This window comes from Ornithorhynchus anatinus, chromosome 2 (genome assembly GCF_004115215.2).
Source record: "Ornithorhynchus anatinus isolate Pmale09 chromosome 2, mOrnAna1.pri.v4, whole genome shotgun sequence".
In the NCBI taxonomy this organism is placed as follows: Eukaryota; Metazoa; Chordata; class Mammalia; order Monotremata; family Ornithorhynchidae; genus Ornithorhynchus; species Ornithorhynchus anatinus.
Window position 1 is genome coordinate 144,343,256 of NC_041729.1, and position 118,641 is coordinate 144,461,896.

Here is a 118,641-nt window from a genome sequence, read left to right on the forward strand (position 1 = left end):
TTTCTTGGCACCTGAGACTTCGTGGTTACCACCAGCCCGGAAGAGTCCTTTGGTCTTTGCTTGGGGGAAATAAGGCAGGGCCAAGAAACGCAAACTTCCCCTGAGTTTAACAAACCAAACCGAGTTGAAATTCGACTGAAGCAGAGCACGTTGGGCAGATCACTTTACTTCTCTGAGCCTCGATTCCCTCATCCACCAGATGGGGATGAAGACCGTGAACCTCACGTGGGACAGCGACTGAGTTTGACCTGATCAGTTTGTATTTACCTCGGCGGCCAGAACAGTGCTTCGCGCGTAAGCGCTAAACAAATACCACGATTGTTATCGTCACTACAGGTGCTCTGCTCCCGTAGAAATCTGCTCTTGGATGGTGCTGATAAAACCTATTTTACTCGGCCCTTACGGATCCCTGTTTTGCCATCTCCCCCTTTTAGACCGCGAGGCCGTCGTCGGGCAGGGATCGTCTCTATCTGTTGCCGAATTGTCCATTCCAAGCGCTTAAGTACAGCGCTCTGCACACAGTAAGCGCTCAATAAATACGACAATCAATGAATGTATCCTGAATTGTACCTGTTTGGAAGGCGGAGGTTTAGTAATAGTAATTACAGTATTTGCTTTATGCTCGCTATGTGCCTGTGAGCCCGTTGGTGGGTAGGGATTGGCTCTATCTGTTGCTGAATTGCACTTTCCAAGCATTTAGTCCAGTGCTCTGCACACAGTAAGCGCCCAATAAATACAACTGATTGAGTGAATGCCATGTTTCTCATTTGCCAGTACGGTGTTCGGTGGCTTCGAGGTGCTCAAATTAACACTGTACAGCTGCACGCGGCGTGGTCTAGTGGACAGAGCACTGACCTGGGAGTCAAAAGGACCTGGGTTCTAATTCCCTCTCCGCCACTTGTCCGCTGGGTGACCTTGGGCAAATCACTTCACCTCTCTGAGCCTCGAGTCCCTCGTCCGTCAAATGGGGATGAAGACTGTGAACCTCATGCGGAACAGCGAATGAGTCGACCTGATTAGCTTGTATTTTCCTCAGCGTTTAGGACGGCGCTTAGCACATAAGCGCTAAACAAATACCACGATTATTAATGAATCCCAGTTCTGACTCAACATACCCCAATCCATTCCCCTCTAGGATTTATCCTATAACCCCCTCATCCATTTAGTGCCCCAAATCTAATGGTACATTTGAGGAAAACAAAACATTTAAAAGTTCTAAGACACTGAGCCGCACAGGGGACAGAGACTGTGCTGATGACCTTGTATCTACCCCGGTGCTTAGAACAGTGCTTGGCACATGGTAACCACTTAAAAACCGTAATTATTATTATTATTGAGAAGCAGTGTGGCTTAGTGGAAAGAGCCCGGGCTTGGGAGTCAGAGGACCTGGGTTCTAATCCCAGCTCTGCCACTTGTCTGCTGTGTGACTCTGGGCAGCCGCTTCACTTCTCTGGGCCTCGGTGACTTCATCTGTGAAACGGGGGTTAAGACTGTGAGCCCCACGTGGGACAACCCGATTACCCTGTATCCACCCCAACGCTTAGAACAGTGCTTGGCACATAGTAAGCGCTTAACAAATGCCATAATTATAATTACTATTACTTATAAGAGGAGGGGGCCTGGTCTAGGCCCGATCAGCATCTAAAAAACTGCGTCTTCTGTTTCCCGTTCCTGGTCGAGGCCAAGATAGAAGCGCCTAGTACAGTGCCTGGGACATAGTAAGCACTTAACAAATGCCGTAATTATAATTACTATTACTTATAGGAGGAGGGGCCTGGTCTAGGCCTGATCAGCATCTAAGAAATTGCATCTTCCGTTTCCCGTTCCTGGTCGAGGCCAAGATAGAAGCGGTCAATACAGTGCCTGGCACGTAGTAAGCACTTAAATACCGTAATTATCATTATTATTATTATTATAGAACGGCAGGGCACCTTCCAAAACCCACTTCTCTCAAAGCAACACATCCCACAACCCCTTGACCGTTTCCTCCAAGTCTCGGAGAGCCCCAAACAGCATATATTATTCCTCTAGACCGTGAGCTCGCTGTGGGCAGGGGACGTCACCGTTGATTGTTGTGTTGCACCTTCCCAAGCGCTCACTACAGCGCTCTGCGCACAGTGAGCGCTCAGTAAATACGACTAAATGAACGAAGCGACACTAAAGTGCATATCCTTTTTATTGAGGCACTACAAGGCATTGTGAATAGCCCGTCCTAGAGGCGAGTGTATCTAGAGTAGTCAGCCAGACACTTTTACAGTTTTGAGGATTAAGTTAAGGGCTAAAGTGCAAACAAAATACATTCACGGCTTCACTAGCAAAGCTCCGGCACAATTCTTCGGGTGCCAAACCAGTTACCCAAACAGTAACCCAGCTTCGAGGATTTCATCTTGGAAAAGAAAAAGGGGGGGGGGGGGAATAAGAAAAAAAAAAGCATCCAAAACTTTCTAATCCTTCAGAAACAAAGCCATTTACTCTCTAAATCGATCAGTGCAATTGGAGAAGCCTTTTTTAGGGGGGAAGGGGAGAGAAGGGGGAACGAGACACACCCCACCCCCCCCGGCTTTCAATCCTGATAGAGGAGGTAGCCTGAAAAAGTGGAATATTTCCAACTGCTTCCGTACACCGCGCCTCGATGCAGACGGAGCCAGACCTGGTCTCCCTGGTAGAGCTGGAGGATGGCGTGGTTGCTGGCGGTCTCGTGATCCGGGGCGCCGTCGTTGGCGTAGGCCGACACCAGCACCTCCTCGTTCTTCATGAGGTTGACGTAGAGGGGCACGTTGACGGCCAGCTTCAGCATGTGGAAGATGAACACGTAGGTGCCGTTGACGGGACAGTTGAAGCGGCCCAGCTGGAGGTCGAAGGTCTCGCCCAGGTTATTCAGGAGCAGGTCGAAGACGATGGGTTGGTCCAGGGTGCCGGGAGCCAGGTTGGAGGTGCGGGCCGCCGAGAAGGCCACCCGCATCTGCTGGGGGAGCGGGTAGACGTGCACGGGCAAGATGGCGGCGGCGGCGGCGTCCCCCCCGCGCGAATCCCCCTGCCCGGACTCTCCGTTGGCGTAGGGCTCGCCGTCGCGGTCCGGGCTGCTCAGCTGGGAACAGTCGCTCCACCCTGCCGGCGGAGGAGCGCGGGTGAGCGCCTCGCCGCAACCGCCACGGCGCTCCGCCGGCGCTCGCTACGCGCCGGGGTGGATCCGAGCAAATCGACAAGGGCCCGCGTGGGGCTCGATCCCCGCCGTACGGATGAGGGAACCGAGGCCCGGAGAGGTGACTTGCCCAAGATAATAACGGTGGCATTTGTTAAGCGCTTACTGTGTGCAGTGTTCTAAGCGCTGGGGCAGATACAGGGTCATCAGGTCGTCCCACGTGAGGCTCACAGTCTTAATCCCCATTTGACAGATGAGGGAACGGAGGCCCAGGGAAGCGAGGTGACTTACCCACGGTCACCCGGCTGACAAGTGGCGGTGGCCGGGATTCGAACCCATGACCTCTGACTCCCAAGCCCGGGCTCTTGCCACTGAGCTATGATCACCCGGCAGGCAAGTGGCGGGGCTGGGATCAGAACCCAGATCCTTCTGACCCCCAGCCCCGGGGCTCCAGCCACTAGACCGCGCGGCTCCAACACCCGTTCTCCCTCCGCCTTCGACTGTGAGCCCCAAGTGGGACGGGGACTGGGTCCTACTTGATGAACATCTATCTTCCTCCATTCGATCGTATTTATTGAGCGCTTACTATAATAATAATGTTGGTATTTGTTAAGCGCTTACTATGTGCCGAGCACCGTTCTAAGCGCCGGGGGAGATACAGGATCATCGGGTCGTCCCACGCGAGGCTCACGGTTAGTCCCCATTTTACAGATGAGGGAACTGAGGCCCAGAGAAGTGAAGTGACTCGCCCACAGTCCCGCAGCTGACAAGGGGCAGAGCCGGGAGTCGAACCCATGACCTCTGACTCCCAAGCCCGGGCTCTCGCCACTGAGCCACGCTGCTTAAGGGCTGGGAATGTACAATTCGGCCACAGATAGAGACAATCCCTGCCCAGTGACGGGCTCACAGTCTAAATGGCCTAAAGTGCTCCAGCACCCGGAACATAGTAAGTATTTAAATCTTTCAATTATCGTTAGTAAAATTGAGAGCGCTAGTCCACACCTTCCCCATACCACGAACTCAGAGTTCACCAGGCTTCACCGAGGCTGTGGTGGAGGGGAAGAGCTGTTTAGATGACAGCCTTACAATCACCGAATCCAAGCTCCAAGTCAATTTATTGAGCGCTTACTAATAATAATAATGTTGGCATTTGTGAAGCGCTTACTATGTGCAGAGCACCGTCCTAAGCGCTGGGGTGGACACGGGGGAATCAGGTCGTCCCACGTGGGGCTCACGGTCTTCATCCCCATTTTCCAGATGAGGTAAATGACGCACAGTGAAGTGACTTGCCCACAGTCACCCAGCTGACGAGCGGCCGAGCCGGGATTCGAACCCATGACCTCTGACTCCCAAGCCCGGGGTCTTTCCACTGAGCCACGCTGCTCCTCCTGCTAGGTGCTTACTAGGTGCACAAGCCCTCTACTAAGCACCGGGGAAGAGTACGACAGAGTCAGCCAAACGTTCTCTGCCCACCGTGACGTCTCGAGGCCGGCGTCATTCCACGCCCTCTGCGTGTCACGTCTGTGAATTGTTGGAGAAGCAGCACGGCCTACTGGAGAGAGAGCACGGGCGTGGGAGTCAGGAGGACCTGGGTTCTAATCCCGGCTCCGCCACTTGTCTGTGGTGTAGCCTGGAGCGAGTCACTTGACGTCTCTGGGCCTCAGTTATCCCTTCTGTAAAATGGGGATTAACACCGTGAGCCCCATGTGGGGCACGGATCGTGTCCAACCCGAATACTCTGTACCTAGCCCAGCGCTTAATGCAATGTCGGGCACAGAGATGGTACTTAACTACTATAAAAACAAAAATGGAGTCAGTTCTGTGTCCATAATACACAAGGGGTCTCTCCTTGACCTCCTCCAATCTGGCTTCCGTCCCCTTCACCCCAGAGAAATCCACCCTCTCCGAGGTCACCGACGACCTCTTCCTTGCTAAATCCGGCGGCCTCTATTCCATCCTCATCCTCCTCCACCTCTCAGCTGCCTTCGAGACTGTGGACCACCCCCTTCTCCTGGAAACGTTATCCGACCCAGGCTTCGCCGACTCCGTCCTCTCCCGGTTCTCCTCTCGTCTCTCCGGCCGTTCATTCTCGGTCTCCTTCGCGGGCTCCTCCTCCGCCTCCCATCCCCTAACCGTGGGGGTCCCTCAAGGTTCAATTCGGGATCCCCTTCTGTTCTCCATCTCCACCCACGCACTTGGAGAACTCGTCCGCTCCCACGGCTTCAACCACTATCTCTGCAGATGATTCCCAAATCTACCTCTCCATCCCTGCTCTCTCTCCCTCTCTGCAGTTTCGCATTTCTTCTTGCCTTCAAGACATCTCTACTTGGATGTCCTCCCCTCACCTCACGTCCGAAACAGAGCTCCTTATCTTCTCACCCAAACCCTCTCCTCCCCGTGACTTTCCGATCACTGCCGACGGCACCACCGTCCTTCCCGTCTCAAGCCAGAAAGGCTAACCTTGGATTCACTCTTGCCTCCTCTCCTTCCTTCAACTACATACTCGATCCATCACCAAAAACCGTCGGTCCCACCTTTCATTCAATAGTATTTATTGAGCGCTTACTATGTGCAGATAACTGTACTAAGCGCTTGGAACGAACAAGTCGGCAACAGATAGAGACGGTCCCTGCCGTTTGACGGGCTTACGGTCTGATCGGGGGAGACGGGCGGACGAGAACGATGGCGATAAATAGAGTCGAGGGGAAGAACGTCTCGTAAAAACAACGGCAACTAAATAGAATCGAGGCGATGTCCATTTCATTAACAAAATAAATAGGGTAATGAAAATATATACAGTCGAGTGGACGAGTACAGTGCCGAGGGGATGGGAAGGGAGAGGGGGAGGAGCAGAGGGAAATGGGGGGACAAGAGGGTTAAGCTGCGGAGAGGTGAAGGGGGGGTGGTAGAGGGAGTAGAGGGAGAAGAGGAGCTCGGTCTGGGAAGGCCTCTCTGAGGAGGTGAGTTTGAAGTAGGGTTTTGAAGAGGGGAAGAGAATGAGTCTGGCGGAGGTGAGGAGGGAGGGCGTTCCGGGACCGCGGGAGGACGCGGCCCGGGGGTCGACGGCCGGACGGGCGAGACCGGGGGACGGCGAGGAGGCGGGCGGCGGAGGAGCGGAGCGTGCGGGGTGGGCGGCGGAAAGGGAGAAGGGAGGAGAGGTAGGAAGGGGCGAGGTGACGGAGAGCCTCGAAGCCTAGAGTGAGGAGTTTTTGTTCGGAGCGGAGGTCGATGGGCAACCACTGGAGGTGTTTAAGAAGGGGAGTGACGGGCCCAGAGCGTTTCTGCGGGAAGATGAGCCGGGCGGCGGAGTGAAGAATAGACCGGAGCGGGGCGAGAGAGGAGGAAGGGAGATCGGAGAGAAGGCCGACACGGTAGTCCAGCCGGGATATAACGAGAGCCCGTCACGGTAAGGTAGCCGTCTGGGTGGAGAGGAAGGGCGGATCTTGGTGATATTGTGAAGGTGAAACCAGCAGGTCTCGGTGACGGATAGGACGTGTGGGGTGAACGAGAGAGACGAGTCGAGGATGACACCGAGATCGCGGGACCGAGAGACGGGAAGGACGGTCGTGCCATCCACGGTGATAGGGAAGTCGGGGAGAGGACCGGGCTAGGGAGGGAAGACGAGGAGCTCGGTCTCGCTCACGTTGAGTTTTAGGTGGCGGGCCGACATCCAGGCGGAGACGTCCCGGAGGCGGGAGGAGACGCGAGCCCGAAGGGAGGGGGAGAGGACGGGGGCGGAGATGTAGATCCGCGTGTCATCTGCGTAGAGATGGTAGTCGAAGCCACGAGAGCGGACGAGTTCACCGAGGGAGTGAGTAGATGGAGAACGGAAGAGGGCCGAGAACCGACCCTCTCGAGGAACTCCGACGGTTAGAGGATGGGAGGGGGAGGAGGCGCCCACGAAGGAGACCGAGAAGGACCGGCCAGAGAGGTGAGAGGAGAACCGGGAGAGGACGGAGTCCGTGAAGCCGAGGTGAGATGAGGTGTGGAGGAGGAGGGGACGGTCGACGGCGTCAGAGGCAGCCGAGAGGTCGAGGAGGATCAGGATGGAGTAGGAGCCGTTGGATTTGGCAAGAAGGAGGTCACGGGTGACCTTAGAGAGAGCGGTCTCGGTAGAGCGGAGGGGACGGAAGCCAGACCGGAGGGGGTCCGGGAGGGAATGGGAGTTAAGGAATTCTAAGTACCTTCACAACATCGCTAAAATCCGCCCTCTCCTCTCCGCCCAAACGGCGATCACCTTAAACCAATCACTCGTCCTCTCCTGCCTGGATTACTTTATCAGCCTCCTTGCTGACCTCCCCGTCTCCTGTCTCTCCCCACTCTGCCGCCCGCATCATTTTTCTACAGAAACATTCGGGCCCCGTCACCCAGCTCCTCCAAAAACTCCAGTGGTTGTCCATCCACCTCGGCATCAAACAAAAACTCTTCACTCTTGGCTTCAAAGCTCTCCGACACCTCGCCTCCTCCTACCTCACCTCCCTTCTCTCCTTCTCCAACCCACCCCGCACGCTCCGCTCCTCTGGTGCCGCTCACCTTTTCTCACTGTGCCCCACTCTCGCCCGTCTCGACGCCCACCCGTGGCCCACGTCCTGCTTCCGTCTTGGAACGCCCTCCCTCCTCGAATCTGACAACTACCTTAATTAATGTTGGTATTTGTTAAGCGCTCACTATGTGACGAGCACCGTTCCAAGCGCCGGGGTAGACACAGGGGAATCAGGTCGTCCCACGTAGGGCTCACAGTCTTCATCCCCATTTTACAGAGGAGGGAACTGAGGCACCGAGAAGTTAAGTGACTTGCCCAAAGTCACACGGCTGACGAGTGGCCGGGCCGGGATTCGAACCCATGACCTCTGACTCCAAAGCCCGTGCTCTTTCCACTGAGCCACGCTGTGCTTCCTTCACAGCCTTTCTGAAGCCAGATCTCCTCCGAGAGGCCTTCCCAGACCAGGCCACCCCTTTCCTCTTCCCTCACTCCCTTCTGCGTCAACCGTGACTTGCTCCCTTCGTTCTTCCCCCATCCCAGTCCCACACCACTTATATACACATCTGCTAATTTATTGGTATTGCTGTCTGTCTCCCCCCTTCTAGACTGTAAACTCATTGCGGGCAGGGAATTTGGAAATGTACTGTTGTACTGTACTCTCCCAAGAGTTTAGCAGCCTCAGTGGCAAGAGCCCGGGCTTGGGAGTCAGAGGTCATGGGTTCCAATCCCGGCTCTGCCACTTGTCTGCTGTGTGACTGTGGGCCAGTCACTTGACCTCTCTGGGCCTCAGTTCCCTCATCTGCCAATGGGGACGAAGACTGTGAGCGTCACGTGGGACAACCTGACGACCCTGTATCCACCCCAGCGCTTAAAACAGTGCTCTGCACATAGTAAGTGCTTAAATACCATCATTATTATTTAGTTCAGTGCTCTGCACACAGTAAGAGACCAATACTATTGAAAGTATCGTGTTCCTGTGGTACAATGCATTCTCTTCGTAATACTCCTAGTTTGTCCGACAATGTACACGCGACAGAGCCATTCTGCACTGCATCAGATGCACATCGTTGAAAGAAGGCCCCATAATTCCACATCATCATTCTATCCAACGTGTTAGAGAACGGACTGGATTTATTCATATAAGAACATGGGCTTGGGAGCCAGAGGTCAGGGGTTCGAATCCCGGCTCTGCCACTTGCCCGCTGTGTGACTGTGGGCAAGTCACTTCACTTCTCTGGGCCTCAGTTCCCTCATCTGTAAAATGGGGATTAGGACTGTGAGCCTCACGTGGGACAACCTGATCACCCTATATCTCCCCCCAGTGCTTAAAACAGTGCTCTGCACATAGTAAGCGCTTAACAAATACCAGCATTATTATATTCAAGCACACGTTTGTTTTCTTTCCCCCCCGACACTGTACTAAGCACTGGAGTCGACACAAGCTCATCAGCTGGACGCAGTCCATGTCCCACACGGGGCTCACCGCGGCAAGAGCCCGCGCTTGGAAGTCAGAGGTCATGGGTTCTAATTCTGACTCCCCCCCTTATCAGGTGTGACTTTCAGCAAGTCACAACTTCTCTGCGCCTCAGTTACCTCATCTGTAAAATGGGGATGGAGACCGAGTCCCACACGGGACAATATGATCACCTCGTATCTCCCCCAGCGGTTAGAACGGTGCTCGGCACATTGTAAGCGCTCAATAAATACTATAGGGAAGCAGTGTGGCTCGGTGGAAAGAGCCCGGGCTTGGGAGTCAGAGGTCGTAGATTCGAATCCCAGCTCTGCCACTTGTCAGCTGTGTGACTGTGGGCGAGTCACTTCACTTCTCAGTGCCTCAGTTCCCTCATCTGTAAAATGGGGATTAAGACTGTGAGCCTCACGTGGGACAACCTGATTACCCCGTATCTCCCCCAGCGCTTAAAACAGTGCTCTGCACATAGTAAGCGCTTAACAGATACCAACATTATTATTATTATTATTATTGAATAAATGAATCTACTGCCCACCACTCATTATCAGAAGCAGTTTCGGCTCAGTGGCAAGAGCCCGGGCGTGGGAGTCAGAGGTCATGGGTCCTAATCTCGGCTCCGCCGCTTGTCAGCTGGGTGACTGTGGGCAAGTCACCTCGTTTCTCTGGGCCTCGGTGACCTCATCTGTCAAATGGGGATGAAGACGGTGAGCCCCACGTGGGACCACCTGATGACCTTGTATCTATCCCCGTGCTTAAAAGAGTACGTGGCACATTGTAAGCGCTTAACAAATACCAATATTATCATTAGACCTGAATACCTGCTGTTACTCAACTCTACATAACAGAAGTGGTCTTCAACTGTCAGTCCTAGCCAGTGGCCTTAGGGTGGCCTTTATTCAGTGACATCTAGATTTGAGCTTCCCAAACAGGGTCACTTGTCTCATCTCAGACACCTAATAATAAATGATGGCATTTGTTAAGCGCTTACTATGTGCAAAGCACTGTTCTAAGTGCCGGGGGATAAAAGGTAATCGGGTTGTCCCATGTGGGGCTCACAATTTTCATCCCCATTTTACAGATGAGGTAACTGAGGCACAGAGAAGTTAAGTAAATTGCCCAAAGTCACAGAGCTGAAAAGCGGTGGAGCCGGGATCAGAACCCATGACCTCTGACTCCCCAGCCCGTGCTCTTTCCACTGAGCCACGCTGCTTCTCTTACAGTGCCTACGACGTATTGCTGAGAGAGAGGACTTGAGAAGCAGTGTGGCCTCGTGGACAGAGCAGGGGCCCGGGAGTCGGAAGGACCCCGGATCCGCCCACGTTTCTGGGCGACCTCGGACAAGTCGCTCGACTTCTCTGGGCCTCGGTTCCCTCATCCGAAAAACGGGAATGCAAACAGGGAGCCCCAGGTGGGACGGGGCCTGTGTCCAAACTGATTTGCTTCTATCCACTCCAGCGCTTAGTACGGTGCCTGGCGCACAATAAGCGCTAAACAAAATAGCACAATTATTATCATCAGCTCTGGTTTACTACGGCGGGAGATACAGGGAGCCTTCTCAAGGTGGAAGTAGCAAGGCGCGGTGGAGACAATGACTTCTCCCTCACTTCAAAGCCTTATTGAAGGCCCATCTCTTCCGAGAGGGCTTCCCTGACTACGTCCCGCTTTTCCTCATCTCCCGCTCCCTTCTGCGTCACCCTCACTCGCTCCCTTTATTCATCTCCCGCTCCCAGCCCCCCGGCACTTCCGTCCGTATCTGTCTTTTTGTTTCTTTCTACTGATGTCCGTCTCCCCCCCTCTAGACTGCAAGCTCGTTGTGGGCAGGGAATGTGTCTGCTTATGGTCGTATTGTCCTCTCCGAGCACTCAGTACAGTGCTCTAACACAGAATAAGCACTCAATCAATACTAGACTGTATTAGACTAGACCGTGAGCCTGTCAATGGGCAGGGACTGTCTCTATCTGTGGCCGATTTGTACATTCCAAGCGCTTAGTACAGTGCTCTGCGCATAGTAAGCGCTCGATAAACACTATTGAATGAATACTACTGAATGAGTGACGGAGCACGGGCCGGAGAGTCAGAAGGTCATGACTCCTAATCCCGACTCTGCCGTTTGATCACCTCTGTGGCCCTGGGCAAGTCGCTTCGCTTCCCTGGGCCTCAGTGACCTCATCTGTAAAATGGGGATGAAGACCGGGAGCCCCGTGGGGAACGGCGTCTGAATCCACCCCCATTGCTTAGCAGAATGCCTAGCACTTAGTAAGTGCCTAACAAATACCACCATTTTTAAGGTGAGTTTTGTGGCTACGCTGCCCCGGGGCTACTCAGTTTTATGCGTTCGAGCAGGTACGAGCAGCAGCATGGCCTAGTGGATGGAGCACGTACATGGGAGTCAGAGGTCGTGGGTTCTAATCCCGGCCCCACCACGGGTCTGCTGTGTGGCCTTGGGCAAGTCACTTCGCTTCTCTGGCCTTGGCTGCTTCTTTGGGAAGCAGCGTGGCTCAGTGGAAAGAGCCCGGGCTTCGGAGTCAGAGGTCATGGTTCGAATGCCGGCTCTGCCACTTGTCAGCTGGGTGACTGTGGGCAAGTCACTTCTCTGGGCCTCAGTTACCTCACCTGGAAAATGGGGACTAACTGTGAGCCTCACGTGGGACGACCTGATGACCCTGTATCTACCCCAGCGCTTAGAACAGTGCTCGGCACGTAGTAAGCGCTTAACAAATACCAACATTATTATCTGGAAAACGGGGATTGAGACTGGGAGCCCCATGTGGGACGGGGACTTTGTCCAACTTGATCACCTCATCTACCCCAGCACTTAGAACAGTGCTTGGCACGTAATAAGCACTTAATGAACACCCTAATTATTAGTACAGCTGCATACCTGCCCTAAGGGATGGCCCTCCTTAGACTTCGGCACCCAGCAGTGCGACCTAGTGGAAAGAGCACGGGCCTGGGAGCCGGAGGACCTGGGTTCTAATCCTAACTCTGCCGACTGCTTGGCTGAGCGACCTCAGGCAAGTCCCTTCACTTCTCTCTACCTCAGTTACCTCATCAGGAAGACGGGGATTAAGTCTTCCTCCCTCCAATTTAGACTGTAAGCTCGTGTTGGAGAGGGACTGTGTCCAACCTGATAAACTTGTGTCTACTCCGGCACTTACAACGGTGCTTGTCACTCAACACAGAAAGCGCTTAATGAGTATTTAAAAAAAAAAAAATTAAATGGGACGATTAAGATTTTACCTAGAGTTCCAAGCGGGCTCAGACCATCTATGACATGCGTAGACACAATGTTTTACCCCCCAGATCTCCCCCTCTAGACTGTGAGCTCACTGTGTGCAGGGAACTTGGTATAATTCTATTTATTTATATTGAAGCTATCGATGCCCATTTGTTTTGCTGTCTCCCCCAGACTGCGAGCGCGTAGTGGGCAGGGATTGTCTCCATCTGTTGCCAAACTGTCCATTCCAAACGCTTAGGACAGTGCCCTTCACCCAGTAAGCGCCCAATAAATACGATTAAATGAATGCAGTGCTCTGCACACAGCACACGCTCAATAAATACGACTGAACGAATGACTCTGCTGTATTAGACTCTCTCGAGCGCTCAGTACAGTGCTCGGCACACACTAAGTGCTCAATAAATATCACTGATGATGACGGAAAGGATTTCCAGGATAATATTTCTAAAAAACCTTAAAGTGTCGTTACGAGGTTTTGCTACACTTTAACACTAGTGGTTATTCTAGTTCACAACGGTGTCGGCAGTACGAAAAGAGGATTTAGAAAAATGATAAGAACGAGGAGTTGAAGATAGTCAATTTCACTCCTACCGCGGGCAGGGAACGTGTCAACCCAACTCCGTTGTACTGTACTCTCCCAAGTGCTTAATGCAGCGCTCCGCACATAGTAAGCGCCCAATAAATACCACTGACTGATTGCAATTGTCCCTTGACGGCACAGCAGCTGAAGTAACCTTGAGTTCATCTTACACTGGCTTCAAACCACCTGAAGTCTATAAGAATTTTTAGAAGGTGAAACGCCGGCTGAATTGGGACAATCAATAAAACTACGTGTTTTCCAGGGAACAGACGGTATTAAAGCCAAACTTTCTCGGGTTTTCCCATTTCCTAAATTTAGAAAGGGTTTCAATCTCATTACTGGGGAAGCAGCAACCATCATCTGATTCGTTTCCAGGGAAGCTGAGGCCCAGAGAGGTTCACTTCGGAAAAGCGGCCACGGCCTAGTGGAAAGAGGAGGGGGTCAGAGTCGGAGGACACGGGTTCTAATCCCCGCTCTGCCGCTTGCCTGCTGAGGGATCTCGGACGCGTCGCTTCACTTCTCTGGGCCTCAGTTCCCTCATCTGTGAAAAGGGGATTAAGACTGAGTCCAACGTGGGACACGGAGAGTGCTTATTTTCTATCTCCCCCCAGTGCTCAACAAAGCGCCTGGCACGTAGAAAGCGTTTTTAACAGATGCCCTTAAAAAAATTCCAACTCCGCCGACTCCTTTTTTCCGACCCAAAGTTCCTCTTACCTCTGGAGTTGGCCCTGGGACCGGACGTTCCTCGTTTATAACCTTGTTGAAAGTGAAGGTCCTAAAAAGGAAGATATCGCCGGCTTAGTCCACGCTCGATCGGCTCGTCCGCCCGGGCTTTAACCGAGCGCTCGCCCTCGGCCCTGTGAGCTCATCCTCTGCCCTGGAAGCTTGTCCTCTAACACTCATGGTATCTGTTAAGCGCTTACTACGTGCCGGGCACTGTTCTAAGCGCCTCTTGGGGGCTGGGAATGTGTCTGTTTATTGTTCTACTGTTCTATTAGGCCACCGTTGTAGCACCTGAGGCCGGAGGCCGTTGCCACTGTGGTTTGGAGGAAAGGCTTCATCGCCCTCCCAGCCCCGCAGCACTTAGGTCCCATAGAGCCCGGGCTTGGGAGGCAAAGGTCTTGAGTTCTAATTCCCACTCTGCCACTTGTCAGCTGTGTGACTTTGGGCAGGTCATTTCACTTCTCTGGGCCTGTTACCTCATCTGTCCCCCCCACCCTCTGCTCTTCCCCTCCCCTCAGCACTGTGCTCATTTCTATATATTACCCTATTTATTTTAATAAGGTGTATATCTCCTTGATTCTATTTATCTTGATGAGGTCGTCTTCTTTTTGTTTTGCTCTGCTGTCACCCCCATTTAGACTGTGAGTTCATCAATGGGCAGGGATTGTCTCTATCTGTTGCTGAATTGTCCATTCCAAGCGCTTAGTACGGTGCTCTGCACATAGTAAGCACTCAATAAATACCATTGAATGAATGAATGTGGGACAAACTGATAACCTTGTATCTATGCCGGTGCTTAGAACAGTGCTTTGCACATAGTAAGCACTTAAATACCATCATCATCATCATTTATTTCTATTAATATCTGTCTCCCCCTCTAGACCATGAGCTCGTTATGGGGAGGGAATGTGTCCGTTTGTCCTCTCCCAAGCGCTTAGTACAGTGCTCTGCACGCAGTAAGCGCTCATGAAGTACGCCTGACTGCGGTCGGGAGGTGGTGGACACGCCACACCAACAGAGGCCAAAGTTTACCCTAGCTCGCTTTGCTTCCCGGAGCTCTAAGCTGGTCTTTCTTTTTCGGGTCCCTGCAAAGACGAAGCGACATCGCAGGTTTCCAGGACGCTTCGGGGCGGTGTTAAGTTGCCCTTGAGCCCGGGCGGGGGTCCGGGTTGCGGCCCCGAGGCCGTGCCTTTACAAACCACCGATTGGCACGGCGCTCTCGGCGGGCTCCCTTACCCTCTGGGGATACGGCGTTCCCGGGAACTCTCGTCCTGGAAACTGCAGCTGGCCGTAGCCACCGTTCGCGATTGCCGGTGATCCTCTGTAAGCATCGAAACCTGACGGGAGTTCAAGGCAACGGTTTTTTATTAGACTGCTTAAATGCAGAAAACTATGCATGAGAGAAGAGAAAGAAGCAACAGCATGACCTAGTGGGTAGAGCCCGGGCCTGGGAGTGAGAAGGACCTGGGTCCAATCCCGGCTCCGCCACGTGTCCGCCCGGTGACCTCGGGCAAGTCACTTCTCTGGGCCTCGGTTCCCTCATCTGGAAAATGGGAATAAGAGTGGGAGCCCCACGTGGGACAGGGACTGTGATCGACCTATCAGCTTGTATCTACCCTGCGTAGAACAGTCCTTGGCACATAGTAAGCACTTGAAAGACTAAGCCTCCCTTTTCCTGATTGTCCCGACCCACTTTCTTTGCTTTACCTGCCCCACCCAGCCCCACAGCACTTGCCTATGTATATATTTATTATAATCCTACTTATCTTTATTAAAGATGCAAATATATCTATAATTCGATGTATTTATGATGCTGCTACTGATGCCTGTTTACTTTTTTTTTTTTTAATGTCTGTCTCCCCCCCCTTCTAGACTGTGACACTGCTGTGGGCAGGGAATGTCTCAGTTTGTTGCTCTCCCAAGTACTCAGTACAGTGCTCTGCACACAGTAAGCGCTCAATTAATACAACTGAATGAACAAGTACCCTAATTATTATTAGGAAGAGTTTTCTATTGAACTGCTTAACATGTATAGTAATATTAATATGCATAAGTGAAGACAGAGAACTTCAGGCATCGGAGACCCTAAATCCAAATTAGCATAATTTCTGTGAAATTTGTGCTACTTTGACTGCGAACCCTATGTGGGACAGGGGAAGTGTCCAACATAATTAACCTCTATCCACCCCAGTGCTTCGAACAGTGTTTGACACAGATTAAGCCCTTAGCAAATACCATAAAATGAAATAAATACCATAAACTAAAATAAAATAAATAGGAGAACGAGTGCTGCTAACATCAGCAGTCAATACAACTAAATCTACCCAGTGTCCCTAAACCATCAACCCTCTATAATTTTGGTATTTGTTGTTAAGCGCTTACTATGTGCAGAGCACTGTTCTAAGCGCTGGGGTAGACACAGGGGAATCAGGTCGTCCCACGTGGGGCTCACAGTCTTCATCCCCATTTTACAGATGAGGGAACTGGGGCAGGGAGAAGTTGAGTGACTGGCCCACAGTCACACAGCTGACAAGTGGCGGAGCCGGCATTCGAACTCATGATCTCGGACTCCAAAGCCCGTGCTCTTTCCACTGAGCCACGCTGCTTCTCTAGACTGTAAGCTCGTTGTGGGCAGGGAAGGTCACTGTTTATTGTTGCACTGTACTTTCCCTAGCACTTTGTACAGTGCTCTGCACACAGTAAGCGCTCAATCAATCCGACAATGAACGGACCATATTTTTCGGCTACAACGGTTTGTCCCTCTAGATTACCTTATTAGCTTATTGTGGCCAGGGAACGTCTACCAACTCTGTTATACTGTATTCTCCCAAGCTCTTAGCCCAGTGCTCTGCGTTCAGTAGATAGGACCGAGTGAGCCATGAAGGTAATAATTCTGGTGCTTGTTAAGCGCTTACTACATGTCAAGAACTTTTCTAAGCAACGGGATAGATACAACTTAAGTCGGACACGATCCCTGTCCCCCCCCCCGCAATCTCAATCTCCATTTGACAGATGAGGAAACCGGGGCCCAGAGAAGCGAAATGACTTGCCCAAGGTCACACAAGCAGGCAGGCGGCGGAGCCGGGATTAGAACCCGTGACCTTCCGACTCCCGGACCCGTGCTCTAACCGCTACATCCAGATCATTTTTTCCTTTAAGACGGCATTATGATATCGCCAATAATCGTCCCTCTAGGACCAAGAGAATTAAAGACAGTGAAGAAGTCCACAAACCTACCTTTATAGCCACCGGGAGACCGGTAGGAATTGGTCAGCGACCGCCCACCTCGAGCACATCCTCTAATAGCTCCTCGGCCACTGAGAAAAGACTGGTTGGATCTGGGGAACACGGTCTGGGCCGGATAAAAGGCAAGGCTGCCATTGCTTGCTTGAATAGCGCCATCGGGATGATAATTCACTGTTTAACGAAACAATTTTGAAATGAAAGTTTAAAAGAGAGAGGAGAGAGAATAATTATATTTGTCAAGCACTTACTTTGTGCCCGGCACTGTACTAAGCGCTAGCTATGCAATAAGTTCGCGAGCACGGTTTAGCAGTTGAGCAGGAAAGTTACAGTATAGTTGTCCACGCATTTTCCGGGAGCGAGAACTTGGGAAGTTGGGCAAAACGTGGCATGTCATTTCACAGTGTTTGAGAGCTAGCGAGTTTTAGAGAGCTTTTTTCGTCTTACGCCGTCGAGTCGTCTCCGACCCGTAGCGACGCCACGGACGCGTCTCTTCCAGAAGGCCCCGCCTCCACCCGCCATCGTTCCGGGAGTGGATCCGCAGAGTTTTCTTGGACAAAATCTGCAAGCGGTTGACCGTTACCTCCTTCCGTGCAGCTCGAGTCTCCGCTCTCGACTCTCTCCCGCGCCGCCGCCCGGCACGGGGGAGTTTCGACTCGTAGCAGAGGGCCCGCCGCTCGCTAGCCACCGGCCAAGCTAGGAATGGAACGGTCAGGCCTCCGCTCGACTCTCCCTCCCGTAGCCGAGACTGGTAGAGGACCGGAAACTCTCCGGGTGCCACCCTGAGAGAGGGTTAGAGAGCTAACAATCTAGACGACTCACTCTGAACTGATGCTAGCGTGAGTAGAACGAAGCCAGGTCCGGATACTGAGGGCATTAAGGAAGGCAGAGGGCTCACAGCTCCACTCTCGGGGCAGGGAATGTGTCTGCTTTGCTTTTTTCCTACTGTACTCTCCAAAATGCTTGGTACAGAGCTTTGCACATGGTTAAGCACTTAATAAATGACTGAATAAAGCTGAGTTTCTGTAAGAGCTGCAATCAAGAAGCAGTAGACCCAGAATCACTAAATGGAAGAATTGAAAAGTGGCCTTTTAATTAATGTTGCTATTTGTTAAGCGCTTACTATGTGCAGAGCACTGTTCTAAGCGCTGGGGTAGACACAAGGGAATCAGGTTGTCCCACGTGGGGCTCACAGTCTTAATCCCCATTTTACAGATGAGGGAACTGAGGCGCAGAGAAGTGAAGTGACTCGCCCACAGTCACACAGCTCACAAGTGGCAGAGCCGGGATTCAAACCCAAAGCCCTGGAAGGCCAAGAGTGGGATACCGAAGTGACATTCTGGATCCTAGCAAAATTACGCTGCCCTGTGACGCGTTGAAATATAAGAGGCTTGATCCTTCAGTGTACTCTCCATGTAGACTGGGAACGTACCTAATGCTGCTGTATCATTCATGCATTCAATAGTATTTACTAAGCGCTCACTATGTGCAGAGCACTGGACTAAGTGCTTGGAATGGACAAATCGGTTACAGATAGAGACAGTCCCTGCCCTTTGACGGGCTTACGGTCTAATCGGGGATACAGACAAAACAAGAGCAATAAATAGAATCGAGGGGATGAACATCTCATTAAAACAACAGCAAATAAATCGTATCGTACGGAGTATCGTAGTCCGTACTTCGTAGTCCGTATCGTAAGGAGCAGCGGCGTATCGTACTCCGCTAAGCACCTAGCACAGTGCTCCGCACACAGCGAGAAGCAATGTGGACTAGTGGAAAGAGCCCGGGCCTGGAAGTCAGAGGCCTTGGGTGCTAATCCTGGCTCATCCACGGGCCTGCTGCGTGACCTCGGGGAAGTCACTTCACCTCTCTGTGCCCCAGTTCCCTCATCTGCATCCCTCACCTTCCTACTCACACCGTGAGCCCTATGTGGGATCTGATTGTCTTGGCTCTCCCCAGCAGTCAGTACAGTGCTTGCCATATAGTAAGCATTTAAATATTACATTATTAAATTACCACCCAAGTGGTCCCTCTCAGGGTCACACCTGGAGAGTTTCCGGTACTCTACCAGTCTCGACTGTGGGAGGGAGAGTCAAGCGAGGTAGACTAAGGAAAGCGGCATGGCCTAGTGGCAAGAGCACAGGCTGGGAGTCGGAGGTCGTGAGTTCTAATCCCTGAGTGCTGCTGGTTGACCTTGGGCAAGTCGTTTCACTTCTCTGTGCCTCAGTTCCCTCATCACTAAAAATGGGGATTAAGACTGTGAGCTCCATATAGGACAGGGACTGTGTCCAACCTGACTGCCCTCTATCTACCCCAGCGCTTAGAACAGTGCTTGGCACATAGTAAGCGCTTAAATTATTATTAGACTCATTCCATTCCTAGCTTGGCCAGTGGCAGGCAACTTGCAACAAGTAAAAACTCTCCTGTGCTGGGCAGGAACGGCACGGGAGAAAGTCGAGGGCGGACGCTCAAGTTGACCGCGCGGAAGGAGGCGACTGTCAACCACTTCCGGATTTTGACCAAGAAAAGTCCGCGGATCCACTACCAGAACGACTGCGGTTGGAGGTGGGACGTTCTGGGAGAGATGTGACCACGGCGTCGCTATGGGTCGGAGATAACTCGACGGCAGAAGGCAAGACGAGATCACGGAAAGGACACCAGAGAGGGAAATAGGCTAGAAATGAGGAATTAGGTGAAAAAAAGGGGGTCCAATGGTTTCATGAAGAGATGCTCCCTTCGAGGTAAACGTATACGCCTTTTTTTTAATTGACCCAAGCCAGAATATTTAAGTTCTACTAGTGCCTTAGAGAAGCAGCGTGGCTTAGTGGGAAAAGCACGGGTTTGGAAGTCAGAGGTCATCCCAGCTCTGCCACTTGTCAGCTGTTTCATTTCGGGCAAGTCACTTCACTTCTCTACGCTTCAGTGACCTCATCTGTAAAATGGGAATTAAGAGACTGTGAGCCCCACTTGGGGACAACCTGATAATCTCGTATCTATCCCAGCGCTCAGAACGGTGCTCGGCACACGGTAAGCACTTAAATACCATCATTATTATCATCACCTGCTTGCAGAGACTCTTGAGAAGGTGTAGCTTGCTCAACATGCGTAGGCGGTAGTGGGCACTGAGACGGAGTTTGCGTACTTGCTGTAGAGTAACTCTGGTTATTTCCGCTTGAGTACGGGGGACTCTCTTTTGTCTCCGGCTCTTTCCGGGGAGGGAGGGGTGCGTTCACATTAAATACCTAAAAAGAGCAAGAGCGAGCCTTGGGTAGGTAGTCAGAGTTCCACGATTTGCAAAAAAAAACGACCCAGGCTTTCCAAATTTAAATGCTAAGGCCAACTTCCAGTCTAGACTGTAAACCCTTCGGGGGCAGGGGATGTGTCTACCGACCCTGTCGTATTGTCCTCTCCCAAGGGCTTAGAACAGTGCTCTGCGCACAGTAAGTATTCAATAAATACCACCGATTGATGGACTAATCCTGCGGAAGATATCTTAGCACCCTGGTTCTCGAGCTCGCCTCAGGGGATTATTTGAGGACTCATGGGCACAGCTTTGCTCTAGACACTCGAAGAACACAGCAGAAGGGAAGTCAAGCCCTTCCTCAGAGACGAGATAAAGATACACTCATGGCGAAAAGCAGCAAAAAAAAAAAAATCCAGTGTGGTCTAGTGGCTCAAGCGCAGGCCTTGGAGTCAGAAGCACCTGGGTTCTCATCCCAGCTCTGCCACTCTCCTGCCAGGTGACCTTGGGCAAGTCGCCTTGCTTCTCTGTGCCTCAGTTACCTTATCCGGAAAATGGGAATTAAGACTGATTCTCATGTGGGACAGGGACTGAATCCAACCTGATTAGCTTGCAACTACCCCAGTGCTTACTCTGGGGCCTAGCACAGAATAAGTGCTTAACAAATATCTTTCAAAAGAAGAGGAAATACTTCCTGGAGGAATGATTGGGAAAAGTGAAGGAAAAGGATATTACAAATTATCTATTATAAATTATTTATTCATATTAATGTCAGTCTCCCCCTCTAGATATAAGTTCACTGTGCGCAGGGAACCTGTCTGCTATTTCTGTTGTACGGTGCTCTCCCAAGTGCTCTGCACAGAGTAGGCGCTCAATAATTCTTCATTCTGCTGCCTGGATCATCTTCCTGCAGAAAGGCTTTGGACTTGTCACTCCCCTCCTCAAAAACCCCCAGTGGTTGCCTATCAGCCTCCGCACGAAACAAAAACTTCTCACTCTAGGCTTCGAGGCTGTCCATCCCCTTGCCCCCTCCTACCTCTCCTCCCTTCTCTCTTTCCACCGCCCACCCCGCACGCTCCGCTCTTCCGCCGCCCACCTCCTCGCCGTCGACCCCCGGGCCACGGCCTCCCGCGGTCCCGGAACGCCCTCGCTCCTCGCCTCCGCCAAACTCACTCTCTTCCCCTCTTCAAAGCCCTTTTGAGAGCTCACCTCCTCCAAGAGGCCTTCCCACACTGAGCTTCCCCTCCGCCCTCTGCTCCCTCCTCCTTTCACCTCCCCTCCGCTAAGTCCCCTTTTCCTCTACTCCTCCCCCTTCCCCTCCCCTTAGCACCGTGCTCATTTGTATGTATTTTTATTACCCTATTTATTTTATTAATGAGGTGTCCATCCCCTTGATTCTATTTATCATGATTAGGTTGTCTTGTTTTTGTCCGTCTGCCTCCCCGATTAGACCGTGAGCCCATCGGTGGGCAGGGATGGTCTCTATCTGTTGCCAAATTGAACATTCCAAGAGCTTAGTACAGTGCTCTGCACATAGTAAGCGCTCAAGAAATACTACTGAATGAATGAATACTATGATTGATTGAGGAGTGAGGAAGAGAGAAAGCATGAATCACAGATGAGACAGGAGACTAGGAAGAAACAGCATGACTAGCTTTCATTTAGGTAATAAAAAAAAACGGAAAAAAAAAATAATCAAGGGTCCAAGATTTTGCCAAGAAGAATTTAAGTTACTCTGTTTAAACAGCAGTGGCTGCCCATTTCTTTCTGTAGCAAACAAAAAGCCCTGGCTGTTGGCTTCAAAGCCATCATCTTTTATCATGATTATGTTGTGTTTTTGTCCGTCTGTCTCCCCCGATTAGACTGTGAGCCCATCACAGGGCAGGGATTGGCTCTGTTACTGATTTGTACATTCCAAGTGCTTAGTACAGTGCTCTGCACATAGTAAGCGCTCAATAAATACTATTGAATGAATGAATGAATGAATGAGCTCTTCCCGGTGTAGCGGATAGAGTCCGGGCCTGGGAATCAGGAGGTCATGGGTCCTAATCCCAGCTCCACCACTTGTCTGTTGTGTGACCTTGGGCAAGTCACTTCACTCCTCTGGGCCTCAGTGACCTCATCTGTAAAATGGGGTTTGAGACTGCGAGGCCCACATGGGACAAGGACCGTGTCCAACTCGATTCGCTTGTTTCCACCCCAGCTCTTAGTACAGTGTCTGGTTCAACAAATACCATTAATATCATTATTATTAATTACTCCCCCATTTACCCTCAGTTCAGTCTCTCAAGCTAACCTACTCCGGCAGGAGAACCAAGAACGAGGCACGGTTTTTAAACGGTCTTTGATCAGCGCTTACTATGTGCCGGACACCGTTCTAAGCACTGGGGTAGATACAGAGTTATTATCCCGGCTCTGCCACTTGGGAGCTGTGTGACTGTGGGCAAGTCACTTAACTTCTTCGTGCCTCGGTTACCTCATCTGTAAAATGGGGATTAAGACTGTGAGCCTCACGGGGGACAACCTGATTACCCTGCAAATCTACCCTAGTGCTTAGAACGGTGCTCTGCACACAGTAAGCACTTAAATACCAACGTTATCATTATCGATCAGGTTGGACACGGTCCCTTTCCCACCCGGGGCTCCCGGTCTTAATCCCCATTTTGCAGAGGAGGGAATGGAGGCACAGAGAAGTGACTTGTCCAAGATCACACAGCAGACAAGTGGCGGTGTCAGGATTAGAACCCAGGTCCTTCCGACTCCCAGCTCTTTCCGCTAGACCACGCTGCTGCTTCCCTCTGTGGATCCGGCTGTCCGAAGTCCCAGCTCCGGGAGCCCTTCCCCGTGTGATTCCTCTCTCGCCAGGCTATCCCTTCCTGGACACTTCAGCCCAGCCCTAAACAACTGTGTACACTCCCACCTCTCGGGGCACTCTGTACACACCCCCTCGCTCACCGACCCAGCCTCTTTTCTGGAAAGTGCTTTTACTGTCTCTTTCGCTAGACTGCAGCTCATTGAGAGCAGGCATACCTACTAGTCTGTGCTCCCAAACGCTTAGTACAGTGCTCTGTACCCTCACAGGTAAGCGTGGCTCAGTGGAAAGAGTAAGCCCCGATTAGACCGTAAGCCCGTCAAAGGGCAGGGACTGTCTCTATCTGTTACCCATTTGTACATTCCAAGTGCTCAGTACAGTGCTCTGCACTTAGTAAGTGCTCAATAAATACTGTTGAATGAATGAGTCAGAGGTCATGGGTTCGAATCCCAGCTCTGCCATTTATCAGCTGTGTGACGTGGGGCAAGCCACTTCACTTCTCTGTGCCTCAGTGACCTCATCCGTAAAATGGGGATTAAGACTGTGAGCCTCACGTGGGGCAACCTGATGACCCTGTATCTACCCCGGCGCTTAGAACAGTCCTCTGCTCATAGTAAGCGCTTAGCAAATACCAACGTTATTAATAATAATGATGGCATTTGTTAAGTGCCTACTATGTGTCAAGCATTGTTCCATGCGCTGGGGGCGTACAAGGTAATCAGGTTGTCCCTCATGGGGCGCACAGTCTTCCTCCCCATTTCACAGATGAGAGAACTGAGGCCCAGAGAAGTGAAGTGACCTGCCCACAGTCACACAGCTGACAAGTGGCGGAGCGGGAATTAGATAATAACGATGGTATCTGTTAAGCGTTTACCGTGTGCCAAGCACCGCTCTAAGCGCTGGGGTAGATATAAGGTAATCGGGTTCTCCCACGTGGGGCTCACGGTCTTCATCCCCATTTCACAGATGAGGTCACCGAGGCCCAGGGAAGTGAAGCGGCTTGCCCCAGGTCACACAGCAAACAAGTGGGGGAGCCGGGATTCGGACCCACGTCCCCTGACCCCCAAGTCCGGGCTCCTTCCACTACAGTGCTCAAATACTGCTGTTTGGCTTTATTTGAAGAGCCACAAGAAAACTCCCATAATGTTAGAAGTTACTGGGGACAAAAAAACGTGCCGGATAGCAAAGCCAGGCGGCTAATACGCTCACTTTTGTCGGAACGCTTGCTTTCCCTCCGCACATTTTGGGTAGAACAGCAAGAATAGTGAACGTCGGCCTAGCGGATAGCGGATTCTGCCTCCGCTCTGCTGCCTAGCAGAGAAGCAGTATGGCTCAGTGGAAAGAGCATGGGCTTTGGAGTCAGAGGTCCTGGGTTCTAATCCCTGCTCCGCCACCTGTCAGCTGTGTGACTTCGGGCCGGTCACTTCACTCCTCGGTGCCTCAGTTCCCTCACCTGTAACATGGGGATTAAAACTGTATCACGTGGGACAACCTGATTACCTTGTATCTCCCCCAGCGCTTAGAACAGTGCTCTGGACATAGTAAGCGCTTAACAAAAAGCAGCATTATGAACCTTGGGGGAGTCACTTCACTTCTCCGTACGCCAGTTCCCTCATCTGTAAAATGGGCATTAAGCCTGTGAGCCCCATATGGGACAGAGTGCCGACTTGTTCATTCCAAGCGCTTAGTACAGTGCTCTGCACATAGTAAGCGCTCAATAAGTACTACTGACGGGGACCGGATGATTCTGTACCTACCCCAGCGCTTCACAGAGTGCCTGGACTATAGTAAGCCCTTAACAAAATACCATCATTATTCTTTTAGTACCACATTTAGTACTTACTGTCTGCATGGCTTGAAAGGGTGCTGCGCTTACGGTTACGGAATGACCGCTCGCCGGCGGAGTCGGGAACACCTGTTGCCCCTGAGAGCCCGGGGACACGGAGGCATTTGGAGCAGGCAGTGAGGACGGCTCCTTGTTCAACAGAGGAACCGCTGCCTGAGGGCGGACAGAGAGAGAGGTGAGGTCACCCGCCAACGGCGTGATTAACGCTAAAACGCCCCGCCGGTCGGATGTCAGCGGTTTCCACGGGATGACAACATTCGGGGCGAGCCAGGGCGGAGGATAGCTTTTGCTTAGAAAGGCAAATCTCCACTGCTGAGGCGGCAGAGGCCCCACAGAACTTTCCACGCACCACCCGTCCGCTGACAGAGGGGGAAAAACGCCTACCGCCGCAAGCGGCCGGCGGTTTCCGTGGCGGAAGAGAGCCGGGGTCGCGCCGACTGCCAGACTGACCGTCCGTCGGGGTACCGTACTCTCCCAAGCGCTCGGTACAGTGGCCGGTACAGAGCGCTCAATAAATGAGTAACCATTTGTGCTCACTGTGGATACGGCTCTACGTTTTGGGGGCTCAGACGGAGACAGGGAGACCTCATCGTAGAAGCGGCACGATCAAGCGGAGAGACCGCGGACCTGGGTTCTAATCCCACTTCATTCATTCGATAGTATTTATTGAGCGCTTACTATGCGCAGAGCACTGTACTAAGCGCTTGGAATGGACAAATCGGTAACAGATAGAGACAGTCCCTGCCCTCTGACGGGCTTACGGTCTAATCGGGGGAGACGGACAGACGAGAACAATAGCAGTATTTTCCCTCTCCTTGCCCACTTTCCTCCATTATAAAATGAGGATTCAGTTCCAGCTGTCCCACCTTTTAAGAAGGTGAGCCCCATGTGGGACAGGGACTGTGTCCAACCTGATTATCATCCATCCATTCCACTGCTTACAACCTTGCTTGACATATAGTAACCGCTTTAACAAAACAATCAAAAAGTATCTTTGAGCATATTTTCTACACAGATTACTGCCCTAAGCATTCGGGAGAGTACAGCAGAGGACGTAGACTTGGATCCTCTAGACTGTAAACTCGTGGGTAGGGAATGTGTCTACTAACTCTGTTGTATAGAGCACGGACCCGACAGAAGGACCTGGGTTCGAATGCCAGCTTTGCCACTTGTCTGCTGTGTGACCTCGGGCAGGGCACTTCACTTCTCTGGGCCCGTTACCTCATCTGTACAATGGGGATTAAGACTGTGAGCCCCATGTGGGACAGGGGTTGCATCTAGACTGCTTAGTTTGTATCCACCCCAGCACTTAGTACAGTGTTCTGCACACGGTAAGCACTCAAATACTATTGAAGATGACGACCTTTTTCTTCTAAATTTTCTTTGGCCCTTCCTCAGAGTCTGTTGTTAACGCTCCCGACCCCCTTCTTAAAGCGCGAGCCCCTTGCCGGTCAGAGACTCCGTCCGCCTCTTTCGCCTGTACATTTCCTTCCCAGCACTTGTTACGATGCTTTGCACACAGTCGACACTCACTGACAAGAGGCACCGTGGCCTAGCGGGTAGACCGAGGACCTGGGAGTCAGAGGGGTCGGGGTTCTAATCCTGCTCCGCCACCTGCCTGCTGGGTGGCCTTGGGCCTTGAGAAGTCGTTTCGTTTCTCTGGGCCTCAGTTCCCCCATCTGTAAAATGAGGATTAAGGTAGTGTGCTCCTCGTGACATGTGGACTGTGTCTGACCCCATTAGCTTGTATCTACGCTAGTGTTTAGTATAGGATAATAATACTAGCCTATTTATTAAGCACTTTCTCTGTGCCAGGCACTGTACTAAGTGCTGGGGTAGATACAAGGCAGTTGAGTTGGCCACAGGCCCTGTCCCACGTAGGACTCACAGTCTTAACCCCTCTCATTTTACAGATAAAGTAAGGGACATAATTAAGCACTTTAAGTACTGTAAAAAAATAGCGTTCTAATTACTAACGCTTGGGATATTCTTCGAAGAAACTAGCTTCGGTTACGAGATACCATCTATTTAAATGTTCGCCATTAGATGGCTACTCTAGCAGGCGTCAGAACAGTAACGATGGTATTTGTGAAGCGCTTACCATGTGCCGAGCATTGTTCTAATGATAATAACAATTTTGGTGTTTGTTAAGCGCTTACTATGTGCCAAGCACTGTTTTAAGCACTGCAGTAGATACAAGGTGATCAGGTTGTCCCACGTGGGGCTCGCAGTCTTAATCCCCATTTTCCAGATGAGGGAACTGAGGCACAGAGAAGTGAAGTGACTCGCCCACAGTCACACAGCTGACAAATGGCGGAGCCGGGATTAGAACCCACGGCCTCCCACTCCCACGCCCGGGCTCTTTCCGCTAAACCACGCTGCTTCTATCTTCACTAGGTGGTTAGTTCGCATCAAGAACTGGAGCCACGGATTACCCAGACCATTAGACAATGCAGATAATAATAATAATAATAATGTGGGTATTTGTTAAGCGCTTACTGTGTGCAGAGCACTGTTCTAAGCGCTGGGGGAGACACAGGGGAATCGGGTTATCCCACATGGGGCTCACAGTCTTCATCCCCATTTTACAGATGAGGGAACTGAGGCCCAGAGAAGTGAAGTGACTTGCCCACAGTCACAAGTGGCAGAGCCGGGATTTGAACTCGTGACCTCCGGCTCCCAAGCCCGGGTTCTTTCCACTGAGCCATGCTGCCTCAACGGGACCCCTCATTACTGCTTAGAGGGAGAATGCCATCTTGAGAAGGAAGCGGGGATTTTTATGTACCAGAGGAATTTCTGGACTGCCAAGCTCCGTTTCCGATCCAGACGAAGTCTGATCAGCGTTAGATAAGGAAGCATTTGAGCCCTGAATTACAGGGGCGGCTGCAGCCTGGAGACAACGTAGGGGAGGGAGGGAAGGAGAAGAGGGAGGAGAGAGAGAGAGGAAAAAATAAAAAGCGCCGTAAGTCACTCTCAGAGCCACTTCCAGACAGGAGAGCCTTTATAAGTTGCTCAAATCAATCACCTGCTACAACTATTTGGCAACACACTTAATTCTACAATTCCTCCTTACACCACCCCCCTCTCAGTCGATCATATTTAGTGACCGCTTATCGCTATTGTTCTTTTATTGCTATTGCTCTTGTCTGTCCGCCTCCCCCCGATCAGACTGTCAAAGGGCAGGGACTGTCTCTATCTGTCACCGATTTGTCCATTCCAAGCGCTTAGTACAGTGCTCTGCACACAGTAAGCGCTCAATAAATACTATTGAATGAATGAATGCATGCATGCAGACCGTTGTACTAAGCGCTTGGGAGAGTAGAAGAATAAACAGACATTCCCCGCCCACATGGTTATAGGCCAGAGAAGGAGACAGGTGACAGAAATAGACAAATTACAGATATGTACGGCTGGGAGACGGATAAAGGGAACGAAGCAGGGAGACTCAGAAGGGAGTTGAAGAAAAGAGGGTTTAGTCAGGGAAGGCCTCTTGGAGGAGATGGCCCTTCAATAAGGCTTTGAAGGTCGGGGAGAGAGTCCCCGTCGGCCGGGTATCAGGAGGGAGGGCGTTCCAGGCCAGAGGCAGGACGTGGGCAAGAGGTCGGCAGTGAGGTAGACGAGATAATAATAATGTTGCTATTTATTAAGCGCTTACTATGTGCAGAGCACTGTTCTAAACGCTGGGGTAGATACAGGGTCATCAGGGTGTCCCACGTGAGGCTCACAGTCTTCATCCCCATTTTACAGATGAGGGAACTGAGGCCCAGAGAGGTGAGGTGACTTGCCCACAGTCACACAGCTGACAAGTGGTAGAGCCGGGATTCGAACCCATGACCTCCGACTCCCAAGCGCGGGCTCTTTCCACTGAGCCACGCTGCTTCCAAATCGAGGTTCAGCGAGAAGGTTTAGCGTTAGAGGAACGAAAACGCGGGCTGGGCTGCGGAAGGAGAACAGCGAGGTGAAGTAGACTAGATCCCAGTCCTAGAGCTCAGGCTGGGCAGGATTTGGAAGCGGAAAGAGAGGAAGGGAGGAAGTGACGTTCACTCGCATCCGATAATATGCACACATTGGTGTCCCACATCGGGGGAGAAGCAGCGTGGCCTAGTGGAGAGAACACAGAGCCTGGGACTCAAAGGACGTGGGCTTTCATCAAGAGAAGCAGCGTGGCTCAGTGGAAAGAGCCCGGGCTTTAGAGTCAGAGGTCATGGGTTCGAATCCCGGCTCAGCCACTCATCAGCTGTGTGACTTTGGGCAAGTCGCTTCACTTCTCGGTGCCTCAGCTACCTCATCTGTAAAATGGGGATGAAGACTGTGAGCCCCACGTGGGACGACCTGATTCCCCTGTGTCTACCCCAGCGCTTGGAACAGTGCTCGGCACATAGTAAGCGCTTAACAGAATACCAACATTATTATTATTATTTGACTCTGCCACTTGTCTGCTGCGTAGAATGGTCACCTCACCTTCTCTGGGCCTCACGCTCCTCATCTGTAAAATGGGGACTGAAGCCATGGGGGACAGGGACTGTTGTCCAGCCTGATTATCTTGTACCTACCCCAGCGCCTCGGAAGTGCTTAACAAGTACCATCAGCGAACGAATGTGCACCCAGGTTTTCACCCTTGAGAAACAGCTTCTTAGGTGCAGGGCTTGGCTGGGCCCAGTTTCCTTTCATTCATTCAACAGTATTTATTGAGCGCTTACTATGTGCAGAGCACTGTACTGAGCGCTTGGGATGAACAAGTCGGCAACAGATAGAGACGGTCCCTGCCGTTTGACGGGCTTACGGTCTAATCGAATCTAGTCTAGTCTTTCATCCAAAGGAGCTGGTCCAAACAAGGTTTACAAGGGCCACTTTACATTTTTCCCCGGGCCAACTCACCTCACCCATTCACTCATTCAATCGCATTTATTGGAGCGCTTACTGCGTGCAGAGCACTATACTAAACGTTTGGGAAGTATAGTTTGGCAACAGATAGAGGCCATCCCTACCCAACAACGGGGTCACAGTCTAGGAGGAGGAGACAGACGACAAAACGAGACGAGTAGACAGGCATCAACAGCAGCCCTGCCTCCAATTCCGAGGGTCGGGAAATGGGGAGAATGGGGTCTTCTTCCTCCACATACAAATATCTAAACTGAGGAAGCAGGGCTTGCGAGTCACAGGACCTGGATTCTAATCCCAAATCTTCCACCTGCCCGCAGTGAAACTTTGGGCCAGCCACGGAGAAGCAGTGTGCCTTAATGGATAGAGACCATGGGCCTGGGAGTCAGAAGGTCCTGGGTTCTAATTCCAACTCTGCTATGTCTGCTGTGTGACCTGGGGCAAGTCACTTCACTTCATTACCCTATTTATTTTGTTAATGAAATGTACATCGCCTCGATTCTATTTAGTTGCCATTGTTTTTACGAGATGTTCTTCCCCTTGACTCTATTTATCGCCATCGTTCTCGTCAGTCCGTCTCCCCCGATTAGACCGTAAGCCCATCAAACGGCAGGGACTGTCTCTATCTGTTGCCGACTTGTTCATTCCAAGCGCGTAGTACAGTGCTCTGCACATAGTAAGCGCTCAATAAATACTATTGAATGAATGAATCTGAGCCTCAGTTACTTCCTCTAGAAAATGGGGGTTAAGCACGTGAACCCTATGTGGGACAGGGACCGTGTCCAACCTAACTTGTATCTACTCTAGTGCTTAGAAAAGTGATTGGCACATAATAAGTGCTTAATAAGTACCACTGTCTGGGCCTCAGCTTTCTCATCTGAGAAACGGGGATTAAAAAATTTGTTTTCCCTTCCAGTTAACCTGTGTCCAACCTGATTATCTGTATTTACTACGGGTCAGCACTTGGCAAATAGTAAGTGCCTACCAAAGATGATGATGATTATTATTATTATTGGCTTGGGAGTCAGAGGCCGTTCGTTCAAATCCAAGCTCTTGTCAGCTGGGTGACTTTGGGCAAGTCACTTGACTTCTCTGTGCCTCAGTTCCCTCAGTTTGAAAATGGGAATTAAGACCGTGAGCCCCACGTGGGACAACCTGATGACCTTCGATCTACCCCAGTGCTTAGAACAGTGCTTGACACCCAGTAAGCATTTTAATTAATTAATGATGGTATCTGTAAAGTGAGGTTGATTTTTCAAGTGAGAAATTTCTTCCCAAAAAACCTAGGCATGAATTGGGCTCTCTCCCACTTCCTTCTGTGTCACCCATGCACTTAGATTTGCACTTCCTTCACCCCCCTCTCAGCCCCACAGCATTTAAACAGTTATCCATAATTTATATTAATGTCCGTCGTCTCCTGTGGACTGTAAGCTCCTTGTAGGCGGGGAACGTGTCTACCAACTCTGCTCTACTGTATTCTCCCAAGCACTTGGTACAGGGCTCTGCACACAGTGAGCACTCAAAGATCCACCAATGATTGAACTAAGAAATAAGCATACCTGGGATGGCTGTTTTACGAAGTCACTGGAACTTGGCAGTTTCTCTTCCCTGGAAGCTGTAAGAACGGAGGATTAGTCCAGCAATAGCAAACAGCCTTCTTTAAACAAGAGCAAGTTTTAGCCAAGAGGTGAATGAATGGAAACAGCACGGCCTAGTGAAGAGAGAGCAGGCCTGGGAGGCAGAAAGACCTGGATTCTAATCCTGGCTGCGCCACTTGTCGGCTGTGTGACCTCGGGTAAGTTATTTCTCCATCCCTCGTCCATAAAAGGGGAATTAGCGAGCCCCATATTGGACAGGGACAGTACCCAACTGATTATTTTGTATCTACCCCAATGCTTGGTACAAAGTATGTGCTTAATGCCACTATTATTATTATTATTATTAGAATGAGCAGCAATATGGAGCCCAGGCTGTTACTTGGGGAAAGTCCCTGGACTGACCAGCTTTTGCTTCGAGAGACCGATGGAGCCGCTTAGGATTATAAGGCCACAACGGATGCTGAATGATCATCTTTCTTTAGAGACAACTGAGGGGCAGGGGAGAGGGAAAGAGGCCGGACTGACGTTCGCTCACTCCGCAAACGACCCCAGTACATCTTGGCTGAACCAGACCTCCGCATGGGAGTGACCCAAGTCTACATTTTGTCAATACGACAGACTGGAAAGAGTGCCTGATCAATGGTACTTATTGAGCGCTTGCTGCGTGCAGAGAACTGTACCATGTGCTTTGGGAGAGTAAAGTGCAATCGAATCGGAAGACACCAGGGGTTTCAAGTTGCGGATGGAAAGCTTGATTGCCAGAAACTACTCCCCAAGTGCTAGGCTACAAAAATAGCTGAAGGATTTTGCTTGTGGAGGGGGAAAAGGGAGAAGGATTTTAGATTTGATCGATCCTGAATCAGCTCACCTCTGCTGTTTTTACCCCAAGAGGCGGCTTGGCCTAGCGGAAAGAACTCGGGCCTGGGAGTCTCCTAATCCCAGCTCTGCCAATTACTTGCTGTGTGACCTGGGGCAAGTCAATTGACTTCATTGTGCCTTGTTTTCCCCAACTGTAAAAAGGGGATTAAATAACTGTTCTCCCTCCTTAGACGTCAACCCCTGCAGGATGAGGACTATGGACAATCTAACTTGCGTCTACCCCAGTGCTTAGTAAGTGCTTAACAAATAACGCTTAAAAAAAAAAAGGCATATCTTAAGGAGAGATAAAGTTACACCACAAGGAAAGTTTTCTCTGCAAGCTTCCTCAGCCTAGACCAAGTTAGGAAGTAGAGAGACACACCATCATAATCAGGACAGAAAAGCACTTTTTACGTGACAAACACTCTTCTTAGCGCTGGGGTAGATACAAGTGAGGGTGGACACAGTCCCTGTCCCACACAGGACTCACACTCTTAAACCCCATTTTCCAGATGAGGTAACTGACGTCGCGGGAAATGAAGTCACTTGCCCAAGGTCACACAGCAGACACGGTAGAGCTAGGATTAGAACCCATGACCTTCTGACTCCTATGCCCATGAGCTATCCACTAAGCGACACTGCAGCTCTGAGGAAAACTCAGCTCTACCCAGGGAACTAGAGGGTCGCTATTCAAGGAAAGACAACCTTTTTCTCCCCTTTTAATGGTATTTGCGTCTACCCCAGCGCTTAGTACGGTGCCTGGCACACACTAAGCACTTAACAAAAACATAGAAACAAAAAAAAAAAAGCAATGAATACCAAGATAAAAGAAATCCCCCGAGAACCACAAAGAAGGAGTGTGGCTTAGTGGCAAGAGCAGGGGTTTGGGAGTCAGAGGTCGTGGGTTCTAATCCCGGCTCCACCACTTGTCAGCTGGATGACTTTAGGCAAGTCGCTTCACTTCTCCGTGCCTCAGTTACCTCATCTGGAAAATGGGGATTAAGACTGTGAGCCCCACCTGGGACAACCTGATAACCTTGTATCTCCCCCAGCGCTTAGAAAGTGCTTGGCCCACATGAAGTGCTTAAATCCCACCATCATCATCATTATTATTATAAAGACAACCATATTGCCTGTAGGTCATCTGTCAGGATTGGAGAATATAATTAGTCATCTGGATGCAAGCTCTACTTTTTCCCTTCACCTCTGGAGCCGTTCCGTTTTAAGAGCTTTCACAGAGCAAAAATTGTAATAGTGGAGTTTTCCGTTACCTACCTATAGTACTACTAGGATTGGTTGAAGGTGGCTGAGGTGGAGCAGTGGCACTTGGAGGAGGTTTGTCAAAATCCAGAACTGATTCCTTAAGTTTATCCATTTAAAAAAAATAAAAAAATAAAACATCATGAAGGGGGAAACAGATTGGGCATTCACAGGAAGATTAGTTTATCTTCAGTACATTACAAGCTCATGCTTGACTTTTAGTTAGGATCTTAAAAGTCTGCTGGCCGGCAATATAGATCTGACCATTTATTTCTCCCTTCCAAGTCTTCCCAAACTCCCAGACTCTGGACCACCCACAAAATCCTTCACGGTCTTCCGACGTGAGAATTATTCCTAGTGCAGACTGAGCCTTGTCCAGCTCCCCAGCTCCATCTGCAATCATTCTGGTGGTGGATCCACAGAGATTTCTTGGTAATCTGGAAGTTGGTTGACCATCGCCTCGTTCCACGCGGTAAATTTGAGTCTCCACCCTCGACTCTCTCCCGTGCCACCGCCGCCCAGCATGGTGAGTTTTGACTTGTAGTGGATGGCTTTCCACTCGGTAGCCACCGGTCAAGCTAGGAATGGAACGGACAGGCCTCCGCTTGACTCTCCCTCCCGTAGCCGAGGCCGGTAGAGTCCTGGAAACTCTCCAGGTGCGATCTTGAGAGGGGGAGACTACCTTACTGAAAACTTCCACATACTAGACCACCTAAGCTTGTATTCTGAGTGTACACCAAATGGCTACTCTGTCACGGTGGGGTCGGTCTTCAGTCATTTTAGACTCAAACGAGACAGCCTGTGACTTATTTGAAAACACAAATAATAGGGCCACTCAAAGTAACCTAGAAGCTCATACTTGCATAAAGTTACAAGTTCCTTGAATGTGAGTCATGAGATCCTGCAGCTTCTCTCTTCTGAGCACGGGATCCTTGGGAAGGGTTGGGGAAGAAGAGAATTCGGAGGAGGCAGGCTGATACACCTAGTGAGAAACAAGCCTATGAGGTACAGTGAAGAGTGAAATTCAAAAAGAGTCAGTGGTTCGGGTTAATCAACCTTTGTCATCACCATAACTGAACAGACTTAAGTCACATTTCATGTTAGTTCCTGTCACCCCCTCCAAAAAGAAAAACACAAAAACCTACTTCCTACTACCAAGAAAATGTCAATAAGGGTGTGGTTGCTAAGTTTACAAGGAATGACAGGTGAAAATGCAACAGAAAAGGCACAAGGATGATTAACAATCGTCTCTTGAATAGGCAAGTTATAGAACAAAACAGGATTCGAGTCTAAAAAAAATACCCAAAACTTCCTTTAAGCTTCACCGCGATGAGAGTCTGGCAAAAAGTCAATAAATATCAAAAGCCTAGCCAAGGAAGGAAGCCTAGCCAAGGAAGGTGAGAAGATTAGTGCTAATCAAGAAAAAGACTAGCTTTCATTCCTGCTTCAATTGCCAGGTTATTTTCCCAAGTGGACACTATGTTTGTTTTGTTTCTAGGCATGCAGTGGATGGGTTCAACTAAAATGTAATGCTTTCCACTCTTACGGGTCACAGTGTTCAGATAATTCTTGGCTAAATTTTATGATCGAGGTAGGTCAAAGTTACACTAATTACATAAGCCATTCCAGTAAAGAATTTGAATATTTCTTATAGGCCATAGAGCCTGGGAATATATTTTGATACAATTTTTTTTTTATTAAAGGGAAAGTTTTCAAGTGTATGTCTGGCACCCCCTAGACTGTAAGCTTGATGTGGGCAGGGAATGTGTCTATCAATTCTGTCTTATCATCATATCGTACTCTCCCACGCATTTAGAACTCTGCCCAGAGTACGTGCTCAATAAACCTGAAATATTGATAAGTGAACACAGTCTGGACCGAGGGCAACCCAAATGCGAATGGAAAAAATGCTCTTTTAGGGTTGAGAAACGGCAAATAAGGACGGTATCTGCTAAGAGTTTACTATGTGTCAAACACTGTTTTTAAATGAATCTGATTTAGTAGACCAGCTAGGGCGACGGGTCAGAATGACTCAGGCCCTCTGATGGCTTAAGCTCAGGGAATGTGCCTGCTTGCTGTTGTACTGTCCTCTCCCAACCGCTTAGTACAGCGCTCTGCACATAGTAAGTGCTCAATAAATACGACTGCATGAAAGAACATGAACGTTTTCCTTACGGTTCTTCCTGAAGAATCATCCCTTTGATAGGGATATGGGACAAGACCCTAAACTCACAGTGACTGTGGTCCAGAATCTGACAGCTGATAGAACAACAACTGGAAAGCTGATTTTTTAAGTCTAACGGCCAAACTCTGATCCTCGCAAAAAACGCTAAAAGTAAACAGTGATGTTATCGATAACTGTCCTCCTTTCTACTTAGAATGTGAGCCCCATGTGGGACAGAGACCGTGTCCAAACTGGTTATCTTATATCTATCCCAGTGCTTAGCACAGTGCTTGGCACATAGTAAGCACTTAAATACCATCATCAAATATCGGGAGAATCGTCTTCCATCTATCCCCTTTACACAGAACCTGGATTTTAGGAGTGCAATTATGTTGCTCTCGCCGTTTCTGGATTGATGCACACGAAGAATACCGAGCTTTAGTGTTCTCACCAGCGACTGACAAAGAAGCAAGGTGGCCCGGTGGCTAGAGCATGGGCCTGGGAGTCAGGACTCGGGTTCTAATCCTGACTCCGTTACTTGTCTCCTGTGTGACCTTGGGCAAGTCACAAAACGTCTCTGTGCCTCAGTTACGTGGTTGGCAGAATGGGGATTAAGACTGTGAGCCACACGTGGGACTGTGTCCCACCTGACTGGGACCTATCCTAGCGCTTAGAACAGTGCCTGGCACATAGGCACTTAAATACCACAGCAGAACCAAAAATAACAACAACATAAATGGGTTCATCAACTCAGACCCCGGAGGGAGGAGGTTCAGCCATGCTATTTTCTGCTCCATTCTCTCCCCAAAGCATGGCATAGTGCCCAGAGCACAGGGCTGGAGGTCAGAAGGTCCAGGGTTCTAATCCTACTCCACCGCTTGTCTGCTGGGTGACCTTGGGCAAGTCACTTCTCTGTGACTCAGTTATCTCATCTGAAAAATGGAGACTGAGCCTGTGCGCCCCAAGTGGGACAGGGACCGTGTCCAATCCAATTTGCTTGTATCCATCCCAGAGCTTAGTACAGTGCTTGCCACATAGCAAGCATTTAAATTCCATAATTATTATCCCTCCTCCTCCAAGAAGCTTTTTCTGCTCCATCCCCACCAACTGATTTCCCAGAACCCTGAGCTATATCATCCCTTTCAGTCAACTTAGAGACTCAGTGACTTATGTGAGCTCAATTTATTTAGAACACACGGCTATAAGACGCAGCGTGGCCTAACGGCAAGAACCCGGACTTGGGAGTCTGAAGATGCGGGTTCTAATCCTGGCTCTGCCACTTGTCTGCTGCGTGACCCTGGACAAGTCGCTTCATTTCTCTGTGCCTCAGTTACCTCGTCTGTAAAATGGAGATTAAGACTGAGCCCCAGGTGGGACAGGGACTCTGTCCAACCTGATGACCTTGTATCTACCCCAGAGCTTAGAACTGTGCTTGGCACAAAGTAAGCGCTTAACAAATGCCATAATCATTATTTTGACGCTCATCTCCCTACTTTAGGATATAAACTCCACGGGGGCAGGGAACGCGTGACTCAGTTATTAGCCACTTCCCAAACTCCTAGTAAGTTCCCTGCTACTACCGAGGCAATTCGGTTCTTGTGTGTTCGAATATTTCACCTCGAGACCCCAGAGGAGTAATTTGTTTCGTTCGATGCACATCACGGTCCTGTCTTACACCAAACGCTAAGGGCAACAGATTTCTGGAAAAGAACGAGTTGTGGTGCACGACAGGACAGGCCACATCCAAAATTTCCGAGCCGTCACCCTCGTGCCTAGAAGTGATTTGCAACGGAACCTGTTTGCTTAGCCCACGGCATGCTGTTACATTACCCACTTGATTCACTTCATGGTCTTGTTTCGGTCTGCGCTCTCGTTTCTAGTTAATAAAAGATTCACACTTTCAGGAGCATAAATACCGACTGAAGATCTCAAACAAGTTTATTAAGTAGAACAAGCTTGAGTTTTCCAGATTAAGTGACTCCACCTGCTGGGTTTATCAGAGAGGACTTTCCTTCAAAGGCTTTTCCCTCTCAACCTTCACGACAAAAATGTCAAATTCGAGGAGGGGGGTGCGGCAAGGTGATGTTTTTGGGTCTGGCTACTGTAAGCCTGTGGTCAAATTCAGACCGAACAAGGCTAGAAGAGGAACTCGGCCCGATGGATATTCATAGAAGGAGCTTGGACACCCTATTTAATTCGATGGGAATGTTTTCAATGGGAATGTCTTGCCCAGAGCCTACATTACAGGCCACTGAGGAACAAAGTGGACTCCCCTTTAGAAGGTGAATGAGGGTCTGTGGTTCCCACTCTGAGCTTGGCTTAGTGGAAACAGCACAGGCCTGGGAGTCAGAAGGAACTGGATTCTAACCCGGCTCCGCCACATGTCTGCCGGGTGACCTAAGCCGAGTCGTTTCACTTTTCTGGGCCTCAGTTACCTCATCTGTAAAATGGGATTGAGACTGTGAGCCCCAATTGCGACAGAGACTGTGTCCAATCCCATTTGCCTGTACCCACCCCAGCGCTTAGTACAGTGTCTGGCACCTAGTAAGCGCTTAACAAATACCCTTAATTATTCTTCTCAGGGCCTCAGTCACCTCATCTGTAAAATGGGGATCAAGAGGGTGAGCCCCATGTGGGACAGGGACTATATCCAACCCCATTTGCTTAGTACAGTGCCCGGCACACGGTAAGCGCTTAGCACCACAATGACTATTATTATTAACAACAACAGCATCATAACCAAATAGTTACCCATCAACTCACATCTTTGGGTTCAGTGCTGCCCTTCCTGGGCACCAGCAGCTCTTTCGCCACAGAAGCGGGGGTGGCACCGCCGGACTTGGGAGGAGTCTGTAACTGCGGGGGCGGCGGCGGCGGCGGCTGCTGCTTCAGCCCATCGAGGTTGGTCTCCCAGAGCTTCGGGGTCTCCGGCTTTCGGGCCCGGTCTTCGGCGACCGGCGGCGTCCACTGCTTGGGGTTTTCCTGCTTCTGGCCGGGCGCCCAAGGTTTGGGAGGCTGCTGCTTCGGGTCGTTCTGCAAGTCAGCGGTCCAGGATTTCGGTAGCTCCGGCTTCCGGGGCTCCTGGGGGATCTGAGGCGTCTTGGGCTTGAGGGTCTCCTGTCCGGGCCCCTCCTGAGGGTGATCAGTCCCGGGTTTCACAGCGTCCGGCTTTTTCTGCTCCTGAGCCGCTCCAGGCTGGGAGGTGCCGGGTGGCGTGCCCTCCCAGGCCTTGGACGATTCCCGATTCTTCTCTGGATCCTTCAGGTCTATCAGGCCTTCCCAAGATTTGGGAAGATTGGGCTTCCTGGCATAGTTTGAATCCCAAGACTGCGGTTCCTCGGGTTTCTTGCTGGAATACTCCACTTCCGGCAGGTAGCGTCTGTTGAGAAACTGAATGAGAGGGATGTTCTGTTTCAGTGACGCGACGTGGCACGGTGGATAGAGCCCAGGTCCGGGAGTCAGAAGGACCCGGGTTCTAATCCCGGCTCCATCACACATCTGCTGTGTGACCTTAGGCAGGTCACTTCACTTCTCTGAGTCAATTCCCTCATCTGCGAAATGGGGATTAAGACTGTGAGCCCCATGTGGGATAAGGACAGTGTCTGACCGGATGCACCCCAGTGCTTGGAACAATGCTTGGCACATAGTAAGCACTTAACAGGTATCGAAATAATTATTAAGACCCTGAGACATTGTTCAAATAATAATAAATAATAATAAGGTATTTGTTAAGCGCTTACTATGTGCCAAGCAGTGTTCTAAGCACTGGGGTGCAGGGATTGTCTCTATCTGTTGCCAAACTGTACATTCCAAGCACTTAGTACAGTGCTCTGCAAATAGTAAGCGCTCAATAAATACTATTGAATGAATGAATGGGGTAGACACAAGATAATCAGTTGTCCCACATGGGGCTCACAGTCTTAATCCCCATTTTCCAGATGAGGTAACTGAGGCACAGAGAAGTGAAGTGACTTGCCCAAAGTCACACAGCTGACAAGGGGGAGGAGCTGGGATTAGAACCCACAACCTCTAAGATGTGAAGTTTGCTAGGGCGCTCTGGACTGATTACTGTCACCACCCTCTCTAGACTTTGAGGTTGCTGTGGGCAGGGAATGTGACTCTTGTTGTATTATACTTTCCCAAGTGCTTAATACAGTGTAGTGCACACTAAGTGCTCAATAAATATGACAATGAAGTGTGGGACTGTAGTGTAAGCTTCTTGTGGGCAGGGATTTACATCTACCAATGCTATTAATTTTCCCTGAGTGCTCAGCCCAGTATTCTACACACACTGGAAGGAGTCAATAGATACCACTGATTGCCAAAGAATCATAAGGCCAGATGTGAAGCTACTTGTTTTCAAGGCTTACTTTTTAATCTAAGACATATTATTAAGGAGTAGAAAATAGTTTAGAATTTTAAGGAGAGGGCTAGAAAACAATGGGTTAGCAGCTTTCTGGTGTCTCCCATGACTTCAACTACAATCTCGACAAGGATGATTCCCAAATCTACTTCTCTCCTGCTCTGAAGGCTGGGAATTTCCTCCTGCCTGCAGGACATCTCCACTTGAATGTCCCTCTGACAACTCAAACTTAACATGTCCAAACCTGAATTCCTCATCTTCCCACCCAAATCCTGTCCTCTCCCTGACTTTCCCCGTCACTATAAAGCAACACCGCTATCATCCCTCTCAAAAGCCCATAACCTCGGCTTTATTCATTCATTCAATCATATTTATTGAGCACTTACAGTGCAGACCACTGTACTAAACGCTTGGGAGAGTACGATATAACAATAAGCAGGCATTCCCTGCCCACAACGAGCTCACAGACTAAAAGGGGGAGACAGGCATTAATATACATAAATAAATATATTACAGATATACACACATATACATGGCACTTTATCCACAACTCAACTCATTCAACCCACACAGTCAATCTGTCACCAAATCCTGTTGATTCAACCTTCACAGCGACTCTAAAATCCACCCTTTTCTTTCCATCCAAACTGCTACTATGCTGATCCAAGCATTCATTTCTCACTGACTACTGCAGCGGGCTTCTCATTAACCTCCCTGCATCCTCTCTTTCCCGACTCCAGTCCATAAATCAATCTGCTGCTTGGATCATTTTTCTAAAAAAAATAAAAGAAAAAAAATCAAACGCATCCAGTTCATCTCTCCCCACTCCTCAAAAAAAAAGAAATCTTCCAATGATTGTCCATCCACCTCCAGACCAAAACAGAAACCCCTTCCTTACCATTGGCTTTAAGGCACTCAAATCCCTCTCTCTAAACTAACTTTGCTGACTTCCTACTATCACTGGGACATTTGTTTTACTATGTGCCAGGCACTGAACTAAATGCTGGGATGGAATCAAGACAACTGTGTTTGTCACAGAACGGGTCATTCATTCAATCGTATTTACTGAGCACTTACTGTGTGCAGAGCACTGTACTAGGTGCTTGGAAAGTTCAACAATTCAGCAAGAGAGAGAGATAATCCCTGCCCACACCGGGTTTACAACTAGAGGTGGGGGAGACGGACATCAATGTAAATACATAAAATGACAGATATGGATGTAAGTGCTGTGGGGCTGGGGTGGGGGAGAGCAAAGGGAGCAAGTTAGGGCGACGCAGAAAGGAGTGGGAGAAGAGGAAAGGGAGGGCTTAGTTTGGGAAGGCCTCTTATTGAAGGAGATGTGTCTTCAATAAGGTTTTGAAATGGGGGAAGAGAAATTGTTGGATTTGAGGAGGCAGGACATAGGCTAAGGGTTGGTGGCGAGATAAACGCGATCAAGGTCCAGTGAGAAGGTTACCACTAGAGGAGTGAAATGTGCAGGCTGGGGTGTAGTAGGAGAATAGTGAGGTGAGGAGGAGGGAGCAAGCTGATTAAGTGCTTTAAATCCAATGGTGAGGAGCTTTTGTTTGATGTGGAGGTGGATGGCCAGCTCTGCTCAACTGTATATATTTTCATTACCCTATTTATTTTGTTAATGAAATGGACATCGCCTTGATTCTATTTAGTTGCCATTATTTTTACGAGATGTTCTTCCCCTCGACTCTATTTATTGCCATTGTTCTCGTCTGTCCGTCTCCCCCGATTAGACTGTAAGCCCGTCAAAGGGCAGGGACCGTCTCTATCTGTTGTCGACTTGTTCATTCCAAGCGCTTAGTACAGTGCTCTGCACAGAGTAAGCGCTCAATAAATACTACTGAATGAATGAGTACCTATTGCAGTTTTTTGAGGAGCGGTGTGACGTCCTGAATGTTTTGCAGAAAAATGACCCGGGCAACAGAGTGAAGTACGGACTGGAGTGGGGAGAGACAGGAGGCTGAGAGGTCAGCAAGGAGGCTGATGCAGTCATCCAGGAGGGATAGGACAAGTGACTGGATTACAACAACAACAATTACGGTATTTGTTAAGCGCTTAGTATGTGCCAAGCACTGTTCTAAGCCCTGGGGTAGATACGAGGTAATCAGGTTGTCCCACGTGGGGCTCATGGTTTTAATCTTAGAGAAGATTAAGATTCTCTAAAATTAAAAATCTTAGAGAATCTTAGAGAAGCAGCGTGGCTCAGTGGAAAGAGCACGGGCTTTGGAGTCAGAGGTCATGAGTTCGAATCCCAGCTCTGCCACTTGTCAGCTGTGTGACTGTGGGCAAGTCACTTCACTTCTCTGTGCCTCAGTTACCTCATATGTAAAATGGGGATTAAGACTGTGAGCCCCACGTGGGACAACCATCCCCTCCTCCTCCATACCTTATCTCACCTTGGCTTCACGGACTCCATCCTCTCCCGGTTCTCCTCTTACCTCTCTGGCTGGTCATTCTCGGTCTCCTTCGCCGGCGCCTCCTCCCCCTCCCATCCTTTAACTGTCGGAGTTCCTCGAGGGTCGGTTCTCGGCCCTCTTCCGTTCTCCATTTACACTCACTCCCTCGGTGAACTCATTCGCTCTCACGGCTTCGACTACCATCTCTACGCAGATGACACGCAGATCTACATCTCCGCCCGTCCTCTCCCTCTCCCTTCGGGCTCACGTCTCCTCCCGCCTCCGGGATGTCTCCACCTGGATGTCGGCCCGCCACCTAAAACTCAACGTAAGCAAGACCGAGCTCCTCATCTTCCCTCCCGAGCCCGGTCCTCTCCCAGACTTCTCTATCACCGTGGATGGCGCAACCGTCCTTCCCATCTCTCGGGCCCGCGATCTCGGTGTCATCCTTGACTCGTCTCTCTCGTTCGCCCCACGCATCCTATCCGTTACCGAGACCTGCCGGTCTCACCTTTACAATATCGCCAGGATCCGCCCTTTCTTCTCCACCCAGACGGCTAACTTACCGCTACGGGCTCTCGTTATATCCCGGCTAGACTACCGTGTCGGCCTTCTCTCCGACCTCCCTTCCTCCTCTCTCGCCCCGCTCCGGTCTATTCTTCACTCCGCTGCCCGGCTCATCTTCCCGCAGAAACGCTCTGGGCCCGTCACTCCCCTTCTTAAACACCTCCAGTGGTTGCCCATCGACCTCCGCTCCAAACAAAAACTCCTCACTCTAGGCTTCGAGGCTCTCCATCACCTCGCCCCTTCCTACCTCTCCTCCCTTCTCTCTACTGCCCACCCCGCACGCTCCGCTCCTCCACCGCCCACCTCCTCGCCGTCCCCCGGTCTCGCCCGTCCCGCCGTCGACCCCCGGGCTGCGTCCTCCCGCGGTCCCGGAACGCCCTCCCTCCTCACCTCCGCCAGACTCATTCTCTTCCCCTCTTCAAAACCCTACTTCAAACTCACCTCCTCCAAGAGGCCTTCCCAGACCGAGCTCCTCTTCTCCCTCTACTCCCTCTAAACACCCCCCCTTCACCTCTCCGCAGCTTAACCCTCTTTTCCCCCCATTTCCCTCTGCTCCTCCCCCTCTCCCTTCCCCTCCCCTCAGCACTGTACTCGTCCGCTCGACTGTATATATTTATTACCCTATTTATTTTGTTAATGAAATGTACATCGCCTCGATTCTATTTAGTTGCCATCGGTTTTTACGAGATGTTCTTCCCCTCGACTCTATTTATCGCCATCGTTCCTCGTCTGTCCGTCTCCCCCGATCAGACCGTAAGCCCGTCAAACGGCAGGGACTGTCTCTATCTGGTGCCGACTTGTTCATTCCAAGCGCTTAGTACAGTGCTCTGCACATAGTAAGCGCTCAATAAATACTACTGAATGAATGGGAAGGATGGCGGTGCCATCTACGGGGACGGGAAAGCCACAGGAAGGACAGGATTTGGGTGGGAAAATAAGGAGCTCTGTTTTGGACAGGTTAAGCTTGAGGTGACGGGAGGACAGCCAAATAGAGATGTCTTCTAGACAAGAAGAAATGCAAGACTGCAGAGAGGGAGAGAGAGAGCAGGGATGGAGAGGTAGACTTGGGGATCATCTGCATTAAGGTAGTTGTTGAAGCCGTGGGAGTGAAAGAGCTCTCCAAGGGGGCAGGTGTAGATGGAGAATAGCAGGGGGACCCATACAGAACCTTCAGAAAACCCCCCACAATTAGGGGGTGGGAGGGAGAGGAGGAGCCCATGAAAGAGAAAGAGAATGAATGGCCAGAGAGATGAGAGGAGAACCGGAAGAGGAGGGAGTCAGCAAAGCCAAGGTTGGATAATGTTTCCAGGAAAAGGGGGTGGTCCACAGTGTCAGAGATAGATGAGAGGTCAGGGAGAAAGAGGATGGAGTAGAGGCCATTGGATGTGGCAAGAAAGAGATCCGGGGTGACCTTTGAAAGGGCGGTTTCTGTGGAGTGGAGGGGATGGAAGCCAGATTGGAGGAGGTCAAGGGGAGAATTGCAGGAGACGAAGTGGAGGCAGGGGGTGGAGACAACTCACTCAAGGAGTCTGAAGAATGGTAAGAGGGAGATGACGGCATCAAGGGAGGGCTTTTGTTTCTTTTTTTTAATGATAGGGGAGATGTGTGCATGTTTGAGAACAGTGGGGAAGAAGCCATTGGAGAGCAAACAGTTGAAGATGGCTGTTAGAGGGAGGGGATTCCCCTTCTCCCCTCAGAGGGCTCACAATCTTAAACCCAGTTTTACAGATGAGGTAACTGAGGCACAAAGAAGTGACTTGCCCAAGGGCACATAACAGAGAGGGATTAGACTCAGGTCTTCTCACTCCTAAGCCTGTGCTCTTCCCACTGCACCACGCTGCTAGTAAAACCCAATAGACACACTCCACTGCCCTAACAGCAACCTACTCTCTGTACCTTCATCTCATCTATCCCACCACCGACCCCTTGCCAACATTCTCCCTCAGACCCAAACTCCCTCCCCGCTTCATATTCATTCAGTCATACTTATTGAGCGCAGAGCACTGTACTAAGCCCTTGGGAGAGCACAATATAAACACACATTCTCTGCCCACAACAAGCTCACAGTCTAGAGGCAGTCCGCGACCCGCCCCACATTCGAAACCTTCAAAAAACAAAAACAATAAACCAAAAAACCCCTCATTCAAGAGGCCTTCCCAGACAAAGACTTTATTTTCTCCTCTCCAACCTCCCCCTTTCGTTGACTACGTACCTACTAAGCACTGATACCCAGCTTCCGAAGGCCATTGGTTCTAATCCCAGCTCCACCACTTGTCAGCTGTATAACCTTCGGCAAGTCATTTCACTTCTCTGGCCTCAGTTACCTCATCTGTAAAATCGGATTGAGACGGAGCCCCATGTGGGACAGTAACTTTGTCCAAGCTGTCTCCTCCTGTAGATCATAAACTCCTTGCAGACAGAGTTCATTCTAGCAACTCTTTTGTACTGCCCCTTGCCCAAGCGCTCGGTACAGTGCTCTGCACCAAGTAAACAGTGAATACCATCGATTGATTCCATCCTAGTATTTGAGTCAGTGATCCCATTTGCCCCATCAGACATTGAAGTTGGTAAACAAGGACTGCAAAATATGCAACTCAAATCCATGCCTCCCTTTCATCAGTTGGCTTCTAATCCAGCTAAACTTCTTACACTTTATTTCCCCTATCCCTAATCTGTTTCAATATCCGTCTTCCCTGTAGACTGAAAGCTCCCGGTGGGCAGGGATTACATCTCCCCACTCTGTACTAAGTGCTTTTGGGAAATCAGTGTTCCTGACCCAATCAATCACAGCTCCTCTCTGTCATCTGCGGAGAGCCAGATTCCAGCAAGGACGGAGTCTCCCCGGCTGCTCTCTCCAAAGAGGGCCTCTTCTTCTCCCACTCCCCCAGACTAACTGGCAAAGCGGGAGGAGTCTGCTTCCTTCTCCCTCACCCATGCCGCTTTGGCACCCCTTCACCTCACCCGTCCTTTTTCCCTCCCTTTGAAGCCCACATCGTCCACCTCTACCACCCACTCCAGATACTAGTCATGGTCACAGAATTCTCCACAGGCCCCGCCACCAACTTTTCGAACCATTTCAATCCCTTTCCTCACATTTCTTCTTTCTTTTATTCATTCAGTAGTATTTATTTATTGAGCGCTATGTGCAGAGCACTGTACTAAGCGCTTGGGGTGTACAATTTGGCAACAGATAGAGAATCCCTGTGCCATAAACGGGCTCACAGTCTAAACTGGGGAGACAGCAAAGCAAAAAAACAAAACAAAACGCATTGATCCTTGGGGACTTTACTACCCATATACATGTTCCCGACAGTTCTTCCACTGCCCACTTTCTACCTTGCCTCTATTCCACTGATCTCCTGCTTCCAGCCCCGCTCGCCCACTCACCAAATTGGACACACACTCGATATCATCCCTAGCCACTGCTCAAGCTCTACCCTCGCCAACTCTGAAATCCCCCTCTCTGACCACAATCTCACCTGCCTTCTCTCCCACACACCCCTCCCCGCAAATCTGTCCTGTTCCCCACCAGAGATCTCTGATCTTTTTACCACATCTCATTTCCTCAGGTCATCATACCCCATTTAGTCCCGTAACCAAACTACCTTTACAGACTCTGTCCTCTCCTGGTTCTCCTCATCTCCGGCCGTTCATTCTCAGCCTTCTTCACGGGGTCCCCCTCTGCCTCCCACCCTCTAACTGTGGGGGTCCCCCAAAGTTCAGATCTGGGTCCCCTTCTAGTCTCCATCTATTCCCGCTCCCTTGGAGAACTCATTCACTCCCATGCCTTCAACTACCCCTGACACCCAAATCTTCAGCTCTAGCCCTGCTCTCTCTCCCATTCTGCAGTCTCACATTTCCTCCTGCCTTCCAGACCTCTCTACTTGGATGTCCCACCGACGCCTCAAACTTAACAGGTCCAAAGAAGAATTCATCATCTTCCCACCCAAACCCTATCCTCCCTGATTTTCCTGTCACTGTAAACTGCACCACCACCCTTTCTGCCTCAAGGTCAAAACCTTGGCATTACCCTCTAGACTGTAAGCTCACTGGGGGTAGGGAATGTGTCCGTTACACTGTACTCTCCCGAGTGCTTACGACAGTAATCTGCACGCAGTAAGCACTCATATTTATTGAATTCTTAACTCACCCTCTCAATCTGTCACTAAATCCTGTCAGTTCAACCTCGACAGCATCGCTAAAATCCACCTTTTCCTCTCCATCCACATCATTACCACCTTAATTCAAGCATTTATCCTATGCCGCCTTGATTACTGTATCGGCCTTCTTGCCTGCCTCCTTTCTCGTCCCATTCCGGTCCATACTTCATTCTGTTGCCTAGATCTTTTTTTCCTACAGAAACATTCAGTCCATGTTTCCCCATTCCTCAAGAAAACTCCAGTGGTTGCCCAGCCCCCTCCCCATCAAACAGAAATTCCTTACCATCGGCTTTACAGCAGTCACCTTGCCCCCTCCTACATCACCTCACTACTTTCTTACTTCAACCCGGCCCGCACCCTCCGCTCCTCTAATAATAATAATATTGGTATTTGTTAAGCGCTTACTACGTGCAGAGGGCTGTTCTAAGCGCTGGGGTAGATACAGGGTAACCAGGTTGTCCCACGTGAGGCTCACAGTCTTCACCCCCATTTTACAGATGAGGGAACTGAGGCACAGAGAAACTGCAACCCACCCACTATACCTCCATCCTGTGCATCTCACCAGCGACCTCGTGCCCACATCCTGCCTCTGGCCTAGAATGCCTTCCCTCCTCATACCCGACAGGCAATTACTCTCCCCCTACTTCAAAGCCTTATTGAAGGCACATCTCTTTCAAGAAGTCTATCCTGACGAAGCCCTCCTTTCTGACTCTTTTAAATCATACTTGTACTTGGGTTTGCTCCCTCTATGCACCCCTCTCTCAGCCCCACAGCACTTATGTCCATATCCATAATTCATTTATTTATAATTAATGTCCATCTCCCCCTCTAGACTGTAAATCCATTGTGGGCAGGGAATATCCCTGTTATATTGTACTCTCCCAAGTGCTTAGTAGAGTGCTCTGCACACAGTACTACTGATTTATTACCTCATCGCCAACCTTTTGCCCACATCTTGCCTCTGGCCTGAAACACCCTCCCTTTTCACGTCCGACAGACAATTACTTTCCCCACCTTCAGAACCTTACTGAAAGCTCGTCTCCTCCACGAGGCCTTCCCTTAGCCCTCCTCTTCAACCACTCGTTCCGCATCACCCTTGCGCTTGGATTTGTACCAATTATCCACCCCTCCCTCAGCCCTATGGCACTCATGTACAAATGTATAATTTATATTAACGTCTATATCCGCCTCTAGAATGTACACTCCATGTGGGCAAGGAGCAGGTCTGTTATCCTGCACCCTCCCAAGTATTCAAATACATTTGATTACCTGACTTCATTACTTCCCTACTTTTAGATTTTCTGTTTTTAGGGAGTGAAGAGGAAAGGGAAGGGAGAGGGGACAGAGGTGAACACAGCCCTGAGACCAATGCAAAGATCCAAGCTGGGCCAAGGTAATCGGCGTACCTTGAGACATCTAGAATTTGTTTAAAATGTAGTCAGATGGCTTTAGAGTGTGTCCCCTGGTAGATCTCCTTAAGTGCTGGGATCAGCGCAGTACAGTACTCTGCACAATGTGGGTGCTCATTAAATAATGGCAGTGTAGCCTAATGGATAAAACACGGGAGTCAGAAGGACTCGGTTCTAATCCCAGCTCTGCCATTTGTCTGCTATTAGATCTCCGGCAAGTCACTTGAATGAGGCACAGAGAGGTTACCTCACCTGCAAAAAGAAGGCTTAGAACCGTGAGACCAATCTGGGATAATAATAATAATTATGGCATTTAAGGGCTTACTATGTGTCAGGCACTATACTAAGCGCCAGGGTGGATGAAAGCAAATGGGTTGGACGCAGTCCCTGTCCCAGGTGGGGCTCACACAGCCTCAATCCCTCTTTTCGAGATGAGGGAACTGAAGCACAGAGAAGTGAAGTGACTTGCCCGAGGTCACCCAGCAGACAAGTGGCGGAGGTGGGATTAAAACTCATGTCCTTCTGACTCCCAGGCCTAGGCTCTAGCCACTATGCCGTGCTGCTTCTCAACAGGGACTGTGTCCAAAACAATGATCTTGTATCCACCCCAGCACTCAGTACAGAGTGCCTGGAACACAGTAAGCACTTAGTGTTGCTTGGACTGACATTAAGATGGCAAGGTGGCAAAAGACGGCTGTCCGGAGCACCAAAAAGCAAGAAAGAAATGAACGCAATAGGTCCAGGCCCAGGATTCACTCCCACCACCAACTCCTCCTCTTTGCAAACCGTATGAATCCATTCACACGACCTCAGACATCGGTCATCTCCTTAAGCTTGGATCTTCAGGCACGAAACAGGGGCAGCTACATTAGCGGAATAACTCCTCGCGTCTTACCTCTTGCGCCTGAATTTCCGGCTGCCTCAGTTCCACGACGGGTTCTAGGAAGAGAGGACAAAACACCGAGACTTAACGATGAATACGATTTGATGTTAGAAGCATCACAGTCTGTGCTGATCTGTACTGGAAGCAAGCATGAGTTTCCTTCTGGGAAACGGGGCAGCGAGTCTTAAGCAATTAATTGTGATTAAGAGTGGCTGCTTTCAGGTTCTAATAGGGTACTTGGGACCATCACGGAAATAATCCTACTGGTTTTATGAGGAGCTCATGCAGATTGAGTAGGATTTCCCCATTAAATCAGTCTGTTCCCTCAAATGCAAGAAAAAGAAGAAAAAGCGTGCGGTGGGATGACGACGGACCTAATGGGGCAATTAAGCTTCAGAATTGAATCGTGAAGGCTAGAGTTGTCATCAAGAGCCACGCCGGAGTTGCAGAATAATAATAAGTCAAATCTAACACAGAAATAAATCCCATAAGAGGGCCACGACCCCCAGGTCTGACTGGATGCAAAGCGCGGATACAGATGCAACATGTTTCACACTGAACCTGATTCTGCCTTTGAAAAGTGTTTTTTCTTCAGTTCTTCCAATCCCTCTTTTTCCTTTATGGGATGGGGAATAGGAACGCTTTCAAAATAGCCAGAGTTCAACAGCTTAGATAATAGATCCTTCATATGTTTGTCTAAGAATAAAAAAGAAAAATGCAACATTTAAGACCGATGCTACCTTCCAAGATACATTTTTGTTTTGAACGGCATCTGTTAAGTGCTTACTGTGTCCCAGACACTGTACTAAGCACTGGGATAGATACACACTAATCAGGCTGGATACAGTTTGTGTCTCACATGGGGCTCACAGTATTAAATCCCCATTTTACAGATGAGGTAACTGAGGCACAGAGAATAATAATATTAATAGTGGCATTTGTTAAGCGCTTACTATGAGCCAGGCCCTGTACTAAGCAATGGAGTGAATACAAGCAAACTGAGTTGAACACAGTCCCTGTCCCACATGGGGCTCACAGTCTTAATCTCCATTTTACAGGTGAGGTAACTGAGGCACAAAGAAGTGAAATGACTTGCCCAAGGTCACACAGCAGACAAGTGGTGGATCTGAGATTAGAACCCAGGTCCTTCTGCCACCCAGGCCGGTGTCCTAACCACTACACCATGCTGCTTCTCTCATTTGTATATATTTTTAGTACCCTATTTATTTTGTTAATGAGGTGTACATCCCCTTGATTCTATTTATTGCTATTGTTTTTGTCTGTCTCCCCCGATTAGACTGTGAGCCCGTCAATGGGCAGGGACTGTATCTGCTGCCGAATTGTACATTCCGAGCGCTTAGTACAGTGCTCTGCACAAAGTAAGCGCTCAATAAATACTACTGAATGAATGAAATTTGTTTCAGATAAAAGTTGCAAATCTGCAGATATGGACCAGCTAGGGTAACTCATAACTCCACTCAGCCCTACAGAACAGGCTTGCCACACTTAAATTCAATCCACCTTGCCAAACATAACCCAAAACCGATTGGGGCTTGCTTCATCGTGCTCTTTATCCCACTCTTCTCCACACACCTGAGAAGGGGAATTGCCTGATCTTATCCAGAACCTAGGTGGGAAGTTTCCAGGCTTTAAGAGCAAGTATGAAGGAAGCATAAGCTTAGAAGGGTTCTTGCTCATGCTGCAAAAACAAACATTTAGGCAAATCCATATTTATCTTTACATGAAATCATTTGTTAAGCAGGTTTATCCTGTGTTGGTACTGCTTTGTTCATTCAGTCATATTTATTGAGAGTTTACTGTGTGCAGAGATTTGTTCTTCCTCCAGCTTTCCCTCTCTGTACATAAGTTTGTGTCTCTCCCATTAGATTGGAAGTTCCTCCTCCTCTAGACTGAGTTCTCTGTGGGCAGGGTTAGTTCCAAGTCTGCTGTGCTTAGAACGCTGTCTGTTGTCCAAGTCTCTTTCAAGTGCTTAGAACTATATTCTGCGTACAGCAAGCGCTCATATACCCACGAATGATAGGTAATGGAAGATACCTACATTACAGGCTTAGGAGGAGGTCATCAGAAGGCATCTAGATTAAACTGCAAAATGTAAAAATGCTCAAAAACGTTCAGACCATGACTCCCCACTCGTCAAGGACCTCCAGTGGTTGCCCATCCACCTCTGCATCAAACAGCAATTCCTCACCATTGGCTTTAAAGCACATAATCAGCTTGCCCCCTCCTACCTCACCTCGCTACTTTCCTACTACAACCCAGCCCACACACTTCGCTCCTCTGATGCTCACCTTCTCGCTGTACCTCGATCTCGTCTATCTGGCCGCTGACCTCTTGCCCACATCCTACCTCTGGCCTGGAAGGCCCTCCCTCCCCACATCAGACAGATAATTGCTCTCCCAAGCTTCAAAACCTTATTGAAGGCCCATCTCCTCCAAGAAGCCTTCCCTAAGCCCCACTTTTCCTCATCTCTCACTCCCTTCAGCGCCGCTCTTACTTGCTCCTTCATTCATCCTCCCTCCTACCCCCACAGCACATATATTTTCATCTGTAATACATCTATTTATATTAATGTCTGTCTCCCCCTCTAGACTGTGAGCTCATTGTGGGCAGGAATGTGTCTGTTACAGTGTACTCTTCCAAGCGCTCAGTTCAGTGCTTTGCACACTGTAAGCGCTCAGTAAGTACAACTGAATGAAGTGAGGGCAACATCACGGTAGTAATCTCTGAAGGATTGGTTTCCAAACTAGAATCAGTGTGCAGAGCACTGTCCTAAGGAGAAAAGTTGACCAAAGATGATCTCTAAGACTCTTGGTTAAGATCTGGTAATGATGTTACCCAGACAACTTGTGGAAATAGTAACTTTGGTATTTGTTAAGCGCTTACTACATGCCAAGCACTGTTCTAAGCGCTGGAGTAGATACGGGATAATTAGGTTGTCCCATGTGGGGCTCACAGTCTCAATCCCTCATTTTACAGATGAGGGAACTTGCCCAAAGTCACACAACTGACAAGTGGCAGGGCGGGATTAGAACCCACGACCTCTGATTCTTAAGCCCGGGCTCTTTCCACAAAGCCACGCTGCTTCTATTGAAAGGACTCAAATACTTTTGATCTAAGTTCCCCGTGGTCAGGGAACATGTCTACCAACTCTGTTGTACTGTACACTTCCAAGCGCTTCATACAGTGCTATGAGCAAGGACTCAATAAATGATCTGCAAACAGGGCGGGGAAAGGTAGTTACCCAGTTCAGCAGTTAGAGAAATCTAATACGGAGAAGCTATTCTTGGTTTCACTGTCAGGAAAAAGAATCAGTTGGGCAAAGATGTCAGGATGGTTTGATGCATAATATTGAGGGGGGAAAAAAAACCCACTTGCATCTGCAGACGCTAGATCAGGCAGGTCTGAGGACACTTCAGAAAGCTGAGCTTTAGTCACTGGACTCGATAAGGAAAAGAATAAGGCTTTAAGAGCCAGGATGTAATTAAACATAAGTCTGAAGAAACTGCAGCAGAAAGATGAGGCAATCACAGAGAAGCAGCATGGCTTAGTGGATAGAGCACGGGCCTGGCAGTCAGAAGGTCACGGTTCTAATCCCCGCTCCTCCAGTTCATTCATTCATTCAATCGTATTTATTGAGTGCTTACTACGTGCAGAGCTCTGTACTAAGTGCTTGGAATGTACAATTCAGCAACAGATAGAGAATCCCTGCCCACCAAAGGCTCACAGTCTAAATGGGGAGACAGACAACAAAACAAAACAAGTAGTCAGGCGTCAGTACCATCAAGATAAATAATAATAATAATGGCATTTGTTAAACGCTCACCCTGTGTAAAGCACAGTTCTAAGCACTAGGGAGGATACAAGGTGATCAGGTTGTCCCATGTAGGGCTCACAGTCTTAATCCCCATTTTACAGATGAGGTAACTGAGGCACAGATAAGTGAAGAGACTTGCCCAAAGTCACACAGCTGACAAGCAGCTGAGCCGGAATTTGAACCCATGACCTCTGAATCCCAAGCCCGGGCTCCTTCCACTAAGCCACACTGCTCCTCTAGAATCAGAGATATATTCACTTGTCTGCTGTGTGATCTTGGACAAGTCACTTCACTGGGCCTCAGTTCTCTTATCCATAAAATGGGGATTGAGACTGTGAGCCACAGGTGAGACAGGGACTGTGTCCATTCATTCATTCAACAGTATTTATTGAGCGCTTACTATGTGCAGAGCACTGTACTAAGCGCTTGGAATGTACAATTCGGCAACAGATAGAGACAAACCCTGCCCACTGACGGGCTTAGTCTAATCGGGGGAGACAGACAAAAACAATAGCAATAAATAGAATCAAGGTGATGTGCATCTCATTAACAAAATAAATAGGGTAATAAAAATATACACAAATGAGCAGCTAAGCACAGTGCTGAGGGGAGGGGAAGGGAGGGGGGGAGGAGCTAGAGGGAAAGGGCGGGAAAAGGGGGCTTAGCTGAGGGGAGGTAGAGGGAGCAGAGGGCAAAGGGAAAGCTCAGTGTGGGATGGCCTCTTGGAGGAGGTGAGCTCTCAGTAGGGCTTTGAAGAGGGAAAAAGAAAGAGTTAGTTTGGCAGAGGTGAGGAGGGAGGGCGTTCCGGGACAGCGTGAGGACGTGGGCCAGGGGTCGACGGCGGGATAGGTGAGAACGGGGGACGGTGAGTAGATGGGCGGCGGAGGAGCGGAGTGGGCAGTAGAAAGAGAGAAGGGAGGAGAGGTAGGAGGGGTGAAGGTGATGGAGAGCCTCGAAGCCTAGAGTGAGAAGTTTTTGTTTCGTGCGGAGGTTGATGGGCAACCATCGGAGGTTTTTAAGGAGGGGAGTGACAGGCCCAGAACGCTTCTGCAGGAAGATGATCCGGGCAGCGGAATGAAGAATAGACTGGAGGGGGGAGAGACGGGAGGAAGGGAGATCAGAGAGGAGGCTGACACAATAATCCAGCCGGGATATTATGAGAGCCTGTACCGGTAAGACAGCCATTTGGGTGGAAAGCCGATTTGCTTGCATCCACCCCACTGTTTAGTACAGTGCCTGGCACATAGAGCTTAAATACCATAATTACTGCAACCACAAGCTAAATGAGTGATAGTGTTACGTAAAGAAATAAAAACAGATAAACTGATGTTTGGGATCTATAAGAGAAGGAATGCTTTTCTGAGATTAGAAAGCAATCCTTTAGCTACACTTACTGTGTGCAGAGCTCTGAACTAAGCGCTTGGGAGGGAACAGTATAATAGTGTTGGTAGACATGTTCCCTGACTACAGTGAGCTTACAGTCTAGACAGGGAGAGAGATATTAACAGAAATTAGGTTAGTCTAATGCCAGACTACTCACTGTACCTCAATCTCACCGACATCCTCCCTCTTCATATTTGACAACGATCCTTCTCCCCACCTTTAAAGCCTTCCCCGATTAAGGCCTCCCTTCCTCTTCTCCCACTCCCTTCTGTGTCAGCCTGGCACTTGGATATGCACCTTTTATTCACCCTCCCGTGGTACTTCAATCATATTTACTGAACTTTTACTGCGTGCAAATCACTGTACTAAGCACTTGATAGAGATATGGTCTCTGCCCACAACGAGCTTAACCTGTTTTATATTAATATCTGCCTCCCTAAACGGCATGCTCACGGTGAGCAGGGAACGTGTCTACCAACTCTGTTATCTTGTACTCTTCCAAGCACTTCGTACAGTGCTCTGCACACAGTAAGTGCTCAACAGATAACTGAATGATTGATTTGGGCAGAGGGGATTACGGCCTGTTTCAGTTACAGCTTTTTCCATTTTTAATCAATTGTATTTGAGTGCTTACTGTGTGCAAACCACTGTACTGTTCGGGAGAGTGCAACAGAATTAGTAGAGAAATAATAATAATAATAATAATGTTGGTATTTGTTAAGCGCTTACTATGTGCAGAGCACTGTTCTAAGCGCTGGGGTAAACACAGGGGAATCAGGTTGTCCCACGTGGTACAGATGAGGCAACTGAGGCACAGAGAAGTTAAGTGACTTGCCCACAGTCACACAGCTGACAAGTGGCAGAGCTGGGATTCGAACTCATGAGCCCTGACTCCAAAGCCCGTGCTCTTTCCACTGCGCCAGAAGGCTAAAGATTGGAGAGGGTACAGAGGGAAAAAGAAGTTAGAAAGGAGGGGTGAGGAGTTCAGAAATAGTCCACTAAGAAAAATTTACAGGAAGTGGTGCTATTTGACTTGTAGTGGCTGGCCTTAGAAATGGATATTTTCCATGTTCACTGTAGATTAATCTGGCTTTGATTTTGACACACACAAGAACTAGACTATCAGACTGATTTAAAAAATTAGTCATTGTATGCTCCTTGAAAGCAGAGCTCCTGTCTACTTATTCCATTTTACTGGCCTTGATAGCTTAGTACTCTGCATCCAGGAAGCACTCAAACCCCATGGAGGTCATGGAGTAAGATCTTAAGGTTCATTTTATGTAGTGGAGCATCTAGTCCAGCATTTTGCAGGAGTAAAAAGCCTAAAAACTTCACCAAGAACCACGATGCATAAAAGGCCCAAATACCTTGAAACCTAAGCTATGCAATTAATTGAATTTCCCAGACACTGCTTAGACAGAAAAAGCAGTATCGTTTCTGGGTAAATTTTAAATGTTTGTCTCTCCCATTAGATAAGCTGAGGACAGGGAGCGGGTCTACTGGCTAGTGTATTATACTCTCCCAAGCACTTAATACAGTGCTCTGGCCATAATAAGTGTTCAATAAATGCCATTGATTGATAGCTCTTAAGCTACTAAAGCAAAATGTACTCCATTTGGGCCTAAAAGACATCCAATTATTTGGGATTCATGTCCACTCAGTCACTGGACATTTTTCCCTCCTCATGCATCGTTTTTTGCCCCAATGAAAGACAAAGCCCCACAGACTACACAGAATGTGTCTGTTTTTTATACTGTACTCTCCCAAGTGCATAGTACCGTGCTCTGCACCCTCAGTAAGTGCTCAATATTCTCCCAACTGAGTAGTGCAGTGCTCTCATCCAGTAAGCACTCAAATACAACTAAGTGAATGAAGCAGTTTAGTATATGCTCACAGGCAAAGAGTTTACTCATTACCAATTCTCCAGAGCACTAAGAACAGGAGAGAGGAGGAGGAGGAGGAGGAGGAGGAGGAGGAAGACGACAGAGAGGAGGAGGAGGAGGAAGACAGAGGAGGAGGAGGAGGAGGAGGAAGACGACAGAGAGGAGGAGGAGGAGGAGGAGGAGGAGGAGGAAGACAGAGGAGGAGGAGGAGGAGGAGGAGGAGGAGGAGGAGGAGGAGGAAGACGACAGAGAGGAGGAGGAGGAGGACGAGGAAGACGACAGAGGAGGAGGAGAAGACAACAGAGAGGAGGAGGAGGAGGAGGAGGAGGAGGAGAAGACAACAGAGAGGAGGAGGAGGAGGAAGACAGAGAGGAGGAGGAGGAGGAGGAGGAGGAGGAGGAGGAGGAGGAGGAGGAAGACGACAGAGAGGAGGAGGAGGAGGAGGAAGACGAGGAAGACGACAGAGTAGGAGGAGGAGGAGGAGGAAGACGACAGAGAGGAGGAGGAGGAGGAAGACGAGGAAGACGACAGAGAGGAGGAGGAGGAGGAGGAAGACGAGGAAGACGACAGAGTAGGAGGAGGAGGAGGAGGAAGACAACAGAGGAGGAGGAGGAGGAGGAGGAGGAGGAAGACGACAGAGGAGGAGGAGGAGGAGGAGGAGGAAGAAGACGACAGAGGAGGAGGAGGAGGAGGAGGAGGAAGAAGACGACAGAGGAGGAGGAGGAGGAGGAGGAGGAAGAAGACGACAGAGGAGGAGGAGGAGGAGGAGGAGGAAGAAGACGACAGAGGAGGAGGAGGAGGAGGAAGAAGACGACAGAGGAGGAGGAGGAGGAGGAGGAAGAAGACGACAGAGAGGAGGAGGAGGAGGAAGAGGAAGAAGACGACAGAGAGGAGGAGGAGGAGGAAGACGACAGAGAGGAGGAGGAGGAGGAGGAGGAGGAGGAGGAAGACGACAGAGAGGAGGAGGAGGAGGAGGACGAGGAGGAGGAAGACGACAGAGAGGAGGAGGAGGAGGAGGATGAGGAGGAGGAAGACGACAGAGAGGAGGAGGAGGAGGACGAGGAGGAGGAAGACGACAGAGAGGAGGAGGAGGAGGACGAGGAAGACGACAGAGGAGGAGGAGGAAGACGACAGAGAGGAGGAGGAGGAGGAGGAAGAGGAAGACGACAGAGGAGGAGGAGGAGGAGGAGGAGGAGGAGGAAGAAGAGGAAGACGACAGAGGAGGAGGAGGAGGAGGAAGACGACGACAGAGGAGGAGGAGGAGGAGGAGGAGGAAGAAGACAGAGAGGAGGAGGAGGAGGAGGAAGACGACAGAGGAGGAGGAGGAGGAGGAGGAGGAGGAGGAGGAGAAGACGACAGAGGAGGAGGAGGAGGAGGAGGAGGAGGAGGAAGAAGACGACAGAGGAGGAGGAGGAGGAGGAGGAGGAAGAAGACGACAGAGAGGAGGAGGAGGAGGAGGAGGAAGAAGACGACAGAGAGGAGGAGGAGGAGGAAGAAGACGACAGAGAGGAGGAGGAGGAGGAAGAAGACGACAGAGAGGAGGAGGAGGAGGAGGAGGAAGACGACAGAGAGGAGGAGGAGGAGGAGGAGGAGGAAGAAGACGACAGAGAGGAGGAGGAGGAGGAGGAGGAGGAAGAAGACGACAGAGAGGAGGAGGAGGAGGAGGAGGAGGAAGAAGACGACAGAGAGGAGGAGGAGGAGGAGGAGGAGGAAGAAGACGACAGAGAGGAGGAGGAGGAGGAGGAGGAGGAGGAAGACGACAGAGAGGAGGAGGAGGAGGAGGAGGAGGAAGAAGACGACAGAGAGGAGGAGGAGGAGGAGGAGGAGGAAGAAGACGACAGAGAGGAGGAGGAGGAGGAGGAGGAGGAAGAAGACGACAGAGAGGAGGAGGAGGAGGAGGAGGAGGAAGAAGACGACAGAGAGGAGGAGGAGGAGGAGGAGGAGGAAGAAGACGACAGAGAGGAGGAGGAGGAGGAGGAGGAGGAAGAAGACGACAGAGAGGAGGAGGAGGAGGAGGAGGAGGAAGAAGACGACAGAGAGGAGGAGGAGGAGGAGGAGGAGGAGGAAGAAGACGACAGAGGAGGAGGAGGAGGAGGAGGAGGAAGAAGACGACAGAGGAGGAGGAGGAGGAAGAAGACGACAGAGGAGGAGGAGGAGGAAGAAGACGACAGAGGAGGAGGAGGAGGAGGAGACGACAGAGAGGAGGAGGAGGAGGAGGAGACGACAGAGAGGAGGAGGAGGAGGAGGAGACGACAGAGAGGAGGAGGAGGAGGAGGAGAAGACGACAGAGAGGAGGAGGAGGAGGAGGAGGAGGAGAAGACGACAGAGAGAAGGAGGAGGAGGAGGAGACGACAGAGAGGAGGAGTAGGAGGAGGAGGAGACGACAGAGAGGAGGAGGAGGAGGAGGAGGAGACGACAGAGAGGAGGAGGAGGAGGAGGAGGAGACGACAGGGAGGAGGAGGAGGAGGAGGAGGAGACGACAGGGAGGAGGAGGAGGAGGAGGAGGAGGAGGAGACGACAGAGAGGAGGAGGAGGAGGAGGAAGAAGACGACAGAGAGGAGGAGGAGGAGGAGGAGGAGGAGGAGACGACAGGGAGGAGGAGGAGGAGGAGGAGGAGGAGACGACAGAGAGGAGGAGGAGGAGGAGGAGGAGGAGGAGGAGGAGGAGACGACAGAGAGGAGGAGGAGGAGGAGGAGGAGACGACAGAGGAGGAGGAGGAGGAGACAGAGAGGAGGAGGAGGAGGAGAAGACGACAGAGAGGAGGAGGAGGAGGAGGAGAAGACGACAGAGAGGAGGAGGAGGAGGAGGAGAAGACGACAGAGAGGAGGAGGAGGAGGAGGAGAAGACGACAGAGAGAAGGAGGAGAAGACGACAGAGAGAAGGAGGAGGAGAAGACGACAGAGAGAAGGAGGAGGAGAAGACGACAGAGAGAAGGAGGAGGAGAAGACGAGGACAACAGGGAAGAGGAGAAGACGAGGACAACAGGGAAGAGGAGAAGACAACAGAGAGGAGGAGGAGAAAACAACAGAGGAGGAGGGAGGAGGAGGAGAAAACAGGGAGGAGGAGGAGAGAGAGGAAGAGGAGATGCAGAGAGAGAACAAGGAGACAATAATAATAATGTTGGTATTTGTTAAGCGCTTACTATGTGCCGAGCACTGTTCTAAGCACTGGGGTAAACACAAGGGAATCAGGTTGTCCCACGAGGGGCTCACAGTCTTAATCCCCATTTTACAGATAAGGTAACTGAGGCACCGAGAAGTTAAGTGACTTCAGCTGACAAATGGCCGAGCCGGGATTTGAACCCATCACCTCTGACTCCAAAGCCCATGCTCTTTCCACTGAGCCATGCTGCTTCTCAAAGAGAGGAGGGGGGGGGAAAAAAAAGATGGCAAGATCAGGGTTCCAGTCCTCAGGAGGAAAGTATTTGATGTATAAAGTTTGTGTGAAGGGGCAGATAGTAATCTAGGGCTCCAAAGTCAGAACTAAGCTTCTCGAACAGCAAGTTTAGTAGTAAAATAGTCACGAAAAGGATGAGGAGAAGGAACTCACACGTAGTCCCCACGACTGCTTTATCGCTGCCTTCCAAAAGGTCCCAGAAGCAGAGCGATGATTGTTCCATCTGGTCTTCAACACTGACATGGGGAAGCAGCAAACAGAAGGCAAGAGAGCATTAAACGTGGAAAGATCCTGTCAAAGACTAATAGCCCACTACCCAGTGCTGCTCTACCCATTGGGTGAGCTTCCTCAGAGCACTGCCATCGTCCTGTAACTCTCATCTCTCCTAGAATGGGCTACGTCTGTGAAAGGACACACGTGTGGATAACAATAATTATGGTATTTGTTAAGCGCTTACCATGTGCCAAGCACTGTTCTAAGCGCTGGGGTAGACACAGGGGAATCAGGTTGACCCACGTGGGGCTCACAGTCTTCATCCCCATTTTAGAGATGAGGGAACTGAAGGCCAGAGAAGTGAAGTGACTTGCCCAAAGTCACATGGCTGACAAGTGGCGGAGCCTGGATTAGAACCCACAAACTCTGACTTCCAAGCCCGTGCTCTTTCCACTAGGCCACGCTGCTGGATGGCATGAGATGATCCAGGAGGGAACTGTGAAAGCTTGGAAGATTGAGTCCTCATTAGCAACCCATAGTCACATTGAAGACGATACAAAGGATGGTACTTGCTAAGCACTTACTATGTGCCAAGATTGGTCATGAGTTCTAATCTCGGCCCTGCCATGTGATCTCGAGCAAGTCACTTTACTTCTCTGGGCTTCAGTTACCTCATCTATACGTTGGGGATCGGGACGGTGAGCCCCACATAGGACAGAGACTGTGTCCAACCCGATTTGCTTGTATCCACCCCAGGACTTAAATACAGTGCCTGACACATAATAAGCATTTAAACACCACGATTATCATGAATTAATGTTGGTATTAAGCGCTTACTATGTGCCAAGCACTGTTCATTCATTCAATAGCACTTATTGAGCACTTACTATGTGCAGAGGACTGCACTAAGCGCTTGGAATGAACAATTCGGCAACAGATAGAAATAATCCCTGCCCAACGACGGGCTCCCAACCGTTGGGGTTAGATACAAGCTCAACAGGCTGGATACTCCCATTCTACAGGTAAGGTAACAGACCTAGAGATCCCTCTAGACCGTGAGTCCGTTATGGGCAGGGATTGTCTCTTTATCGCTGTACTGTACTTTCCAAGAGCCTAGTACAGTGCCCTGCACACAGTAAGTGCTCAATACATACTACTGAATGAATGAACAGTGCTTGATACATAGTAAGCGCTTAACAAACACCAGAAATCCCAATTACGACAGGCTAAACGGAGAGGGAAACCATTTCACCGAACAAGTGCTTAGCATCCACGCACCTACCGGAATTTAGGGAAATTTAGTTTGGGGAATGTGAGGCACAGCTTGGCAACGCGATTAGTGGGCGATGGGGGGGATTAACAGGACTATATCTTAAACTAAGACTTCTGAATCTCCTCCACAGAGTTCTTCATTCACCCCCAAGGCGGCCATTTGAAATCTCGGCTTACCTTAAACTCTCGTTCCTCTCGGGGCACGTCAGCTTGCAGAACTTGATGAGGTAGTCGAGTTCTTTTGAAGGCAAGTACACCGCACCATTCAAGCCCTCCTTGAAATCTTTCTGTACGTGTTCTTGAGTGAAATTCTGCAGTACATACTGGACTTGAAATATTGTTCGCAGCTTCTTTTTCTCAGCCTCCAGTTTTATGATGTGCTCTCTTCTCTGAGCCTTTTTCTGAGCTTTCAGTAACTATCAGACAAATAGCACTGAGTTGGGCAAAAACCTCTCACTCTAGGCTTCAAGGTTCTCCATCCCCATGTCCCCTACCTCTCCTCCCTTCTCACTTTCCACCTCCCACCCCGCACACTCCGCTCCTCGGCCGCCCACCTCCTCACCGTCCCTCGGTCTCGCCCATCCCGCCGTCGACCCCCGGGCCACCTTCTCCCGCGGTCCCGGAACGCCCTCCCTCCTCACCTCCGCCAAACTGATTCTCTTCCCCTCTTCAAAACCCTACTTACAGCTCACCTCCTCCAAGAGGCCTTCCCAGACCGAGCTCCCCTTCTCCCTCTGCTCCCTCTACCACGCCCCTTCACCTCTAAGTAGCTAAACCCTCTGCTCCCCCCATTTCCCTCTGCTCCTCCCCCTCTCCCGTCCCCTCCCCTCAGCACTGTACTCGTCCACTCAACTGTATATATTTTCATTACCCTATTTATTTTGTTAATGAAATGTACATCGCCTCGATTCTATTTGCCATTGTTTTAATGAGATGTTCATCCCCTTGATTCTATTTATTGCTATTGTTCTTGTCTGTCCGTCTCCCCCGATTAGACTGTCCCTATCTGTTACCGATTTGTACATTCCAAGCGCTTAGTACAGTGCTCTGCACATAGTAAGCCCTCAATAAATACTATTGAATGAATGAATGAATGAAGTCACAAGCACAGGAACGACAGTTTAACATCACCCACGGAGCCAGCCTCGGATTCCAGTTCGGGCCTGAGAATCGGAGACTCGGTTTCTAATCCGAGCTGTGCCGCTAGCCTGCTGGGTGGCCTGGGGGGAGTCACTTAACTGCTCTGTGCCTCAGTTTCCTCATCTGCAAAATGAGGGTTTCAATACCCGCTCTCCCACCCTCTTGGACCCTAAGCTCCACGTGGGATCGGGCCTTGGCCCAATTATCAGCTTGTATCTCCCCCAGCAATTAGTGCAGTGCTTGGCACAGAATAAATGTTTAATATACCTCAATTTTTAGCTGTTGGAATGGTGGCTAGAGGGAACACGAAACTTCAGGGACCTTCAGAGAGGCAGCACGGTGTGGTGGATAGAGTCAGGGAGTCAAAAGGATCTGGGTTCTAAACATCTGCAGCGTGACCTCGGGCAAGTCGCTTCACTCCTCTGCGCCTCAGTTCCCTCATCTGTGAAACGGGGATCGAGACCCAGCCCCTCGTGGAACAGGGACCGTGTCAACCTGATTTGCTCGTATGACCCCAGCGCTTGGCAGACCGTTAAGCCCTTAATCACAACAACTGTGGTAATAAGCCACAGCTCATTAGACCCTCCCCACAGATTTCATTAGGACTGAACAACGAGATTGAGCCAATCAATCCACACTGCCTGGATCTCCCCCACATCCATCTTGCGACGGCGATAACGGGGAGCCGACACGTCAGACGGTAGATGGAATAAAGACTGCCTGGCTCGACAGTGGTGATTCTCACAGCGGAAGCACGGATTTCAATATTCCAGCCTCCCAGGTTGGAATAAGCTAGCAGTCACACCCCTACAGCAAAACTCACTTTGAGACCAAAATAGGGACACTGGCAGTTTCGAGCCCAGATAAATATCTACAATCATATTTATTCAACCGTATCTACTGAGCGCTTACTGTGTGCAGATCACAGTACTGAGCACTTGGGAGAAGACAATAAAAAGTTGGCAGACACATTCCCTGCCCACAAGAAGCTTCCCACTTCCCAAGCTTCCCTGCCCACAACAAGCTTCCCAAGAAGCAGCGTAGCTCAGTGGAAAGAGCGCGGGTTTGGGAGTCAGAGGTCATGGGTTCTAATTCCGGCTCTGCCACTTGGCAGCTGTGTGACTGTGGGCAAGTCACTTTACTTCTCTGTGCCTCAGTTCCCTCATCTGTAAAATGGGGATTAAGACTGTGAGCCTCACATGGGACAGCCTGATGACCCTGTATCTCCCCCAGCACTTAGAACAGTCCTCTGCACATAGTAAGCGCTTAACAAATACCAACATTCTTATTATTATTATTACTATTCCATTCTACAGGGACTGTATACTCCTCACTCCCTTTAGCTGACTGGATTTTAAGGAATGTCTTATAAAAGGTGGTTAATTTAGGGAATTTAACTTCCCTTCAGTGAGTTTCCCCAGTTTGTTCTTTTTTCGCCCGAGTGTTAATTTCCTCAATATCAGGTTTATTAATGAAAGGTCTATGCTGCTAGCATAGAACAAAAACAAAACCAAAAAAACCTATTTGACACCAGGCTCTTGGTACTCTATCTCCAACAGCTTCACTGGACATGGTCCCCAGTGGGTCGCAATATTCAAAACGGTTTCTCGATAGCGGCGAGAGCTCGTTAAGGGCAGGAAAAGGTCTGTTTGTTGATACAGTGTACTTTCCCAAGCAGTTAGTACAGCGTTTTGCACACAGAAAGCACTCAATAAATACGACAATGAAGGAACGGTGCAGTTAGACCTGCTAGATGGCGGCAACAAACTACGATCTGGTTGGGTGTCTATTACGCTGTACTCTCCCAAAAGCTTCAGACGGTGCTCCGCACAGAGTAAGCGCTCAATAAATACCACTGATCGGGTCTGGCGGTATGATCAAGTGAGCTCTGATCCGAGGAACGCCCCAGAATGCCCGTCCCATCTCAGACGCTTAGTTAACCAAAACGTAATCCCACATGGCCTTCCTGAATTAGCCCCATCTTACTCTGGTCACGGAATCAAGTTCTCATGCTCTAAAAGGCAGCTGGAAAGACGCGACAGAAAAATATTTACTTGCCGGAGTACTATTCTCATTCTGCCTCTAGACCATAAATTCGTCACGGTCGGGGAATGCGGCCGCTAATTCTTTGGTATATTCTTCCCAGCGCTTCGTCCAGTGCTCTGCACAGAGTAAGCACTCAATAAATACCACCGACGGATTGATCGTCAGCTTTGTGACCCTGGCTCACTCCCACGACAGTGTACCATGCTCAGTGAGGTGGGAATATTAATAACTGGTTTCAGCCAGACTGTTTTGGCAAGCTTTTGCCCATTTTTCTAAATGCCGTTCCACAGAAGCAGTCAGCAGTTTCCTGGTTTTGTTTACTATCCAGAATGACTGGAAGAAAGATCTAGAAAGAGAAAAAAAATAAACATATACTTACATCTTGGCTAAGTCCGGATAAGGTCTTTTGCAGCTCCTTGGCAAATTCTAGGTGATGTAGCACTTCATCGTACTTTTCAACCGCCTCCTGCCAAATAACCAGTGGGGGAGGAAAAAAAGCTGAGCTTTTCAGAAGTCGGCTTCGGAGAAGGAGTGTGGCCCAGTGGAAAGAGCAAGGGCCCGATAGGGGACGTGGGTTCTAACTCTGGCTCCGCCACTCGTCCGCTGGGTCAACCTGGGCAGGTCAATTCTCTGGGCCTCAGTTACCTCATCTGTAAATTGAGGATTATGACCATGAGCCCCCCCATGGGACACGGACTTTTAGAGAAGCAGCGTCTCTCAGTGGGAAGAGCATGGATGCTTAGGAGTCAGAGGTCATGGGTTCTAATCCTGACTCCATCTGTCAGCTGTATGACTTAGGCAAGTCACAACTTCTCTGGGCCTCAGTTACCCCATCTGTAAATTGAGGATTATGACCATGAGCCCCCCCATGGGACACAGACTTTTAGAGAAGCAGCGTCTCTCAGTGGAAACAGCAGGGGTGCTTAGGAGTCAGAGGTCATGGGTTCTAATCCTGACTCTGCCATTTGCCAGCTGTATGACTTTAGGCAAGTCACTTAACTTCTCTGGGCCAGTTATCTCATTTGTAAAATGGGTATTAAGACTGTGAGCTCATGTGGGACATCCTGATTACCTTGTATCTACCCTAGCGCTTAGAACAGTGCTCAGCATATAGTAAGCACTTAAATACCAACATTATTATTATTCTGTCCAACCTGATTCGCTTGTACTTACCTCAGCTCTTAGCTCAGCGCCTGGCTCATAGTAAGTACTTAAAAGCCATTTAAAAAGAAAAAAAGTCAACCTAATCTACTCTGGAGGCATGGTAGTGGACAGAACCTCCTGAATGGGCTATTGTAAGAAAAGGGAAGGGGCACGTTTAATGGTGGCTCTCTGCCCGTTATTGGGCAGGGATTGGCTCTATCTGTTGCCGAACTGTACATGCCAAGTGCTTAGTCCAGTGCTCTGCACATAGTAAGCGCTCAATAAATACTACTGAATGAATCAATAGACTTTAAGCTCACTGTGGGCAGGGAACGTCTGCTAATTCTGTTGTACTGAATTCTCCCCATGGCTCAGTACACTGCTCCGCCCATAGTAAATGCTCAACCAATCCAACTGATCCATTTGATCCAAATCCAATCCAACCAGCTGGCTGTACTCATCGATCTCATCTAAAGACCTTTATTAGCCCTTATTTGGAATCTCACTCCCCACCCAAAAGCCAGAAAGAAGAAAAGGGTCTATTACCCTCGGAGTCATAACCGCTGTTGACAAGCTTACAGGAAATGGATGAAGCCACTGTGACTACGGCAAGACAGTCCTCAAATCCTTCTCCCCACGCCACAGAAGAGAAGAATTTGAGTTTCTCTCGGAAGACTTTATTCCTCTAGTCATTCTAAGGCAAACCCAAGATAGGCAGAGGACAGCTACGTTGGCTTTTGATTTGAGTCTTTTTTTTTATGGAATCTGTTAAGCGCTTACTATGTGCCAAGCACTCTACTAAGTGCTCGGGTAGATACAACTGTGGTTTAGTGGAAAGAGCCCGGGGTTGGGAGTCAAAGGTCATGGGTTTTAATTCATTCATTCATTCAATAGTATTTATTGAGCACTTACAATATGCAGAGCACTGTACTAAGCGCTTGGAATGGACAAATCGGTAACAGATAGAGACAGTCCCTGCCCTCTGACGGGCTTACAACCTAATCGGGGGAGACGGACAGACAAAAACAATAGCAATAAATAGAATCATGGGGATGAACATCTCATAATCCCATAATTTAATCCCAGCTCCGCCACTTATCAGCTGTGTGACTTTGGGCAAGTCACCTCACTTCTCTGAGCCTCAGTTCCCTCATCTGTAAAATGGGGATGAAGACTGTGAGCCCCATGTGGGACAACCTGATTACTCTGTATCTAATCAGGTTGGTCACAATCCACGTTCCACATCGGGCTCGTGGTCTCAATCCCCATTTAGGAGATGAGGTAAGTGAGGCACAGAGAAGTGGTTTGGTGGCTGCATTCTATTTCATTCCCCAGACAGAATTTAAGGTACCTGCATGGTGTCTCACGGACAACACTGGCCCCAGTTGAGGGGTCACATTAAACCATAAAGCGTCACTAAGGATTTAGAGATTAAATTGAAGCCAGTGGTTTCTCCATTAGCGTTTCCCCGATCCGCAGAAGCGGCTACCGAAACCGAACTGCGCAATTTCACCGACAGAATTAGAACGCGTGTATTTAAGTTTTATTCAAGTAGCGGCCAAGTAAATTACAACTTGCTCCTTAACCGCTTTAACTCTCAGGTCGAGATGCCCCTGACAAAGGCCCGAACTGAAGGATAGCGGAATGGGAAGTTGTTTCTGATCGTTCGAGCCTTTTAAGAGCCTTTAGCCTGATCGGGAGGACGATAATTGGTGTTGCCTAGTCTGAAAAAGCACAATTCTATAGATTTTGTAGGATAACTGGGGAAAGGTGGCTGCTACTAATAACAAAAGAACCCAAGAGATACAGGGTTTCAAAGCCACCCTATTTCTTAATCTCCTAGGCCTATTTCTCCTCAGCTGAAAACACAATCTTCACTCTACAAGACGTAACTGAAAGATCCCAGGGCAAGTCGACTAGTCGGCCCTCATATTCTTCTCCCTCCCCAAATCCTCTAACCGCCACATCCATCAGGTTGATTCCCTGAAACTGAGGAACCAAGATGGAAATTTTCTAAGCCTAAAAAAGAAAAATGCATGATTTACCAACTGGTCTGGATTAAGGGACTCTCCATTCTTCAGGCGATCCTTATAATCTTCTAGTTTGATCTGGAAATAAAAGAAACGTCCACATGACTTCATGCAATTCCTTGCCTTTAAAGCTGCACTGTGCTGCACGTCATTTGTGACTCCTAATTATTTCCCACCTCCCCCCAATTTGGCTTTGTGATAGTTGTAGCTTTCTGCCAGCTACAACCGAAGTGCCTGATGCACAAAAATGCAACATGCTCAGCAGATTCCCGTCATCTAGTACAAGGTTATAAGCTCAAAGGGTGCAATTCTTTGTGGAACGTTATATTTGGCCAACAGAATTTCAGGAAATAGTCTTATTTGCAATGCCTCTGAATGCATCTTTAACCCCAGTCGTATTTTTTGAGCACTTACTGTGGGCAGAGCACTGTACTAAGCGCTCGGGAGAGCACACTCCAGCAATAAACAGACACATTCCCTGCCCACGATGAGTTAGTTCGCATGCAGAAACAATTAACTTGTTTCTGCCCCAACGTTTAGAAGACTACTTGGCACATAGTGCTTAACAAGTACCATAATTATTATTATTATTATTAAGGAAATGGACCCCATTTAAGATGAAAATTAGGCTGGGGCCCTGCTTAGGGTTAGAACTAACAGCAACCCAACCAGTTCTGAGGGCGTTCTTCAAGTCGGTCACCCAAACAGCTTGAACAACGGAAGCAGCGGCGGCCTAGTGGATGGAGCACGGGCCTGGGAGTCAGAAGGACCTGGGTTCTAATCCCCGTTCTTCCACTTTACTGCTGTGTGACCCTGGACAGGTCACTTCACCTGGGCCTCTGTTCGCTCATCTGTCAAATGGGGATGAAGACTGTGAGGCCCATGTGGAACAGGGACTGTGTCCAACCTGATTAACTCGTATCTCTCCTAGGTACGGTGCCCGGCACATTAGGAAGCACTTAAACACCACAAAAACAATAAATAAAAATGGAAGAATTCCAGGTATCTCTAAGCAAAAATCATTTAAGATCTACCTGTAAACATCTGAACTGAGCAAGTTTATTATTATTATTATTATTATGGTATCTGTTAAGCGCTTATGTTCCAGGCACCCTACTAAGCGTCGGGGTGGATACAAGCAAATGGGGCTGGACGCAGTCCCTGTCCCACGTAGGGTTCACAGTCTCAATCCCCATTTTACAGATGAGGTAACTGAGGCCCAGAGAAGTGAAGCGACTTGCCCAAGGGCACCAAGCAGACACAAGGCAGAGCCGGCATTAGAACCCATGACTTTCCGACTCCCAGGCCCGGGCTCTAGCCACTACACCATGCTTTTTCTCGAGTTTGACAGGAACTGCGTGGCTCAGTGGAAAGAGCCCAGGCTTGGGAGTCGGAGGTCATGGGCTCTAATCCCAGCTCCGCCGCTTGTCAGCTGTGTGACTTTGGGCAAGTCACTTAATGTCTCTGTGCCTCAGTTACCTCGTCTATAAAATGGGGTTGAAAACCGTGAGCCCTACGTGGGACAACCTGATTACCTCCTATCTACCCCAGCACTTAAAACAGTGCTTGGCACATAGTAAGTTCTTAAATACCATCATCATCATTATTATTAACTGTCTGACCTGCTTTCCATTTAAGATTCCTAGAAGGTAGAATGGGACCTTAATATTAATGGCCGTTTTAAAATCTTGGACAGTTGTGTGAGAGTACACATCTACTCTGGGCAGTGGTCTTTCCAAATGTTAAAACGTAGCCCCGTAAAAACGGGCTATCAGAGCTCCTAATAATAATAATAATAATAATAGCATTCCTAGTACTACCATGCTCAATGTTTGATCTTTTTTTCATTCAATAGTTTTTATTGAGTGCCTACTTTACTATGTGCAGGGAGCAGGCAGTCCACACGTTCCCGGCACTCAGTCTGAAAAGTGCCACCACGACCGAACATTTTTGACAGGTTGCACGAGGTGGAGGGAAGATTTACGCATTTGGATTTTTCCATCGCTTCGGGGAGCGACCAGTTCATAATAACAATAATAATAATAATGTCGGTATTTGTTAAGCGCTTACTATGTGCAGAGCACTGTTCTAAGCTCTGGGGTAGATACAGGGTAATCAGCTTGGCCCACGTAAGGCTCACAATTAATCCCCATTTTACAGATGAGGGAACTGAGGCCCAGAGAAGTGAAGCAACTTGTCCACAGTCACACAGCTGACAAGGGGCAGAGCTGGGATTCGAACCCATGACCTCTGACTCCCAAGCCCGGGCTCTTTTCCCCCAAGCCACGCTGCTTTTAACTACCTCTGCGAAGCCATTTTTAATCCGGTTCAACCCAAAGAGTTGCTCAGAACTACCTGCCTGTCATTTTAAACGGTGTGCGGTGTTGGCTACCACAGAGTACCACTTAGCTTTTCCTCATAATTGGACTTTAATTGAGCCCAATTCTTTCAGCGCCTCAAGTGACTCCCAATTAGACAACAGGGACGAGGCATCAACCTTTTGGTCCCCCTGGGAGACGGCTCGGCATCTCACCGCTAAAACGGCCAACGGCTAAACTGTGCTTTCACCGTGCACTGTCTCTATCTGTTGCCGAATCGTACATTCCAAGCGCTTAGTCCAGTGCTCGGCGCTTAGTAGGCGCTCGATAAATACGACAGTGAACGAACTGAGGTCGGCGTCTGAATCCAAAGCACTGTACTAAAAGCTCGAGAGTACAACAACTTAATCCTTACCTTCCGACCGTGCCCGAACCGTTAGACGGCACCGGAATCGTTTATCTCAGCCTACAAAGCGCTCCGTTAACGCCGAGCGCTCAGAAAGGGTTAGGGCGTCTCCCCCATAGCTTGATTTACTATCAGAGAATAAATGGAGGATAAGCCCCGTCTTCCACTCGAAAGGACGATCCCCTACCCAATCCAAGACCGTGAGCCCGTCGGTTGGGCCGGGATTGTCTCTATCTGTTGCCCAACTGTACTTTCCGAGCGCTTAGTACAGTGCTCTGCACCCAGTCGGCGCTCAATAAATACAACCGAATGAACGAATCAATGGTATTTGAGCGCTGACCCTGTGCAGAGCACTGAACGAGGCTTGGGAGAGTCCGATACAAGAGAATCGGTGAATCCATTCCCCAACCCATCGCGAGCTGACTCCTTTAAGGGTGAGCCTCACTTAATGCCCGTCAGTTGTGACAGCCGCCCACCACTCATTCGATAGTATTTACTGAGCGCTTACTATGTGCAGAGCACCGTACTAAGCGCTTGCAACGTACGACTCGCCAACAGATAGAGACGATCCCTGCCCACCAGAACGTTTCTTTCTTTTACTGTGACCTCGGGACATATTAACTAGAATGACTGATCGAACCGTTGACTGAGAAGGCCGGACCTCTGCCCTGTGACCTTGGGCAAGTCACTCAACCTCTCTGGGCCTCAGTTACCTCATCTGTAAAATGGTGAATAATAATAATAATTTAGTACTTAGAACAACGCTTGGCACATAGTAAATGCTTAACAAATACCATCATCATTAATAATGATGGTAATATAATAATATATAGTAATATATTAATACGTTAATAATAATGGTATTTGTTAAGCACTTATGTGCCAAACACTGTTCTAAGCACTGGGGGAGATACAAGGCAATCAGGTTGTCCCATGTGGGGCTCACAGTCTTCACCCCCAAATTGACAGATGAGGGAATTGAGGCCCAGAGAAGTGAAGTCAACTATCATCTCTATGCAGATGACACACGGATCCGCATCTCCGCCCGTCCTCTCCCCCTCCCTTCAGGCTCATATCTCCTCCCGCTTCCGGGACCTCTCCACCCGGCCGTCGGCCCGCCACCGAAAACTCAACATGACCGAGACCGAGCTCCTCGTCTTCCCTCCCGAGCCCGGTCCTCTCCCCGACTTCCCCGTCACCGTGGACGGCACGACACTCCTCCCCGTCTCTCGGGCCCGCGACCTCGGTGTCAGCTTTGACTCGTCTCTCTCGCTCGCCCCACGCGTCCTATCTGTTACCGAGACCCGCCGGTTTCACCTCTACGATATCGCCAAGATCCGCCCTTTCCTCTCCACCCAGACGGCTACCTTACCGCTACGGGCTCTCGTTATATCCCGGCTAGACTACCGTGTCAGCCTTCTCTCTGACCTCCCTTCCTCCTCTCTCGCCCCGCTCCGGTCTATTCTTCACTCCGCCGCCCGGCTCATCTTCCCGCAGAAACGATCTGGGCATGTCACTCCCCTTCTTAAACAACTCCAGTGGTTGCCCATCAACCTCCGCTCCAAACAAAAACTCCTCACTCTAGGCTTCGAGGCTCTCCATCCCCTCGCCCCTTCCCACCTCTCCTCCCTTCTCTCTTTCCACCGCCCACCCCGCACGCTCCGCTCCTCCGCCGCCCACCTCCTCGCCATCCCCCGGTCTCGCCTGTCCCGCCGTCGACCCCCGGGCCGCGTCCTCCCACGGTCCCGGAACGCCCTCCCTCCTCACCTCCGCCAAACTGACTCTCTTCCCCTCTTCAAATCCCTACTTAAAGCTCACCTCCTCCAAGAGGCCTTCCCAGACTGAGCTCCCCCCTTTTTTCCCTCTGCTCCCTCTACCCACCCCCTTCACCTCTCTGCAGCTAAACCCTCTTCTCCCCCCTTTCCCTCTCCTCCTCCCCCTCAGCACCGTATTCGTCCGCTCAACTTTATATATCTTCATCACCCTATTCATTTTGTTTAATGAGACGTACATCACCCTGTATCTGTTGCGGACTTGTTCATTCCAAGCGCTTAGTACAGTGCTCTGCCCATAGTAAGCGCTCAATAAATAAATACTATTGAATGAATCACCCTGATTCTATTTATCTGCCATTGCTTTAATGAGATGTTCTTCCCCTTGACTCTGTTTATTGCCATTGTTCTCGTCTGTCCGCCTCCCCCGATTAGACCGGAAGCCCGTCAAAGGGCAGGGACCGTCTCTGTTGCCGAAATGTCCGTCCGAGCGCTTAGTACAGTGCTCTGCACATAGTAAGCGCTCAATAAATACGTTTGAATGAATGAAATGGCTTGCCCAAGGTCACACAGTAGACAAGAGGCAGAGTCGGAATTAGAACCCATGACCTTCTGACTCCCAAACCCGGTCTCTTTCCACTGAGCCATATGGCTTCTCCGACCGTGAGCGTATGAAGACTGTGAGCCCCACGTGGGACAACCTGACGACCTCGTATCTACTCTAGGGCTTAGAACGGTGCTTGGCACATAGTAAGCGCTTAACAAATACCATTCTTATTAAATATCGTACCCAGAAGTGCAATCTGTGGGAAGAAGAGCTGCCTCCCTGTTGACCAGATCGCGGACAGAGCACAGGCCGGGGAGTCAGAAGGTCACGGGTTCTAATCCCAGCTCTGCCACTTGTCGGCTGTGTGGCCTTGGGCGAGTCACTTCACTGGGCCCCGTGTGTAAAACAGGGCTCGAGACTGTGAGCCCCACATGGGACGTGGACTGTGTCCAACCTGATTTCCTTGTATCTATCCCAGCGCTTAGTACAGGGCCCGGCACCTAGTGGGCACTTAAACACCACAATTACTATTCTCCGGGCCTCCATCATCTGTCAAATGAGCCCCACACGGAACGGGGACCGTGTCCAACCCCATTTGCTCGGATCCACCCCAGTGCTTAGTACGGCAGCGTGGCTCAGTGGCAAGAGCCCGGGCTTGGGAGTCAGAGGTCATGGGTTCGAATCCCGGCTCCGCCACTTGTCAGCGGTGTGACCGTGGGCAAGTCGCTTCAATTCTCTGGGCCTCAGTTCCCTCATCTGTAAAATGGGGATTAACTTTGAGCCTCACATGGGACCACCTGATGACCCTGTATCTGCCCCGGCGCTTGGAACAGTGCTCTGCGCATAGTAAGCGCTTAACAAATACCAACATTATTATTATTATTACATTGCCCGGCACCTAGTAAACGCTTAAGTATCGCAATACCAACTAATAATAATTATGATTCCCATGCTCTTGTTGTACAACAGCCATGAGCCCACCATGGTGCAGGGATCGTCTCTATCTGTTGCCGAATTGTCCATTCCAAGCGCCTAGTACAGTGCTCTGCACGCGGTAAGCGCTCGATAAATACGACCGAATGAATGAACGATAACGGTGACATTCGTTAAGCGCCTACTAATAATATCGATTACGTCGGTGACTACGTATCTTGTTGATATTAACGCCAGACCACGTGTCGCGTTCCGTCGTCCGTCTAGCCCGCGGGCCCGGGCGGGCGCTCGGCCCAGCGCTCCGCACGCAGCAAGCGCTCAATAAATACGACCGAATGATCACGACGGCGTCCGTTAAGCGCCTACTACTGATATCGATGACATCGGTGCGCGGCTCACTGGAAAGAGCGCGGGCTTTGGAGCCAGAGGTCATGGGTTCGAACCCCGGCTCTACCACTCGTCAGCCGTGTGACTTTGGGCAAGTCACTCCACTTCTCTGGGCCTCGGTTACCTCATCTGTCAAATGGGGACGAAGACTGGGAGCCCCACGCGGGACGACCCGACTCCCCTGTGTCTACCCCGGCGCTTAGAACAGTGCTCGGCACACAGTGAGCGCTTAACAAATACCAACATCATCATCATTACGTATCCCGATGATATCAACGCCGGGCCACTTGTCGCGTTCCGTCGTCCGTCCACCCCGCGGGCCCGGGCGGGCGCTCGGCCCAGCGCTCCGCAGGCGGTAAGCGCTCAAATCGACAGGACGGACGGAGCGAGCCAGTCACCTTCTTCTTCTCGATGTTCCTGATCTTGTGCTTGAGGCAGAGGAGTCCGTTGTCGACGTAGATCTCGTAGGCCTGGTAAGGGGAGACGGCCGAGTTGAGGGCGGCCTGCGGCGGGGCGGACGGCAGCCGGCCCTCTCCGGGGTGGCTGGGGTCGGCCTGGGGCTTGGCGGGCCTCATGCTCCCCGCTTCGCCCTTCTTCGAAGGAGAGAGGGCACGGGGAGAGAAGGGAGGAAGCTGCACCATCGAAACACACGAGGCTGGAGGAGGAGGAGGAAAAAAAAAACCCACCACCACCACAAAAACCCCTGAGAAAAATCTCTCCGGCACTCGAGCGGGAGTCTTCCAACCATCGCGGAGCGTGCGCCTCCCCCCTCGTCATCTAAATGACAACAACGCCGGCACGTGTTCGTTCATTCAGGGGCACTTACTGAGCGCTTCCTGGGTGCGCAGCACCGGACTAAGCGCTTGGAAAGGACAATTCGGCAACAGAGACCGGCCCCGCTCAAGGACGGGCTCACCGTCTCAACGGGAGGGGCGCTTAGGAATATCTATTAGATCTATGATTCTATCTTGATATTGATGCCAGACTTAAGGTTACGGGCTCTCGTTATATCTCCGCTGGACTACTGTGTCAGCCTTCTCTCTGACCTCCCTTCCTCCTCTCTCGCCCCGCTCCGGTCTATTCTTCACTCCGCCGCCCGGCTCATCTTCCTGCAGAAACGATCTGGGCATGTCACTCCCCTTCTTAAACAACTCCAGTGGTTGCCTATCGACCTCCACTCCAAACAAAAACTCCTCACTCTAGGCTTCGAGGCTCTCCGTCACCTCGCCCCTCCTACCTCTCCTCCCTTCTCTCTTTCCACCGCCCACCCCGCACGCTCCGCTCCTCTGCCGCCCACCTCCTCGCCGTCCCCCGTTCTCGCCCGTCCCGCCGTCGACCCCCGGGTCGCGTCCTCCCGCGGTCCCGGAACGCCCTCCCTCCTCACCTCCGCCAAACTCATTCTCTTCCCCTCTTCAAAACCCTACTTAAAACTCACCTCCTCCAAGAGGCGTTCCCAGACCGAGCTCGTCTTCCCCCTCTACTCCCTCTGCCATCCCCCCTTTACCTCTCCGCAGCTAAAGCCTCATTTTCCCCTTTTCCCTCTGCTCCTCCACCTCTCCCTTCCCATCCCCACGGCACCGTACTCGTCCGCTCGACTGTATATATTTTCGTTACCCTATTTATTTTTATGATTGTACATCGCCTCGATTCTATTTAGTCGCCATCGGTTTTTACGAGACGTTCTTCCCCTCGACGCTGTTTATCGCCATCGTTCTCGTCTGTCCGTCTCCCCCGATCAGACCGTAAGCCCGTCAAACGGCAGGGACCGTCTCTATCTGTCGCCGACTTGTTCATCCCAAGCGCTTAGTACAGTGCTCTGCACATAGTAAGCGCTCAATAAATACTATTGAATGAATGAACTTAAGCACTTACTAATAATAATATCTATTCTATGATTCTACTTATCTTGATACTGACGCCAGACTACTTTTGTTAAGCACTTTACTAATAATATCTATCATACCTACGATTCTATTTATCTTGATGATATCGACGCCAGCATCTCCCCCGATCAGACCGTGAGCCCGTCAGACGGCAGGGACCGTCTCTATCCGTCGCCGACTTGTTCATCCCGAGCGCTTGGTACAGTGCTCTGCACATAGTAAGCGCTCAATAAATACTATTGAATGAATTGTTAAGCACTTACTAATAATATCTATTCTATCTATGATTCTACTTATCTTGATATTGACGCCAGACTACTTTTGTTAAGCACTTTACTAATAATATCTATTATACCTATGATTCTATTTATCTTGATGATACTGATGCCAGACTTGTTAAGCGCTTACTGATAATATCTATTATACCTGTGACTCTATCTTGATGATATCGATGCCAGACTTGTTAAGCACTTAATAAAATCTATTGTATCTATGATTCTATTTATCTTGATGATATTGATGCCAGACTTATTATTAGTAAGTGCTTAACGAGTCTGGCATCGATATCATCAAGATAAATAGAATCATAGATATAACAGATTTTATTAGTAAGCGCTTAACATCTATTATACCTATGATTCTATTTATCTCGATGACATTGATGGCAGGCTACGTTAAGCGCTTATTAATAATATCTACTATAATATCTATATCTATGATTCTATTTGTCTCGATGATATTGATGCCAGATATATCATCATCTCTATGATTCTACTTATCTCGATATTGACGCCAGACTGGTTTTGTTAAGCGTTTACTAATATCTATTATATCTATGATCCTATTTATCTTGATATTGACGCCAGACTACTTTTGTTAAGCGTGAACTAATAATATCTATTCTATCTATGATTCTACTTATCTTGATATTGACGCCAGACTAGTTTCGTTAAGCGTTAACAGCTATTATATCTACGATTCTATTTCTCTTGATGATATCGATGCCAGACTTGTTAAGCACTTACTAATAATATCTATTATATCTATGATTCTATTTATCTCGACGATATCGATGCCAGACTTGTTAAGCACTTACTAATAATATCTATTATATCTATGATTCTATTTATCTTGACGATATCGATGCCAGACTTGTTAAGCACTTACTAATAATATCTATTATATCTATGATTCTATTTATCTCGATGATACTGATGCCAGACGTAAGCACTTACTAATAATATCTATTATATCTACGATTCTATTTATCTTGATATTGACCCCAGACTACTTTTCTTAAGCACTTACTAATAATATTTATTATACCTTTGATTCTATTTATCTTGATGACATTGATGACAGGCTACGTTAAGCGCTTACTAATAGTATCTACTATAACATCTATATCTATGATTCTACTTGTCTTGATGATAGTGATGCCAGATATATTATCTCTATGATAATACTTATCTTGATATTGACGCCAGACTACTTTTGTTAAGCATTTACTAATATCTATGATTCTATTTATCTTGATGAAATTGACGCCAGACTACTTTTGTTAAGCGTGAATTAATAATATCTATTACACCTATGATTCTACTTATCTTGATATTGATGCCAGACTACTTTTGTTAAGCGTTTACTAATATCTATTATATCTAAGATCCTGTTTATCTTGATGATATTGACGCCAGACTACTTTTGTTAAGCGTGAACTAATAATATCTATTATAGCTATGATTCTACTTATCTTGATATTGCCGCCAGACTACTTTTGTTAAGCGTTTACTAATATCTATTATATCTATGATCCTATTTATCTCGATGATATTGACGCCAGACTACTTTTGTTAAGCGCTTACTAATATCTATTATATCTATGATCCTATTTATCTCGATGATATTGACGCCAGACTACTTTTGTTAAGCGTGAACTAATATCTATTATAGCTATGATTCTACTTATCTTGATATTGCCGCCAGACTACTTTTGTTAAGCCTTTACTAATATCTATTATATCTATGATCCTATTTATCTTGATGATATTGACGCCAGACTACTTTTGTTAAGCGTGAACTAATATCTATTATAGCTATGATTCTACTTATCTTGATATTGCCGCCAGACTACTTTTGTTAAGCCTTTACTAATATCTATTATATCTATGATCCTATTTATCTTGATGATATTGACGCCAGACTACTTTTGTTAAGCGTGAACTAATAATATCTATTATATCTATGATTCTACTTATCTTGATATTGCCGCCAGACTACTTTTAAGCGTTAACAGCTATTATATCTATGATTCTATTTCTCTTGATATTGACACCAGACTAGTTTAAGCATTTACTAATATCTATTATATCTATGATTCTATCTTGAGGATATTGACGCCAGACTAGTTTTGTTAAGCATTAACTAATAATATCTATTATACCTATGATTCTGTTTCTCTTGATATCGACACCAGACTACTTTAAGCATTTACTAATATCTATTATATCTATGATTCTATTTATCTTGATGATATTGATGCCAGACTACTTTTGTTAAGCGCTTACCATTAATATCTATTATAATATCTACGATTCTCTCTATCTTGATGATACTGATGCCAAACTCTTTTTTTTTTTTGTCTGTCTGTTTTGGTATCTGTCTCCCCCCTTTTAGACTGCGAGCCCGTCGTGGGGCAGGGATTGTCTCTGTTGCCGAATTGTACACTCCAGGCGCTTAGTACAGTGCTCTGCACATAGTAAGCGCTCAATAAATATGATTGAATGAATAATAATAATGGTGGCATTTGTTAAACGCTCACGAATATCTATCCTATCGATGATTCTATTTATCTCGACGATATTGACGCCAGACTACTTGTTTTGTTTTGTTGTCCGTCTCCCCCATTTTAGACCGTGAGCCCGTCACTGGGCAGGGATTGTCTCTGTCGCCGAACAGTACTTTCCAAGCGCTTAGTACAGTGCTCTGCACACAGTAAGCGTTCAATAAATACGATCGAATGAATAAATACAACTGAATGAAGGAATAATGGTGGCATTCGTTAAGCTCTTACTATGTGCCAAGCCCTCTTCTAAGCGCCGGGGGAGATACAAGGTCATCAGGTTGTCTAATCAACAGTATTTACTGAGCGCTTACTATGTGCAGAGCACTGTACTAAGCGCTTGGAATGGACAATTCGGCCACAGATAGGGACGATCCCTGCCCAACGACGGGGTCCCGGTCTACGCGGGGCTCCCGGTCTTCATCCCTTTGACAGACGACGTCACTGAGGCCCAGAGAAGTGAGTTGCCTAAAGTCGCCCAGCGGACAAGGGGCGGAGGCGGGATCGGAACCCACGACCTGTGACCCCCCCCCCCCCCCCCAAGCCCGGACTCTTGCAACTGAGCGACGCTGCTACTCCGTAGGGAGGTGGAACCGTCTCTCCCTCAAGGACAGAGGGAGGAATAAAAGTTCGAAGGCCAAGGAAAGTCGGCCGGACTTTTCCCAAACCTGCCCGTCGCCGCTCCGACCGGGCCGGACCTCAGGCTACCCTGCCTATGTGCTGGACGGCGACGGCAGCGGGGGTGGTTCTGGAAACTCCCCACGGCGGGGCAGATCCTCCAGGAAAGCCATTCGGGCATAATCGCCCCCCCCTTCGCCCAGGGAGACCCCATCTCTGGGTGACCCTGGACCAGTCATTTCACCCCTCTGGGCCTCAGCTCCCTCATCCGTCAAATGGGGATAAAAAATAATAATAATGTTGGTATTTGTTAAGCACTGAGCGGCATAGCTCAGTGGAGAGAGACCGGGCTTGGGAGTCAGAAGTCAGGGGTTCGAATTCCGGCTCTGCCACTCGTCAGCGGTGTGACTGCGGGCGAGTCACTTCACTGAGCCTCAGTTCCCTCATCGTTCAGTGGTATTTATTGAGCGCTTACTATTCAAAGGCAACCTGATGACCCTGTAAGATAATGCTGGTATTTGTTAAGCGCTTACTACGTGCAGAACACTGTTCTAAGCGCTGGGTAGATACAGGGGAATCAGGTTGTCCCACATAAACAGTGCTCTGCACATAATGATGATGTTGGTACCTGTTACGTGCCGAGCACTGTTCTAAGCGCTGGGGGAGACGCAGGGTGATCAGTTTGCCCCACGTGGGGCTCCCGGTCTTCGTCCCCATTTTCCAGATGAGGGAACTGAGGCCCAGAGAAGTGAAGTGACCTGCCCACAGTCCCCCAGCCGACAAGTGGCGGAGCCGGGATTCGAACCCACGACCTCTGACTCCCAAGCCCGGGCTCCTTCCCCTGAGCCACGCCGGGGATGAAGACCGGGAGCCCCACGGGGGACAACCTCATCACCTCGGCTCTTCCCCACCTTGGATCTTGGCACCTAGTAGGCGCTTAACGAACGCCATCATTAAGCGCTTAGTCCAGTGCTCCGCACATAGTAAGCGCCCAACAAATACCACCGAATGAATAGTAAGCGCTCAATAAATACCACTGAACGAACAGTAAGCGCTCAATAAAGACAAGTGAATGAAGAGAGGTTTTGTAGCAGGCCCCTCCCGGGCGGCACAGCTCGGGGCGGAGAAGTGGCTAAGCCACGCTTAGTAATAATAATAGTAATGTTGGTATTTGTTAAGCGCTCACTATGTGCCGAGCACCCTTCTAAGCGCCGGGGTAGGACACGGGGGAATCGGGTCGTCCCCCGTGGGGCTCACGGTCTTCGTCCCCATTTTCCAGATGAGGGAACCGAGGCCCAGAGAGGCGAAGCGACTCGCCCGCAGTCCCACAGCCGACAAGTGGCAGAGCTGGGATTCGAACTCGTGAGCCCTGACTCCAAAGCCCGTGCTCTTCCCACTGAGCCACATGGGGCTTAAGCGCCTCCGTCATCCCGTCCTACTTAGTGAGCGCTTTCTGCGGGCCGAGCACTGTAGTAAGCCCTCGGGAAAGAACAGTGCCACAATTAAGACGATCTCCCCCCTTCTAGACCGCGAGCCCGTCGCTGGGCAGGGACGGCCCCAGCGCTCAGTCCAGTGCTCTGCACACGGTAGGCGCTCAATAAATACCACTGAACGAATGAACGACTACAGAGCGACAGTCCCCGCCCCCCACCTTACCGGGCATTCACCCAATCGCACGATTTGAGCACCGGCGTGCGGGGCACCGTACTAAGCGCCAAGGAAAGCGCAGTAACCAGCGACGATCCCCGCCCGCCTCCTCACTTGGCATTCGCCCAGATGCATTTATCGAGCGTTCCCGGCGTGCAGAGCGCTGTACTAAGCGCTGGGGAAAGGACAATACAAGAATGACCAGCGACAACCCCTGCCCTCCTCACAGAGAAGCAGCGTGGCTCAGTGGAAAGAGCCCGGGCTTGGGGGGCAGCGGTCGTGGGTTCGACTCCCGGCTCTGCCACTTGGCGGCTGGGTGACCGTGGGCGAGTCGCTTCCCTGGGCCTCAGTGCCTTCATCTGTAAAATGGGGATTAAGACCGTGAGCCCCACGCGGGACGACCCGATTCCCCCGTTTCTACCCCGGCGCTTAGAACGGTGCTCGGCACATAGTGGGCGCTTAACAAATGCCGACATTATTTGATATGCGCTCCGTTTGCACTTACTGAGCGCTCCCTGCGTGCAGAGCGCTGTACTAAGCGCTCCAGAGAAGGATGCAGCGATAAATCGGTGACATCCGTCCCTGCCCTCCTCGTTCCTGCGCATTCACTCGCTTGCACGTACCGAGCGCTTCCCGTGCGCTGAGCACCGTACTGAGCGCTGGGGAAAGAGCCATACGACGAACAGTGACCACCCCCGCCCTCCTTCAGGCGCAAAGAGCCCGGGCTTGGGAGTCGGAGGTCATGGGTTCGGCTCCCGGCTCCGCCGCTCGTCAGCTGTGGGACCGTGGGCGGGTCACTTCACTTCTCTGGGCCTCAGCGACCTCATCCGTCAAATGGGGATGAAGACTGGGAGCCTCACGTGGGACGACCCGATGACCCTGTATCCCCCCCAGCGCTTAGAACGGTGCTCTGCACATAGTGAGCGCTTAAATATCATTATTACTCTTCCTCTGCACTCAGTCGCATTTATTGAGCGCTTCCTGCGTGCAGGGCACTGTTCTAAGCGCTAGGGAAAGAACCAAACAACAGTGGCCAGCGACCATCCCTGCCCTCCTCATTTAGCATTCACTCAGTTGCACGTGTTGAGCGCATCCCGCGTGCAGAGCACTGTCCTGAGCGCTAAGGAAAGCGCAATATAGCCACCACCCCTCCTCCTGTGCATTCACTCATTTGCACTTACTGAGCACTTTCTGCACGCAGAGCACTGTGCTAAACGCTAAGGAAAGCCCAATACAGTCACCACCCCTCCTCCTTTCTGTGCATTCACTTAATCGCACTTATTGAGCACTTCCTGCACGCAGAGCACCGTCCTGAGCGCTAAGGAAAGCGCAATACAGCGACCACCCCTCCCTCCTCCTTCCTGTGCATTCAATCGCACTTATTGAGCACTTCCTGGGTGCCGAGCACCGTACTAAACGCTAAGGAGAGCCCGATACAGTCACCACCCCTCCTCCTTTCTGTGCATTGACTCAATCGCACTTACTGTGCGCTTCCTGCGTGCCGAGCACTGTACTAAACGCTGAGGAGAGCACGATACAGTCACCACCCCTCCTCCTTCCCGTGCGTTCCCTCAATCGCACTTCTTGAGCACTTCCTGAGTGCAGAGCACTGTACTAAACGCTAAGGAAAGGGCAATACGGCGACCACCCCTCCCTCCTCCTTCCTGTGTGTTCCCTCAATCGCACTTACTGAGCGCTTCCTGCGTGCAGAGCCCTGTCCTGAGCGCTGGGGAGAGAACAATAGGAACAGTGACCACCCCCGCCCTCCTCATCTGGCATTCACTCCGTTGCATTTATCGCGTGCTCCCTGCACGCAGGGCACTGTACTAAGCGCTGGGGGAAGACCACCACCACAATAACCGGTGACCCCCGCCCTCCTCCTTATTTAGCATTCACCCCATTGCGTTTCCTGAGCGCTTCCCGCGTGCACAGCACTGTGCTAAGCGCTAGGGAAAAGACGATAGGGTGACCACCCCCGCCCTCCTTATTAAGCATCCACCCCATTGCATTTACTGAGCGCTCCCTGCGCGCAGAGCCCTGTCCTAAGCGCTAGGGAAAGCACCACAGTGACCACACCCGCTCTCCTCTTTATTAAGCATTCATTGGGCACCTCCTGCGTGCAGGGCACTGTGCTGAGCGCCAGGGAAAAGCCAATCCGGTGAGCACCCCTGCCCTCCTCCTCATTAGGCATCCACCCCGCTGCATTTCCTGAGCGCTCCCTGCGTGCACAGCACTGTGCTAAGCGCTAGGGAGAGCACAATACAACGGTGACCACTCCTGCTCTCCTCTTTATTAAGCATTCATTGAGCACCTCCTGCGTGCAGGGCACTGTGCTGAGCGCTAGGGAAAAGCCAATCCGGTGACCACCTCCGCCCTCCTCATTAAGCATCCACCCCGCTGCATCTACTGAGCGCTTCCTGCGTGCACAGCACTGTCCTAAACGCTAGGGAAAAGCCAATCCGGTGACCGCCCCCGCCCTCCTCCTTTTGTAGCATCCACCCCGCTGCATTTCCTGAGCGCCTCCTGCGTGCAGAGCACTGTGCTAAACGCTAGGAAAAAGCCAATCCGGTGAGCACCCCTGCCCTCCTCATTTAGCATCCACCCCGTTGCATTTCCTGAGCGCCTCCTGCGTGCACCGCACTGTGCTAAGCGCTAGGGAAACGACAGTGGGGTGACCCCCCCCCCCCCGCCCTCCTCATTCAGCATCCACCCCATTGCATTTATTGAGCACCTTCTGCGTGCAGAGCACTGTGCTAAACGCTAGGAAAAAGCCAATCCGGTGAGCACCCCTGCCCTCCTCATTTAGCATCCACCCCGTTGCATTTCCTGAGCACCTCCTGCGTGCACCGCACTGTGCTAAGCGCTAGGGAAGAGACAGTGGGGTGACCCCCCCCCCCCGCCCTCCTCATTCAGCATCCACCCCATTGCATTTATCGAGCACCTTCTGCGTGCAGAGCACTGTGCTAAGCGCTAGGGAAAAGCCAATCCGGTGAGCACCCCCGCCCTCCTCCTTATGTAGCATCCACCCCGTTGCATTTCCTGAGCACCTCCTGCGTGCACAGCACTGTGCTAAGCGCTAGGGCGAGACCACCCAGCAACGGGCAGAGCCCCCCCCCCTTCCCGTGCATTCGCTCCGGGGCATTTAATGAGCTCCTCCTGCGTGCGGAGCACTGCCCTAAGCGCTCGGGCGGCCTCCGGCCGCCGCCCCTTCACTCTGCCCATCCGAGCCGCTGGCGCTCAGCACGGCGCCCGCCCCGTAGTGAGCGCCTCCCCCCCCCATCACTCTCCTTCCACCCCTTTCCCCCCCCCCGGCGTCCCGAATTCCTGCAAACCTCCTGGAGCTGCAAGGGGGGGGGGGGGGGGACGGGGAGCTCCCCGGCTGAGCTGCACGTTGCGCGGAGGCCCCCGGGGCAGCTCATGCACCCCTCCCCCCACTTGGGGCAGTTGGGGGGGGCCGCCCCTCCCCCCCCCCACCTCGCCTCTGCAGAGCTCACGTGCAGGGCGGGGTGACCTCGGCTGGCAGCAGCGGCGGGAGATGCAGCGGCAGCTGCCGCCCGGGCCACCCGCTGCAGCCGAGGCACGAGCTGCACCCGTTGCACCAGCGGCATCGGTTGCACCAGCGGCACCCGTTGCAGCCGTTGCACCAGCGGCACCCGTTGCACCAGCTGCACCCGTTGCACCAGCTGCAGCAGGGGGGAAGGGTCCGGGTGGCGGGGCATCATCCGCACCTGCCCCGGAGAGACGCCGGAGCAGGAAAGCCGCCCTCCCGCCCGCGCCCGGAGCCGCACCGCGCAGTGCACCGCACCGCACCGCGCCGCCGCCGCCGGCCCCTCCCCCACCTGGGCCGCGCGGCCCGGGGCCCCGCCTCCGCGCGCCGCGCCCCGCCGGCCGTGACGTCACCGATGACGTCAGCAGGCGCCCAGCCATACCCCCCCACGCTCTCACCCGCCCCCCATATATAGGGCCCCGAGCCCCGCCCTCCCCGCTCCGCCCTCGCCTCCCCACCAATCAGCGGCCGCGGCTCGCCCCCGGCCCAGCCGCGTTCGCCAATCAGAGAGAGGCAGGGCCCCCCCATCGCCCCGGAGGCCACGCCCCATTTCTGTCCCCGCCCCGCTGGCCAATCAGAGGTCTCGCCCCGCCCACTCGCCCGAGGCCACGCTCCCTTCCCCGCCCCGCTGGCCAATCAGAGGGAGGCAGGGCCCCCCATCGCCCCGGAGGCCACGCCCCCTTTCTGTCCCCGCCCCGCTGGCCAATCAGAGGCCTCGCCCCGCCCACTCTCCCGAGACCACGCCCCCTTCCCCGCCCCGCTGACCAATCAGAGAGCGGCAGGGCCCCCCATCGCTCCGGAGACCACGCCCCCTTTCTGTCCCCGCCCCGCTCACCAATCAGAGGCCTCGCCCCTCCCACTCGCCGGAGGCCACGCCCCGTCCCTGCCCCGCTCGCCAACCATAGAGAGGCAGGGCCCCCCCCCATGCCCCGGAGGCCGCGCCCCCTTTCTGTCCCCGCCCTCGCCCCGCTCACCAATCAGCGGCCTCGCCCCGCCCACTCCCCGGATGCCACGCCCCTTCCTCCGCCCCGCTCACCAATCAGAGGCAGGGCCCCCCATCGCCCCGGAGGCCACGCCCCCTTCCTGTCCCCGCCCCGCTCGCCAATCAGAGGTTTCGTCCCGCCCACTCGCCCGGAGGCCACGCCCCCTTTCCCGCCCCCGCTCGCCAATCAGAGGCCCCGCCCCGCCCACTCGCCCGGACGCCCCGCCCCTTTCTGTCCCCGCCCTCACCCCGCCCACCAATCAGCGCCCACGCCCCTGGCCCCGCCCCCAGCCCTCCGAGTATTAATTAATTATGAGTATTAATAATAACACCCATGGTATATTTTAATAATAATAATGTTGGTATTTGTTAAGCGGTTACTTGAGAAGCAGCGTGGCTCAGTGGAAAGAGCCCGGGCTGGGGAGTCGGAGGTCATGGGTTCGAATCCCACCTCTGCCACTTAGCTGGGTGACTGTGGGCGAGTCACTTCACTTCTCTGGGCCTCAGTTCCCTCATCTGTAAAATGGGGATGAAGACTGGGAGCCCCACGTGGGAGAACAGTGCTCTGCACATAGTAAGCGCTTAACAAATACCAACATTATTATTATCATTATTATTATTGTTATTTGCTGAGCACTTAATAATAAGCGCTGGGGGAGATACAAGGTGAGCAGGTCGTCCCACGTGGGGCTCCCAGTCTTCATCCCCATTTTCCAGATGAGGTCACTGAGGCCCAGAGAAGTGAAGGGACTCGCCCAAGGTCACACGGCTGACAAGCATCAGAGCCGGGATTAGAACTCACGACTTCTGACTCCCAAGCCCCGGTTTTTTGCCACTGAGCCTCGCTGCTTCTCTATAGTGACGGCGTCTGTTAAGCGCTTACTAGGTGCAGAGCACTGTTCTAAGCGCTGGGGTGGATGCAAGGTCATCAGGTTGTCCCCCGTGGGGCTCCCAGTCTTCATCCCCATTTTCCAGATGAGGCCACCGAGGCCCAGAGAAGTCAAGCGACTTGCCCACAGTCGCACAGCTGACAAGTGGGCAGAGCCGGGATTCGAACCCATAACCTCTGACTCCCCAGCCCGGCCTCTTTCCACTGAGCCACGCTACTAAGTCAGAGGGAGCACAGGGATTGAATCCCCATTTTGCGGATGAGGGAACTGAGGCACAGAGAACGGAAGTGACTTGCCCAAGATCCCACAGCGGGTACATGGTGGAGCGAGGATTAGAACCCAGGTCCTCTGACTCCCGAGCCCGGGCTCTTTCCACTAGGCCGTGCTGCTTCTCTATTGATCGAAAAGTCAATTGATCGTAAAGTATTTATTGAGCTCATCGCTATGTGCAGAACAGCTTGGGAGAGAACAGTGCATTCATTCATCCAATCGTACCTATTATTGAGAGAAGCAGCGTGGCTCGGTGGCAAGAGCCCGGGCTCGGGAGTCAGAGGTCGTGGGTTCGAATCCCGCCTCTGCCACTTGTCAGCCGGGTGACTGTGGGCAAGTCACTTCACTTCTCTGGGCCTCAGTGACCTCATCTGGAAAAGGGGGACAGAGACCGCGAGCCCCACGGGGGGACCGCTTGATCACCTTGCATCCTCCCCAGCGCCTAGAACGGGCCTTTGCACATAGTAAGTGCTTAACGAATACCGACGTGATTATTATTGGGCGCTTTCTGTTTCCAAAGCAGTGTACTAAACGCTCGGGAGAGTGCCCTATAACAACAGAAAGGCACATTTCTGCCCACAGTGAGCTCACAGTCTAGAGGGGGAGACAGACGTTAATAGAAATAAAGAAATAAATGACAGATCATAATAATGTTGGTATCTGTCAAGCGCTTACTATGTGCCGAGCACTGTTCTAAGCGCTGGGGGAGATACAGGATCATCGGGTCGTCCCACGTGGGGCTCCCAGTCTTCATCCCCATTTTCCAGATGAGGTCACTGAGACACAGAAAGGTGAAATGACTGGCCCAAAGTCACACGGCTGATGAGTGGCGGAGCCGGGGGAGCACTGGTTTGCGAGTCGGAGGTCATGGGTTCTATTCCCGGCTCCGCCACCCATCAGCTGTGTGACTTTGGGCCAGTCACCTCACTTCTCTGTGCCTCAGTGACCTCATCTGGAAAATGGGGATGAAGACTGGGAGCCCCACGTGGGACAACCTGCTCACCTTGTATCCTCTCCAGCGCTTAGAACAGTGCTTTGCCCGTAGTAAGCGCTTAACAAACGTCATCATTATTATTAATAGGTTTGTTGCATTGTTCTATCCAACTCCCCCAAGGGCTTCGTAGAGTGCTCTCCACCTAGTATAAGCGCCCGATAAATAATAATAATAATGTTGGTATCTGTTAAGCGCCTACTATGGGCAGAGCACTGTTCTAAACTCAGGGGTAGATACAGGGTCATCAGGTTGTCCCACGTGAGGCTCACAGTTAATCCCCATTTTCCAGATGAGGTCACTGAGGCCCAGAGAAGTGAAGTGACTTGCCCACGGTCACACTGCTGACACGTGGCAGAGCCGGGATTCGAACCCATGACCTCTGATAATGAGAAACAGCACGGCCTAGTGGCAAGAGCACCGGCTTGGGAGTCAGAGGAGGTGGGTTCTAATCCCAGCTCTGCCCCTTGACTCTATTTATTGCCATCGTTCTCATCCGTCCATCTCCCCCGATTAGACTTTGAGCCCGTCAGTGGGCAGGGACCGTCTCTATCTGTTGCCGACTTGTCCATTCCAAGCGCTTAGTACAGTGCTCTGCACACAGTAAGCGCTCAATAAATACTACTGAATGATTAAACCTGTCTGCTGCTGTCACTTCGCTTCTCTGGGCCTCAGTTCCCTCATCTGTAAAATGGGGATGAAGACTGTGAGCCCCATGCGGGACAACCTGATGACCTTGTATCTATCCCAGCGTTGAAAACAGGGCTTGGCAGAGCTTAACAAATACCATCATTGCTATTATTGATAATAATAAATGAGATCGGCTGACTAGTCAAGGCCAGCTCAACTTCAAGCGATCCAGGGTTTCCTTATATACAGCTGATGATGATGATGATGTTGGTATTCGTTAAGCGCTTACTATGTGCCGAGCACTGGTCTAAGCGCTGGGGTAGACAGAGGGGAATCAGGTTGTCCCACGTGGGGCTCACAGTCTTCATCCCCATTTTACAGATGAGGGAACTGAGGCCCCGAGAAGTGAAGTGACCCGCCCAAAGTCACCCAGCTGACAAGTGGCCGAGCCGGGATTCGAACCCATGACCTCTGACTCCCCAGCCCGGGCTCTTGCCACTGAGCCATGCTTACAGCTGGCACAGTGTCCTAATTTCCCATGTGCTCCACAAGCACAAAATCACTGGACATACCTTGATATAAAAAGCAGGGAATTTTGTTGTCGCCTTTTGCTGTCGAGTCGTGTCCGACCCGTGGCGACACCGTCGACACATCGCACCCAGAAGGCCCCGCTTCCGTCTGCCATCGTTCCGGTCGTGGATCGGGAGGGTTTTCTCGGTCCAAATCCAGAAGTGGTTGACCAATGCCACCTTCCAAGCAGTCAATGCAAGTCTCTGCCCTCGACTCTCTCCCGGGCCGCCGCCGCCCGGCACGGGGGAGTTTCGACTGGTAGCCGCCGGCCCGCCGCCCGCTAGCCGCCGGCCGAGCCGGGAATGGAACGGACGGGCCTCCGCTCGGCTCTCCCTCCCGTAGCCGAGACCGGTAGAGGACTGGAAACTCTCCAGCTGCCACTCTGAGAGGGGAGTAAATTACGGGAAGCAGCGTGGCTCAGTGCAAAGAACCCGGGCTTGGGAGTCAGAAGTCATGGGTTCGTATCCCGACTCTGCCGCTTGTCAGCTGTGCGACTGTGGGCGAGTCACTTCACTTCTCTGGGCCTCAGTGCCTTCGTCTGTAAAACGGGGGTGAAGACTGTGAGCCTCACGTGGGACAACCTCATTACCCTGTATCTCCCCCGGCGCTTAGAACAGTGCTCTGCACATAGTAAGCGCTTAACAAATACCAACATTATTATTATTATTAAATTTTACTTGGGGTAATTATTAGGCCCTGCTTGGTTCTCTCCATTAAAAAGAACCTCGTGGGACAACACTACTGATAAGCAGGTTAGCCAGGCAATCGTATTTATTGAGCGCTTATTGTGTGCAGAACTCTGTACTAAGCACTTGGGAGAGTGCAATGGAACAGTATAACAGACACATTCCCTGACCAAAATGAGGTGACAGTCTAAAGGTTAGAGGTTAGAAATCCTGCTCTGGCTTCTTCCTTTCTCGACGCCTTAACAGCGGCGTGGGTCAGTGGAAAGAGCACGTCGAGGATCTTGGGTTCTAATCCCGGCTCCGCCACTTGCCAGCTGGGTGACTTCGGGCAAGTCGTTTCACGTCTCTGTGCCTCAGTTCCCTCATCTGTAAAATGGGGATTGAGACTGTGAGCCCCATGGGGGACAATCTGATTACCTTGTATCCCCCCCTCCCAGCACTCGGAACCGTGCTTGGCACATAGTAAGCGCCTAACAAGTGTCATCATCATTATTAGTAGTATCATTAGCAAAACCAAACTTCCCGATAAGATGGATCAAATGAAATAGAGGAGAGAGGAGGATACCCGATGCGCCCACTTTGAGTAAATGGAGTCCAGGCCTAAAGGTCCGATCAGGTTCCATCTTTGGCTGTTGTATCACTCCGAGGGACTCTAGTCTCCGGGGTTACTTTCGTCCGCTTAAATAAGGTGGTTAGGAAGCGGTTCGGGGCGACGATCGGAGGCAGGAAGGAAGACTTCTACGACAAGGGAAATCTTGGCTGAGGCTGAGGAACTTTTGACGCTGGATTGGGAGACCCTGGCTCCTTTTGAATCGACAACTAGCGCTTTTCCACCAAATTCAAGATCCTCTCAGTGCTGAGCTGTGAATAATAAAGTTAATAATCATAATGTTGGTATCTGTTAAGCGCTTACCATCTGTGAATGAAAATAATGCTCTCGACCTCCTTTGCCGCTGTGGACCGATGCCCATTCTGACGGCGGGTTTATGGGAGGTGATTCAGTTCTGCAAATCCAGTCGAGGACCGACCTTCAGGCGTAAAGCCCGAAATAAAAATGGCAATAGAAATTGGATACATGTCTCCTGTGCAGTGATTTTTCAGGCTCCATGATGTTAATAATAATGTTGGTATTTGTTAAGCGCTTACTATGTGCAGAGCATTATTCTAAGCACGGGGGGAGATACAGGGTCATCAGGTTGTCCCACGTGAAGCTCACAGTCTTCATCCCCATTTTCCAGATGAGGGAACTGAGGCCCAGAGAAGTGAAGTGACTTACCCACAGTCACCCAGCTGACTGGTGGCGGAGCCGGGATTCGAACCCATGACCTCTGACTCCCAAGCCCGGGCTCTTTCCACTGAGCCACACCGCTTCTCTAATATGTACATACTGTGAATACTAGCAAATGAAGTTTGGCTTTGACAACGTCCGCTAATCAAAATCTCCTCCAAAGAGGAAGGGGGAGTGGGAGATCAAAATGACTGGATAGTGTTTCTGATCGCACCCCCGAGGGTGCGATCTATATTATGTGGAGAGGCAAAAGATCGAGGCAGGAAAAGATTCTATTTATTGCTATTGTTCTCGTCCGTCCGTCTCCCCCGATTAGACCGTAAGCCCGTCAAAGGGCAGGGACTGTCTCTATCTGTTACCCATTTGTACCTTCCAAGCGCTTAGTATAGCGCTCTGCACATAGTAAGCGCTCAATAAATACTGTTGAATGAATGAATGAAAGGAGAGGAATATAATTAGGGGTGAACTTGTCCAGTTGATAACCTTTGCTCACGAACCGACAGAGAGTGTTTTTGAATTCGACATCCTTGTTTCATTTCATGTGTCCAACGGTGAATTTTCCAGCCCCTTAGGAAGTTCATTTCTCTGTCAAATTTTAGTCACCGCGGCTATACGCACCCTAATGGGAGAACAAAGCCAATACTGCTCAGTGGCATCGATGAAGAAAATAGTAACAGTAATAAACCGTAAAAATGATGATAATATTAACTGTGGCATTTGTTAAGCGCTTACTACGTGCCGGGCACCGTACCAAGAGCTGGGGTGGATACAAGCCAATCGGGTCGGACACCGTCCCTGTCCCTTGTGGGGCTCACAGTTTCAATCCCCATTTTACAGATGAAGCGACTAAGGCCCAGAGAAGTGAAATGACTTGCGCAAGGTCACACAGCAGACAAGTGGCGGAGACGGAATTAGGACCCAGGTCCTTCTGACCCCCCCCGGGCCCCAGCCCCCACTTCCACACATTTAAAGGCACCAGGACCACACAACACCACCTTCCCTGCTTATTATCATTATGATGATTATCCAATATTATTTAATTCATTTAATCTTATTTACTGAGTGCTTACTCTATGCTTGTCAAATAATATGCAATAAAATACAATGATATGATATGTTATATGATGTAATGATATGTACTACAGACAGTTATTCATTCATTCAATGGTATTTATTGAGCGCCTACTATGTGCAGAGCACTGGACTGAGCGCTTGGAATGAACAAGTCGGCAACAGATAGAGACGGTCCCTGCCGTTTGACGGGCTTACGGTCTGATCGGGGGAGACGGACGGACGGACGAGAACGATGGCAATAAATAGACAATTGCTACTAATAATAACAGTGGTGTTCATTAAGTGCTTACTATGAGCCAAGCACTGTAATAAATGCACGAGATAGATTCCAGGTAATCCGGTCGGACCCAGTCCCTGTCCCGGATGGGACTCAGAGTCTCTCATTACTGTTATTGTTATTATGATCCCTATCGTATTTGATAAGTCCTTACTATGTGTCCAGCATTATTCTAAGTGCTGCGGATACAAGTTAATCAGGTCGGACACAGTCCCCGTCCCACGTGGGGCTCACGGTCTCAGTAGGAGGGAGAACATGCTCTGCACACAGTAAGCGCTCAATAAATACGATCGAATGAATGAATGAACGGGCATCGGATCCCCCTTTTACAGATGAGGAAACTGAGGGACAGAGAAGTGAAGCGACTTGCCCGGGGTCACCTAATAGGCAAGTGGAAGAGAACTCTGGTCTTTCGACTCTCAGGCCCACTCTCTTTATGTTGGTATGTTGGTATTCGTTAAGCGCTTACTATGTGCCGAGCACTGTTCTAAGCGCTGGGGGAGATACAGGGGAATCAGGTGGTCCCACGTGAGGCTCACAGTTAATCCCCATTTTTCGGCTAAAGTAACTGAGGCATAGAGAATAATAAAAATATTATTATTATTAAGTGCTTAACAAATACCAACATCATTATTATTAATAATAAGTAAGTGCTTAACAAATTATTATTATTATTAATAAGTAAGCGCTTAACAAATTATCATGTTGGTATTTGTTAAGCGCTTACTTAATAATAATAATAATAATAATAATAATGTTGGTATTTGTTAAGCGCTTACTATGTACAGAGCACCGTTCTAAGCGCTGAGGAGGTACAGGGTCATCAGGTTGTCCCACATGAGGCTCACAGTCTACATCCCCATTTTACAGGTGAGGGAACTGAGGCCCAGAGAAGTGAAGTGACTTGCCCACGGTCACACAGCCGACAAGTGGCAGAGCTGGAATTCGAACTCGTGACCTCTGACTCCCAAGCCCGGGCTCTTGCCACTGAGCCCCGCTGCTCATTAGGCCAGCCTGCTTCCCCCAGCCCACTGCCCTAACCTAGTACCGGTTGGCTTCAGAGCTATCTTGCAGGTGCAGACTCCTGAAAGAACCAACTGGTGGTGATTAAGAGGAGATGAATTGAAATGCACAGACGGGAATGACGTGGGCAGAGCTAAATGTTTGACCTGCAGCATCCCGTTATGAACATGGGGGCTGAGAAACTTCATTAGGTTCAAATCTGGCCTAACGATTTACCCGATTGGCCTACGTCACCCCTTTAGGACGGGAAGGCGCGATTTATTGCAAAACGTGAGGCGAGCCATGTCGTGTTAATACCATCTGATAGACCCAGGGCAAACTCAATATAACCTCGCTGCGGCTCAGGGGAAAGCATTCCGGGAATCAAGAGATCTAACGATCCATCCACCAGTCAACCGCGTGGCTCGGTGGCAGGGGCCCGGGCTTGGGAGCCGGAGGTCAAGAGTTCGAATCCCGGCTCTGCCACTCGTCGGCTGTGTGACTGTGGGCAAGTCACTTCACTTCTCTGGGCCTCAGTTCCCTCCTCTGTAAAATGGGGATGTAGACTGTGAGCCTCACGTGGGACAACCTGATGACCCTGTATCTCCTCCAGCGCTTAGAACGGTGCTCTGCACATAGTAAGCGCTTAACAAATACCAACATTATTATTATTATTATTACCTTGTATCCCCCCCAGCGCTTAGAACAGTGCTCATCATCATCATCATCATCCTCTTCCTCCACCCTCAGCCTCCCAGCACTCATGTCCACATCTGTAATTTAATTATTTCTATTAATGTCTGTCTCCCCCACTAGACCGTAAGCTCCTTGGGGGCAGCGAACGTGCTTGTGACAATATAATGAGATCAGTTACATTCACAGGCTCACAGGCTAAGGCGGAGTGGGAAGATACAGCTCATTCCCAGGGAACGGGTGAGGAAACTGAGGCACAGAAAAGTTCGATGATTTGCCCAAGGGCACACGGCAGATCACTGGCAAAGCTGGAACGAATAATGCCAATACTAATTATCCTTGTGGTATTCGTTAAGCACCAAGTGCCAAGCATTGTACTAATCACTGGGGTCGCTAAAATAAAATAAATGTTGGTATTTGTTAAGCGCTTACTACGTGCAGAGCACTGTTCTAAGCAATGGGGTAGGTACAGGGTCATCAGGTTGTCCCACGTGAGGCTCACTGTCTTCATCCCCATTTTACAGATGAGGTAGCTGAGGCTCAGAGAAGTGAAGTGACTTGCCCAAGGTCACACAGCTGACACGTGGCGGAGGGGGATTCGAACCCATGACCTCTGACTCTCAAGCCCGTTCTCTTGCCACTGAGCCACGCCGCTTTTCGATGATCAGTTCAGACCCTGTCTCTCTCCCACATGGGCTCAGACTCTAAGGGGGAGGGAAAACGGGCCTTGAATCCCCATTTTACAGATGAGGAAACTGAGGCTAGAATCAGGATTTCCCGCCTCCCAACCCCCAAGGTCTGTCCACTAGGCCATGCTGTCTCACCAAATCGAGCCATTTAACACCCTGGAATCTATTTACTGTTTTTTCGGGGTGGGTTTTAAATCCAAGTAAACCCCAAAATGGCCTAGTGGAAAGAGTCCAAGCCGGAGAGACGGAGGACCTGTGTTCTAATCGCAGCACTGCTACTTGTCTGCTGCGTGACCTTCGGCGAGTCACCTAACTTCTCTGTGCCTCAGCTTCCTCGTCTGTGTAATGGGGATTCCATTCCTCCTCTCCCTCCTACGTAGACTGTGAGCCCCATGGGGGACCTGATTGTCTTGCATCTACCCCTGTGCTTAGAAAAGTGCTTGGCACATAACATCTCTTAGGAGGAGTTCTTCCACTTTAATAATAATGACGATAGCGGTATTTGTTAAGCACTTTCTATGCGTCCAGCACTGTTCTAAACGCTGGGGTAGATACAGGGTCACCAGCTAAGACACACTCCCTCCCCCCACATGGGCTCAGCGTGGCTCAGGGGAAAGAGGCCGGGCTTGGGAACCAGAGGTCGTGGGTTCGAATCTCGGCTCTGCCGCTTGTCAGCTGTGTGACTGTGGGCAAGTCACTTCACTTCTCTGTGCCTCAGTGACCTCATCTGTAAAACGGGGATTAACCGTGAGCCTCACGTGGGACACCTCGATTACCCTGTAGCCCAGCGCTTAGAACAGTGCTCTGCACATAGTAAGCGCTTAACAAATACCAACATTATTATTATTATTAATAAACACTTTCTATGCATCCAGCACTGTTCTAAACGCTGGAATAGATACAAGATCATCAAAGACACAATCCCTCACCCATATGGGCTCAGTCTTAATCCCCATTTTCCAGGTGAGGGAACTGATTCACAGGGAAGTGGAGTGTCCAAGGTCATCCAGCAGATAAGTGGCAGAGGGGAGATTAGAAACCGGGTCCCATCGACTCCCAGACCCGTGCTCTATCCACCCGTGCTCCTTCCCCTTGCCAGTGTTGCCTTCTTTCTAATCTCCCCGAGGCAATCCCTTCTCGCTTTTTAAAACTGCTTTGCTCAGACACCCTGCCCGCCCATACCCCCATTTTCCACGACCTTTTGCTTCCATCCATAGCATTTAAGGCCTTCGATCAGCTCTCCCCCTCCGGCTTACCTCGCCGATCTACTACAACCGGGCCGGCGAACCTGGCACCTCTAACACCAACCTACTCGTTGTACCTCGATCTCGTCTCTCGTGCCGCTGCCCCCCTGCTTCCCATCCTCCCTCTGACCTGGAACTCCCTCCCACTTTCATAGCCAACACGTCACCATCAATCAATAACCACTGGGGAAGCAGCACGGCGTAGTGGATCGAGCGCGGGCCTGGGAGTCAGCGGGTCACGGGTCCTAATCCCGGCTCCACCGCTTGTCTGCTATGTGACCTTGGGCCAGTCACGTCTCTTCTCTGGGCCTCAGTCACCTCATCTGGATAATGGGGATTGAGACCGTGACTCCCTTGTGGGACAGGGACTGTGTCCAAATCGGTTTGCTTGTATCCATCCCAGCGCTTAAAATAGTGCCTGGCACATAATGAGCACTTAATAAATACCGTAATTATTAACGCCATTGATTGGTGAATCGGTTGATTGATTATTGACTGCTTACTGTGTGCAGAGCACTGGACTAAGTGCTTGGGAGAGTACAAAAGTATACGTAGACATAAACCTTGCTCGCAAAGAGCTTACTGACGAATCACTGTGGTATTTGTTAAATCCTTCCAATGTGCCGAGCACTGTTCTAAAAATCCTGGGATGGATACAAGGGAATCTCGACTCTGCCACTTGTCAGCTGGGTGACTGTGGGCAAGCCACTTCACTTCTCTGGGCCTCAGTTCCCTCATCTGCAAAATGGAGATTAAAACTGTGAGCCCCACGTGGGACAACCTGATTCCCCTGTGTCTACCCCAGTGCTGAGAACAGTGCGCTCTGCACATAGTAAGCGCTTAACAAATACCAACATTATTATTATTATTATTAATCAGGTCAGACACGGTCCCTGTTCACTCATTCATTCATTCAGTCGTATTTATGGAGCACTTTCCGTGTGCACTTGGGAGAGGACCATACGACAATAAACAGTGACATTCCCTGTCCACATGAACTTGGAGCCTAGAGCTGGGGAGGCAGACATCAGTGCAAATAAATAAAATGACAGATCCGTACATAAGAGCTGTGGGGCTGGGAGGGGGGAGGAGCAAAGGGATAAATAAAATGACAGATATAGATATTAGTGCTGTGGGGCTGGAAGGGGAGAAGAGAAAAGGGAGCAAGTCAGGGTGATGCAGAAGGGAGTGGGAGACAAGGAAAAGTGGGGCTTAGTCTGGGAAGGCCTTTTGGAGGACACAGGCCTTCAATTAGCCTTCGAAGTAGGGGAGAGTTTTCGTTTTCCGGATTAGAGGAGAGAGGGTGTTCCAGGACAGAGGTAGGACGTGGGCCAGGGGTCGGTGGCAAGAGAGGCGAGATGGAGGCACGGCGAGAAGGTTGGCACTAGAGGAGTGAAGTGTGAGGGCTGGGCTGTAGAAGGAGAGAAGGGAGGTGAGGTAGGAGGGGACAAGGTGATGGAGAGCTTAAAAGCCATTTGTTCGATACGGAGGTGGATGGGCAACCACTAGAGATTTTTGAGAATGGCGTGATGTGTCCAGAATATTTTTGCAGAAAAATGATCTGGGCAGCAGAGTGATGTATGGACTGGAGTGGGGAGAGGCTGGCTGGGAGGTCAGCACGGAGGCCGAGGCAGTAATTCAGGCGGGATGGGATGAGGGACTGGATTAACGCGGTAGGAGTTACGGATGGAGAAGGAAAGGCGGATTTTAGTGATGTTGTGAAGGTGGGACCGACAGGATCTGGTGATGGATCGACTATGCGGGTTGAATGAGAGAAGAGGAGTCAAGGATAATGCCAAGTTATGGGAAGGAGGGTGTTGCCGTCTACAGCGATGGGAAAGTCAGGGGGAGGACAGGGAAGATGAGGAGCTCTGTTTTGGAGCTATGAAGTTTGAGGTGATGGGAGGACAGACGACAAGTAGAGATGTCTTGAAGGCGGGAAGAGATGCCAGCCTGGACAGAGGGAGAGGGATTAGGGCTGGAGATGGAGATTTGGGTGTCATCTGCAGAGAGGTGACAGTTGAAGCCATGGGAGCATAGGAATTCTCCAAGTGAGTGGGTGGAGGTGGAGAATAGAAGGGCACCCAAAAGTGAACTTTGAGGGAGCCCCTACAGTTAGGGGGTGGGAGGCAGAGGAGGAGCCCGCGAAGGAGACTGAGACTCAACGGCCCAGAGAGATAAGGGGAGAACTAGGAGAGGACAGAGTCAGTGAAACCAAGGTCGGTTAAAGTTTCCAGAAGAAGGGGGCGGTCCACAGTGTGGAAGGCAGCTGAGAGGTGGAGGAGGATTAGGATGGAGTAGAGACCGTGGGATTTGGCGAGAAGAAGATCGCTGGTGGCCTTTGAGAGGGAGATTTCTGTGGAGTGAAAGGGATGGAAACCAGATGGGAGGGGGTCAAGGAGACAATTGGAGGAGAGGAATTTGTCTGTGAAGACTGTGAGCCCCACATGGGACAACCTAATTCCCTTGGATCTACCCCAGCGCTTAGAACAGTGTTTGGCACATAGTAAGCGCTTAACAAATTCCAACATTATGATTATTATTATTACAAGCAAATTGGGTTGGACACAGACCCTGCCCCACAGGGGGCTCACAGTCTCAATCCCCATTTTATAAATGAGGAAACTGAGGCACGGAGAAGTGAAGTGACTGGCCCCAGGTCACCCAGCAGACAAGTGGCAGAGCCAGGATTAGAACCCATGAGTTCTGTTGCCAAACTGTACATTCCAAGAGCTTAGTACAGTGCTCTGCACATAGTAAGCTCTCAATAAATACTATTGAATCAAGGAATGAGTTTCTGACTTCCTCGCTCGTCCTCTAGCCACTAGACCATATTACTCCTGGCTCAGTGGAAAGAGCCCAGGCTTGGGAGTCAGAGGTCGTGGGTTCTAATCCTGACTCTGCCACTTGCCAGCTGTGTGACTTTGGGCAAGTCACTTAACTTCTCTGAGCCTCAGTTACCTCATCTGTAAAATGGGGATTAAAGCTGTGAGCCCCACGTGGGACAACCTGATCACCTTGTGTCCCCCCAGTGCTTAGAACAGTGCTTTGCACATAGTAAGCACTTAATAAATACCAACATCATTATTATTATTATCCTACCCCTCTTCTTCCTCCTTCCTTTCCTCCTCCTTCTTCCCCTCCTCTTGCTTCTTTTCCTCCTCCTCTTCTTCCTCTTCCTCCTCCTCCTCCTTTTCCTACTTTGACCATCTCTCCAGTTGCTGAATTAAAAGACTGCCCTTGTAAGACCCCAGGCACCTAACCCATCGACCTCCAACCCAAGCAATTTATGCAATTTCAGACTAACACTAGTTTATTGGGAATTGAGCAGGGGAAAGGAAACGTTCCTTGAACTCACTGGCAATGAGCTGCTTGAGTGCAAATGTGAAAACAGCTTCAGTTCGGGATTTAGAAAGGGGAAGAGATTTTATCATTCTTCAGACGCTTACAAAGAATGAAATAGTAATGGGGAAATTAAAAGGCTGATTGAAATTATTGTACATTTATTTTCCACATCATCCATTAAATTAGAGTTATGACACTGATTTCTAAGCAGATAATAGAGAAAGCTAAATTAGCATGCCTACTTCAAATCTCTGCGAGGGGTTTGCAAATTACTTATTTGGTAACACAGTCACAATGCTTGCCGGTGATACATTGAATATATTGAAAGTTTCTTCCAGTCAGGATAGACTACAGATTACCAGGTAAAAACAGTGAAGTTTGTTTTAAAATTCTGAGTCAAAAGACTACTATGACCAGGCCCGCACGCTCTGCTCCTCTAATGCTATCCTTCTCATCCTGCTTCATTCATTCATTCAATAGTATTTATTAAGCGCTTACTATGTGCAGAGCACTGTACTAAGCGCTTGGAATGTACAAATCAATAACAGAGACAGTCCCTGCCCTTTGACGGGCTTACGGTCTAATCGGGGGAGATGGGCAGACAAGAACAATACTTGAGGAGGGATTTTCCACCCGGCAGCCAATTGGCTCAGGTTGCCCCGGCGGCGAGCAGGAAGGGCTAGTGGCGAGGACACAGGGGCCAGTGGGCCGCAGTAACCCTAACCCACACTCTCCGCGGGCCTCCACTCAATCTATCAATCAGTAGGATGCACTGGGTCCTTACCGTATGCACAACACGGTACACTAAAAAAAAAAAATGGTGGTATTTGTTAAGCACTTACTCGGTGTCATCTATCTCATCGCCGACCCCTGGCCCACGTCCTGCCTCTGGCCTGGATCGCCCTCCCTCCTCAAATCCGGCAGACAATTCCTCTCCCCCTCTTTAAAGCCCTATTGAGGGCCCATCTCCTCCAAGAGGCCTTCCCTGACTGAGCCCCCCCTTTCGTCATCTCCCACTCCCTTCTGCGTCGCCGCGACTTGCTCCCTTTATTCATCTCCCCTCCCGGCCCCCCAGCACTTATATCTATCTGTCATTTATTTATTTCTGTTAAAGTCTGTCTCCTCCTCTAGACTGTAGGATCCTCGTGGGCAGGGAATGTGTCGTGTGTCTGTTATGTTGTGCTCTTCCAAGTGCTTAGTAAGCGCTCGATAAGGTCGATTGAATGAAGGGATGAATGAACCTGCTTTTTCGACACGGAAGGAGGGAAAGGGTTTTGAAACTGGCTGTCCTTAATACACGGAGGTCTCCGGATCACCGAAAAAACTTACAGGGACTGTCTCAATCTGCTGCCGATTTGTCCATTCCAAGAGCTTAGTACAGTGCTCTGCACATAGTAAGCCCTCAATAAATACGATTGAGTGAAATAGTGAAAATAATTATGAAATTTGTTAAGCGCTTATTACGCACCGAGCCCTGAACTAAATGCTGGGGTAGATACCATACAATCCGACCAGACAGGTCCCTGCCCCACAAGGGGCTCCCAGTCTAAGTGGAAAGGAGAACTGGCGTTGAATCTCTGTTTTACAGATGGGGAAACTAAGGCATAGAGAAGTTAAGTGACTTGCCCAAGGTCGGAGAGCAGGCAAATGGCAGAGTCAGGATTAGAACTCAGGTAATGAATAAAAATAATAATTATCTGTTAAACACCAACTATGTGCCAAGCACTGGACTAAGCGCTGGGGGTAGATACAAGATAGCAAAGTCGGATCTGCACTCTTTAGGCACTAGTTATTCACTCTACCTTTGGGCCCAGAGCACTAATGAATATATCTGTAATGGATTCATTTATATTAATGACTGCCTCCCCCTCTAAACTGTAACCTTGTTCATTTATGCATTTAAGGATATTTATTGAGCGCTTACTATGTGCAAAGGACTGCACTAAGCGCTTGGGAGAGTACAATATAACAATAAACAGACACATTTCCTGCCCACGACGAGCTTACGTTCTTGTCGGCAGGGTACGTCTACCAGCTCAGTTGTACTGTACTCTCCCAAGCGCTCAGTACAGTGCTCTGCACATAGTAAGTGCTCAATAAATACAGTTTATTGACCGATCGATTGATTGAAGTTGGGCATGGTCCTGTTCTGTATGGGGCTCACAGTCTAAGCTGGAGGGAGAACAGGTACTGGATCCCCATTTTACAGAGGAGTAAACGGAGTCACAGAGAAGGTAACTGACTTGCCCCAGGCCACCCGGCAGGCAAGAGGCACTGTCGGAATTAGAACCCGGGTCTCTTGACACCCAGTCCTGGGGTCTTTCCACTAGGCCACACAATCTCTGATAGTGATTCCAGTGCTTAGTACAGTGCCTGGCACATAGTAAGCACTTAAATCCATAATTGAAATTATCATCATTATTATTATTTCTCATATTGAATGCCTAAAAATGCACGTGCTTGGAGGAAAGCACACTTGCTTGATTATTCTTATTACTGTTGTGCTTATTCTGCAATCAAAGCCCACAGTTAAGAAGATCATTGCTATTTACTAAACGTTTTCTGCGTGCAGAATGCTCTTTGTGGGCAGGAAACGTCACTGTTTATCGTTGTATCGTACTTTCTCAAGTGTTTAGTTTGGTGCTCGGCACACAGTAAACACTCAATAAACACAGTTGAATGAATGAATGAATGAATGAATGAATGAATGAATGAATGCAGAACATGGTACTCAGTGCTTGGACGTGGCTCAGTGGAAAGAGCCCGGGCTTGGGAGTCAGAGGTCATGGGTTCGAATCCAACTCTGCACTTGTCAGCTGTGTGACTGTGGGCAAGTCACTTCACTTCCTCTGTGCCTCATTCATTCATTCATTCAATAGTATTTATTGAGCGCTTACTATGTGCAGAGCACTGTACTAAGCGCTTGGAATGAACAAGTCGGCAACAGATAGAGACGGTCCCTGCCGTTTGACGGGCTTACGGTCTGATCGGGGGAGACGGACAGACGAGACCTCAGTGACCTCATCTGTAAAATGGGGATTCACTGGGAACCTCACGTGGGACAACCTGATTACCCTATATCTACCCCAGCGCTCTGCACATAATAAGTGCTTAACAAATACCAACATTATTACAATACAACAGAGTTGGCGAAACATTCGCTGCCCGCCATAAGCTTATAGTCATCTACTACTACTACTAATAATTTGGTGCGCGTTAAGCACTTACTATGTGTCAAGCACTGTACTAAGCCCTGGGGTAGATACAGGAAAATCAGGTCAGATACAATCCCAGTCCTTAAATGGGCTCATGGTCTAAGAACGACGGCAGATGGAGGTGGGACGCCCTCTCCATGGCGTCGCTATGGGTCAGAGACGACTCGACGGCGTAAGACAAGATATGCCAGGCCATCTCGAAATTGTATGCAGTGCTTAGGACAGTGCTTTGCACATAGTAAGCGCTTAACAAATGCCATCGTTGTTATTATTATTATCCACAGGAAATCAAATGATGGCAGACTGCAAGTTTAGTGTTTGCAGGGAATGTGCTCCCCCACCACTAGTGACTGTGAGCTTCTTGTGGGCAGGGAATGTCACCATTTATTGTTGTACTGTACTTTCATTCATTCATTCACTCAATAGTATTTATTGAGCGCTTACTATGTGCAGAGCACTGTACTGAGCGCTTGGAATGTACAAATCGGTAACAGAGACAGTCCCTGCCCTTTGACGGGCTTACGGTCTAATCGGGGGAGACGGACAGACGAGAACAATAGCAATAAATAGAATCTTTTCCTGCCTCGATCTTTTGTCTCTCCACATAATATAGATTGGATCCCTCGGGGGTGCGATCAGAAACACTATCCAGTCATTTTGATCTTTCAAATAGAATCAAGGGGAAGAACATCTCATTAAAACAATAGCAAATAAATAGAATTAAGGTGATGTACATTTCATTAACAAAATAAATAGGGTAATGAAAATATATACAGTTGAGCAGACAAGTACTTTCTCAAGTGCAGTGCTCTACACACAGTAAGTGCTTAATAAATATGACTGAATAATTGAATATGATACTTTCCCAAGGGCTTAGTGCAGTGCTCTGCACACGATGAGTGTTCAATAAGAGAAACAGCATGGCCTAGTGGATAGAGTAGGGTCCTGGAAGTCGGAAGGTCATGGGTTCTAATCCTAGTTCCACCACTTGCTTGCTGCGTGACTTTGGGCAAGTCACTTCACTTCTCTGGGCCTCAGTTGCCTCATCTGTAAAACGGGGATTGAGACTGTGAGTCCCATGTGGGGCAGGGACTGTGTCCAACCCAATTTTGCTTGTATCCGTCCCAGCGCTTAGTATGATGCCTGCCACATAGTAAGCGCTTAACAAATACCATCATCAATATCGTTATCATCAATAAGTATGATCGATCAGTTTGTTATCATATTTGTTCCTCATTTTCTTAAAGTATCATTGCATTCACTCATTCATTCAATTGTATTTATTGAACGCTTATTGTGTGCAGAGCACTGCACTAAGCGCTTGGAAAGTACAATTTGGCACCAGAGACAATCTCTGCCTGGCAACAGAGAAGCAGCGTGGCTCAGTGGAAAGAGCCCGGGCTTGGGAGTCAAAGGTCATGAGTTCGAATCCCGGCTCTGCCACTTGTCAGCTGTGCGACTGTGGGCAAGTCACTTCACTTCTCAGTTACCTCATCTGTAAAATGGGGACAAAGACTGTGAGCCTCACGTGGGACAACCTGATGACCCTGTATCTACCCCAGCGCTTAGAACTGTGCTCGGCACATAGTAAGCGCTTAACAAATACCAACATTATTATTATTATTATTAACAGGCTCACAGTCTAGAAGGGGGAGACAGACAGCAAAACGAACAAGTAGACTGGCATCAACAGCATCAAAATAGATGAATATAATTATAGATACATGCTCATCATTAATAAAATTAATAGAATAAATATATACAAATATGCACAAGTGCTGTGGGGAGAGGGTAGAGCAGTGGGAGGGAGTAGGGACGATGGGGAGGGCAGGAGGGGCAGAGGGAAAGGGAGAGCTGAGTCTGGGAAGGCCTCCTGGAGGAGGTGAGCTCTCAGTAGGGCTTTGAAGAGGGGAAGAGAGTTAGTTTGGCGGAGGTGAGGAGGGAGGGCGTTCCGGGACGGCGGAAGGACGTGGGCCAGCGGTCGACGGCGGGACAGGTGACAACGAGGCCCAGTGAGGAGGTGAGCGGCGGCAGAGGAGCGGAGTGTGAGGGCTGAGCTGGAGAAGGAGAGAAGGGAGGTGAGGTAGGAGGGGGCCAGGGGATGGACAGCTTTGAAGCCAAGAGTGACAAGTTTTCACTTCATACGAACGTTAATAGACAACCACTGGAGATATTTGTTTCCGACCCATAGCGACACCATGGACACATCTCTCCCAGAGCGCCCCGCTCTCCATCTACAATCGTTCCGGTAGTGGATCCACAGAGTTTTCTTGGTCAAAATATGGAAGTGGTTGACCATCGCCTCCTTCCACACAGTCAACTCGAGTCCCCGCCCTGGACTCTCTCCCGTGCCGCCGCTGCCCAGCACGGGGGAGTTTTGACTAGTAGCCGACGGCCTTCCGCTCGCTAGCCACTGCCCAAGCTAGGAATGGAAAGGACAGGCCTCTGCTTGACTCTCCCTCCCGTAGCTGACACTGGTAAGGGACTGGAAACTCTCCAGGTGTCAACCTGAGAGGAGAAAACGATTTTTTAGAGTGTCTCAAAGAAATCTTTCATTTACAACATATCTCACTAGAGGGCATCAATCCCAAATAAACACTCGCTCACAATCTCTAAAAGGCTAAAACGCTTGAAAAACTTCCTTTAACACCCCATCATCGAAAGAGGACTAGTTTTGTAACTCCGATCCCTGATCAGAGTGGAGTTATCTTTTTACCACCCAAAGGAACTAATTTCTGCCCAGAGAAATTAAACTTATTGCAGGCTCCTGGTTGTTTAATGAGAAGATTGTCAATTATTATTAATCCTGTGGTTTATTATGGGAAGATGTCTACTGCATTCTGATCTCACAAAGAAAATTTCCCAGCAGAAAGTCTCCACTTCCTTTAGGCAAGGGAACTGACGGTGTTCTAGAAGGTCGATGACAACAGTTTGTCCCAACACTTAATAATAATAATAATAATAGCAATGGTAACCGTGGTATTTGTTAAGCGCTTACGATGTGTCGGGCACTGTTCTAAGCACTGGTATAGATACAAGATGACCCGTTTGGACACAGTCCCAAAGCCTCGATTCCAATTTAACAGATGAGAGAACTGCGGCACAGGAAAGTGAGGTTACTTGCCCAATGTCACATGGCAGACATGGGAAAGAGTCGGGATTAGAACCCAAGTCCTCTGACTCACAGGCTCAGGTTCTTTCCACCAGACCATACTGCTTCGCTGCTGGGTTTTTTTTTTCTTTTGCTCTCATTTCTTCCAATAGTTTTTATTTTAAAAAAATATATATTCTGTCTTAGGTGGATGGTGGTGTTAACTCCTTTCTGGAATACTGCAGTAATCTAAGGAATCCTGCTATGTGATCTGTACTTGTGCTATGCACACGATAAGCTCTTATTAAATCCAATTGATTGGTATATGTTATTGCAACCCACACAATTAGCTCACCGAACACCAACTTAGTCACCGTACCTTGATCTCCTCCATTCATTCATTCATTCAATAATATTTATTGAGCGCTTACTATGTGCAGAGCGCTGTACTAAGCGCTTGGAATGTACAAATTAGGTACCAGCCAGTCAGTCATGCCCTGCTGAGCGCCCACCGTAGGCAGAGCGCCCTGCACTAAGTAGGTTTTTGGGGCATGTCGGGCAGAACCCTACACAAGTTGCTCACAGTCTAATGATCTATAATGTTGGTATTTGTTAAGCGCTTACTATGTGCCGAGCACTGTTCTAAGCGCTGGGGTAGACACAGGGGAATCAGGTTGTCCCGCGTGGGGCTCACAGTTTTAATCCCCATTTTACAGATGAGGGAACTGAGGCACAGAGAAGTGAAGTGACTTGCCCACAGTCACACAGCTGACAAGTGGCAGAGCCGGGATTCGAACTCATGACCTCTGACTCCAAAGCCCGTGCTCTTTCCACGCAAATCAAAAATCAATTACTGATAAGACATGCTAGGTGCTGATTAGGAGCTGGTCTGGGCATCTTTCATCTTCTCCCCATCTCCACCAATGAACTTGCCTTTTAATGTCCCTATTTGGGTTTCAGTTCACTGATCTTGGAAAGACACTGAGTGCTTGCGGCTTAGTACAGCATCAGATGTTTTACTTCTATTAATTCTAGATTTTCAGATCATATTATCTATTTAATGTCTATTAATTTAGTCTGCTTCAGGTTTCCTTGGACCACGAGATGAATTCACACATTTTTCTACATCAAGTTTAGGATATTAAGACACTCCCACAGCTGAAGATAAGCTTAAATTTTGTTATTCAAAGTCTAGAAGTTCCATCAATAGGAATTTGTCCAAAAAGGGAAAGCACAGGAGACAGAATCATAAAAGATAATGCCAAATGAACTATTTTACTTCAACATGCCAATTCCATACTTATAATCCTGTGGATATCAGTAGCTACAGTATTCATTAAGGGTCTACTCTGCACTAAGCATTGAGCAGAATGGCATGCTGAAATAAGATCACAGCTGTGGAATATAAAATGCAGATAACTGACAGCCAAATCTTTTGACCAAGTACTCTAAGAGCACAGAGAATATAGCTGTCAAAATTTCAAAAGTGAAATGGTAGTATTATGTCAGCAAAGTAGCAGATATTCTGGCATTAAATCAATAATCAAGCTTGACACCGAACTTGGAGTCTTTAAAATGAAAGGGCTGCTTAACCTGACTGTTCAGACAAATAGTCAAACAATGCTACCAATATTATTTTCAGCTTTGGAAACGGTTTCCTCTGCCACATTCAATGGCTGAAATTAGCTTCTAATACTGAGGGTTCTGGATCATGGGCACAAGATAGAAAAATGGTAAGTTTAGCTGCATGGCCCTTGCAGCTATTCATGGAAAACAGAAGGCAATTCTAAAGTCACAGCAGATAAGATGAACATTTTTAACTGCTAGACGGTCAGGTCCTTGAGGGCAGGGATCACGTCGACCGATTCTATAGTACTATCATATCTATCATTTCTATTATACTAATTAGTACAGTCCGGAAGGAGTAAGTGCTCGGCAAATACCATAGCGGTGCTGAGCATCTAGAAAGAAGAACAGCCGATAAACTTTTCTGTCATGAAGCCAATGAAAGCTTAATGGCAGGATACTTCCAATCATATGGTCAAGATCTCTGGGCCCTCCACTAATCAGTGGGGTGGCTTCCAGCGAGGAAGTCTCTTTCAAAGCCTAGGGTGACTTTGCACCAGTGACACTCTGGCAGAGGCCATTGAGTCCCTCTGCCACTGACCAAAGCACTTGGGACCAGGGCAGTGACCCTCCTTACCCCGGCCCCGCTCCTCAGCCTTTGGTTTTACCCCCTGCCTCTCCTCATCTTTTAGACCGTAAGCCCGTCAGTGGGCAGGGATTGTCTCTATCTGTTGCCGATTTATACATTCCAAGCGCTTTGTACAATGTTCTGCACATAGTAAGTGCTCAATAAATACTATTGAATGAAAGAATGAACAAATCGGCAACAGACCGAGACAGTCCCTGCCCACTGACGGGCTCACAGTCTAATCGTCTCGCTGCCGGCCTCTCGCCACATCCAGCTGCTGGCCTGGAATGCCCTCCCTCCCTCCCTCCTCGGATCTGAGGGACAATAACTCTCCCCCCCTTCAAAGCCTTATTGAAGGCCCACCTCCTCCCGGAGGACTTCCCTGATTAAGCCCTCTGTTCGTTGTCTTCCACTCCCTTCCCCACCACCCTGACTTGCTCCCTTTTATTCATCCAGCCCCCCTCAGCACTTATGGCCATGTCTGTCATTTATTCATTTCTATTCATGTCTGTCTCCCCCTCTAGACTGTAAGCTCGTTGTGGGCAGGGAGTGTGTCTGTTTAGTGTTAAATTATCCTCTCCCAAGTGCTTAGTACAGTGCTCTGCACACAGTAACCGCTCGACAAATACGATTGAATAATGAGTGAATGAATCTCATCACCGACCTCTTGCCCACATCTCCCTGGGGCATAGAACTCCCTTCCCGTCATATACGCCAGACCGCCACTCTCCCCACCCTCAAATTCCTCCCAAAATCACATGTCCTCCAGGAGGCCTGTCCTGACTACACCTTCATTTCCTCTCCCGCCGCCCCCTCCGCCCTCCTTTCACTAATGGACTTACCTGTGCACACATTAAACCCCTCGATGCTTCCCCCAAACCCCACAGCACTTATATCCATATCCCTCTACTCTATTTCCATTTCCCTTACACTGTCAAGTGGTTTCCAACCTATAGCAACTCCATGGCCACATCTGTCCCAGAACGCCCCACCTCCAACTGCCATCACTGGAAAGATCCCGGGCTTAGGAGTCAGAGGTCATGGGTTCTAATCCCGGCTCCATTGCTTGTCAGCTGTGTGACTGTGGGCAAGTCACTTCACTTCTCTGTGCCTCAGTTACCTCATCTGTAAAATGGGGATAAAGACTGTGAGCCCCACGTGGGACAACCTGATCACTTTGTATCCCCCCAGTGCTTAGAACGGTGTTTTGCACATAGTAAGCGCTTAAAAAAAAGTGGATCCACAGAGTTTTCTGGGGAAAAATATGGAAGTGGTTGACCGTTACCCCCTTCCACGCAGTCAGCTTGGGTCTCCACCCTCGACTCTCTCCCATGTGGCCGCCGCTGCCCAGCACGGGGGAGTTTTGACTCGTAGCCGACGGCCTGCCGCTCGCTAGCCACCGGCCGAGCTAGGAATGGAACGGACAGGCCTCTGCTTGACTCTCCCTCCAGTAGCCGAGACTGGTAAAGGACTGGAAATTCTCCAGGTGCCACCCTCCCTGTAATTTATTTTAATGTTTGTCTCCCTCTGTAAACTATAACCTCCTTGTGGGCAGGGATCACATCTTCCAGCTCTATTGTACTTTGAGAAGCAGCGTGGCTCAGTGGAAAGAGCCCGGGCTTGGGAGTCAGAGGTCATGGGTTTGAATCCCGGCTCTGCCACTTGACAGTTGTATGACTGTGGGCAAGTCACTTCACTTCTCTGTTAATGGGGATTGACTGTGAGCCTCATGTGGGACAACCTGATGACCCTGTATCTCCCCCAGCACTTAGAGCAGTGCTCTGCACATAGTAAGCGCTTAACAAATACCAACATTATTATTATCATTACTTTTCCAAGCATTTACTACAGTGCTCTGTACTCTCCCAAGTGCTTAGTACCATGTTCTGCACACCATAGGCGCTCAGTAAATTTGATTGGATAATAATGAGGGTGTCTGATAATGAAGGTATCCGTTAAGTGCTTACTATGTGCCAAGCACTGTTCTAAGTGCTGGAATAGATACAAGGTCATAAGGTTGACCCATGTGGGATTCAGTCTAAATCCCCATTTTACGAATGAGGGAACGGAGGCACAGAGAAATAAAGCGACTTGTCCAAAGTCACACGGCTGATAAGTGACGGAGCCGGGATTAGAACCCATGACCTCTGACTCCTAAACCAAGTGCTCTTTCATTCATTCATTCATTCAATTGTATTTATTGAGCACTTACAATGTGCAGAGCACTGTACTAAACTAAGCCACGCTGCTTCTCTAATAATAGTAATAATTGAACAGTAATAATAATTATTATTATGGTATTTGTTAAGCTTTTAGTATGTGCTAGGCACTGTTCTAAGGACTGGAGTGGATGCAGGCAAATCGGGGTGTACACCGCCCCTGTCCCACATGGGGCTCAAAGTCTTCATCCCCATTTTACAGATGAGGGAACTGAGAAACAGAGAAGCGAAGTGGCTGGCCAAAGCCCACACAGGATACGAGTGGTGGAGCTGAATTAGAACCCATGATACAGACAGTTCACCAGGGCTGCCACATCAGGGCCAGCACTGAAGAGAAACAGTTAATGTCATTTCCAATTTACTCCCCGTTTCCAGGCGGGAAGGTCAGCGCCATTATTCCCATGCCATTGCACTCTTCTGCTGAGAATGAATCATTTGAGAATGGAAATTGCTAGAGCAAAGAAAGAAAAATTCTAAACTCAACATACAATAATAATAATAATAATGTTGGTATTTGTTAAGCACTTACTATGTGCAGAGCACTGTTCTAAGCGCTGGGGGAGATACAGGGTAATCAGGTCGCCCCACGTGAGGCTCACAGTTAATCCCCATTTTACAGATGAGGTAACTGAGGCACAGAGAAGTTAAGTGACTTGCCCAAAGTCACACAGCTGACAAGTGACAGAGCTGGGAGTCGAACCCATGACCTCTGACTCTGAAGCCCAGGCTCTTTCCACTGAGCCACGCTGTTCAATTTGGATCAAAACCGCTTCAGGCCTCGACTGCGGGCACATGCAATTACCGACTCTCTTGATCGGATTTGGGAAAGACAACTAGCCAGGCAGACTTTTTTAGTACAATATTCATTCATTCACTCAATCATATTTATTAAGCACTTACTGTGCGCAGAGCACTGTATTAAGCACTTGGGAAAGTACTGCAGTAAACAGTGACGTTCTCTGCCCACAAAGAGCTCACAATTTAGAGGGGTGGAGACAGACATCAGTACAAATAAACAGCCATAAATATAAATAAATAAAATGACAGATATTTACATAAATGCTGTGGGCCTGGGGGGAGGGAGGAGGGTGGGGAGAGCAAGGAGAACAAGTCAGGGCCATCAGGAGGGAGCGGGAGATGAGAGAAAGTGGGGCTCAGTCTGGGAAGGCCTCTTGGAGGAGATGGGCCTTCAGTAAGGCTCTGGTGGAGGGGAGAGTCATTGTCCGGAGGATGTGAGGAGGGAGGGCGTTCCAGGCCAGAGGAAGGACGTGGGCCGGGGGTCAGCGGGGAGACAAGGGAGATGGAGGCCCAGTGAGGAGGTGAGCGGCGGCAGAGGAGCGGAGCGTGCGGGCTGGGCTGGAGAAGGAGAGAAGGGAGGTGAGGTAGGAGGGGGCCAGGGGATGGACAGCTTTGAAGCCAAGAGTGACAAATTTTGTTTTGTTTGGGTTTGATTTGGTTTGGGGGGCTTTTTCTGTGGCATTGCTTAAGCTCTTACTCTGTGCCAGGCACCGACCGAGAGTAGAATCAGCCTGGTCTAGTGGATTGAGCACGGGCCAGAGAGTCCGAAGGAACCGGGTTCTAATCCTGGCTCCGCCACTTGACCGCTGTGTGACCTTGGGCAAGTCACTTCACTTCTCTGTGCCTCAATTACCTCCTCTGTAATAATAATGTTGATATTTGTTAAGCGCTTACTATGTGCCGAGCACTGTTCTAAGCACTGGGGTAGACACAGGGGAATCAGGTCGTCCCACGTGGGGCTCACAGTCTTAATCCCCATTTTACAGATGAGGTAACTGAGGCACCGAGAAATTAAGTGACTTGCCCAAAGTCACACAGCTGACAAGGGGCAGAGCCGGGGTTCGAACCCATGACCTCTGACTCCAAAGCCCGTGCTCTTTCCAGTGAGCCACGCTGCTCTGTAAAATGGGGAATAAGACTGTGAATCCCAACTCGTATCTTAGAGGTTAGTACAGTGCCTGGCACATAGTAAGTGCTTAACAAATATCATAAAAAAACCAACTAATCAGGTTGGACACAGTCCCTGTCCCACATTCATTCATTCAATCGTATTTATTGAGAACTTACTGTGCGCAGAGCACTGTACTAAGCACTTGGAAAGTACAATTCGGCAACAGATAGAGGCAATCCCTGCCCAAAGACGGGCTCACAGTCTAGAAGGAGGAGACAGAAAACAAAACAGAACAAGTAAACAGGCATCAATAGCATGGCTCACAGACTTAATCCCCATTTTACAGATGAGGTCACTGCGGCCCAGAGAAGTGAAGTGACTTGCCCAAGGTCACTTAGCAGACAAGTGGCAGAGCTGAGATTAGAACCCAAGTCCTTCTGACTCCAAGGCCCGTGCTCCATCCACTAGACCACACTACTTCCCAGGATAGCCGCTTAAGATACCGACCCCAGCAAGCCACATTTTGGAACCTGCTGAGTTTCTCCCAGTGTGCAAACCATCCTAGAAAACTTCATCTCTGTCACTTTCTCCTATTGGAATCAATCAGTCGATTGTATTTATTGGACGCATAGCATGAGCCTAAAAAACGTATTTAAAATAAGATCATTTAGAGAATGCCAGTAAGTATTGCTCCTTTCACTTCTCAGGGTGGCTCCTGGAGAGTTTCCAGTCCTCTACCAGTCTCGGTTACAGGCGGGAGAGTCGAGCAGAGGCCTGTCCGTTCCACTCCTAGCTTGGGCAGTGGCTAGCCAGTGGCAGGCCATCTGCTACAAGTCAAAACTCCCCCGTGCTGGGCAGCGGCGGCACGAGAGAGTCGAGGGTCGAGACTCGAGTTGGCTGAGCGGAAGGAGGCGATGGGCAACCACTTCTGGATTTTGTCCAAGAAAACTCTCCGGATCCACTACCGGAACGATGGTAGATGGAGGTGGGGCATTCGAGAGATGCGTCCATGGAGTCGCAATGGGTCGCACACAACCCTTCAGCATAAGACAGCAACAACAACAATTTCTCCTTTAGTCAATTATTATTATTATTATGGTATTCTGTTAAGCCCTTATTATGTGTCAAATACCGTTCTAAGTGCTGGAGCAGCTACAAGCTAATCAGGTTGGACACAGTCTCTGTCAGGATGCTCAGTCTAAGTCGAATTCACTTTTTTGGACTGCTGAGATCTTTTCCTTTTCTTCCCACTTTAATAATAACTCATTTCCAAAGCCAAAAATCCAACTCCTGTTCAATTGCTTGTACTTTGCCAACCTTGCCCAGATAGGGCACACTGCACTGAGGTTTTCATTTAAAAGGCAAAAGAACAAAAAGAAGGGGACAATTTTTACAGTCACTCAAATGTGACTTCTCCTGCCTCCCAGATTTTTCCATCCCACGGAGATCTGAGTGGATCCATTGTGCAAAACTCAAACAAGGGACGGAGTCAGTGGAAAAAACAAGCCCAGGGCCATTTAGGAAAAGCCTGGGTTGAATACTGCTGTATTTTCTTAGCTGTGATTTCTGGGCATTCCCTCCATGGTCGTAAAAGTTCTCCAAACTCGTTTGAATGGGGCTTTCTGATTTGTCCTCTCCCAAGCGCTTAGTACAGTGTCCTGCACAGAGTAAGCACTCAATAAATGAATGAATCCTCTAGCCAAGAAATATTTTAAAAATGAATCCCGCAACTAGTCTGTGGAAATTTTTAATTTTCAGGAAAGGCTTACCACTGAATTATCTATATGCAAAATGGAGCACCTAAGGAAACACTCAGAGACGCATAAGCACAGTAACAGCATCAAGTAGCAATAATAATTGAATTTACCCTTTTAACCTCCTTTCAGTAATAATGCAAGGCAGCCCACGAGAAGTGGCTTAATATCCTTTAGGGACCACCGCCTAATGTCATTTTCTAAAATCCATCTCTGGGATTTCTTTGAGACCCACTCTTCTTTCATTTATGTTTTATGGACCCTGGGGTAAACAGCACCATTAGGGAGACCAGTTAGACAAGCTGGTGTACACACTCTCATACTTCCCAGACTCTTCCAGCTTATCTTGTTCCGTTACCAGAGACAAAGAGGATGAAAGGCTAGAAAAAGAGAGAGGGAATTGTTTTCCTAGCCGTTTGAAATGACCAACCCCTTGTAATTCAAAGCTCCTTCTAAACTTCTGTTTTCACAAGGGAAGTTAGATGTCAAGTCCCTGGAAGAAGAAGGACAGAAATGAGCATTCTTGTTTCTAAGGCAATAGTACACGCTGGAAGGCTGTCAAGCAGATTTCCAAGAGAAGATCTAGTGCTGCGGATTTTGTCACCAACCAGAAAGTAATTCCACCCAGGGCAAAGATCCAGGATTTTTTCAAAGCGAGAGGTTTGTGGCTTCTCTCGACGCAGAATTACAACCATTACTACGTTCAGCCGGGATCCGGTTAGACTTGAAGTGCTACGATTAACTGTCTCTAAAATCTATGTCCGTTAGGAGTTACCTTGGGGCCTAATTTAAGACAACCTATGGCAAGCTTGGTCGGGGGGTGGGGCATTCAATGATTTTCATCCGCACGACTGAACGGATGGGGCGTTAGCGATGGACTGCAACTTTGTGGGTTTACTCTTTGTTGGAAACGAGAAAATGACGGTCATTCGCTCCTCCATTTCCACTCTCCAGACTTCTCCCTGGCTTCTGCCCTATTGTAGTAAACAAAGGCCGCTCCTTCCCTTCATTTGAAAAGCACCTCAGAAGTGCCCGGAGAGTTCTGGAAGGAAACCAACCAGTGGGTTGAATTTTTCACCATCTGCCGTTGTTGGAAGGGTGCGAGCCTCAGCTGAGCTGAGGCTATTGTGGGCGACTGTGTCTCAGAGGATTGAACGTTGGAGAAATAAAGGGACGGATTCATGGCTCCAACAGACTCTCTCATATGTGACCTAACATCTCTGAGCCTCAGTTTCCTCCTCTAATAGGTGGGAATACAGTCTGCTAGACTCTAAACTCCTTGTGGGCAAGGAACATATCAACCAACTCCGTTGTCTTGTACTCTCCCATGTGCTTAGTACAGTTCTGTCCTCACTGTCAGCTTTCATTAAGGAGCCCGTTGTTGGGGAAGGATTGTCTCTATTTGTTGCCAGATTGTCCTTTCCAAGCGCTTAGTACAGTGCTCTGCACGCAGTAAGCGCTCACTAAATACGATTGATTGAATAAGCCTGTACATCTCAGTCATTTATTTATTTATCGGTCTATGTATTTCTACTGATGTCTGTCTCCCCCTCTAGACTGTGAGCTCGCTGTGGGCAGGGAATGTGTCTGTTTGTTGTTATATTGTTAGCTTCCGGGTGCTTAGCGCAGTGCTTTGCACACAGTAAGTGCTCTCAATAAATACCACTGAATGAATGAATGAATAAATATCATTGACTGAATAACAATACTTTCCTCACCTCCCCCAAACTAACTCTCTTCCCCTCTTCAAAGCCCTACTGAGAACTCACCTCCTCCAAGAGGCCTTCCCACACTGAGCTTCCCCTTTTCCCTCTGCTCCCTCTCTGCTCCCCCTCCGCCCTCTGCTCCCTTCCCCTTCCCCCCTTCACCTCCCCTCAGCTAAGCCCCCTTTCCCTCTGCTCCTCCCCCTCTCCCTTCCCCTCCCCTCAGCACTGTGCTCATTTGTATAGATTTTTATTACCCTATTTATTTTATTAATGAGGTGTCCATCCCCTTGCTTCTATTTACCGTGATTAAGTTGTCTTGTTTTTGTCCGTCTGTCTCCCCCGATTAGACTGGGAGCCCATCAATGGGCAGGGACTGTCTCTATTGCCAAATTGTACATTCCAAGCGCTTAGTACAGTGCTCTGCACAAAGTAAGTGCTCAATAAATATGACTGAAGGAATGAATGAATTGATATCTGTCTTTCCCTCCTCCTGACATGTTCCCCGCCTGACTATAAGCTCACTGTGGGCAGGGAATGGGTCTAACAACTATATTGTACTCTCCCAAGCATTTAGTACAGTACTCTGCACACATTAAGCACTCAATAAATATGAATAAGTGATTGATCGATTGACTGATGGGTAAAATCCCTTTGAAAAAGTACCGTGTGCTGTGAGAGGGCATTAGCGAAGCAGCATGGCTCAGTGGAAAGAGCCCGGGCTTGGAAGTCAGAGATCAGGGGTTCAAATCCCGGCTCTACCACTTGTCAGCTGTGTGACTGTTGGCAAGTCACTTCACTTCTCTGGGCCTCAGTTACCTCATCTGTAAAATGGGGATTAACTGTGAACCTCACGTGGGACAACCTCATTACCCCATAACTACCACAGCGCTTAGAACAGTGCTCTGCACATAGTAAGCACTTACCAAATGCCAACCTTATTATTAGCCCTTACATTGGAATCACTGTGAAACTGGAAACAAAGGACACAAAAAGGAAATATTCTACCACAGTGGCAAGTAGGTTGATTTTGTCCATTATATTTCTCAGTTCCCTAGGCAGTGGACTGGGCTTACTTGGGCAGCTGAATGCTGATCTCCACAAGGACATGACAAAAGGGAATAAATCTCATCCACAGAAGAATGGCCAATAGTATTAATAATAACAATAATAACTGTGGTAATTGTTAAGTACTTACTACGTGCCAGGGACTGTACTAAGCTCTGGGGTAGATACAAAGTGATTGATGAGGTTGGACAACAGTCCCTGTCCTACATGGGGCTCACAGTTTTTCTTCCCATTTTACAGATGAGGAAACCGAGGCACAGAGAAGTGAAGTGATTTGTCCAAACAGAGGTTGCACGGAGAGGGGAAAAATTCTTCAGAGAAAACAGGAAAATTCCAACCCCTCTGTTCTGAAATCTTCATTTTTTGAAGGACAAAATGATCTAATCTCCCTCCCAGACAGGTTTCCATTCGGGAGTTCATACTCGGAGAGGACACTTTTAGGGTCCTTGTGCTTCTGTGACTTCCCTTCGGCCAGAAGGAAACCATCCAGCAAATCAAGACATCTCCCAGTCGAAAAGGTTTCCTTGCCTGTATTTCTTCTTTCTTCTTGACTTTCTCATTACACATTTTCCTTTCCAATGCTAAGTTAATAATAATTATTATAGTACTTGTTAAGCGCTTACCATGTGAAGCAGCGTGGCTCAGTGGAAAGAGCACGGGCTTAGGAGTCAGAGATCATGGGTTCTAATTCCAGCTCTGCCGCTTGTCAGCTGTGTGACTTTGGGCAAGTCACTTAACTTCTCTGTGCCTCAGTTACCTCATCTGGAAAATGGGGATTAAGACTGTGAGCCCTGCATGGGACCTGATTACCCTGTATCTCCCCCAGCGCTTAGAACAGTGCTTGGCACATAATAAGCACTTAACAAATACCAACATTATCATGTGCTAAGCGCAGGGGTAGATACAAGGAACTCAGGTTGGACACAGACTCTGTCCCACATGGGGCTCACACTCTAAATCCCCATTTTACAGACAAGGCAACTGAGGCCCAGAGAAGTGAAGTGACTTGCCCAAGGTCACCCACCAGACACATGGTGGAGCCAGGATTAGAACCCATGACCTTCTGACTCCCAGGCCTGTGCTCTATCCACTAGGCCATGCTGCTTCTCCATTAGCCGCCTTCCATAAGTTTACCATTAGTCAGTGAGTTTTAAGTAGGTTATAATGATAATAATGATGGTATTTATTAAGTGCTTACTATGGGCCAAGCTCTGTTCTAAGCACTGGGGGAGATACAAGATCATCAGGTTGTCCCACCTGGGGCTCACAGTTTTAATCCCCGTTTTACAGATGAGGGAACTGAGGCACAGAGAAGTGAAGAGACTTTCCCAAAGTCACACAGCTCATAAGTGGCAGAGCCGGGATTAGAACCCACGACCTCTGACTCCCAAGCCTGTGCTTTTACCACTAAGCCACGCAGGTGATCTTTAAATAGGGCAGCCCATTTATTTGATTGGCCCATCCATCCAGAGTATCTACTGAGGGCAGAACTCTTCACTGAGAACATCCACCCTATAGATTTATTTATTTATATTAATGCCTATGTCCCCCTCTAGACTGTCTGCCATCTGTCTCCCCCGATTAGACTGTGAGCCCGTCTTTGGGCAGCAATTGTCTCTATCTGTTGCCGAATCATACATTCCAAGCGCTTAGTACAGTGTTCTGCACATAGTAAGCGCTCAATAAATATTACTGAATGGACTGCAAGGTCGTGTGTTCGTTGTAGTGTACTCTCCCAAGAGCTCAATAAATACACTTGTTTGACTGCAGAAAACCACACTCTCTCTAGACTGTAAGCTCATTGTGAGCAGGGAATGTGTCTGTTTATTGTTGTTCTGCACTCTCCCAAGCGCTTAGAACAGTGCTCTGCACATAGTAAGCGCTCAATAAATAGGATGGACTGACTACCCCTCTGTTCTTGCTGCTTTCTGTTCTCCTCCAAAGTTACGAACATCTCTACAGCCTTGACAATGCCTGGTCTAGTGGAAAGAACACAGGCCTAGGGGTCAGAAGGTCATGGGTTCTAATCCCGGCCCTGCCACTTGTCTGCTGTATGACCTGAGGCGTCACTTCACTTCTCTGGGCCTCAGTTCCCTCATCCAGAAAACGGGGATGAAGATTGCGAGCCCTTTGTGGGACAGGGACTGTGTCCAACCGGATTTCCTTGTATCCCCTCCCCCAGCGCTTAGAACAGTGCCTGCCACATAGGTAGTGCTTAATACCAGATTTATTAGTAGAATTGTGTGAAAATCATATCACCCTGTGGAGATGCCGGGAATGACACCG

At 49.7% G+C, this 118,641-nt stretch overlaps 1 protein-coding gene and 1 non-coding gene across 7 annotated transcripts; both read right to left on the bottom strand.

Moving 5' to 3' along the window:
• Positions 1–2,158: 2,158 nt before the first annotated feature.
• CAPRIN2 (caprin family member 2) lies at positions 2,159–74,695 on the bottom strand. 6 transcript variants are annotated; one of them, XM_029058232.2, is made up of 19 exons: positions 74,433–74,695; positions 67,687–67,749; positions 64,878–64,964; positions 61,490–61,728; positions 59,981–60,063; positions 49,892–50,026; positions 49,343–49,386; positions 38,304–38,930; positions 37,375–37,416; positions 34,236–34,358; positions 33,392–33,476; positions 31,220–31,275; positions 27,565–27,669; positions 24,777–24,932; positions 19,942–20,122; positions 16,875–17,054; positions 14,874–14,974; positions 13,629–13,689; positions 2,159–3,108 (listed from the first exon to the last, which is right to left on the bottom strand). In XM_029058232.2, the coding sequence occupies exons 1-19, from the start codon at positions 74,673–74,675 to the stop codon at positions 2,564–2,566; spliced, it is 3,156 nt and encodes a 1,051-aa protein (XP_028914065.1). In that variant the 5' UTR covers positions 74,676–74,695; the 3' UTR covers positions 2,159–2,563. The 6 variants fall into 6 exon arrangements, with proteins under 6 accessions (XP_028914065.1, XP_028914068.1, XP_028914062.1 ...); XM_029058235.2 differs by lacking the exon at positions 27,565–27,669; XM_029058229.2 differs by lacking the exon at positions 37,375–37,416 and having other exon boundaries at positions 74,433–74,686.
• LOC114809449 lies at positions 33,913–34,050 on the bottom strand. The gene has a single exon (XR_003757233.1). It is a non-coding gene; the product is annotated as a small nucleolar RNA SNORA7 (small nucleolar RNA).
• Positions 74,696–118,641: the final 43,946 nt, after the last annotated feature.

Coding starts and splice junctions, on each gene's coding strand:
- CAPRIN2 (XM_029058232.2), bottom strand. CDS start 74,675: ATGGTGCAGCTTCCTCCCTTCTCTCCCCGTGCCCTCTCTCCTTCGAAG. Junction 64,965..67,686: donor CCCTTAATCCAGACCAGTTG/GTAAATCATGCA, acceptor GTTATTTGGCAG/GAGGCGGTTGAAAAGTACGA. Junction 50,027..59,980: donor AGCAGTCGTGGGGACTACGT/GTGAGTTCCTTC, acceptor TTTTATTCTTAG/ACAAACATATGAAGGATCTA.